The 144179-nt window shown below is 42.1% G+C and overlaps 2 protein-coding genes across 5 annotated transcripts; one reads left to right on the top strand and one right to left on the bottom strand.

Moving 5' to 3' along the window:
• The first annotated feature begins 37644 nt into the window (after positions 1-37644).
• On the top strand, positions 37645-100181 carry UXS1 (UDP-glucuronate decarboxylase 1). 4 transcript variants are annotated; one of them, XM_010575691.1, is made up of 15 exons: positions 37645-37794; positions 51617-51644; positions 54371-54419; positions 56167-56210; positions 60287-60347; positions 66424-66604; positions 74896-75000; positions 76339-76398; positions 78750-78871; positions 89300-89419; positions 91832-91875; positions 93082-93142; positions 94618-94675; positions 97176-97279; positions 99332-100181. In XM_010575691.1, exons 1-15 carry the CDS (start codon positions 37698-37700, stop codon positions 99461-99463), a joined length of 1266 nt encoding a protein of 421 aa, XP_010573993.1. In that variant the 5' UTR covers positions 37645-37697; the 3' UTR covers positions 99464-100181. The 4 variants fall into 4 exon arrangements, with proteins under 4 accessions (XP_010573993.1, XP_010573996.1, XP_010573995.1 ...); XM_010575694.1 differs by lacking the exon at positions 94618-94675; XM_010575693.1 differs by lacking the exon at positions 60287-60347 and having other exon boundaries at positions 66522-66604.
• A 6927-nt stretch (positions 100182-107108) lies between these two features.
• On the bottom strand, positions 107109-111867 carry LOC104836907 (chromosome unknown open reading frame, human C2orf40). Its single transcript, XM_010575696.1, has 4 exons — positions 111783-111867; positions 111036-111083; positions 109205-109362; positions 107109-107270 (listed from the first exon to the last, which is right to left on the bottom strand). Exons 1-4 carry the CDS (start codon positions 111865-111867, stop codon positions 107109-107111), a joined length of 453 nt encoding a protein of 150 aa, XP_010573998.1.
• Between the last annotated feature and the right edge of the window lie 32312 nt (positions 111868-144179).

Consider the following 144179-nt stretch of genomic DNA (forward strand, 5'->3'; position numbering starts at 1 on the left):
ACAAAACTCTGCTCAGTTTCCCCAGTGTATTTCTGAAGCTGTTTCATCTAGATAAGCCAAATAAATAAATTTAATTAGTTGAAATAAAATAATAAAACTGTAAATATGATCAGAAACATCTTTCTTTCACCAGGGGCCCAAAACTGGATGCAGATATGGTGCAACATGCACTAAGTAAAAGGGAATAATCACTTCCCATGATATATGACAATGCTTTCTGTATGCTTTCTTGGGTATTTCTGCTGCAATTTGCAATGGAGAAATACCCTAACGAGTGGCAGAAGCTGTAAAATCTCTCTCCTTAGAGGTTTTCAAGACCTGACAAGTAAGTCCTAACAAACTTGGTCTTATCAGATAGCTGATTCTGCTTTGAGCAAGTGGCTGGACTAACAACCCCCCAAGCTTTCTTGCAACCTGAATAATTCCATGATTCGATGGTTCAGATGATTAGATTTCTTCTCTTGCAATATATATATAGTGTTTGGAGACCTGAAAGGCTATGCATTCCCATATTGAAAAGAAGTTCTTTTTACAGCTCTGTTGTACATTTCTTATTTTATCTGTAACTCTGCTGCATCCAAAGGAGCAAGAAAAATTCTCATTTGAAAGTGGAAATGTACTCAGAAAATTCATTGATGTTACTTATAAATAATTTCTTCTTTTCTTCAACAGCGTCAACAAAAGATGAATAAGCTCTAGTATGACCATCTGAGGAGATTTTCAATTTTTGCAACCTGCCAAAATGGGAGATGGGAAAATGTATCAGAGCCTTATCCTATCCACTGATCCTATCAGAGGATGTGAATGTCCTGTATGTGTCATGGATTTAGTCCCATTCCTACTGATTTTCTCTGCAGCCTCTGGTACTCAAAGAATTAGGTTCATCTTCCCCTGCACCCCCAAAGTAAGTAAGATATGGAATAGCTCCAGAAAGAGAGGTATCTCTTTAGCTTAAAACACATGTGCTTCCTTGAATATGCTTGCTTTTTGGATAATAATTTTACAGAGATGGAATTTCACATTATACTAAAGATTTTATGAAGCAAACACAACTGAAAAGCTTTTAACAATTGGGAGGAATAGGAAGCTATTCTCTAAGGAGAAGAAGCTGTTACAGGATAAGAAAATCTTTTACAATGCAATCCAAAGCCAAACATCCATTTCACTTCAAACTTCCCTTCAGCCTTTCCTCCCAAGTGTTTTGCAGAGCTTTACAAACAGAAAAATAAGTTCAGTACAGAGTAACCTTGGGACAAAAACTCTGGAATCAAAATACCATCGCTGCTTTAATCAACTTCTTAACTAGATCTGTCAAAAGTGAAATTTGCAAAGAACTTTCCTCTGAAAATTTCCATTAGGAAATAAGCTGATTCTAATTTAAATCATTCAAGAAATTCTAGCCAAGTGAAACTGCTAAACTTCACACAGCTTCATCTGTGAAGGCCTATTGACCTAGTATCCCTAGAGCATTATACTGTTGTCTTTAAGATTTGCTAAGTATCTGATCTGCAAAATAAACAAAACAGTGAATCACACCAATGTAGTTTAAGGAGTGAATTTAGACATAGCATGACTAATTTAAAAGGAAGCATGAAACTCATTTTGATAATTACAAAAATTTCAAACTAATGGGGAAAGTTGAAGGATTTTTTTCCCTTTGCTGTGCCTTCACACACACATGGTACTGACCTTCTACTGTAACCTCCAGCTCTGCAACTCCCTTCTTTTCTCACACTCTTTCCCCCTGCAGACAAGGACCCAAATCTTGTGACTTCTATTTATCTCACTTCCCAGCCATTCCCCCACAATCCTTACCAAATGAAGTAACCATCCGTTTTCTCATCAAAATAAGACTGTGTCCAACACGGTCCTTTTTCAGCAGCTTAACTATATCTATTATAAAAGCCAACTAATGCTATACCAGCTCATTTTTTTGTAAACTCAAGCCTTCTCAACCAGCTGTGAAAATTGAAGGTCGTACCAGGCAGGTAAAGCCACATTGACCTCTGCATGTATTTTCACTGTTCAAGCCAATAATCCACATTAGCATTTAGGATCTTCATTACAACGGAGTGGTTCCTCTCCTCTTAGTCTGAAGCAATGGAAGTGACATTGAGCACCAGAGCTCACTAGCTCCGGTATTGTAGGCAGACAGAAGAATTTCATATATATCACTTAGGCTTTTGACAGGTTTATCTGTGGACAGACAGCTTAAGACAAAGTACATTTACCTCCTGGCATGTCACTGTCAGGCCTCCGACCAAGGGAAACCATGCGATGCCTAAGTGAAACAGCTTCTATCGCATTCACTTCTTGCTGAGCAAGGAGAGATTCAGCCTTGTGTGCCTCCTCAGAGGTATCGTCCTTATTTCTGAGCGTGTGGGTGCTCATGCTACCCCGCGAGACCCCCAGTTCACATGGTAGCCCTGTGTGTGTGTCAGTGTTTATGCCACAGGCAGTGTCTGTGTGTACGTGCCACAGCCAGGGCAGCCTGAGAAGGATGCCTGTCCAAGAAGATAGCAAAAGAGGGCAAACTTATTTACAGAACAAAATCTTCCTCCTTAATCTGTGTTTGCACAAGGGGCTCAGAAGGGACGATTCTCCATGTCACCTTTCATCGAATACAGTGTTTTTTCAAGTAAGCTTAGGAGTTAGAGCCATCACCCTGACATCCAGCCCCAGGCACCATGATGCCACCTCGGTACAACCGTCCGTGTACCAGCGGGGCCACGGACCTACGGCCAGTCCTGCATGGAAGCGGGAGAAGCTGGGTCAGGATCCAAGTCCCTGGCTTTCCCTTGCCACAGATCAGGAAGGTGACCAGCTCCAAATACTTAACAAACAGGAGCAAACAGGTCCCAAAGGGAAAATGCAAAGCAGCAGTTTTTAAAAACAGTTTGCAAAGCCTCTCTCTTCTTATTTATTTATATCCAGAATAGCAGAGGCCAAAGATTGAAAGAGGGAATGTCACCAGGGAGTGACTGGAGACCAATAAATATTCTGCATTAGAAAGCAAACAAGCCAAAACAAGGTGCTTTTTGCTCTGTGACTATTCCCTCTAGGTCTCATTAACTGTCAGAAATTAAGCAAAGATATAAACATTTTCCACAGCGGCTCTTGCTGCTGGGAGCATTCACATTGATGTCACCATTTCTGAAGTGATTCAGAGCAACTTGCAGGCAGCAGTCAGACAAACTTTCCACTGACAATAATACCGCCTGCTGTCATTTTACAGTTTTTAATTATGTTCCCTGTGCTGCAGCAGTGCTCAGCCCCTGTGACCTTGCTGGTACTGAAGTGTCAGACAGAAAAGCCCAGGCATGGCTTTTATGTTTGGTTTTGATGAGTTCTCACAGTGGCCTTGCTCACCCTGGGGAGAAATGGGCCAAAAGTTGCCTTTTGTTGTTACCACTCTTTAAACTCCGTCTCTGCTAGCAGCTTTGGGAACCCTCAGGTAGACAGTTATTGGTTTTAGGGCTGTGCCATGATCTTTTTCAGCTCAGCTCTTCTGGCACTGGAGTAAGAGGGGAGTTATGCTGCAACACCCCTTTTATTTCATATTCCATGCCTCTGAGGCACATATACTCAAAAGTACATCAGCGGCTAATGCAGCCCAAATAGACAACCTGGCAGTTCCAGGAGGTGCCCAAACATTTTTAAAAAACAAAATGAACTATGGAGGGTGAACACACATGGGTCAAGCTGAAGGCAGCTAGGACTACAGGAATCTATCCTTTGATAAATTCAGTCCCCCTGCGCTTACAAAACAAATAAATACTCTTAATAAAATTAAGATGCTACCAGCCCAGCTAAGAAACAGCTCAACAACCATGTTATTTACAGCATTCAGCTCTTCTGCTTCTCACTGTATCTGGCATTACTGCTCCATAGGGAAGGTGATCATGAATAGTTTTCATCAGCGAAAAGAGAACAGCAGGATGAGGAACAAGAATCTAGGGCACAGAGTCACTGTGGATAAGATGAAACCAAACGAGTTAGCTGCTGATTTGCCATTTCTCAACTTGTTTCAAAAAGCAGGAGTATTAGCAATCTACACATTTTTAAAGAGAAATACAATGTATATGTTGAATTACATGAGTGTGGCAGTGGTCCAGTTAATATGCCATCTCTGCTATATCAATCCATCTATTATAAGCAATAGAAAAATTCTATCTTTCTGAAAAATATAATTAAGTCTATCAATGAATTTTCATTACAGTGCTCAAAGAACCGATTAAACAGGACAAAAGCTGATTCTAGAAAGGTCTGCTCCTCTCTTGATGTGGACACCATGCTCTCACCAATCCTAAGGAGAACTGTGTGAACTTGATAGCTTGGCTTCACTTAGAATTTACTATTACGAGTCTTATTGTCAAGATCAGTAATTCTTCTGTGAAAGAACAATTTAACAAACCTTGCGTAATTGGCATTTAACTTGAAAGAGGGTACTGAGTATAGCTGCAGTCAGGTGTTTAGAGCAAATACCAAAGGAAACCGACAACTTTGCCTATGATCTCCATTAGCTGCCAAGGGATTGGTCTTGGTTTTGTCTGTTTGCAGCAATGAATAAGTGAGCAGTGAGAATTTGCTTAACACTTTAAAATCTAAAAGAAGTTTGCAGTCTAATTTTGTTTTCAGAATCCGAGCCAGAGCTTTATAAAGCTCTATTCTAGTATGGCTTTATAAATAATAGAGCTTTAAAAGTCCTTTAAGCTCTATTCTAAAATAGCTTGGAGTCATTTCTTTCAGAACTGAACCTAATCGGATATGCCAGATGTTCTCTCAGCATTTTCTCCAGCACAATTTAAACAGGTAAGAAAAAAATCCTGTGGCCAGCAGCTCAAAGCAAAATGAATAAGATTACTGCAAATTAAAACATCAAGTTTAACCTGGTCACTCTTTTTGTTGCACCAGCTATTAAAAATAAAAAAACCTTCGGAGTCAAGCAGGAAATCCCATGTTGTGGTTGGAAGAAATCCAGGGGTGCTGAGTTTACCTACGTATAATTTGTGTAAAATGGAATTTAATCCATTCTCACTGCCCAGCTTTGTAAACACCAAACAGATGAGTTTTAAGATACTACTACCTCTGAGGAAGGCACCCATCAGTCACCTTATCCAATATGGCTATGTACTACCTCTTCATTCACACTACATGTAGATTCATGAGAAAGATTGTTCATATACCCTTTCTAATCCATTAAGTAATTCTATATGGGTCCAAGAATGTATATCTTACAATAGCAAAGATGCAGGGCTTTGGGGTTTTCTTGGGGGTGGTGGTGGAGATGGTCATGATGAAAAGCAGTGGTAGGAAAACGGAGACTCACATTATATTGCCTCACCTCAGTGACAGGGTGTTGGTAGGAAAAGTCAGGCCTCAGTCCTATGCAATTTATTATTTATTCACTGGTAGACTAGTACATAGTTTTAGCAGTGAAAAAGCAATCTGGGTAGAAATAGAAAGCAGTAGTATACAGGCACATGAAGATACTGGCCAGAGACAACTCTCATTTAGAAGCGTTAAAGCAAAATTGTATTATTTTTTTAATGCGTCCACAGGGCTACAACGTACACCACCAAGTAGTGCAGCACAGGAGACACTAATGAGTATGGGACAGCAGTTGTGCCTGTCTCTCTCTACAGGGTGTCACCAGGGGGGTTGGTGGTGGGCTTGGGGGGTCTGTGGGAGAAGTCCGGGGGGGACGCAGCTCTGAGGTTGACTGCTCAATACATTTTTAAACTGGTAAGTGTCTGTATCTTCCTTGCACAAACGGGTGGAAGTTACCCAAAGAACCTGCAATGCAGGATATCCTGGAGCAAATCCAGTGGAGACCACCAAGCTGGGCAGGGGCTGGAGCACTGGACATACGAGAAGAGGCTGAGACAGCTGGCTCTGCTCAGCCTACGGAAAAGACGGCAGTTGTTCTTGAGCATCACAAGGAACGAGCAGCAAAGGTCTGCAGGATGCCAACTTGTGAAACACATGAACCATTGTGCCATTCTCTGTCACAAAAAGGGCGGTTACTGAAGATCTATACTGCACAGCAACCTTCTCTCAAACGTGGATCCACTCTTCATCTCCTGTCAAAGATCGCTGGACCTGTTGCTTTCTTCACTAGATATCAAACTCTTTTTTCTCTGACTGTGACCCCACCTCCAAAAAGGAAAGAAGCAGTTTCTCATATGTAACAGAAAACATGACATCTCAGGTACCATGAGGCATGATGAAAGGTAATTCATAGGTGACAGGAAGGTGGTGGGAGAACCTATACTTCTAAACTGGGAGAGTATACGGTGAAACAGCTGAAGTAACCGAATATGGGATGATACAAGAAGCTATTAGTGGGCTATCACCTAACTTCCTTGTCTAAAAAATAGGTGTCCAGTCTGAGTCTAAACATTTTCTCCAGTCAAGAGAGAGCAACTGGCACCTCCACAGGGCAACTCCTTCCAGTTATTTTAGATACTTGCCTTGAGATGATTAAGAATGACTGTGATGACTAAGTAAGATCAGCTGCCCAAGTCCAGCTGAGATGGATCCCTCCCTTTTTCATGCACTGAAACAGAAGAGGCAGATTCGTGGGTACGCTTTGCAATAGGTGCTGGCAGGGCAGCCTTGCAAGACAGCCTCTCCATGGATGTTGGGTCTTCCTCACAAGCACTTGCCTACTGAGATAACACTTTTGTGTGGGCCTTGCTGTCCGAGCAATGAAAATGACAAACGGCTCCCCCAGATGTGTGGACTCTTCTGCAAGAATCCCTCTGACAAGCAAATAGCCTGTTAAAATTAAAACTCCCACTCGACAAGGAGTGCTTTATGGTGTTGGTGGTATTTTAACAAACTGCGAGAAGAGCGTTAGATGAAGATGCAAAGGGAATTACATTACAAGCTTTCTGGTTGGCTCTGCAGAGCCAAGCTTCTACATTTTTAAGCAAATCTTGCTTAAGTAAATGCCTCTTTGTTCTATTATTTGTTTGACTAGTGTTAGTAAAACTCTTAATATTTCTTCCTCTCTAAAATGTCTGGGTACAGCCTGAAGATTGTGGCACAGCTAGCAAAATAGACTAACCAAAAATATCCAATGTTTTAGCCATTCTGAAGAATGTAACTTGCAATGGGCAAAACTGGCTGAAACAGCAAGAAAACCACAATCTGATTCAAACACCACCAACTTCTTCAGGTCCACAGTATTCCAATGGTTTTTGGCTGCAATGTTGGGACCTTCTCCTAGGAGAACATTGTTGTTTTTAAAATACCCTTTTGACTGGACTTTACAGAATGTTGTTAATGATGTTTTGCTGTTGATAGGCCTCATCATGAAAAGCAGCTCTTTCTGTCACATATGGAAGGACCATGCAGGGATGTGAAGAATTAAGTTGCAGTTGATTGTAAATATAAGCCCAGAAAGATGTTGCTCTAGCACCTAAAGGCAAAGACAACAAGGAAAACAAGTGGAATTAATCTGATATAGAATAGGTGCTTTTGTATTTCCACATTTACTCTGGGAATCTGGGGAACTATAAACGAACAGGCACAACCATTATAAAGGCTAGGACTGATTTTCCCTAACCATGAGATAGAGACTTACAAAACCAGTAAGAAACACATCCAGTTTCCTAGTAAGCCAAGAAAAAGAAAAAACGACTCTGAAAATGCATGATTCACTTGCTAAAAAGACTGACATACTTTTCAGAAAACTTGATTGCTACTTTATTGATATTTATCAGGAGTACTAATGTGATGGGCTATATGCTGAGCTGATACCAATGGGGTACAGCTTCACTGACTTGACCAGAACTATTTATGCCCAAAGATTTGGACAACTTTCTTTTTGTTTTTTACAAAAATATGAAGCATTGGAACTCTTACTACAGCAAACCTTTCTGAACTACTGTGTATGCCAGCTAAGCAACATTCAGTAACAGCCTATGCTACCTTAACTATGCAAAATAGAGTTCTGGGTACTGTGAGCTGAAAGTGAGAATCACAATTACGAATATATTCATATGGGATGATGACGCTATGCATTGTGAGGCAAGCTTTTTATAAATCTTGCTCCTCACAAAGCATTCTGTTTTGACTGTGAAAGCTTAACTGTTCTCATTAACCATTTGTGCCAGACAGTTCATTACTTTATGTTAGTACCCTAACAGCCATTCAAGGCAGAAATGGCACAGGTGCTTTATTCTGTATTACAATAATCTCACCATTCCAGATGTCAAAATCAATCCTTCATGTGTACCCTGGGTCATTGGAACTGACTGACTCAGGTAGGGATTTTGAAAATGAGCTCAAGAGCTCAATCAAAAGTAGATTTTGATGACACCTTCCTGAGTTATAAAGTACTTTTCACAGCTTTCACAATGCTGTGCAAATATCTTAGAATAATACACATTCAAAACAACCATAAATACTCAAGCAATATTTAACTTTCACCCTACAGATATTAAGCGGATTCATTTGAAAAAGTAAATAAATTAGAAATTATCGTTAGGAGAAAACCAAAATCTTTAGCAAGGATTCATTCTGGCACTTCTTATGCAACAGAATTTCATAAGATTGATTTAAATACCTTCAGTGCAGTGTGAATTACTATATGTATCAGGCAGATTTTGGTGGCTGATACTGAAGGCTGAACAGTATCTTGGGAATAGCTGGTGCAGGGCTTCCATCCCCCATCCTCAGTGGCATATTCTGGCTTAAGAGCATGTGCTGCTTTTTATCTACTCTGCACTTTTATACACATACTACAAATTCTGGTCCAAGTCTGACACAAAATCTCTGCCTCCTGTCCAGCCACTCTGATGTGCATTCTCTCAGCTGGCAAAAGGGACTGGATAGGAAATAGACTGTACCATGCTAATCCTTGGGCTTCCCTGAAAGATGATTTTTGGACTGATGTTTGTGAATGAAATAGTACAGATTTCCTCCCATGGTCCACAAAACAATTTTAGTTAGGGTAACAGCATGAGCAGTGAATTTGCAAGAAGTAAGGAGTGTAAAAGTCTCAAGTAACGAAATACAGCAATGTACAGCAAAATACCAGAGCACTAATACTGGAGGTGTTAAGTGAGGTGAAAGAATAAATCTCATAAAGCATAACCACAAACATTCTGCCTCTGGTCTTGTAGAAAATTATCTCTTTGCTTCCCTTTTCCCTTTGGACCCTTGTCTAGCAGTACATACTATGCAAAGTTTGCAATACAAGATACTGTAAAAAGATCACACCAAAACTACAGCTCCAGTGAAGTACAAGAGTTTTGACATTACTAAACTATGTGAAGTGAATCAAATAGAAAACAAATTAAAACAAATTCTTTCAGCACACTGATGGGTTCATACATTTCCTTCCTGAGTGATGCTGAGAAATGTTGAATTGCAAATTCTGTCTTCACACTTAGATATGTTTATGGTTTCACTGTACATAAAGCTTTTCACAGGGAGAAAGAAATACTGCATCTTTTAAGAGTTTAAATTTTGTATTGTAAGCGTACATAAAACCAGAACAGACTGCTGTGACATGGCTCTGAGATGCCTTATTGCATTAGAGGGTTAGAGTTTTGTAACCAAGACCATGTGGGCAGAGCTCTGTTCATTTTAGGCTCCCTGTGGGCACAGGGTTTAGTATCTAATTATCCAATCTCAGCAAGATCAGGAACAAAACCAAAATGAAATGTACAATGAGATAAACTGTAAGGTCTTCGGGCAGGTAAATTCCCATCCCTTCAGATACAAGTGCAATGCTAGTCTTCCACTGTTGTATCTACACAAAGATTAGTGTTTCTGCAGTATTTCTTCCTCCCCCACTGCTCCCATTGGCGATAGCATGTAATCAACGGTCCGAACTAGGAAAGGACCTATTTTTAGTGTGGTCATCTAAGGAAATAAAGCTTGTGGAATCACATTGTGTGTTTGGTGCTCCCATTAAGAGGAGGTTTTACTCTACATTAGACACCAAAAATTCCCCTAGTAGGGGTGAGGAAGCAGGGAAGAGATGAGGAGAAGCAGACACTGGAAACTGGGTGACTTCAGTTCTGTAGTGCACAGAATTACTTGCTTCTCGTGTTTTCATTGACAGATGGTCTTATTAGACACAGTTTTCATCCTGAATGAGATGACTGTAACACTTGTGCCTTTGAAGAGTTAATTAGAACTACATCATTGAAAAATGCCTTTTCCTGTGCCCCTTTGGGAACTGAATGACTAAGGCTGCCTTTGGATCACGTCCCTGGGTTTCTCTCCCTGAGGCTTTCTACACCTCCAAATCATCCTGAAGCTGCTATGTTCTCCAGAAATTACAAGCTGAGGTGAAGCAAGAGTCACCACATCACAAGTCAAGGCCAGACTACCTAGTCCCCTAAATTGATTGCTGACACCTCAGGGAAACAAATTGTTATGTGCAGTCGGGGGGGATGAGTGGCTACATTTCTATCAGGCTGTGTCCCCAAAATCTGCCTGAAATGGCTGATGTCCTATGAAAGCTTGAACCTCCTATAAGAGAATTATTCAAACTTCACGTGGCATTTGCATACTCATCTTTTTACACAGCTTGTTTATTCAATCAGTCACTAGTTTTATGCAAAGTATAGTTCACTGAAGACACGCTTTTTAATCCTTTCTTATTCTCTAGCATGGCCCAAGCCCTCTGGGGTTTCCTCAAAATACTACGTGACAACTGTGCGATGTGACACCTCACAATCTCGTGCAGTAAAAGTGTGCTTAGCACAGTCCTTAGCAGTAACACCTTTTTATAATGCTTATCACCGATACGCCAGGACCCTCTATTCACAGCAGCTTTGTCTCTGCCGGTCACTGGCAGAAAGACCACGCTCTGGGAGCAAATACTTATTTCACCGTGAGGCAGCATGGAGAGATTTATTTCTTGTTGGTTTATATGACAGTTCTCACTGCTTAAACCACCCTTACAACAGTGTCGGCCGTCTGAGGGGGACCTGTATTTCTTGCTTTTGTAATGGCCCCTCTGAGCGACTGCAGAGACACAGAGGTCCTTAGTTTAAAAACACTGAACCGCTTGCGCCGCTGCATCCCGCTCATTCCCACCAAGGGGACCCCTAAGAAGGGGACGGACAGGTTTTTCCCTCCTCTGCCCCACAGATCGAGAGGCCGGCTGTGGCTAGGCAATGCAGACTGTCCTGTTGTCGCCTGGCATCCCACATACGGCTGGGTCCTTCGATCTGTCCCCTCGCACGGCACCATTCGCCAGGCACGCTCCTGACCTCCTGGCCAAACGCAGCGATGTCTCCCGTCAGGGGAAAAATCAGGGAGACCTTCACATGGGTGGGTTTAGACCGCAAGAGACCCACACAGCTAGTGTCTTTGAGTGAACGAGAAAGATGGTTTCTCAAGACGGTGACTCAGAAGTAGTTCTTCCCATTCCTCTGCTCTACAAGCACTATGCGTCCCTCAGAAAAACAGGCTGCTCCGCTGACTTCTTGTTATCCTAGCTCTGTTAAATCAAATGTGGGTGCTGATATTCGCTAACAAAGGCACATTCAGCAGTTATTTTTGCTAATATTTGCTAATGAACGTACATTCAAAAAATATCCTATAGCCACTATTAATTTAGAGTTACCAGGTATAGCATTCATTTGCTCATGATATAGATTACGGGGTGGGTGTGTGTGTGTATATAGGTATTCGTGTGGTCTTTACATGCCTATAAGTAAATACAATGTGTAAATGAACCACATTGTCCAATTTAGCCATTGAACTGGTCTCATTTAAAAAAAAAAAAAAAGAGAATTGATAAGATTAAAACACAGGAAACAATTAACAATGGTAATGATTCAGAATAATAGCTAAGCCTTCTGCATATCTTGAAAACACTGATACCAAAGTGAGCATTTCATTGCTTTCAATTAGAACTGGCTCCAACCTAGCAGTCACTTGCACTCCAAGGACAGTAGCAGTCATATGCATTAAAAAAATCTTCTTTAAAAAAAAAAAAAAAGAGATTAAGCCTTAGATTTAGATTAGTCCAAGGAGCAAAGGTATATAAATAGGAAAAGCCAGAGGTGACATCGTGAAAATAAAATGCAAAACGCAGCAACATTCTGCTTTTCGTAAAATAATACAAAAATGCTGTGCTAGCCAACTAATTACCATTTCATTTTTTCCTGAAGTGTTTTCCCTCTCAGATTGTCCATTTTTTCTTTTTAAGCTACTACTTCAAATCCACTCAATTATATGATTGCATTTGTAACACATATAGTAATGCAGTTGGCATTAAAAGGAAAATCATGTTCAGAACAAAAGTTTTAATTACATCTAAATATAGAATTATAGTTATTTCAAAAGGCTTTTGAATCATCAGAGGTTAATTGTCAACATAATACTGATGTGATTAAAGGGAATAACTATGTCACATTGACTTGGCTCAACTATAACCCACTAAGTAAATCCTAAATTACTGCATTCCCTCTAAATCAGCCTGGTTATTGAAAGTAGGTTCTTAAAACACTATGATGAAATTATCTGCTTCAGTCCCAGAGATTATGGTAATATTGTTCTAGATAATTGGAATGCTATATATCTGAACAAGCTGTCAATGCATGAAGGTATTGCACTGATTTAGCAAAGCACTTGCTAGGTTGGGAAATCCCATGGGTTTTGAGTTCTTTCTGAGGCATTTTGCTTACGTGAGGACAAGTAACTCAATCTGCAGCAGAGCTGAGCCCCCAAAACTCTTGACAGTGTTTAATTTGGATGTGGATCTTGTATCGCTGAACTCAACTATTTTTTTCAAAGAAATGCCGGAATTACGCCTGGTGCTGCCGAGATGACAGAAATTGCTGTTTCCAAATATTCACAGCAGCAGCTGATTCGCTTCACGGAGAGGCAGGGCCTGGCAGTGCCAGGCAGCAGGGATCCGATGGGTCTCAGGCTCTTGAATTGGCACCGTGCTAGCTGCTGTGTCTAAACTGAGCACCCAAAATGAGGGGATGTGACTGCGGGTACACAGCCGCCACCCCAGTAATAACAGGATTGTCCTAGACACCTGTAGAAAAAGGTTAATTTAAAGTATTGCCCCCCCTCAACTTAATGAGGGTGAGCATTTCTTCCATCATTGGGATCGGTAGGAATTTCTTCAGCGTGGAAAGCAGTCCTTCAGGTGTCCTTTGTGCAAGCAGAGGGAAAGAGGCACTTGGAGGTGGAACGCATCCCCAGCCGGAGGTGATGACCTCGTTCCCTGGCCTACAAGGGCAACTTGGAAAAAAGACTGGACATTTCACATTTGTGGATTGCTAAAATTAGCCGAGAAGATTACCGCTTTGTGGGTCTAACTGGGTCTAATGTGATTCTTCCAGCTCGTATCATGAGCAGACTGGTGTTGGATCAGCGTACTCGGTAGAGGCAGGCAACGCTCTCAGGAGTTCATGTTCTTCCTTGCTGGTGCTCAGGGATGCAGCAGGGCACCGAGAAAAGCCACCAAGTGCCTACTGCTGCCATCCCAAACAGCCGCACGCAGGGCTACAGGTTCCCATTTCTCCACAAGAAAAGCCCCAAGGACCAGACAATGGAAAGGACGCAAGCTCTTCTTCAAAAATTCTGTATGGCTTTGTAGCCAGCATTTTCAGCTTGCTGCTGCACTACAAATAGTGAGGGCTTTGGGGTTTTTTAGGGGTTTTGTTTGTTTGCTTGTTTGTTTGTTTTTTCTGCACTCAGACACAGCAGCAGGGAAGAGTTTTCTTCCAGCTTCAGCACATTTCTAAATTCCTAGAGCAGGGAAGCCCCAGCATGTTTGAAAACACACTCCTCTCTTTCCAGCTATTGCTGCAAGAGCAATCTAAAACTTGCAAAGCAACTTTAACTATATCAGGTGCACCTTGTCTGTCATTGGGCTGTACCAGTACCTGAATGAATGTGCTGTGGCTGGTACCACTCGATAAACACTATATACAAACCTGCCATTTTTGCATATACAAATAAATACAAAAGCTCCAGAGCATCTGAGGGGAAAAGTGGTTGTAAGAAATTCAAAAGTAGCCACACAGCGCAAAATGTAGGCCAGCTCCTCCTGTCCAGGGAACATCTCTTCACTAAAGGGATTTTGGTTTATCTGCTTCTAAAGATGCAGGGGAAAGGGTAGAAGGGTTTGGCTAGAGGTACGCTGAAGGATGGAAAGGGAGTTAAAAAAATCACTAGCTCACTTTGTGAGGAAGGACAAGCTTAAGGGGGCTGGAGCTGCAGAGCCCACTGCTGTCAGGGGAACTGGGGCACCCACAGGACAGCGCAGGAGGGTGAAGGGGTGCTGGGTGATGAGAAGCAGATTCCTGAGAGTGGGTAAGAGCAGGCTCAGCCGGTATAATACCTCTCCCAACTATCGCTCCACATCCTACAGTTTGCATTTGTCTTCTGGCCATGTGTCCGGCCCTCCCTTGAACCTGTGTAAAGTTTTAATACCCAATTACACTGTCTGATAATCCGAAAAGATAGTGTGGGAAGGAGATTGAAGCAAAACCAGTACAAAAGGTCTAAGAACAAACTTCCTACACAAACTGTAACCATCTATGAGTGACATATAAACAAAATCCAGTCAAGGGCAGAGATGAAGGCTTGCTGCAGTTTTACTTCAAGCATATTAACATTTAATAACATTTCCTGAATTACGCCTTTGTTACGGTTTTGCTATACTGTAATATGTAATGTGTTAAGCTCCGTAAGTAATCCGCTGAGAGTGCCTTGTTCCCAAAGAAATTTTGAACATCAGCTATTGCAAAATGTGTTAGAAATGTAAGTCAAGGGAAGAAAGTAATTTATAAGCAAACGGCTTCCTCATTTCGTGCTACTCCACTTAACAGGGAAATGGGCATTTCGAAGACACAAAAGTGACACGCAAAACCTTCCAGGAAGGATAAAAACAAAAAATAGAAAGTGATAAATTATGTTTAGACAACACATGTAAACTGGAAACTGGAGAACTTGTTTGGCCCACCGGTTTGTTTCCAGGAACAAATCAGAAAAAAATATGTCCTATTACAGCAAGGGGCTAGTGTATGTATTAATGAAAAAAAGGGAAACAGAGGCATGTAAGAGACGAAAATAGGGAGATTAAAATACTTCATAGAAAGTAAAGAATCAGAGGCAATGTCTACTTTAGCAAGGACTCAGGTGTAGGAGAAGTGGCTCAGCATGGCAGCAATCAGTGCTTATCTTATACAGCTATACAAGATAGTACAGGGCTTTTACTTCAGGTCAGATTTTATCTGTTCCCCTGGCTGTGGACTGAAGTTGTCCAAAGGACTGTCATCACTGATTCAGACCCTTAGGTCTCTTAGGCTTTGGGGTGCACTTGATGCACAGCAGGAGCACAGCTTCTGGTTTAATATCCATCAAAAGGGTATTGGGTTTGCACACATCCAACTGCTCTACAAGCCAAATCAATCAACGCACTTATGGGGACAGCGGGAGGAATTCACTACATACCTTCAATACTGCATCAAAGCAAAGTGTGATGTAGATGCAGCTATAGAACCCCATAACATGCTCCAGCAAATGTCAAGTAATGTCTTGTATGACCTGCTTGTCTTTAGATCAGGAGAATTAGTATGGAACCATTGAAAAATTGGAGATTAAAACATAACTTTTTGGTGGGAACGTTAGCATTTTTTTCATATCTGATAGGAATGTAAAATATTCATGAAAATGAGGAGCTTGTGTGGGGAGGAGGGGATTGTGGAGATGAATCCCACTACTGCTTTCAATTTAAAATCACAATAAAACCAATACAACTTTGTTATTTCACACTGATTTTTAGACAGACGTCAAATCATATGTAAGTCATATTGGATAAAAACTCAACTTGCAGAAAATTTCTTTAAAAGCAGAATAAACAGAATCTGTGAGGAACTGCATAATTTTTCAGTCAGTGTTCTCCTGGTTGAAAAGATTTAGAGGTCATCCGCTGTGCATGTCATCGGTTTTGTCTGTCACATTAAAAAATAAATCGCTTTTCAGCCACATGAGAACTTTTTCTAAGCTGAATTTTCTGTCTCCACAATGTGTTATCAGCTTGCAAATAAAATCCAAAGTGGGATCCATTCTTCCTGTTACTGATTCCACAAAGCAGGTTCTTGTTTAACTTCTCCTGGGACACCCTTGGAAAGCTGTTGTGTATTATTAAGATAATGAATAAATAAAATACAAAAATCTCAAATTCTAAGTAGAGCTTGCAGAATTTCAGTTTCCTTGTTGGAGACAGTATTTCAAAGTCCAAATTTGTGAGCTCCTTGTTCTTTTTGTATGAGTTTGGGATCAGAGTGTATTATTAGACTTCCGAAGTCATGTTGCCCTTCGTATTCAATATATGGCTTTTGGGCTTTTTTAGATTATATAAAAAGAAAATCCATTAATTTTGGTCTTTACCAGACTACAGCACTGGATTTAAACACATACATACCTGGTTTCATAATTTCTGTTTCAATTTGAATAGTCAGTCCCACATAGCTACAGTTTAAAATATGTATTCAAACTTTCTTCATCATTATCTGCAAAGCCCCAGAATAAAATTCCTTTGCAAGCAGTGGATTGAACACTGGCTGGAAAACTGGGCAGAATAGGAAAGATGCATCAGCAAGTGGAATTCATTGCTTTCAGTTTCCTCTCTGATTCAGCATGGCCAAATGTGCTGAGCAACTGATGCCAAATCAAACAAGGACAAGGTGGAAAGTGGAAAATAATGACTAAGCAGAAAGTCTTTGCTTCAATATCAATTTTTTCTTATCACTTACCATGTGAAAAATTAGGTGTTATGAGTTTTTCAAGCTTATTCTTGGTCAACATGTTCTCCAATCATCTATGAATGTAAGATAACCTTTCAGTTTAACTAACAGACTACACAAAGAGTCAGCATTGCTTACCATCACACTGTTGCATTAACAGCATAGAAGCAGGGAAGACAATATTCTAAGAAACATTAAAAAGTCAGTGCTCTGATCATCCCAGATACTTCCTGCTGGCTAAAAGAACTGTGTGAAAATTTTGAACAAAAACAATTTTTAAAGTTTTCAATTCCAAGTTTTCAGTCAAAATTGTGAACAGCAGCAAATCTCACTTCTTTTTCTGAAAAAAAAAAATCCTGAAAAGCAAAAAAGAATTTATTTTTTGAGAAATTAAATATTTCAGTAATCAAAAGGGTCTTATTTAAGAAGCCCTAATGTAAAACATAATGCAAATCCATTGTCTCAAGTGTCCTTGTTTCCCTTGGGTCAGAATCCCAAGCATGATTCCTTTTCCTGGTATGCATTTCATGTGGGTACTCCCAGTGTAACCTCAAATGAATCTTCAAGATGGGAGACCACAAAACACAGCTGGGGCTTTATTTGAATGAAGGAGCCTCACCTCTACAGAAAAGCCTGCCATGAGAAACCCAAACAACAGGTCCTGTGGGTACCTCTGAGTTAATCTTAGATCTTTTATTTTTAGTATTTTTCTAATTTCTGGATTTTCTTCTAATTCCTCCATAGGTAAAAAAATAAAACCATTGACATAAAATAATAGAAAACAAAGTTGAAGGTTCTCAAGAAGTCGTTCAGTTCACAGGATCAAGTAGACACACACCAATTCCAGAAAAGTCAATCTCCCATGTTTTTTAGTTTTCAGTGGTGTAGTTTCATAATGGAGTTTAAAAGAGACACAACAAATCCCAAAAGTATACAGCAAATGAACAATGTGGATGTTCTGCAGCACAAGAACCATTTTGCTTGACAAATATTCCCTTCCTCGCTGTTGTAAGGGCAGTATCTTAAATCCTGGTAAATTCCAGAGCCTGCTACAAGACCTGTATTTGTTGACACATATACTACGTTTTCTGCCTGTTATGGCCAGAAAGGAGAAGACATCTGCTGTGGGAAGTGCCTCATGGTGGAGAAGAGGTGGTGGACAATCTGTAAAAAGATGTGGCTATTCAACATTTAAATGTTATCCTTTCCATCATTTTTTACTGACCTTGTCCACTTCACTCATGCTAAAGTTTGAAAAGTTTTGAGAAATACAGAGTTGCAACCTGTGAAACAGACGTGCTTCCCTGTGCTGGTAAAATTTGTTAAAAAATAACCTTTGTTCACTTTTTAAAGAAATAGTAAATGGCTCTGGTAGAGAAATTGTAATCTCAGACTCAAAAAATTGCTGTACAGCACCCCATTCTGAAAAAGACAAGACTTACTCAAGTGCTACCCAGCTGCAAGTCTTTCTCCAAACTCTAATACCTGGACAAAGTCAGTAAATATGAAATAATTCCCAAGCCGCAATATATGCAACAGCTGCCTATGTTCTGGATGCCTTAGAGGGCTCAGGTGAGGGCAGAGAGGAGTCATGGTGTGCTAAGTCTTTTTTTTCCACAGTCCTAGAGATCTCTGTGTCCACCTTGCTGGACCTCTCAGCAACTGAGTAATTCTTAGCAATTGGGTATTTCTAACTTGCCCATAAAACAGAGTATGAAGAGAGGACCCAGAAACAGCTTTCAATCCTTTCTCTGCAGCAGAACTCAAAGAGGTTTGAAAGAGAACAGTTCCTCCTCTCTGAAATTCTTACCACTAGAGATTTGTAGGGGTTGTTATTTTTGCTGCTTCTTTCCAAAAGCATAAGACCACAAGATGCTGGGAGTTCAGCTGTGCTGTCCTAGGGTGGCTCATTCTCTGCTGATGGAGCGAATGAGCCACACTAGAACTTCGCTGCAATTTCTGAAGCTTCTGAAACTTTCCTCCCCAAAAAGCAATCTTGGATGGAAGGCAGCTGTTTCAAGGGAAAGAATGGTTATCCTGACATAATCCGGTCTAGAAATAATAAGTGCTTTGAAGAACCAAATGTACTGGAAATACAATTTTCTCCTTCCAGTGAAGGAATGGGACTAGTGCAGCACTTCAGTAGATAGGTTGTCTAAGGGCTCAGAGTCCCCATTAGCTGCTCAGCAAGTAATTCCCAGGAATGCAGGGCAGGGGCAGCGGGTAGGTGAATCCTGAAGGCTCCTTCCAACCCCCTTTGGCACACTACTCTGATGGCAATCAAGCATCCTCCACAATGGAGTAGACCTGAAGATTTTGGTAATCTTTAGCAGATTTCTTCGCTGTTTGATTGTCTCCAGAACTGTTGGTGCCATCATTAACATTACTTCAGAAATCACTGCTATTCCAAAATTTTCATCTGCTCCTACACCAGAACTCTGGAATGCTTCGGAAACTCTCAGCAGAGGTGCCATTATCAACCCAGCAACATCACAGTGGCAACAGGAATCAGCATGCTCAATTAGTCTTAATGTACTGTATTTGCGTTCCTAATTTAATAGCCTTGCAACCTTTCCTGCAGCAGCTGTTAGCTGCAGCAAGGTCATCAACTCTTTCATTAGTGCTGAATGGCAGAGAGAACTGGCAAAATGCAGTCTACTCTGAAGACCCAGTTTCCTGAGTGTCACTAATGATTATTAGTATAGATAGCACTGCTTTCCTACAGAGTCACTCTGCCCTTCGGTAGGGTTGGAACTAGGTTAGCAAATGACAATTCTTCAAACTACGCTAATTCCAAAGATGGGAAATTCGGTGAAGGAAGGACTATAGACAAACAAAAAAATAGTGAGTTTAATCATATGTACCTTACTTTCTCAGCAACAGGAAAAAAAAAGTCAAGAGAGGATGTGTAAATCAGACAGGATGTGTAAATCTGCAAAGTATCAAAGGTACTGGTAGGGATGACTTCTGAAGCTTCTAATTAGCTTTGTTAGAATTCAGTTGCTCATAAGGAATCCTTGACAGAAGTGCAAAATAAACTAGTTAGCTCAGTTAAAACTTCTAAAACAGCAGCATAGGCAGGATAATTCAGAAGCAAATGTGATCTTCTCTGGACCAATTGGATGTTGGTCATCTAAACTGAGGTTTGCCATGGTTAGCTGGTAATTTATTAATTCTAATTGTTCAATATGTAGACATAGAAACATATATAGAACTAAAATCATGCAACTGTGGAAGTTCACAATTCATATGCACCAATAGGTTTTAAACAAGATATTTTTATAAATATAGACTGTTTGCTGAAATGCTATATAGATGAATAAGAATAGAAAGCAGATGAATCAGCACAACTGATATTGCTCTGGTTGTGGCTATCCCTGGAAGACGTTACAGTATCCTGAAACTGAGGCCATAGTTTAACTGGTGAAGCCTGCATAAGCAGCCCCTCCAGCTAAATAATCACCCCAGCTGTCTGCCGATCCCCAGATTTAATAGCACACTAAAAAAACCCGTCTGTTTTCACCAGATCAGTTCCCAATCTGGTTCACTGCAGCTGCATGAAAGGCAGGATTGCTTCTTTCAGCACAAGTACGGTGCCTTAGATTATACAATAAAAATAAAACAGCTCAGCTCTCCAAAGGTAGGTAGGTCACTTACAGCCATGCTCTGCCTCCCGTACTTGAGCTGAGTATCTGGTAAGTAGTCAGGGAGAACCGTCATGGAAGGAAGTACTCGGTAACCTGCACAGAGAAGTAGGCTATGGCCACCTTTGTCCTCTTTGCTTCAGCCTCCTACTTGTAAAATTGGAGTAAGAGCAGTTCCCTATTCTGTGGGGCTGACTGTAGGTTGCCAGTGTCTGTGGGGCATTCAGCATCTGAGGCAGCTTGTAAAATCACTGGCACCAATGCAAAATGAGTACAGCCAAGCCTGAAGGCTTGCTGAAGGGAAGCATGCAGGACAAACCTCAGTAGACATTTGGATATTGTTTTAAGAGGAACTCTGCTACACCACAATCAACTCCAAAGAGATGCCTACTAATATTGATTCCTGCGCATTCTTGATGTAGGTAGGGATCTTTACAGATAGTGACTGCCTGAAAAAAGCAGCTTTTGTGCTTGTTTAAAAACATCTTTAGCCAGGACAGGTCACATTCCAAAACATATATCCTGTGGTATAAGGATAAATAGAGTTGAATTCTCAATCTGGTAAAATGCAGAAGCACGCACATCACCACCACCAAACACCAGTTCTCTCAGGGTCAAAGTACTACTGATTTTTCTTTCTGGAACTATGAAAAAAAACCTCAGTCTCAGGAGAATACAAAATATAACAGGAGCAATTACCTATTCAGTGTTCCGTGTACTCTCAGAGCCACTGGAGCTCTGGATACAGTGACTCCCTAGTTGTCCCGTGTGTTGTGTTTACTCATCCCAGCTCCTTTACCTTGATTGCACATGTATTGACCAGAAAGGGTGGTTGTGAAAAAAAGCTACCAATTTCTGCTCTTCTGAATTATCTGTCTGTCACTTGAAATAGAGGTAGCTGATGATGATCCTATGAACACAAGTTGGCATAATTTCTGGAGAGGAGGGTTAAATTATAGTGCGGTTGATGGTCTGAAAAACTTCCTCTGGGAAAATCCAAAAAGGATTTCAGTTTTAAATATTTGGGTTGTACAAAAAGAAACACTTTCAGGGCTTGTTTTCCCCTAGAGTCTCAATGGAGAGCTAGAGAAATGGCAGGGCTATGATATGACACATACTAAGAACTCAGAGTGATCAAGTAAAGCAGATGAGATCATCATTCACTGTTTGAAACACCTCAGTTGTGCAATTTGTTGTTGTTTGATTAGAGTTAGTTTACATTCATTTAATTAAGCTATCCGCAAGAAATACTGTGTGAATCACTCAACACCTCTGCTCTTTTAACTAAATGCTGAATAAATCTTTCAGCAAAGGTATAAGAGATAAGATTTCTGCTCCTGATATTTCCAACATTAGAAAGTGAAGCAGAAAAAAAGCCCGGGAAGTGCTGCTCATTCTCCAAACATGAGACCTTTTATGGTTCTGCACTTTGTTCTCTTGGATTTTTTAAAGAGAACTGATAAACATTATTCTTCTTTGCAGATCACCTGTAGTGAAATAGTAGGTACATGCTGACTTGCTGATCCAAAGCCAGCTGAATCTGGACCGAGACCAGAGCACTACATTATTTTCTCTCTGTGGAGCCACACAAGATGGTATTTGGCATGCCAAGACTCAGTGCCACATGCCAGTTTTGTTGATTAACCTTTCCAAAGCAATTGATACATCAAGTCTTTCCAGCCATTTGATAAAAATATTTTACTGTGTCCAGGTCAAGTTAAAGCCATGGGGGTTTAAAAATTACTTAGTTCCCTTAATCTTGAACTCATTTCATTTCGGTGACAGTAAATAAGCATGAGTAAAGGAAGTATCAGGAGTCTTGATCAGGGATCATGCCTATCGGCTATTCTTTGCCACCTGTTAATACTCTGCAAAGCACCCACACAAGTAATGGCCTGTGTTTGCAAATACATCCAATGAGTATGCATGCAAACTAAATGTTGATATTGCTGGTCCTCCAGTTCCAATCCCCGTATTACCAGGCTTGTACTTGTGTGCTGTATTTCTCTTGTGTTCTGCATTTTTCATTTATTTCTGTTCTATCTCTGTGACACCAAGAGAGAACACAGATTGCCAGGAGCTGACGTCAATCTTCTGATAAGTTGCGGTATGGTACCAGTAAAACACATCAAGAGGGAAAATATACTTATAATGACATTTTTATGTTTAGCAGCCAAAAAAAAGAGGCAAAGAGGCAGGGAAGTCCACTTACTGCACTACAAAGCACTTGCTGGTTGGCAGACTGAATTCCTTAATGACATTCTTATTAAGTTCTTGCTGCCAAACGCAGTTTGCTTTTGCTGTCAGAACTGTCTCCATTAATAATGAGTAACTGCTTGGAAGCTACTTCCATAAAGCATTGTTTTCATGTCACTGCCATAGACAGCATCTCTGGGCAGAAGAGAGAGCACCTTGTGAGCGAGTTCATCGAATAGTCCTTTTTAAAGCACTTAGGCTGGGACAGCATTTCTATGTACACAGTCACATTGGTCTTGACTACAGCACCTCGAGGATGATGACCTACCATAAGAGCTAAGACCCAAGACCCAATGTACTCTTCATCTGAGTGGTCTGATATCATCCTTTCACTATGTTTGCAATTAACTCTGCTGTGAAGACAGGCTCTTAGCAGTAGTTATGAGAGTAGCGAGTGAGGTAGTCATGGGAGACCCTCCAGACAAATGTGAACACGCTGAGTAAGCCAATGCCCTAGTGTAATACCGTCTCAGAGGTAGAAGCCTCTTGGCAGATGGGGAAGGGTTGCTACACATAAGTGAGCTTTCTGGGAAGTCTTGTAAAGCCTTGCAAAAATTACACTGTTTCCAGAACAAATAAACCAAAGGAAGATGTCCCTTTCCTTCCACACGCTGCAGTTTCTATCTTTCTGCTTTTGCCTCCAATGTATTGATGCTTTTATTTCCCGCTGGTCAACACCAGCTCTGTATGCAGAACATATAAAGAATACATAATACAGAGTGAATGTCTGACAGTGAAATTTCCACTGTGGAGCTGATTTGCTTGCAGTAATTTGTTACTGTGATGATGTGGTCTGTGTGAGTTCTGGATATTGCTGGGAAGTTGCTACCAGTAAAATTCTCTCTTTGTGAATAATCTTGTGTGTAAATGTAATCCAGTAACTGTTGATGGATCACTAATATGTCTTTTCCAGATAAGGTCTGATGCAGATTTAGCTGTAGGCAGCTAAATTGTTTTTGAAAACGGCAAACTAGGCTTTTAAGAGTGAGCAGTACATAGCATGTGTTTGTTAGAGTCCTTCTCAGCTTTAACAAGGTATTACCAAGAACAAGTTTTAAAAAGTGGAAAAACCATGTAGTACTAATGAGAATTTAAAGGGGGGAGAAGCTATAGAAGAAGCCTACAAACCTCTAAAATGTCAATCCCAACAAGCATTAGTCCAGGTCATGCAGAACTTGTGCAAAAAGGTAGAAAAGAGCCTTGCTGGCTGAAGCAAAGCCACAACTATTTACTCATCCTCAGATATGTAACCCACACTTGGCCCCCTGGCACATTGGCTCCAGTGTGATCGTATCACCTGCATGTTAGGTAGTTGTATTCATGCAGTGTAAGGACAAGCATGACTGAAAACTGCTTAGAGAGACAGACAGACAAAAAGAAGAGATCCTGTCTGTATTTCCAAACACCTCTGTATAGTGTATATAGGACAAACTTTCACACTTGTCCGGATTTGACTTTACTGGAAAGGAGCACAGTAACATTGCTTTGGTAACTCAAATACCAGCAAAACTACATCAAAATGAGAAACTGAAGCCTAACATACATTTCAAGTTTTACCATTTTTAAGTATGGTGGTGAGAGGGCGTATGACTTTTTTGCCAGGTTGGTCAGTTCTAGGTGCCATGTATTCATACAGTGGATAGAGGTTGTTGCAGTTTAGGTGACATCCATCCTATTTCTCAGTGACAGATGAAGAAAAATATCCATTCACACAATCAAAACCAGACAAGCCTTTATTCTTGGTGTTGAAACCAAACAGACTCTTTGTCAATGAAAAGCATTGAATCAGAATGTGAGCTATAGCTAGCTAGCTAGCTATGCTTTGTAGAAATAGAGAATAACAGCTGAACTACCAAATTAATTTAGATGCAAAAATTAGTGAAAGACTGAGAGAAGAGCCTTGTTATTAAGTTCTTTATAAAATCTCTACAAACCTATAGTCATTCTTCCAAGCTTACACAGACCACCTTTGTTATTTAAATCATGTAATACTGATTTTGCTAGCTGTTTTGCAACCACTCCAACCTGCAACCCCAGGGTATTTTAGGTTGCTCCATTGTTTTCCTCTTTTTCATGAAACAAGGGGGAAGATAGTTTTGATCTAGTCCCATGATGATAACCAGTGCAAGAGAGGGCTAGCCACAGTGAAGGATGTTCAAAAGAGAACTAGTTCTTGTGGGAACCTGGTAGGCATTTTGAGCTAGAGCTGATGAAGGACACAATCACCTAAAATTTGAACCCCACAGAGTCTAATATTTAGACGTCTGACCTCAAAGTTGAAGCTATACCCCTGTGCCTTGAGTTCTTTGCATAATATATGAGGAGACTCAGCTAGCTCAGGGTAAAATCCATCTGAACAATGAACTATAAAGTGTGTCCTGTGGTCCTGGCATCAGGTACGTTGTGTTCCCAGTAGATTCAGGACCTTCAAGGAGTTCCCCTATATCATACTAACTGTTTTGCTATAATGCTGTAGGGTGGGTGAAGATTCCACTCACGTTTTTCAACTTACTAGATGCCATTTGATCCTGCAACACAAACTGTTATAGCTAAAGCGGGGTTACAAAGAATATAACACAGTTTCAAGACGTGCTTACATATGAATTGCAGATACAGCCCTTAGGAAACAGGATACAACTAGCATTCAGCAAATGCATTTTTCAGTGGAAAGTACAGAAGACTAGGGCTTCTGGAATTCATGTTTGGTAGTGGGGTTAGTGTCTGGAATTAGTGTTTTAATGTTTATTTTAAAAAACAGGAAAAGGTCTGAACAGAAGTGATGCAGCTTCCATTGGAACAGCCAGACAAGATTCTGCTTCAGCATTCATGGACCCTTTGTTATCAACCCCCAATCCAGAGTTTAGTTTGTGTTACACCATGTCCAAAAAAGAGCAACAAAGCTGGTAAAGGGTCTAGAGCACAAGTCCTGTGAGGAGCAGCTGAGGAAACTGGGGTTGTTTAGCCTGGAGAAGAGGAGGCTGAGGGGAGACCTTATCGCTCTCTACAACTACTTGAAAGGAGGTTGTAGTGAGGTGGGTGCTGGTCTCTTCTGTCAAGTAACCAGTGATAGGATGAGAGGAAACAGCCTCAAGTTGTGCCAGGGGAGGTTTAGATTGGATATTAGGAAAAACTTCTTCACTGAAAGGGTTGTCAGACATTGGAACAGGGAAGTGGTGGAGTCACCATCCCTGGAGGTATTTAAAAGATGTGTAGATGTGGTGCTTAGGGACATTGTTTAGTGGTGGCCTTGGCAGTGTTGGGTTAACAGCTGGACTCGATGATCTTAAATGTCTTTTCCAACCTACATGGTTCTATGATGCTATGATCTGGTCATTAAACATGTGGCTTAACACTGTGTTTACAACAAATCACTCTTAGTGATTTACTCTTTTGAAATTTACTTTCCTTATTTTCCTTGCTTTTAACTTGTACCTCAAGGAATTCACCTGATTTCTTCTATGAGGCTATTTACTGACTTGGCAGTGACCCACATTCATAAAAGGCATGTTTTGTATGTACAGCTTCCATTAAATTCACAGGGATTAGAAAGACTGTTAAAAGGTGTATTCTGGAAGAGGGGCAACATATTAAATATTGCAGTGTCTGACTGAATAGCAGTCCCTTAGCTCCTGTCTTCCCTCTCCCTGAGTTAGCTTGCTCCTGCAGGATTGGAAGGAGGTAGTACTAACATAAATAAAAAATTATTCCTCTATCCAAACCAAGCAGTGAGTAGGTAAATTATAAATAGACCTTTCTGAATTTTATCAGATTGAAGTAGAATTATATAAACTATATGATCACTTCTGCTGATGGAAGAGATTTTAAATAACATTTCTCCAGGTCTTATTTGGAAAACTGGATGGCCAGATGATAATTACCCTATTTCCATTTCGAAGTTATTGCCAGAGGAAGCTCAGCTATTGCAGTCTAGCAGAGATCAACACCTCATCAGGCTCAAGAGGCAATTAAACTACTGAAGTCTAAAAAAAATGCAAGCATGAACACTTTTTCAGTGGCTTGCATTAATTGTTCCAAAGGCTTTACTTACCTTCCTGAAATCATCTGTTCTGTAAACTGGGAAGATCTTTTTTTGCATGATGCTAATGGAAATACTATATACATCAAAAGGATGAAAAAATTCCCCTAACTGCCTCACTTCTAGTGACTGATTTCAAATAATAAACCTAAGCAGGTTCAAGGCAAAGTATTTCAATGGGTAAATCAAAGATCTGAGCTGTAGACTGAGTGCTTGCTCTGGCTTTACTGCAGGGATGCATAAATTCTGCACTGGTTACTTTACTATATTCAGAGCTCTACCTTTCCACTCTGTCCAGAGGTATAAAAAGGAAAGACAGATGAGGAAGGAAGTGTCTGTGTGTTTGGGGGAAAATTAACTCTTGGAAAGTTGAAGAGTAAAAAAATAAAAATCATCTCAAGCAGAAGCAATACCCAGGGACAGGCTCAGTGCTGGAAGTAGTATTTTGCAGACAAAGTCATTGAAAATATAAATTAGAAAGTATAAAATGCCGTTTCACAGAAACACCTCCTAGCACCCTCTCCTTCACCCTCTCCTTCCCCTTTCAGCCTGCATTTTTCCTATTTGATTAACAAATATCAATGGCCTTCTGAGTTTCCAAGCCATGTGGACCAAGAGATGGGAAGGAAGCATTTGCAGGAGCAGTGAGCCATTTCACGTAAGCGTACGGAAAGCCTGACCAGACCCCTGCCTCTAGCTGGACATTGTAGCCATGTCAGCAGCACATGTCTGCCTACAAGCGCCAGCTGGAAAACCCCATTCAAGACCACAGAGCATACTTTTGCAGCTCCTTTTGGTGGTCTAATCACATCTACACACAGTGTGGAACATGCTAGTCTGTGACGCCTACACTACAAACCCAATCAATATCCCACACCCTTCCAGGGCCCTTCTCCCCTCGCTTGTTTGCACACATACTGGTTTTGGCTGGGACAGAGATAATTTTCTTCATAGTAGCTAGTATGGGGCTATGTTTTGGATTTGTGCTGAAAACAGTGTTGATAACACAGCCGTGTTTTAGTTATCGCTGAGCAGTGCTTGCACAGCATCAAGGCATTTTCTGCTTCTCACCCCAGCAGTGAGCAGGCTGGGGGGCACAAGAAGCTGGGAGGGGGCACAGCCAGGACAGCTGACCCCAACTGACCAAAGGGGTATTCCAGACCGTATGGTGCCATGCTCAGCAATAAAAGCTGCAGGAAAAAGAAGGAAGGGGGGGACATTTGGAGTGATGGCATTTGTCTCCCCAAGTCACCATTAGGCGTGATGGAGCCCTGCTTTCCTGGAGATGGCTGAACACCTGCCTGCCCGTGGGAAGTGGTGAATGAATTCCTTATTTCGCTTTGCTTACATGCAGCTTTTGCTTTACCTATTAAAGTGTCTTTGTCTCAGCCTATGCGTTTTCCCAGTTTTACCTTTCTGATTCTCTCCCCCTTTCCACCGGTGGGACCTGGCAGGGGAGTGAGAGAGCGGCTGCGTGGGGCTGAGCTGCCTGCCGGGATTAACCCACAAGACCAGCTCTGTACCTTTCTCTTACATAAAAAGCCTTCCTTTTTACTCACTTTGCCCAACCCCTTAGCTTAGCTGTAAGTTGGGCAGATGAAAATTTTGGCCAGGTGTCCACGTGTCTGGACTATTGCCATCCTCTGCTGCTTGTCTATGTTGTCCCCAGGACCTGCACTTGGCAGCCCCCAGCGGGAGCTGTGAGCATTTGAACCCATAGGAGTCATCAAGACTGGCAGTGGGATATACTAGATGGCATGTGAAAGCTGGGAAATACAAAGATTTTTGTGCTGTTGTATCAGCTGTTGCACTCTAATGGTGCTTTTATGTGTGGTCTGACACCAAAACAGTGAGGACCATCAGGAATTTGGTAGTAGGGTGTCCTTCAGCTCCCAGTGAAGGACAATGGCCCTACAGATAGCATCTTAACTAATTGTAGGATGCAATATAGATAGCAACTACTGCTAAAAAGAGAGGTTTCTTTGTCCCTGGTAATACACCGTAACTATTTCCCAAAGTGCATGACCATGTTGAAGGGCATCAGAGGTCCTTAATAGCTGGGGTTTTAATACAGTTTTTGTTCAGGTATAGCTATTTCTATTCAGCAACCACACACAGTACCTTATCCCATAAATGTACAAGTATAGCCTTTACTAAAGCTAGACGAATACAAAGGGTGCCACCTGTAAGAGTATTACAGATTTTATAGTCTCACAAGACTAATTTAGGTGCTATAAGCCATAAGTCTACATGGCTGTAAACATTGAAATAAATAATAAAGGTAGTCAGGAATATCTTGTTGGAACTTCTGTAGACAAGCACACTAATCTCTAGACAAAGCTTGCTGATGTAGTCTTTCGGTATGTCATTTTCTTTAAAAAACAAAAATGGAAAACTACAACTTCCAAATGCATTTTCTTTTGAAATGACCATTGGCATTTGACAAAACCATACAGAAGAGAAATGAATGGCCTAACAGATGGAGTACCAAACTGGTTTTACTTGCACTTGCTCTCCAGTTGGCTGAAGTTAGCAAATGAAGGCTGCATGAGATGCTTGAGTAATCGGAGTCTCTACAGCCAAGTTCATTTTGGGTGAGAGTGGGTGGGGTGAGCCAAGGCACACTACCCAAGTGCCATTCATGTGGATGACACCCTTCCTTCTTCTCTCCTCGTACAAACAACCTCTTCTTTGTAACAGCCATGGAGTATCGGGTGTGGGGAGAAAAAGGGATCAGAAATCTGCTTTAGATTGTTATCATCTGGCATTCTTCTCAAACTCCTTGAGAGAAACATGGATAATTAAAGCTTCTGCTTCAAGATATTTGGGCACCGCTTCTTAGTTTCAACAGACTACTTTCTTTTCCTTTCCCCTTTCAGTACTACTTTCCATCTTCTCCTGCAGATTTCTCTGCTCCTGGGGCCCCATTCATTTGTCCCAGGAAGCTGGCACTGCGGCTTTGCTCTTAAGTTTTGCTACAATTAGTAACTTCAGAAACAGAAGAGCTAATTAAGCCTGGTTTCCAAAGATTTTGTGTCTTGTGGTCGGATTGTTTAGTATCTAATAAATTGTGAGCTCTGATTGAAATTCTCATAGTCGCAGTGTTCATATGTCTTTCTCCTGCATGGACTCTTTGCTGCCTAATAAGAGTTAAGCATAACCTATATATTTTCCACCTGCCTATCACCATTAAATGTATAGGGAAATTAACATCTCTGAAACCTATGCTATTTCAGATGAAACAAGCTGGTGATTAATAAATTACTGAGGGACTAGAGAGACAGGAGAGCAGGGAGAGAGACATAAAGAGACACAGGAATGTGTACATACATTTATACAGGTATGTACCCAGGCTAAAAAATTCACAGCCATCACCAGCACAGACATTGGCAAAATGTCAAATAACAACTCATCTTACTCACATTGCTTGATCCTTTTCAGGGTACTAGTTTAAGCTATCCTGGCAAGAGAGTAATTTTTTCAGTATAATCTACGTGGGCGCAGTTGTGCTATCTGGAAGTGAACCCAGTAAAACTAGGTTGGGAAATGCTTCTGTATGTACAGTAGACATGCTCCTGAGCCATATATTTGTTGAAATTAACAATAACTTGAATCATCATGATGATTTTCCTTTTAATAGGCACTAGAGTTTGAGATCCTGTTCCTACCTAGTCAGCCTATCGCATGTGCATAGAAGAAAGGTTTCCAAACCTTTTTAATCTACAGCCTCCCCCAGACTTCAAGATGTATGTCTCCTGATAATAGCATTACTTTTTTTTCAGAACCTTTTGCAGAATGCTTCAAAGCAGTCCACATGTGGAAACTTCAGGATCTAAGAATACTTCCCAGATGTAGTTCAGGTATATGTTCCAGCTTTGTTTTCATTGCAGTCCTTCCTCAGTTCACCATTCACCTCGCAGTATTGTTTCCATAGCTAAAAAGAGAAGGTTGCACATGGTATTGTCCAGGCCTGGCCTAACCAACTTAGACTAACTGCCTAGTGTGAAGCCCATGATAAATGTAAACTTGCTCATTTATAAAACCTTCCCATGGAAGCACTGGCATAACATGAAAAGATAAATTTCTGATGATTATTTTTGATCTAATAATGCAAATGCTGTATGCATTAGACCTTCACTCTCTTTTGTTAGTTGCTTTTAATAAGCACTGCAGCAATAAATCTTCAGTGCCAATGACAGGTACAAGGTAAAAGTGTGCACATAAGAATTGTCATAATTTTGTCTACGAATAAGTTTCATATTCAATTGTTGACATTGCTTTTACATGATTTGGATATGTATGGGGTATTGCTTTCACCAGCAGTGAATTTATACTCTGTATAACAAGAAAATTCAAGGTTTGGTTGGTTGTTGGGCTGCAACACAATTTCCAAATTCATTTAACTGGTATTCACTAGGGGAATTTACTGTTTATGTAAGACCATAATTTAACTTTGGAAGGCAGCAATGAAAGTTTATTTGGTTAAATCTCATTAGCTACTGGAAAACTTATCTGGAAATTCCTAATCCTCCTTACTTCAGAACAGAAATTTGATACTGTAATTTACCTTGACCATAGGCTATAATTCTAAAGCTTGTAATTGCAAAAGAGAGTAAGGTTACACAGAAGGCTGTTCATTAGTTTCTTTACTCACATGAATATTTCTATTGAGATAACTAAAGCCAATTTATGCAAAGGTGGGCACCCGCCTGGTTTTGTATCTATTCAGCTGTATCCAGAAAAAGAACAAAAGCCCACAGCTAAGTAAAATATGTGGATCTGTGCTTTTGTTTGCTTTGTAAACACCAAACCACAGAATGATTGAGGTTGGCAGGCACCTCTGGAGGTCACCTGGTCCAACCCCCCTGCTCAAGCAGGGCCACCAAGAGCTGGTTGCCCAGGACCATGTCCAGACAGCTTTTGAGTATCTCCAAGGATGGAGACTCCACAGCCTCCCCAGGCAACCTGTGCCAGTGCTGAGTCACCCTCCCAGTAAAATAGCATTTCCTCATGTTCAGAGGGAACCTGCTGTTTTTCAGGTTGTGCCCACTGTCTCTGGTCCTGTCACTGGGCACCACTGAAAAGAGCCTGGCTCTGTCCTCTTTGTACCCTCCCTTCAGGTATTTACGTACATGGATAAGATCCTTCCTTAGCCTTCTCTTCTCCAGGCTCTGAACAGTCCCAGCTGTTTCAGCTTTTCCTTATAGGAGAGATGCTCCAGTCCCTTAATCATCTTAGTGGCCATTCATTGTACTCTCTCCAGTATGTCCATGTCTTTCTCGTACTGGGGAGCCCAGAACTGGACCCAGCACTCCAGGTGTGGCCTCACCAGTGTTGAGTAGAGGGCAAGAATCACCTCCCTTGACCTGCTGGCAACACTCCTCCTAATGCAGCCCAAGATACCATTAGCCTTCTTCACCATGTGGGACCATGGCTGGCTTTTGTTCAGCTTGGTGTCTAGGACCTCCCAGTCCTTTCCAGCTGGTTGGCCTCCAGTCTGTACTGGTGCCTGGGGTTGTTCCTCCTCAGGTGTAGGACTTTGTACTTCTCCTTGTTGAACTTCATGAGGTTCCCGTCAGCCCGTTTTTCCAGCCTGTTGAGGTCCTTCTGGATGGCAGCACAACCCTCTGGCATATCAGCCACTCCTCCCAGTTTGGTGTCATCTGTAAACTTGTTGAGGGTATAGTCTGCTCCATCATTCAGATGAGCCTGCTACATGAGGCTCTTCTGTTTGCAGCTGTCCTAGATCCTTCTTCATAAGGCCATGGACTGTCACAGCTATGGACCACACAAACTTAATAATGCTTCTGTGCTACATTTCCAGAAATGTGTGGGTGTATGTCTTCTCTCTGTCATCCACCTAACTTCTCTGACACTACAGCTAAGGAAATTTGTGGAAGAGGAATGATATCAAACATCAGTAGGAATATGTGCACTCCAAATACATTTCAACTGGGCTGTGATACAGACATTTCTCAGAAACTTCTTTCTATAAATTCAACTGTACAAGTTCTCCAACACCTTTAATGACCTTGTTTACTTTCTGCTTTATTGACAGCATTAGAGTAGTTGAACAGCACTAAGTCTTTTCTGCCTCAGAGGACAAAACACCAATAGATACATCTAGACTGCAGAGCAGATGTGCTCTCCAGCACCTTGCAGTCCTGCTCCTCCAGTTACTCAGCATCAGCCCCTTAACGAAATTAAGCTGATAATCCTCACATTGGTGTAACACAGAAACACTGTCACTGGGGTGGCTTGTAAACCATCTGCCTGAGGCTTGCATGAGGAAAGAAGAAGCAGACCTTTTTTATAGCATACCGCTAAAATGGCTTAAGTCACATCCAGCTAACATTACTTCAAGTAAAGATGCAGGAGAAAAACAGCTTCCCTGTTCCTAGTGCTGCGGTGGCCAGCATAGACTTCCAGCATAAGCCCCAAGTGGGTTTTCTTAACAAAGAGCAGTCCTCAGCCACTATATCACATGCATATTACATGCATATACATTCCTGGCCCACCCCAAATAGGTTTATTCTTGTTCACTTTCTGGGCCGCTGGTACACTGGGAAACAGGCATACAGTTACGACTGCTCTGTACCATCATACAAAGAAGCCATGGGCTTCTTTGGTACTAATTCCAGCATGATCTGGACTGAATCCAACCCAAAATAGATCCATTCAAAGTCACTACTTCCCAAGTGCTGTAGGGTAGAACGATGCCAATTAAAAAGCTCCAAAGGGCTCGGGGAAATTATGAAATGTAAACCAGCAGTGAACGAATAACTTACTTGCTGACCTAGCCTAATAAACTAGCTTCTTTGATGGGTGATAAAAGAACTCCGAGGAACAGTGGTTTTAACTGCTCACAAGTTTTTATAATCAGTAATTTAGCCACTATCTCTGCTATTTCATTCTGACCCAATTACCAGAGAATCTTGCATGTGGCCTTCTGCGCTTTCAGAATAGATATAGCACCTTAAAATCTTTTTCCAACTTTGAAAATGTACAGGGCTGTCTTCAGTTGCCTCAGGGGAAAAATGCGTCATGAAGAATAAATACTTTATGGAGGTAATGCTACCAGTCAATTTAGGAATGTTGTTTGACTTTTTTTAATCTAGTCAGTCAGTATATCAATTTCAAGCCTGCAGCCTGAAGCAACTTTTCTGAGTAGCGTTGTGTGTTGGGTTTCTACATACTTAATGTAAAAAGGAGAGCTAACTTTTACAGAATGAAATCTTGGGACTACTCCCACATGATACCTAACAAAATGCGTTAACAAAATACATGGACTGCACTGTAGTTTGAAATACAATTATTTCCTTATATGTTATAATTTATTCTTTGCAAATAGCTGTCTAAATCATTAAATGATTCACCTAATTTCTGAAAATCTGTATTTAAGTAGTTATTTTCATATTATGCTTTGACACCTGCTTGTTTGTTTGTTCACATTCACTTGATGATATGTCTCTTAATTTGTATGTTTTCAAGGTCTGGGATTGTCTCAATTCTGTATTCACATAATACTTAGGGCAGTTGTGATCTAGTTGTATTTGAAACTGTTTATTGCCATCACCATCCAAATCATAAATAATAACTGTCTGAAGCACTTGGCAGCTTTTTTTTCTTTTGAGATGTTAACATTAAAAGAATTTACTCTGTTCCCAGAACTGCATGTTCTCTTTTCATCAGTCTTATAAAAACACACACAAACCCTCAAACTTCTAACTTTCCCTGAAAAGAAACACTACTAGTTTTAACTCTTTTTTTTGACATGAGTTCCCCTCCCCACTATGATCTGCTGTTAAAAGTAGAGTTCACCAAAAAAAGACTCACACTCCAATCTTTTTTGAAAAAAACCTATTTTCACATTTTTACTATCTGGCATTAGTTTTTCAAGATTATCTAGGGCTTTGTATGACTGGATTGTGCCTATGCAGTACAACAGTATTACTCGACAGAATCATCTGTAGATTAGAGGAGGATCAAAGTACCAGAACAATTCCTCCCAAGTATCACTACCTGTAGGATGCAGCTGAATGGTGAGGAAGGGCACACATAGCTGTGCAACTCTGTGTTGCTTTCTTGGCTACATTCAGCCTTAACTAACTCAGAGACCAAAGTCACAAGAGATGATAATAGCGTGGTAGTAATGGCTTGTTTCTTATTTTTGCGGGGTTTTTTCAGTGCTTTGCAACTCATTTCCTTATCTCATACCCAGCAGTTCTCTCTGCTTGGGTCTCAGTGCTCAGGGTCCACTTCTGTCTCCCAGATCATGCGATGGAATGTCATCTCTTGTAGAAACATGACTGGGACAGAAAGACAAGATCTTTCCTGTAATTACACATGGCAGAAGAGTCTCTCTCATGTGGCATCATGTGGAAATTGTGCAAATTGTGGCAGTTGGGTTTTTTTCTCCGATTCTGGAATAACAGCTGGGTAATTGCATGGTTCTGATCTGGTATCAAGGAAAAGTACGTTGCAGGGGTGCTGTGAATTCTAAGTTCATACTGGTCATTCAGGTAGATACACCTGCACATTCACATTTTTATCATTAAAAAAAGTAATTTTAAAAAATTCTGTAATTTAAAAACCTCCATCATTTTACAGGCTGTGTTTTAGTGAAAAAAAAAATCAAAATGCTCTCATAAAGCACTTTGAGATTTAAAGTTGAAAACTGCAGTACGGGAGACAGAGTACATTGCCTGCAAACCAGCCCAGAGAGAATTGCCTTTAGCTGAGGTCACGCTATCAGCCTGAATAAGATAATGACCTGAAGGCAGATGGATGCCTGCTTCCTGATCTATACCGCACTCCTAAGAGTCAGCACTCAAAACTGTATCATCCCTCAGCCTTGGCACATTTAGCAGCCACTACACACCAGAACCTCTGCTATCGGTGCCAGTCCTTGGCACAAGGTTGTGAATGTGACCAGCTGTATCCTGAAATAAGCATCCCTGCTGTTGGCCATCATGTGCCTGGAGAACTTACAGTGCTTATAAGGAACATGCCTGTAGTTGTAGTCGAGATATGACAGACTTACACTCACCTCCCTGCAGTTAAGTTAGATGTGTTCTGGCTTACTTGGAGTGACATAGACACAGCTGGCCCTCGTGTCATGCATGGCAAACAGCTGGTGCTGTAGAGAGCACAGACAGGCTGCCTCCCACGGGGTTCGCGTCGCCTCCACCGCAAAGTTCCATAAAGCATCCTGCTCCTTTGCTCTCCTTTTCCCATCTTCACGGATTGCAGCCTGCCTCAACGTGTTTCTGCAGCAAAATTGGCCCGAACACCGAGAGTGGTGCCAAGCGAGGTGCCTTACGTAGGCAGCTTGATCGAGTCACGGATTGTGCAGCCCAGCTTAGGGCAGGGCAACTGTTAAAAGTGTCTTGCCTACCCCTAAAGGCTTGTGGAATTGGTATTGTGTATGTGGATACCATTACAGAAAATCCTCACTGAAAACAATGCGAGTTTGAGGTGGTAGGATAGGAATAAGACTGTAATATTCTCTAGCTTTCATGCAGCACTGTTCATCTATAGCTTTTTGATGGCCAAATTTACTCCTGGTATAAAACTCTGTTACTAGTTGAGTGCTCACTATGCAGATGAATTTGGTGCTCCATTGTGTTTTAGATGGTGATATTTTTATTGCCTTTTCTCCACATAGCTACAAGCAGTGGAATTAACAGGCAAGTAAAGTATATCAAATACAAATCAAAGGAAACAAAAGTCAAGAGGAAAGGAGTGGCCTTACAATCAAAGCACAGGGTTAGGAGTTAGGAAATTTCAATTCTCAAGGCTTCCTGAATAAAGTCACTTTGCCTCTCTGGGCCGCAAGGAGATATTCTTAATCACTCTGAACAGCATCATACTGCACCTACCCTTCCCAGACTCCCACATTTGACTGACTTTACTCCTCGTAATAAGGAGGGGGTTAACTCTTGTTAACTGTGTGGGTCTCTGTTTGACAGAGGTCAGTGTTTCTTTGGTGTAAACAAGCTGTATTTCTATACTGAAATTAAAGGATCAAATCTGGTCATTTAATTCAAGAACACTTGTTCTCGCAGTCTTCCCCTGCGGGAGAGGAGTGTTGAGAAAGAATATCCCTTAGAAACTGTGTGAAGGCCGCACTACTCAGGGGGGACGGTTGGGTTGTGGAGGGAGATTTCTCTTCAGATTAAGTGAGTGTATTTTACTGGCAGGAGAACACGTTTTGACACGCGAGGAAGGTGCCTGCCGTCCCAGGCAAATAAGTATCTGTGGTTTGCAACAGGCCACGAGGACTTCGGATGGAAGCTGCAGTAGGAACGTAAACCATTTTAAAGGAACTGCAATCTCGTTATCCTGGACAGAGGCAAATTCATAAACTGTTACTTTTGGGGGGAGGGGGAATCCCAAGGTTTTTCATTTACCATAGCAAAGAGATGGAAAGCACATCTGGGATGAGGCAAACGGTGCCTCCAAAGCACGACGCGCTGAAGGAGGCAGCGTGACACACATTTTGTCCGTGTGTGTGCCCATGTCTGTCCGTCCGTCCGTCCCGGCGGGTCACCACCCAAGGGCCACCACAGGAGGCCACCGGTGACCAAGGCCGCCGAGGCTGAAGCACCCCGAAAGCCCAGGCCCGGGGCACGGAGAGGCTGCGGACGCCCTCCCTTTCCCTCAGGCACTCTCTGTGGGAGGCAGCCTCTAGCCGAGCACCCGCCGCTTGTTACGAAGTAAAGACGAACGGTCCCCGCGGTAACGCAGCCCCACAGCCCAGCCCGGGAACCGGCAGAGACGGCGCCCTCACAGCGATCGCGAACTGCGCATGCGCCGCCGCCGTTCCGGCCGCCGACCGCATCTACCGCGGGTGGGAGGGGAGGGAGGGAGGACAGGCGGGAGAGCGGGTGGGCGCCACTGCGCCTGCGCGGACGGTTCCCGGGCGGGGAGGGGGGGAGCCGAGCGGAGCCGAGGGGAGCCGAGCCCAGTGGCGTGGCCGGCCGTGCAGGCTCCCGGCGCTGCGTGCCGCTGGGCATGGTGAGCAAGGGGCCGCTGCTGCGCTTGTTGACCGCCATCAACCGGAGGAGGATGAAGCTGCTCATGGGGCTCGCCTTCGTCGCTTATGTCGCTTGTGAGTGAGCTGGGGGGGGGGTGTGGGTCCGGCCCGGCCATTCATTGCTCGCTAGAAGGTGGCGGCGGTTCCTCCCGCGCCTCGTTGCTCTCTGTCCGGTTGCGAAGCGTCGGGGGGGGCTGAGGGGCTTCCTCCCCGCAGCCCGCCTCCCCGCCCTGCTGAAACTTCCCCAAGTCCGGCGGGTTGCCGGCTAGGCCGTGGCGGAGGACGCCCGTCAGGCATCTTTCCCTTGCCCCGTCCCGGGGAAGGACCACCCGCCATGCCCCCCACCCCCCTCGGCGGCCGTTGGGGCCGGCTTCCTGAGGGGACGGGCGGCCGCGCTCCTTCCCGCTCGGCGCCCCGCGGGAAGGGGCGGGCGGCCCTTCAGGCCGAGCCCCAGGCGTGAGGTGAGGAGAGAGGCTGAGGGGGAGCGGTGGCAGCGAGACGTGGCTCCGAGGAGTGGAGTGTTTCCGCAGGCGAGCTCCTCAGACCGCTCTTTGTCCGCCTTGGTCTTAACCTGGTAGCGGCGTGAGGGAAGTTTTCCAGGGCAGGCCTCGTGTTCTGGTTTTTGCAGACTCCTCCGATGTCCTTTGGGGGGGTAAATAAATGTTTGTTTGTTTGTTAGCTCAGCACGGAGCTGGAGTCTTAAGAGCCTGACGAGGGGCACGAAGGCATTTGGGAAGATCTTAGAATAACCACTGACAGGGATGTTTATGACTTCAGTTATTAGGCGTGAGTCAGTCTCAGATTTATAACGTTGTCCTGTCAGCTCTCTTCCTTTCTGGTCCAGATTTTTCTGTTGCACTTTTCAAATTTAGTTTATTGCATGTTGGCCTGCTTTAGTTGTAGACTTAAGCTGATTTTATGTAGATGGAACATCGTGAGGAAGGATCTTTGAAGCCTTGTCCGCTTGGCTAGGGACAAGTGATTCTCTCGATGCTTCAAAGCGCATATAGGTGAGCTAGCTTTGGGGATGGGTGTGTGCATCAGATTTAGGATCCTCCCTTTGCATTTGGGAGGGTGGAGAGGTACAGCTCAAGTTATTTGGCAGAAGGGGTGGTGTTTCCTACCCCAGAAACACGGCATAGGAATTCACTTTACTACCATATGTTACCGTGTTAGCAGGACCTCATTATTTAGATACTGCTGTTATCGTTGAAGTTGTGTGCCAGCTCTGACTCTTAGGACAGTTTGTTTGTCCAAGTGACTTCAGGTCCCATGCATATTGAAGCAGGGACAGCTTAATGTCTGTTTTCCTTTTGAAAGAGTTTGATGTTTTGCCAAAAATGATACTTAATTTTGAAAACAATGTTGCTACGCTGCTGTGAAAATACTGGAACTGAGTGGCAATTGACATGGTCATTGGGACCTGGCTATTGATTAGATTCTGTGCACGGTAGTTGGTCTTTGCTTTCTAGCTTTGTGAGTAAAAGTTACCCTTAAGGAAGGGAAAAACTGTCATATGATTTTGGTTGTTTGGGCTGTAAGTCATAGAAGTCTTCCTGCAGCTTGTTTCTGGTTGTTCTTCGGGATTCAGAAAAAATGGAGGAGGAGAAGGACTACAGGTCAGTGTGGCAAAAAGTAGCTTGAAAAGGGAATAGGTTGGTGTCTGATGGGAGTATGTTTTTTGCAAATGTAACATGTTGCTGTGCTTTTCAATCTTTTGACTAGTGGTCAAAAGTAGTGGAATCATTAATTATGGCTCTGTCTTCAATATAGTATGCTAGCAGATGCCACTGGTCTAACAGATTGTAGAGAGACTATTTTTTGGTTTCTTTTCTATGGAGGTGATTATGATCCCATCCCCCTATCCTAAAAGTGTACTCCGTGCAATATTACTGAATCATCACTGTGCTCTGGTTGCAGTCAGATAATGCCAGACTAAAATAGCATAGAATCTGAGAAAACTGATCTGCTGGTGTAGGTGTATGTGCTGGCACTTCTTACATTCCTTCTTTCTCAAGCACTCTCCAAAAGACTAAGTGTTTTCAGGCTGTGCACCTCCTTTCCGTGAATTTCCATTCAGTGTCAGTACATGGGGAATCAGATTTGGAGCACATTGTGTTGCAGGGAATGAAATACTTGGCAAGTACATTATTTTTTTATGAACTAGGAGATAGGACTTTTTTGATAGTGCCATTTTGTCAGTTTGTGTGTGAAACCCTGAGAGAATGTTTAGGGAGTATCTTTTCTAAAAGTGTCTTATTTCGTAAAAAGCTTCTGACATTGAATGCAAATTTGTTACAAACGTGCCTGAAGAACTTCTCTGTGAGGGTTTGCAAACTGGAGGAAGAGCTTATTACAGGCGGTTGAAAGGCTCTCTGCTATCTCACTCTCGAGAGTCATTGAGGGGCTCTCTTGGTAGTTTCACAGCACAAGGTGTTGGATGGCTAAGCTGGCTTAGGTATCCCTGCTCCACATCTCCCACTTCTCACCAGCATCCACCATGTACAAGGACTTAAATTTCTGTGCTGTGCACCAGCTAAAGGCAGTGGTCTGGACTAAGATCACCTTTTCAGATTATAACCGTTTGGCAGTGTGGGTATTCAGACAGCTGTTTTGGCCCAACGGAGGAGGCTGTGCAGTGGTGAAATGGGCAGCTGGAGTGCTGTTTGCAGCGTTGCCATCATGTGCTTTGCAGGTCTACAATTAGTGTCTCGCCTAAGAAGTCTTGTTGACTTTGGTTAAAGTGCCACCATGACGTGAGGTGCACAGTCAGGCTCATGTTAAAGGTACCTAGAACTCTTTTTATGGACTTCACTGGTTTCCCTAGCGGCACTTAGAGTAAGAAGGATCATTACTTTACATCTGGGTTTGAATTAAAGTGATATTTGATGTCTCTTTCTATTATTAAATTAATAGAAAACTAATTTCTATTAATTTAAAAAAAGTTGTTCACTTGAAACAGTGTGCTATGCATAGTTTGTCTGTATGAAAATAGAACCCAAAAGGAGCATTTCTATGCAGCAGGCAGTTAAAAGCTGTTGTAATTTAAGCAACTGTTCCCTGGCAAAACTGAAGTGAACAGAGTTTAACTAACATTTACCTTCCCTGTCTGTAGGCCCTAGTTGAAAGGGGTGATTTTATTCTCCACCACCCAATTGATGAATCTGGAGATAGTGCAGCTAGGGAGCTGTCTGAATCACTCTGTAATCTGGTAGGATGCTACTCTTTTTTTTTTTTTTAAATATTTTTCAGAATTAGCTCAGTTGACTCACTTGCAGTGCTGTCTCCTTCTGTGAACATTGCATAGCTATACTGTGCTACGTATGATGGGAAGCCTTGCCCAAAGGTTGAATTTTCATTGCTCTTTTAGAGGGACAAAGTCTTCCTTTACAGATTTTCTCTGGTTTAACCCCCAGCAAGATACTGCAGGAGTGCTAGCACTAACTGAAGGAGAGGGGGAGAATGTGGAGGTAGACTGAAACAAATCCTTTCAGTTACGGGCTGCACTTGCATCATCTTGAAGCCTTTGTGAAACCACAGCTTAAGAACATGAGGTGATTATAAACACAAGTGAAGTGGATTTAATTGATTTTTGTTGTCTGTAACAAGAAATGTAGATGGATCATAAACCAGCAACCAATTAAATAGATATTGTAAAAAAAAAAAAAATCCAGTGCCATCACAATATGAGTAACTTATGTGCAGGCTGAGAGTTTGGATTCTTTGGGGTTTTTTTGTTTGTTTTGTTGTTTTTTTTAAAAAAGCCCACCTGTTTGTGGGTTGGTATGTCAATACATGGACACCTTCAACTCATTCCCTTTGAAGTTTTATATGTTTATTCAGCTTTATGTAGGCATACTGAGATGCTTTAGTGAGGCTATCTTTGTAGAATCAGGACTTTAAGTTGTTGGAAATAACACTGTAATATCTTGTAGCCAGAATTTAAAGACCAGAGCTTGTCAATCTGTATGGTTTGCTTTAATCTTGGTGCTACTGTAAATAATCTACTGATGTCTTGGTATTACAAGGGAGTTGCATGTTCTTAGTGAAAATAAAGTTAGAGCTCTATTTCTGGTAAAGTATAACAGTTTTCTGTGCTCATTTGTAGATCGAATGGTTCTCGGGAAGTATGTCAGTAGCCTTGTTTCTTCTCCAAGGGAAAAAAGAATGAATAGTAGGGTGCTGTCATGAGATCCAAGATTAAGACCTCGTTACCTTTATAAGATAAATTACAGCACAGCTACTGAAACAACTTAAAAACAAAATGTCAAAATAATGTGAGGGAAGTACATCCTGCAGTGTAGTGGCTTGACTTCTCCCAGCATTGTTAGTTTCCATGGTTGTTACCCTTTGTTTTACAAGGTTAGCCATTTGGTTTTGTCAGATTTCCATCAGCTGGGAAGAATGTAATGTGCTCTTCTCAGAATATCAAGGTGTGAGTAAGCTTTTCGGTTTGAATCTTACCAGTCCCTTGCATGTTACTTGTCCTGTGTGTGTTCAAAACAAAGGTTAAATGCTACTTAGTGTTGTGTTCCGATAAGCTTTTACTTTCACTTTTCATAAAAGAAAAGTAGCTGTGAATTTGGTCCTGTCCTATTGCTTCAGGCTAGCTGTTTGAAAGTTATTCAGCACTGCTGTGGAGAATACCAGAAATCTCCCTTCCCCAGCTGTTTTACAACTAGAGAGCAGGATTGGCCATGGAAGAGTTAGAAATGGTCTGATGTGACATCAGGCTTGCCTGCTTTTTGTGTCAGCATGCCATGGATTCTCCACCAAAACAAACAACCCAAAAACATTTGCTTGCTGGCTTCATGTCCTGCAGAGCTGCCTTTCATCTGTGGGTTTATGCAAATAAGTTAACTGTCTTCAGCAGCTTCCAATTCCCTGCTCATCAGGCTTCCAACTAGCCGTAGCCATGTAGCTTGTGAAAATTTGTTCACGCTTCAGCTGAGTTTGTCAGAAATAGATGGACTCCAACTCTGCTTGGCTAGCCATGATGTTTTAAACCATTTTTTTGGCATCCTGGAGAAATTCACCCTTACAGTTCCCAGCTTATCTCCATTTAATATCTGTCTTTAGTATTTGTCTTTAATATTTTATCTCCCCTAAGCATTTGTCTTTTCTGTGGCATGTGCAGGAGGTGGTGCTGTCATCATTCTACTCAAGGACAAACAATCTTAGGGCTTTCATCTTCTTTCCCCTCGGTTTTTGCAAAGAGGAAATGTTTCCCTATCATTTATATTGCTTGTTTTATTTCTGTAAGGTTGGTTGACCAAAGCAGAGTTCAGTTGAAACTGGTAGTTTTCAACTTCTCCTTCATGGACCCTAGGGAGGGAGGGAGAGGTGGGGGTTACTGCACCAACTTACCTGAAGGGGTTTGTAAAAGTTAACTGGGAAAAGTGAGTTTGTTTCAGTTACAGTGCTGACCATTGGAGCATGCTGTGAGTCTGCTGAAAACGATCTTGGCAGTCAACAAACTTAAAATGCTGAAGATAATTGATTTGAGTCATGACCCCTCATTTGATTGCTACCCTAATTTGAGTCATGTTACTTTGGGTGGCTGCTCAGTTTCTGGGGTTTGACATGCATGCTGGTGTATCAGAGTTATCTTGGGAGTGTGGAACATTCTCTGCCTCTTTGAGTTTCTTGAAAAATGTCCCACAGTTCTGCTAGCCATGTCTGGGAAACCAAGGGAAGGTCAAGGGCTAAATTAAAGAAGACAGTGCCCTCTCCCCCCCCCTTTTTGTTAAAGAAAAAGGCATTTGAAAAATTAGGGCTGCTGTCTAGATTGGGGAAAGCATGATTTGTGTAAAACTGCATATGCTATATTCCAGTTGTTGAGATAATAGTTCTGCTGCTTTCTCTTTCCTTCACTCAAAATAGGGAGATGTGTGGCCCTAACAACACATGCAGGTCTGTTGGCTTAGAAGGTTTCTCTTGGTTTCTTTAACCTGCTGTGTTGCTTTACAGCAAAGGGAGAAAATGCTTTTCTCAACAAATTTTGTGCCTTTGAATTGTGTAGATCAGATTTATGTGGAGACAGATGTCATTTCATAGTTTGGGTTTTTTTTCATCATCTGCTGCTATTTAAGGAAAGACACTCAGGGTTTTCAGTTCTTTCTCTATTATTAAGTGAAAAGGGGACACAGGGACGTTAGCAATTTAGATTGATAAGCTTTCGCATTGCTAAAATAATTTTGACCTGATTCAGAATGTAATTATTACATGGTACTCCAGTCAGGCATAGGTCAAAGTCCTTCTGTTGTCTCCTTGGGAATTTCAAACCTTTTGTAGGCAGTCAGTGTATTTGCAAACCACTTTGTTGTTTCAAGCCAGTAAATTCAAAGCTAGAAAGTTTTATGATGTTCAGGCACACTCAAATATATATGGTGATGAAAATTGAAGATCCTGTTTGGAACTTCAAAACTGTGAGTTACGTGCATTCTGTTTTTTTGTTGTAAATATTGGATATTTTTTTTCCTGTTTGTAGTAACTGAGAATTGGAGTCTATTACCTTACTTGTGGAAAAATACAAAGGATAGACAAAAATGGATGAGTAGTGGTAAAGAATGATATGCTAAAGATATGAGATAGGAAGGAGTAGAAACACTGAACAGAGAACTGGAAAAAAGACTTAACAGAAGAGCTCGAAAGAATTTGCCATTGGGGAAACAAAGAACAGAATTCAGTCGTAAAGTGACGATGGTAACTGAAATGTTAGAATAAGTATTCATGGTTAGCTTCCCACCCAATATGAAGCTCCATTAACTCTTGTAAAGAAAGAAAATTTGCATAATGTTATATTTCACAGCTGTAGGAGTGTATCAGTTTGCCGAAGTTTAAGTATTTGTTCTTAAGAGAAGATAAAAAAAAGGTTCTGGTGACTGTTACCTTTGTTTTGCTAGGTGATGACTAGCTGAGGGATTGACATAGGGTAGTGGTGTTATCCAAGTTGAAGAGAAAGCATCTTCCCCTTCAGAAAACCTTGTATCCTGGTCTCTAGGGTACTTCCCGTGTGGGAAAACCTACAGTTCCTATCTGCTGTCTTTGATTTTGTTCCTGTAAAGCAGGAACTTTCCTGTTGAACACGATGTCAGTTCAGGAAATATAACAGTATGAACTACGTGCCGTACAGAAATCTGTATAGACATACCAGAGGAGTAGACTTTTTTATTTTTTTATATTCAAATTATTGTACATTCCCCAAAGGCATAACCATAAACATCACCCAGGAAGGTGACATTCCATAATAAAAAGTTATGATGAGTAACTGTATGTTGTTATTGCCACTAATACTGCAACATACTCTAATCAGTCGAATAATTTTCTAAAGCAAATTAACAAACTACTGGAACTACAGGTAGGATGCAATCGAGTTGGTTTTTTTTGTTGTTGAGGAATCTAGACTATAAAATGCAGTTTGAAATGCTGTGGCCAGCCAAATCACAGAATGGTTTGGGTTGGAAGGGACCTTTAAAGATCATCTAGTCCCTGCCTATGGCAAGGAGACTGGACATCTTTCACTAGATAAGGTTGCTCAGAGCCCCATCCAACCTGGCCTTGAACACTGCCAGGGATGGGGCATCCACAGCTTCTCTGGGCAACCTGTTCCAGCGCCTCACTACTCTCATAGTAAAGAATTACTTCCTTGTATCTAATTTAAACCTACTCTCTTTCCGGTTAACTCCATTGCCCCTTGTCCTATCACTACAGGCCCTGTTAAAAAGTCTGTCCCCATCTTTCTTATAAGCCCCCTTTAAGTACTGAAAGGCTGCAATCATGTCTCCCCAGACCCTTCTCTTCTCCAGGCTGAACAACCCCAACTCGCTCAGCCTTTCCTCATAGGAGAGGTGTTCCAGCCCTCCGATCATCTTTGTGGTCCTCCTCTGGCCTTGCTCCAAGAAGTCCATGTCTGTCTTGTACTGGGGACCCCTCAGCTGGACGCAATACTCCGGGTGGGGTCTCACGAGAGTGGAGTAGATAGAGGGGGAGAATCCCCTCCCTCAACCTGCTGTCCACGCTTCTTGTTATGCAGCCCAGGATGCGGTTGGCTTTCTGGGCTGCAAGCGCACGTTGCCAGCTTGCATCCAATTTTTCCTCCATCAGTACCCCCAAGTCCTTTTCTGCAGGGCTTCTCTCAGTGCATTCATAACCCAGTCTGTACTGATACTGGGGATTACCCCGACCCCGGTGCCAGACCTTGTGCTCGGCCTTGTTGAACTTCATGAGGTTTGTATTTGCCTACTCCTTAAGCCTGTCAAGGTCCTTCTGGATGTCATCCCTTCCCTCAATGGCACTACTCGGCTCGGTATCATCCGCAAACGTGCTGCGGGTGTGCTCAGTCCCACTGTCTGTGTCTTTATTAGTACCGGTCACAACACCAACGCCCGAGGGACACCACTTGTTACTGATCTCCCTTTGGACATTGAGCGGTTGACCACAACCCTTTGGATATGGCCACCCAACCAGTTCCTTATCCATTGAGTAGTCCATCCATGAAACCTGTGTCTCTCCAATTTAACAAGATGTTGTGTGGGAAATAAGTTTCCTAAAGGAAATAAGTTTTCTTTACATTATTACATATCTAATTGAGATTTGTAAAAGAATTAAATTAAGACTTTAATGCATCTCTAATAATAAGCATTTTATGAGCTCCCTTTGCCTACTTTTCCTTTTTGTCAAGTTTTTCTCTGGAGACAAAAAGCTTATTCCTACCAGGAGACTGAAGCTGCTGAGTGACTATGGAGAGTCAGATTTACGGAAAAAAAAAGAAACAACGTTTTGAATGACATTGCATCTCTTTGAAATAGAAAGTTTGGCTGAAGCAATTCACTCTAGACATTCAGAACTTACAATCTTGCTCTAGAAATTCAGTTTATGACCGTATATCAATTCATATTGTTCCTACATGCTGTTTCTGTTGATAGTGAGATCTGTTTGAAATGAACATCGTCTTGTACTCTTTTTATTCTGAGGAGTAGAGGTTGTAAGGAGGGGGATACAGGGATAAATTCCTGTGTTTTCAGCTATATCTACTTAGACAAAAATTTGTGTAAAAGTTTTTTTAACTGAGTGTCTTGAGTATGCAAACAACAAAGCCATTGGGAAAGAAAATGGTTTTAAAAGAGATTGCATTTTTTTTTTGTACATTTGGGTCTCCTTGGGCATCATGGTCTCTCTTTTCAAAACATCTGTTTTAAAATGTATGTGATGCTGAAACTAATATTGTCACTAATAATTTCGGATTATGAGTGGTTATTACTGTCAGTGCCTTGAGATAGTCTATGACTTGATTTTAATGTTATTTAAAGAGACCCAGAGAAGAGGGTTTATCCTGGGGTAAAGGCACAGGCTCCCTTTGAGATTCTGTTTTTTCCCACTTTCAGATTGTGATAGTGTTATTCTTCTGGTTCCCAGCCTACTGTGGATGAGTTAATTAAGGCATGCAAGGTTTCTGGAGTAGTAATGTGTGGTTTATAGAAACCTATACAGTAAGTATTATTGCAGATGACAGACTCAGAGGACATTCAGGTGAAAGCATACATCCTTTTCCTATATTCTGAGGATCTAGAAGAATCATTCTTGCCTGCTATGAAGTGCAGCTGGTCAGAGTTAAAATTCTGACTATGATAGATAGGGAAGTGTCCATTTAATCATGGATGCTCAACAGCAAATTGCTTGGGATTTCTGTTGTACTTTATTGAGTGTGACTTAACAGATTTTGTGTTTGTTTTTGTTTTGTTTACTTCATGTAGGCAGGGTTGGCTTGTATCCAAAGGATAGCTCTTGGAATATTCCTTGCTGAAAGTAGCCCAGTCATTGTACTGCTCTGCATCTGGCATAATTTCGGAAAGGGTCTTCTCTAGAAAAACTAGACAAACCTTTAAATTTCCAGGAATATAAATGTATTCGGTAGAAAGAAAACCATTCTTTACTCATCTGTGACTGAATGGCTTTTGTTTAAGGTAGTTTTGAGATGTTTTGGAAATCTACAACAATTTTACCATAAGGCTGTGCTTGCCAAATAGTTCCAGCTTTATCTCTCAGAGGCTGGAGGGAAAAAAAAAAACAAAAAACAAACCAAACAAAAAAAGAGGATTGGGGTTTTCTGAAGACCATGAGTGATTAATGTTTAGTTGGCAAAATGTAAATACCTCTTTAATAACAACACTGTGATTAAGGCTTTAAGAAACAAATCTACTCTTTTCTAAAAGTACAGCTCTTTATCACTTCATCCAAGGCATATCATTCTCCTCTGGAAGCTGTCACTTTAATGTCTGTGGGAGTGATTAATGTCTCTGATGTACTTTTAATCTTCATGATACTTGCAATTAATCCTTGCAAAAACACTACAATAAATTGTTCTCATTATTTTATGGAAGGGATGCAGAGGGGAAAAAACATCCCAGAAAAGATCGAGCCCAAATAGGACTACACCTTTCTCCTGCAGGCTGTTAAACCAGGCTTTCATGTGTCTCAGAAAAATCTGGATATTCTGATCTCTTCCCTAATGGCAATTTATTAGTACCTTAATCTGTCATTGGGTGAGGTTTACAAATAGTCTTTGAGAGAATAAGCAGAACCTTTATTTCTTCTCTCTTGTGGGTGAGGGTCTTAATTGTTTGGTTACAAATCATGCTTTTGTTTGTCTAGTTGAATTAATCATGAGTTCTTCCCTTGCGCAGAGTTTCAGGAGATGGCAGGAAGACTCTCTGCCCATGAATGCTCTCTAGCTCAATCAATAGGAAGTTCTTTATACAGTATGTACTGTGTGTGGCTGTGGGGGGTGAGGCTGTTAAATCTGTAAGGTTTGAGAATTGGCATAGGACTATTATCCTGAATGAATACCACTTGGCTTAAAAGATATGGCTTTAGAGTTGGAATTTTTTTTAATTGTATTTTTTTAAGACTGGCTTTTACAGTGAGGTGCTCAGTTATGTTAGTGTTTGCTCAAATTGGGTCCATTAGGAATGTGATGCTTTTGAAAACTGGGTTTATGTGGAGTGCCTGATTCATGACCTTGCTGGTATGGAAGCTTTTTTAACCATCCACATGTCTGCAGCTTTTGGTGCCTGAACTTGGTGGGCCTGTCAAGGGGTTTTACAGTGCCTGTGAGGGATTTCATCTTGGATTCAGGCTTGTAATTCTGGATCATTCTGCTTGTGGATTTGGGCCCACTTGCCTTAATATGTCTCCATCATTCTTGCTTGAATATCAAACTGGCCTTGGCATAACCTTTAGGGCAAGAAAGCAACAAGTCAAGGAAATCTTCTGTAAGTCATAGTCACGCTGCTGGTTCTGCAGCTGTGTAAGCCCATTATATAAACAGCTGTGATGTGCATTTAGCAAAAAACCAACAAAACCTTTCTTCCACTGTAGTGCAAAACTTTACCTCTGATCCCTTCAACCTTGACGTAAGCTGTATGTGAACATGCAGTAGCCGAAGAGATCCTCCTTAGAATTGTGTGCTCAGAATCCTTTGTGAGGGCTGTATGTTCAAGCGAGTTTCTGCAGCACCTCTCTGCATGTGAGAGAGACTTCAGGGTTCTTCAAATCCCTCCATATGGTATTTCCGATGTGGTTCGTTTTGCAGTTTCATTCTTTTTTGCAATGGTACAAAACTACGCTTCCTAGAAGTTTAATGGAAGGTCATTTACTCCTACAGAACTGGGATATCAAGCATAGTGTTTCTGGAAGTACACAAATGCCTCTCTGAGCTCCCCTTCCGTGCTGTGGACACTGAGCACACACAATTAACGTGTTTTCTTTAGAAAGCCTGTTTCTTGTATGCAATATAGCTGCACTGTCTTTGCAACAAAACTGGCAGGTTAGTATCTGTGGTGCAGCTGGCAAGTCATTTTTTCATCAATTCCTGCTTCACCATCTAAGCCCAGATGTTTCCTGCCACTGTGTAAACAATATGTTATGTTATTTGTTCGGGTTTCTGTAGCCCAGAAAAATAACTGCTTGTAAGTATAGCTGAGTAATGTATAACTTGAGAATTCTGTACCTGTAGTTGCCAGATGGTCATCATTCACTGAAAAAAAATAAAAGTTTTTCCATCAAGGTTATCATAAATAATTATGAAGTCCCAGCCAGAGGGTGAATAGCTTGAATTTAACTTAGTGCTCAGCACTGTATCCCTTTTCCCACAGAGAATTTACTTTATCTAATTAACATAAAATCCACAGTGTTTTTTAAATTTGGTTAGATTTTATTGATCATCTGCTCTAATGTAAAGCTTCCTTATCTTTTCCCCAGAAGATGACAGAGGTTTTGTGATGACACTACAGATATTGCAGTGCCCTCTTACCGTTTGTTTGATAGTCTGTCATGTATTCGTTTTACTCTTTGAATTACTCAGTGGCACACAGGAGTTAAAGACAGTTCAAGTAGCTTTGCCATCCCCTGAAGGGTGGAACGGCGACTGCAGTACCGCATTCTCACTTGTGTCCTCCCCACTCCTCTTTCCTGGGTATGTTTCCTTTCTTCTCTTGCCTGGGAGGTGCCTGTGACTGTAGCAGAATTTTTTGGTTTCTTCTTTCTGTAACACCTCACCATTTGCTTGAGATCAATAAGTAATAATCATGAAAATGTATGTGCAAACCCTGAATCTAGGCAAAATACTTCATTAGCTGCTACGTGAGGCCTGAAGTGCAGCTTACAAAAACCAAGGACACTTCAGAAGCTTTCTATATGTATTGTTAATAACTGTATATAGGCTACTCCTCCTTCTTAAGACCCAGTGTAATCTCGATCCTTAGGTTGAGCCTTGTCTCTTAAAGAGCAATTGCAGAATGATTTTCTGGAGATATTGTGTATATATTTCCTGTGTTGCTTATTGTTGCAGAGTCCCTTACGTAACTGTTCCATATTAACCTTGTTTTGACGATCTGAAGTTGTCAACTCTGTAGTTTAGCCTGATTTATGGCTTCTCCTTTTTTTTCACTTTAAACTACATTCTCTGTCCTAGTTGAAAGTTAAAAGGAAAATCCGTGTTCTGATAGTCTTCGTGTAATCACTTAAACCCTGAACAGTTTCAGAAGATTTTGTTTTCTAGTAGAAAATAAATTGGGCAGATGAAGCTTTTTGTGAACACAGAGAAACAGCTGATACATGTTTGCTGTGCTATTTTATACTGCGGTTTGTCTTCCTTAAAACTTTTTTCCATACAAACAGTGTAATAAATGATCTTTGTTTGCTTAGTGAGGCGTTTGGTTGTATTGCTTAGGTACTTTTTGTGTCTGCATCGCAATATATATATATATATATACACACACATTTAGAGAGAGAACTCATGTGCGCACAAGCATTTACTACCTTTAATGCAGGACTCTTGTGGCACCTCTTTGGACTGGTTCAGCTACTGCCTGTAGCGGCCAGTGTTTTTACTCTTGTCAGTCTGCAATTTCCAATTCGTGTGCTTCAGGTCTACAAGACTCCCTTATTGCTCTTGCCATTTTTTTCAATATCCCTAATAAACAAGTCCAGAATTCTGGTTTGTTTAATCTGTGTGTGGTGACAAATTATAGTCCAGAGAATTCTTGTACGTTTTGTTTATGTAATATAGTGTGGGGAGGGTGATCAGATAAGTGTATCTGCTGATTTACTGGTCAGGTAATTCCAGGTGTGCACTGGAATAGTCTAGTCCTTTTTTATTGAATTACTGTATTTTCCTACCTTTTTGTAGTCTCATGTAATTTCATCAGAATGCCTCCCATACTCTTAAACTGTGTTCTAGTCACTTGGTGTGTGTATATATACCATGTATCTAACTTACTTAGAGAATTTGTGATTAACATAATATAGTTTTAAATGCCTTCTGATGATAACAGGAAAAATGACCCCATGTACTGTTATATGACGCTGTAATGTTCTCCCTTTTCTTGTTTTCCAGCTGTATGGGGAAACTTTGTCAATATGAGGTAATGTATATAATTTTTTTTATTGAATATCCTTATCTGAAATAAAATTAATTTACCTTTCCCATCAATGTTTATCACTGTATATCAAGTAGGGAGAAAACAGAACAGCCAGCAGCTCACACTGTTGTTTGGCTAAGCAGCTGATACCATTTTTTAAATACAAGGTGTTCAATCTCAAAAATGGTTATATGTTCTTTACATAAATTAATCTTCTGATTTTAGATTTTTCAGGCAAGTTGGTTGGCATAGCTGGGAACATAGGCTTGAATTCTGCTTTTCCTCAGCACAGGTCTGACCATATGTCTGTGACAATACAGGCTTAAACACTGAAGACCGGCAGATCCTCCACCGCTTGCCATAATTATGTTTCTGTACCTAGAATTAGAAATGTGGTTTTGAGGGTTTTTTTCTCCTTCACAATTAATTGGGAGAGAATCTGATGGTTTAACTGCTGAAAAGCAAAAAAATCCTGCACTATCCCCTAGAATTTTTGCCCTTAGAACTAGGAAGGCATAGCATACGCATGCAAAACATGCAGATTTTCACAGTGTTTCTGCTTGCGTGTGAGTGTTTGTCCTCTGGGAAAATTCGCCAGGAAGACACAAAACTGGAAAAAGTGAAAAGAATATGGGGACAGCCTGTTCCCTACAACAAAGTCTTTGGGCATGGAGGGCAAAATATTTCACCATGTTGTTTTGCGAGTAAAGGGTTTTGGTACTCTGTTGCCATGTTTAGCAGCACAGAGTAAAGAAAGTTTGAGGCAAAGTAAGAAAAATAATGAATTTTCTGTGGGCTCTGATTCACGCAGGACAGCTTACCCTGGGATCTGTTCCTGTCCCAAGCTGTCCACTTTACTCCTCTTGGAGTTTCCCACCCTTGCTGCAAAGAGTGTTCAGCTGTTAGGCAAACAGCTGCTGAGCTGCTGCAGCTTGCAGGTGGAGATATCATTTAGATTACCATGTTATCGTGACCAGCAAACTATGGCAGCTTAGCAGCTGTTACGTGAGCAGCTGAGCATTTCCAAAGGAAGGACAGGAACCTCAGAGAGAGGTTTGAGGAGGGCAGGTGGACACGGGATCCAGTGTGTTCATTCCCTGATAAGCTATCCTTACAAATTCTCCCATTAGCTGCATCTGACTTCTTATTTGAGATGTCCCTTATAGAGCTGTCGAAGGGGAAAACTTTATTTCTGAAGGTCTGATGTTGGTCCTCGGCCAATAAAATTGTCTTTGTTAGGAGCAAGAGCTCATTAAAAACCAAACTGCAGAGTGCCAGTCCGTAAGTTCCAGGATTTGTGAATAAACAATAGTAGCAACCGTTTTTGAGGGGACTTTTTAATATTCTAAGGGGTTTTCCAAATTTTCCTTGCTCATTTAGCGGAGAGGAAAGGCTATGTATTCCACAGATTGTTCGCATAGCTTTTTGTAGATTTCTGTTATTTGGGAAAACGTGAAAAATTCACAAGAATTACTTAACATTGCTTCCTTATAGTAAATTGATACTATGTTAACTGGAGGGATTTTATTTGCCACTGGTACAATAAATTACAATTTGTTTTGAAAAGATGGTTCAGGGTCTGTGTGTCTTAGTGTAGGAATTTACTGCATTCTTTACTGATACGACAAAACAAATCTGGTCAATAAGATTTTTGCCTCAGTAATAGACTGAACTGACTTTTTAGTAAGAGAGTTTTACAGAGGGATATGAAGGGAGTTGCTCTAACTTTAACAGTGTGGCATATATATATATATCTGCTTAACAAAGGATCTTCTGTTTCCCTAGGTGTGATGACTTCAGGTCTCAAGTAAAGGAGCTCTGTTTTATTTGAAAGAACTCCATTTTATGTTGGATACCCATGAATCCTCTAGTATGCAAAAACTTCCTAGTGTAAGATGAATAATTCCCCTTTCAGAAGGTTTAATTGAAAAAAAGAATTATGCAAACTTAAGGAAAATTGCATAGACTAGATGCAAGAGGTAAAATTTAAAAATACATATTCTACACTTGGAGAAGTTTACTCAAAGAATAAATGCAACTAATTGAGATACTTTACACAATTAGATGCTAAATAAGACCACACAGATTTGTGCGAGACACTAACTTCTTAGACAGTACTCTGTTTTTACAAGTTACCTTGACATCTTTCACCCTTGGCTTCATTTCAAATGAGGAACACTTGTGTGAGAAGTCAGTATTGCCCATCAGATGGTCACTTAAGTTTTAGTATAGGGTTTTTTTTTTCCCTTGTGTTTGGAAAAGTTCAAAGTCAAAGCTAGATACATTTGCCCTCTTTTGATTGATATTAGTTACAGTTGTGGCATTAAGGGAAAACATTTTGCTAGCATACTTGTAGCATACAGTAAACAGAGACCCTCAAAGAAACACCTTAGGAATTTGCATAGTAAAGCTACACTCACAAACAGTTCTGCTGACCCTACCTTAGTGCAGTGATTAGACACTTTTCTACAATGAAATTAATTTTCTCTGTAAAATGAATGTCATTTTTATTGTTATTATTCTTTCCTGTGGGCTTGGTTCAGTTTCTGCCAAACTTCATGACAATGGGAATTGGACCATCCGCTTTAATTTGCTCTGAGTATGTCTTTGAAATAATACTAACTTGGGATGTTTTGAAGATACTGTTTTAACCGGAGAAGCATGATGCAGGTGCAGTGGAGCAACTATTGCTTAGGTATGGATTATGTTCTTTCTTTTCTTGCCAACAGGTCTCTTCAAGAAAATGGGGATCAGAAGGTGGAAAGTAAAATAGAAGAGGTTGGTTTGTTAACAGTCGTAGTCTGTTTTGCGGACTCTGTTTCACTCATTTCTTATTGAAAGGGTATATTTAGTTCTATCTCATTACTCTCCATTCCACTAAAACCATTCAAAGCATTGGATTTGTGTCTGTATGTAAGTTTTTGAACTGTTCTTCGCTATAGAGGAGTTTGACATAAATCTGTGATTCTCATATTTTTATTTTTTTCTTCTAAACCTTTCTTGAAAGTAATACCTCTACTGTCTCATTTGCTTCAGAGACTGTGGTACAATCCTCCTGAGAAATGTTTTTTTGTTGCTGAATGAAGGATATACACAAATTCTTTCCTCTGTCACGCTTACAAAATGTTAAGTATATATAAGTTTCATTAGAAATTTGAAACCTCCCAAAAATGCTGGTAAACGTTGCAACAATCATTCTGAAAATCCCAGGTGTTTAAGAGTGGTCAAATGCTTGAAATTCAGTGGCTAGATCACAGTTACTGTAAGGGCTGGGAAGTTGAGCATTTCTGGATCTTGTTTTAAAAGCTTTAGTTGTACAGTATCTTCAACCATCAGAATAAGTGTAAGTGTTTCAAGAACTATTTGCTGCTCTACAGAGCTAGATATCACCCTCCCTGGAGGTATTCAAAAAGAGAGTAGACGGGGTACTTCAGGACATGGTTTAGTGGGCATGGTTGATGGTTGGACTCGATGATCTTGAAGGTCTTTTCCAACCTAAATGATTCTATGATTCTATATTTAATGAATATAAATGACAATACTGTATTACTCTTAACGTGAATATGCAGCTTGTTTCAGTTCATGAAGTTCCTGAAATGTCAAGCTCTAACCAGCAGTATTTGTATAAAACAAATTAATGGTGGTTGGTGATGTGTTGCTATGTAGTACTATTTTAAGTGATAACCCTCTGATAGCTTTCAGCTTATTTATGGCCCTAGATGGTAAATTTTGTGACAAGGTTTTAGTAAACTTAAAAACAAGAGTTCAGGTGCTCGTTGAAATTTGGCAGGACTGTTAGAAATTTGGGTCCTGTGATAAAGAACCTGAAACTGATGCTGACTTCAGTGATTCTCTCTTTCAAAGCAGTGAAAATGCAAACAGAAGTTGTGGTAGGTGAACTATATTTTCTAACAAGTTTCCTTTTAATAATTTTTTTTTTAAACCTAGATATACCCTCAAATCATGATGGAAAATGTATCTTAGATTTTTAAACATGACTCCTTAAATTCGTATACCATGTTCTGAGAGAATTACAGCCTTTGCACTGGAGCTAATGCCTCTGTTTCTGTGTCTGTGTACTCTTAAGTATGTGTATCTGCTGTCCATCTAAATAGTTGAGGTTTTACCAACTGTCCTGTTGTGCTGTTCTCAATATAGATTGCCTTTGACAACCTCAGACAAGTCACTTTTGACTTCACTTTGCCTAAAAGGAATCACAACATTGGATGTTCTTATCAACAAGGCTGTGGCACTCACAGCCTTGAGGTGTTTTGTTTTCAGTGGTTAGCTAAGGGATTTCACGCTGTATTAGGTGATTTGATTTTTGGTGGTGAAAAAGGTTCAAGGATTTTTTTGACATAAAGGATGCTTTAAGATACAAGTTGCTTAGAGTGTCTTCAGTGAACCTGTTCGTAGGAGACTGTTCGCCATGATTTTTGCTCTAAAGTAACTTCCTATATGCGTATTTCGTAAGGTGAATCTTGTTCTATTCTTCAAAGATGAAGTATTATTCCTCTTTTTTTAGGCTGTTGCACCTCTAAGGGAGAAAATCAAAGATCTAGAAAAAAGGTATGTCTCTTGCTGAATTTGGGAAGCAGTTAAAAAGTACAGTGTCTGTTCTGTAGTAGTCGATTCTGTAGTTGTAGGCTTGAGATAAATGTTTTGTTTATACCCTCAGTACCTTTGGACTTTTATCATATCTAAGTGAGGATGGGGCCTTGAATGCTGGAAGACATTAATGCTTAAGGTATTCAGGTTGATTAATCCCACTAAAGTAAACTGGGAGTGCTGGATTTTTGTGAAGTTCACATCCTGTGGAGGAATTTGCTGTTTTGAGTCCAGCTGGTGAACGGATTGCCATGGTTTAGTAAGTCCGACCCAGGTGTGTGCTAAAACATACTGGTTTCAACTTCAAGAGACTGAAAATATGTTTTACCTCACGTTTCCCACACTTGTGATCAGTTACCATGGTTCAGCTCATGTACAGTGATTTGCTTATGAATCTTAGTCTGTGCATGTGTTTTGGATGAGACTGACTGACTCACCCCTCTCAGGATTTGTAAGGGAATGTGTTATCTTGGATTAAACTGGATGATGCATTTGAGGAAAAAAAAGCTTTTTGATGAGCTGCAGATATTAAATATGTGCTGCAGTTCCACAAGCACTTTAAATTGCCATAGTTGTTAAAAAAGAAAAATAAAATCCAAGCCTGATCCATTTCTCCCTGGCTGCTTGTGTCTACCCTGCAACATCGTTTCCTCATTTTTATGCCAGCAGCACGACTCGAGTGCTGATAATAAGCTGGATGGGGAAACTTGGCATTTCAGTCTCTCTTTGCAAATAACTCCCTTGTTCCCCAGCCTGGTTGCCTTTCCTCCAGATCAGTTCTCCCATCTGAGCATCCTCCTGGGCAGATACTTTTCATCACAAAATAAGGTCTGGAATAGGGGTGAGAATTGTCAGCTCTGACAAGGACACTGCTGCTGTTGACAGCGATACTGGCTCACAGGTGGCCCTGTTGATGTCTGAAGCAAACAGCTAGCTGAGAATGCTGCGTTACAAAGGGCCAAGTCTGGACTTATCCAAGCAGTACCAGTAAGCCTGGATGGTTACATATGGCATACTGGTGGTTGTGTGCTGTTCCTCTGGAGAGGCAGGCAGAATCCCATTACTCTTGGCCAGAGGTATGCTCGACGCCTGCAGTGTTTTGGTGTTTTGAGTTTTGTCTTGCCAGTGAGCAGCTGCCCTTCCTCCTCCCACCACTCCTGTGCTGTTTGAAAAAAAAAAAAAAAAAAAAAGAGATAAGAAAAAAAAAGTTGTCAGTTGTTTTTTTACAATTGATTGATAGATTTAGTGACCTGCCACATGCAATTTATTCCATTGAGAATACTGATCTGATTGCTCATCTCTTAATACAAGTGTGAACTTCATGGATCAAACTAGGCGATGTATTGGCAACATGAAACAAATTGCAGACTGTGTCGCCTGTACTAGTTGCATGGGATACTACCATACCAATTACAACAGTGAAATTATACAGTAAAGATTTTATGTTCAGATGAAATTTTTTATGTCCTGCCTCAGTTCAGTTGACTTATTTAATCTTTATTGATAGCCCAAATATTTTCAGCTTCTGTTGTTGGCAATTCAGGTATTTCCTTCTGCCATTCACAGAGGACCTTTGTGGACAGGTATCCTGACTGGCTCTTTTTTTTTTTTTTATATAGTTGTTATATTTTTCCAAATGAGCAATGAGTTGTTGGGTGGAACCATTAAGTTAAAACTTCTCCCAGGAGATATCTAAATGCTCTTTTCATTATGAGTAGCGTTTACAGTGTATTGATGAGTCTTGTTTCAACTGTATAGCAATGAGGAGAAAAAAAATCAAAGTATTTTTTTTACCTCTGTATGAGCCAATCTGGGAATTACACTTTCACAAAATGTGGGATTATGGGCTCTTATAGCCCATACAAAAAGAATGGACTCTTATTGTTATTGGGTTTTTCAAATAGTGTAGCCATTTACCTCTGCTGGTTCAATGGCATATGGACTGTTGCAATTAATAATTTTTGAGTTCTATATTTATCTAAAGTGACAGTAAATAACTACTCACTGTCAAATGCCTGCAGGCTGATCCTGCTTGCAAAGCTTACTCTCTAGTGTCAGTGGGGTTTTTTTGCCTCTGATAAAAGCTGATAAAACCTGAAAGCAAGCCATCATCATGCTTTTGGGAAGCAGGAAGGACAAGAATTCTTTAATGCTAGTCTCATGACAAGAGATTGTTTAACTGAAGCTAAAGCTGGAAAGTTTTTACTAATAATTTGCACAGCAAAAGAATTGCTGTGTAGTCATCAAAGCAAGCATTAGGTTAAGATAAACTCAACGATGTTGCCAAAAGATGAACATCCAACTGGATCAGTTCTAGACTCCTGCCCACTGCCTCTCAGCTAGTACTGGTGTAATAGAAGGTGCAAAAATGGTTGGGAGGTCCCTTTGGCAGCAGTATGACTTCATGCTGGATTAATTAAACTTTTAAGTAGTGGTCCTAAAAATCAAGGAGACTGACTTTTACTTTGCATCAAGTTATTTGGCGCTTAACTTCTTTTTAAACTCCATAAACCTCTTGTTATTGGTGGATTTGCCTTTCTATTGCAGGACGGCTGTGTTTTACATGTCTGCATTATACTTATGCACTGCTATTTCTCATTGCTTCAGCTTAAATCAAAGAAATAGGGTTTCTGTTATAGTTAAGTGTAGGTAGCTTTTTATTTCAGTCTTGCTGTATGGGTAACATTAGAAGATTCCACTGCCATATTTCCCCTATCCAGGAACCTGAAAATGTCTTTCACTCTGAGATGAAAAGTTGACACAAGTACAGAAGCATCTGTGCTTTGCCTCTGAAGGATTCCTGTTGAGCCAGTACTGCAGGTTAGAAGCAGAGGAGGTGCTTCAAGATCAGAGGTGTAGGGTCAGTTCAGTCAGAGTATATTTGAGTAGATGAAAATGTAATCTCAGTGTGAACTCTCGGCATACATGCCTCCCGCATGCTACATCCAATTGCATCGTTAGCATGTGGACTTGCTGGAGGAGAAGAGTAACTGTAGTTTGATTTCTGTCCAGTGTCACACTGATAGTTAAGAAGAAGCTGAGCTGTTGAAATGTTGCCAAGACTACAATGCTAATTACTGAAATAACTAAATAAAATTGACACCTTCCTTCAGAGTTTGTTGCTGTATACAGAATGCATACCAGTGGGGGGAGAAAGAAGTGATATAATACCATGTCCATGAATTCATGTAAGGTTCTGAGCATCAAGAGCTTGAGAGACCACCTAAGATTCGTATGTCACATAACTCTATTTTAGGATGCTTTCGTTTTGATGTAGTTCCTGTAAAGAAGAAGGTGCAAAAAATTTAAAGTGAAAGTAGTTTGAAGACCATCAAAACAATGGCAGTCTAGCTATTTCTGAGAAGAAAATTAAGATTAGCTTTCATACTGAATAAGCTCTCTGGTAAAAATTGTTGAAGTACCTTAAAAAGAGTTTCTTTGACATTCTGATTGTAAACTTTACATTGATTACTGTGAAATTTTAAGGAGAATTAAAACTTTATATTGTAAACTCACGTTGAAACTTTAAGAAGTGTTTGAAGTCAGTGCGGTAAATTGCCACAACTTCTTTCTTTTCCAGAACTTTTAAGAAGGTTTTTTGCTTTTTAAAACTTAAAAAAAAACAAACAAAAAAAACCCCAAAAAACCCAAAACAAAAAACCAAAACAACCTCCATTTGCTGCTCATGGTTTATTTTTTTTTTTATTCTCTTGTGATGTCATGTCTGGCACCAGTTCTGCTCTCAAAAGATAGAAGTCAGGTGATTCATTCTAGAAAATCAGTTAAGGAGAAATTTTAAAAGCTCTTTCTACAGATCAATTTTGATATTTCTCACAGTGCTTTTATAAAGCATATGCATTTTCTCATGTTGGTCCAGGTCTTTCTTTAGAAAAAAGGACTAAATATACCTTTAGCAGAACTTTAAGAATGGGAGGTTGTCAGAGTAGTTTTTTCGTATTTCAGAGACACATATGTGAATGAAGAAGGAAGGCTGAAACTTACGTAGTTTCTTTTCTTTGTTTTGAAATGTTCTGTAGTTTCACCCAGAAATATCCACCGGTGAAATTTTTATCAGAAAAGGATCGTAAAAGAATCCTGGTAAGTTGGTATTTAACTCAGGGGTTGGTTCTGGGAAATAGAAGAAAATTCTATGGAATGTATTTAATCTTGTAGGATTAGAGACATGAGCAGGAATAAAGTAAATTTACCTTGGATGTTGTATGTGCTGCACAGGGTTTAGAGTAGTGCTTCACTTACTCTGTGTTGATGTACTCAAACTTAGCATATGGATAATAGTCCTGGGCTCTGATTTGGAGGTTCAACTTGCCAATTAACCTACCGTTCTCTGCTTGTAACATCTCTGGAGTGCGTTGCCAAAGGGTCTTTGTGTATGCTTCCAGATGGCTTAAACTTGCAGAGACTGGGAAACTTTTTAGGCACATCTTGATGGAAAGCTTGTGTGACTGAATTGGACAAAATCTAGTCATAAGGCTAGAAAAGCAGCTGCTCTGCAGCACTGTTAAGAAGGACCAGTTAATTAGACTGAGGAAATGTTCATCTCATATCTTCTCTGTTGTTTCTGGTATTTTGAAGCATCATAGGCATTTTAGGGTGGAAGAGGAGGGCAGGTAGTCAGGACAAGTAGTTGTCCAAGGCATTCTGAAACTCACCGAATTGTGCTGCAACATCAGCTTTCCAGTTTTGTCTACAAACAGTTTTGAAGTTAGCTGTGTCCTAAATTTTTCCTTGTTTCTGTCTGTCCTGGGGGGAAAAAAATTGTCGCCACATTTTAAAGAGGCAGAGTAAGTATAGCTACTTGAGATGGATAAATATAGAGCGTGAACTTCTGCCTCTGCAGTAGAGAGCAAAGCCTGGGAGAAATCCCTGCTAAAGTGCCTAACTTATCTGGTGTTCTCTTTTGCTTCAAAATTTTGAAGAAAAACACTGATAATACACAAATTAAAACAAATTTTGTTTTTACTGCGTTATTGGACGATAGTCTTCATTGCTATTGCAAAACTTCATAAAGAATAAGTGTTATCAAATTAGTTTAGTTCTGCAATGTTATTCTGTCATTTTTATGACAGTCTGAAGGAGATAGACCTGCAGGCTCCCTGTTCCGTTGTTGAATATGGAAGACAAGGTTACAGCCTTGGTGCACAAGGGAAGAGCAACTGATGTCATCTACGTGGACTTGTGCAAAGCGTTTGACACTGTCCCATGTGACATCCTTGTCTCTAAATTGGAGAGGCGTGGATTCGACAGATGGACCACTCGGTAGATAAGGAATTGGCTGGATGGTCACACTCAGAGTTGCGGTCTATGGCTCGATGTCCAAGTGGAGACCAGTGACGAGTGGCGTTCCTCAGGGATCGGTATTGGGACCAGTGCTGTTCAACATCTTTGTCGGTGACATGGACAGTGGGATTGAGTGCACCCTCAGCTGGTTTGCTGACGACACCAACCTGTGTGTTGCAGTCAACACTCTGGGGGGAAGGGATGCCATCCCCAGGGACCTTGACAGGCTTGAGAGGTGAGCCTGTGTGAACCTCATGAAGTTCAACATGGCCAAGTGCAAGGTCCTGCACATGGGTCAGGGTGATCCAAAGCACAAATACAGACTGTGTGATGAGTGAATTGAGAGCAGCCCTGAGGAGAAGGACTTGAGAGTATTGACAAGAAGCTCAACATGACCTGGCAATGTGTGTTTGCAGCCCAGAAGGCCAACTGTGTCCTGGGCCACATCAAAAGAAGTGTAACCAGCAGGTCGAGGGAAGTGATTCTGCCCCTCTACTCTGCTCTCATGAGACCCCACCTGCAGTTCTGTGTTCAGCTCTGGGGCCCCCAACATAAGAAGGACATGGACCTGTTGGAGCGAGTCCAGAGGAGGGCCACGAAGAGGGCTGGAACATCTCTCCTATGAAGGCAGGCTGAGCGAGTTGGGGTTGTTCCACCTGGAGAAGAGAAGGCTCCAGGGAGACCTTATAGCAGCCTGCCAGTACCCAAAGGGGGCCTGCAAGAAAGCTGGAGAGGGACTTTTTGCAAGGGCATGTAGTGATAGGACAAGGCGTAATGGCTTTAAACTGAAAGAGGCTAGATTTCGATTAGATATTAGGAAGAAGTTCTTCACTGTGAGGGTGGTGAGACACTGGAACAGGTTGCCCAGAGAAGCTGTGGATGTCCCATCCCTGGAAGTGTTCAAGGCCAGGTTGGATGGGGCTTGGAGCAACCTGGTCTGCTGGAAGGTGTCCCTGTCCATGGCAGGGGGTTGGAACTTGATGATCTTTAAGGTCCATTCCAACCCACACCATTCTATGATATGCTGAGGAAAATAGCAGAGAGAGTCTTAATCCTGAAAATTCCTAAATTGTGGGCTCACATGTGCAAGGGTAATAAAGTTACCTTAATGTCATGTTTTCTGTGTAAGAGAGAAGGTGCTTTCAAGAAAAGTATCAGTGCAAGCTATTAATAGCTTATAGAGCTCTTAATATTAACTTTTGGACTTTGGCACTGAAAGGTACTGGATATTTTGTTGAAATCTGTTGCTTCAACAGAGGTGGCAAGTAGTTGGAATAGCAGTGTTTTCTGCTGACCTGGAGGTGAATGGTTTTTTGGTTTCCAGATATTTTGTAGAGTTTAAATTAGTAAAGAGAAAGCTGGCCAAAAGGATGAGCAAGTTGTTCAGTCATTTCTTCTCTGTTGGGGACTAGTTCAGTGCGAACTTGGATGGCCATTCCCAGGTGGGCAATTTCGTTCTGTTACAGTGTTGCTGTCATAATCCTACAGGAAATAATAATCTGTGTTCTTTTGAGTAGCTGAAATCAGTGCATAAAGGACTTGTGTAGACCTTGCATGACACTTGGAAATTTCTCAAGAATTGGCGAGCCAAGCAAACTTCAGTAGATGATTTGCTTCATATTTTGTTGATGCTGCATCTTTTCCTAGAATCCACTCTAAATTCTGATTTTTTTTTTTATTTTTTTTTTCCCCCCCTCTGAATGCACTCTGCAGCTGCAACCTGGAGATACCCACAGCACTGATCTCGCCAAACAACAGTTCTAGCAGTTATTTTTTTATTATACTGCATCTATTTGGAGATGATTGCTAGTAGGGGTGGTATTTCAGCTGAGGCTAGATACTCGGGCACTTTTGTTCAAAAGAGCTCAGGTCTTTGTCCTGTCATGCATGATTTATCGATTTCCTCCATTCCCTGAAGTGACTAGGCCACAGGCTTTCATATGCAAGAGAAGGATTTCTGTTAGTATTATGGAAGATAGTGTTGACATTGGTTCAATCTGTTGTGTGGATTTTTTCTGAATTGAATATGGTAGACCAATAAAAGCATAAAATAAAAAATTAATATAATTTCCATATGGGACATCAGATGTTTTGAATCTGACTGCAGACAGCAGAAATGAACCTGTGTAACAAATACACAAACTTTTAAGTGCCTCTAAAGGAGGAAATGATCAGTAATATTTGTGCCTTTTAGAAGATGCTGGATTACCAAGCATATTGGCACTACTAAGTAATTAAATATTTTTATTAATGATGTCTTATTAAAGAATGCCTCTTTATACCCAGGTGCTGGTGCTTCAATTCTGATATGGAAACGATTCACATACAGTACATGATTTTGTAGATTAGTATGTCATTGTGATTTGCAGGAAGTCATATTTAGAAATGAAATATATTGACCTTGCTTTTATGAGTGATTACAGGAAGGTTATACAGAGAGCTTCAGTGATAAACCATATTTTTCTTTTTTAAAGTAGTCTCAAGTAATGATACAAAAAAATAATTTACACGGTTGTTTACTTTTCCAGGGGAAATTCAGCTCCTTTTCCAAGTAGTTCTTTATCTAGTACCTATGGAAGTGATATATTAATAAAGCTAATGTAGATTTGTCATGAAAACTACTTACAGATTTAAAGTAATTGGAAACTTCTTTCCAGACAAAATTGGTTTGTGCTTTTTTTTTGTTGTTTTTTTGCTTGCATATAGCACAGAAGAGTGCTGTAAGCAGTACTTGGCTTCATTGTGTTTTTTTCCAAAAGACGGGGAAGAAGACAACACTTTCTTTTACTGCACCAAAGACATACTGCGAGCATCAAGTTTGTCTTCTCTGGAATCCTGGAAACAGAAGTAGCAGCAGGGGGATTTCCTTGGGCCTCAGTTGAAGGAATAGGTTCAGGTCATCTACAGAAAACTTTTGTCCTGGTCGCCACAAAAAGGCAAAACCCTTGGAACGTTCAGCAAGGCTGCAGCTCGCTTCCAAGTCAGGATAAGCTTATGGCAGTAGGTTTTCCATGCATATTATTTTTCCCTTGGTAAGTGGTGGCACCTGGCAGAGGGCTGTTATCCCTCAGTCACTTACTACTCTTCTTTCCTTGTTCACAGCATTCTGCCAGAAACCTGTTCTTCACTCCTGTCTGTTCTGGGGTAGTGGGAGCCTTAAGATAATTTCTTTCTTTCAAAGATGGTTTCTCCGAAATCCTCTTTCTCCTTCAGGTTTGTCAAGGAACTGAATCGCATATTGCGTCTGCTACAAGGAGGCCCTGACAAACCCAGAAGAATACTAAACAGACCAACTAAATGATTCTTTTGTTAACTGGTACTTACACTGTCTTTGACACACTGGTGGCCCTGAATTTTTAATAAGAAAAACAAATGTGAGAACAGAAGAAGTGGACATTCAAGTTTTTACAGAAGAAAATAGCTGTAGTTATCTTTTTTCCTTTTCAATTGTTGATAGCTTTCTCTTTGCCTGTGTGTCTTTCCTAGTTTAAGGAAGAAAAAAAAGAAAACTTCCACTAATCTGGCTTTTTTCAATAGTGGATGGTGGGGGTGTGGACAGGATAAATGTTTAGGCTTTGATTAGTCCAAAGTGAAAGAACTCCAGGCATCTACATCCTTCTCCACACAGCACTTTGTCATTGTAGCACACCATCCGTTCATTAGATTCCTGCTTGACAATTGCACCATGTCCTTTTGTTGTTTGGTTAGTTGTCACTGCAGCTGAAGAATGGAGATCAACAGCTGAATCACTTTCAAAATGTGAATTTGATCATGCAGTCATATAATATAGCTGATGCCACATGGGACTTTTACAAGTCCCTTCATTCTTTGACAGTGGTGATTGTCATGTCTTTGGTGTTCTTGAAGACAGCTTATGAAGTGCAGAGAAAATAATGGCTTCTGTAGATATGTCTGGATGTGTCACAACTTGCAGTTCTATTACTTACTGTGTTGACTGCTTCAGTACTGAGTTAGTGATTTTTTGTTTGTTTGTTTGCTTCCTGTTAAAGACTGAGGTCCAGAAAGGGAAAAAATAACAAACTTCCTTGCTTCTTCTACATCTGCAATGGAACAAGAGTACAAGGTTTTAAATATTTTATTTCTGCTTATTTCTTTGCAGTAAAATGTCATAAAGTTCCAAGACAGGCAAATGATGGATGTCAGAGCTAGTGGTGTAGAATAGAGTATTTTCAGTTGGAAGGGACCTGCAACAATCATCTAGTCCAACTGCCTGACCACTTCAGGCCAGAATGGGGCTATGGATGCATTAAAACACAAAAGGAATAATTTTGGCTTTAGCAGATATTTCAGATGAGAGGTCTTCAAAGACTTGCTCTCACCTAAGAATACCCTTCCTTCCTTCCTTCTCTGAAGGGTGAAAGAATTTGTAGTACTTGCTTAGAACACCCAACATGTCTTCTGTTTAAGCCAGATAAAAGCTGGATTTGACATGTCTGATACTATAAATCTTACACAAGAATAACCTGGCATTCTGTCATCTTTCTTCTGAGAAATAGGAATTGCAGAGAATTCTCCTCTTACCTTTTTGGATCTTTTTAGGCCTTGCTGTTGCATAAAAGGGCACAATCCAATTTGAGGAAAAAAGGAAAATAATCTAATCTGAAAAAGAAATTTTGTTGATGTGAATGGTTAGCTGAACTCCTAGCCTGACAGTGATAAAACATGTCAATCATGTCTCTTGAAATTTTAAATGCTGTAAATATTGGAAAAAAAAAAATAAGCATGGAAATGGAGTTGTTTCCCCTGGAGTAAGCAAAGATCTGAAAGCTACTGTTCTTCTGTCTTCATGTTTGTAGACTTTGTCTGGTGTTTCTGTAAAAAGAAAAAGAAATTTATACCAACTGTCCTAACGCAGATAACTGGAGGAGCAGGGTTTGTGGGTTCTCATCTTACTGACAAACTAATGATGGATGGCCATGAGGTTACAGTTGTGGACAACTTCTTTACGGGCAGGAAAAGAAATGTGGAGCACTGGATTGGTCATGAGAACTTCGAACTGATAAATCACGATGTCGTTGAGCCCCTGTATATTGAAGGTGAGTAATCTCTGCTTTGGTATCTGCACTTCGTTGTGCTTTACCCTCATAAGTATGTGTGTCTGTTAAGAAATGGAATTTATGCACTGACTTCCAGATTAATCTAATACCTTTATGCTTTGCTTATTATTAGCCTATTTTCTGTGACCAGTGTGGAGTGAGAGGTTCAGAATGCTTTTGTCTTTGAAATCAGCTCTTCTTTTCTGAGTGGATGGAAGGAAGGAAATATTAAAAACTTCCTAATGTGACTGATTTTGTGAGAAGGCAAGATGGCAATGGGTCAGTCTATCTGTCCCATCCATTGTCTCACATCCCTGTGTGCCTTCACAGGCTTATGCAGTCTGTGTCTATATATGTAATGAACTGAGAAGTTTAATTCAGGGTTGCAGTTACACTAGGCGACATGCATCCTGCAACTATGTATGGTCAGTTGAGAGGAGACTAAGCTCTTTCAGAGGGCAAGTCAGCTCACTTTCCTTAGTTGCCTTAACTGTCTTCTGTGGAACACATTGCTCCTACTTTAGGTACAAGCATTCCATAGTCTGTAGAATAGTAAAATGGCAGCACTGAATTTCCCCAGTTTCCAACAAAACAAAAACCTGAACAAAGAACGAAGAAACCATTCAGCTTTGAAGAAGTAGAAGTAACTCAACATCTAAACTATCATAAAACTTAAACTATTATGCCAAATTGTAAGGCAGCATTAACACAGCAACATTTGAGAGATGTGTTTATAGACTTATTTGGGAGTATATAAGTATATAGTGAATCAGTGAAAACATTACTCAAATTACACTGCAGTTCTGGTGGGTTTGCTCCATCCCTTTAAAACTTTGTAGCAATATAGTAGTTAAAAAAAAAAAAGAAAGAAAAGAATGAATCTGCGGTATTTTTTATTCTTGCTAAATTCTATTGGATGGATTTTCACAGGGAAAATCTCTAGCAATTGCATCTCTCGTATTATTGCTTGTGATGAATTCCTGACAACGCTACCGAAACAGTCCTGCAAATACATGCTCCTCTGCTCTGACAATGCACTGGTTCAGTTACTGCCTGCTATTTTACTTCAAACTCCTGCTTCCACTGACAGGATAATGGGACTAGGATCTTATTAATTGGCTCCAGGTGCTGGTAGCTTATACCTCACCCAGTTCAGTTTGTCAGCTTTCCTAATCTTTCCTGTGTTACCTTCTTTCTGACTGATTACACTTGAGACAACTTCTCAGAGAATTATCATCATGGCTAATACTGTTGCCCAGTTACTAGGCACTAATGAACGGGAATTCGGAGATCCTTCAGCTACCTCTCCCATGTTCTATGTAATAAATTCCCCATTTTGTACTGACAAGAAATTATAACATGTTATTCAGTGGGTAGTTTATTGAATGTCTTCTCATCCTCCAACAGCATACATAAAAGCTGGCATGGCTTAATGTTAATTTGATATACTAGTATAGGAACATGATAAAATTTCATGTCAGTGCAGAGTTTGTAGTCTAACGTGGCGGGGGGAAGATGAGGAAATGAGGGGTATTAACAAGTTGGCATATGGACCAATACTTCTTTTCTTAGTCCCAGTTTCTCCTTTTTACTTGTAAATAGAAGTTGGAATGACTGTGAAGTCATGACAAAAGAAGGTTTGTATCTAAAGAATTTGTGTTTATTTGCTGTCCTGTTTAAACAAGGTCATATAAGGTTGTTTGACACTTAAATTCCAGAGAGAGTAATCAGTGCTTCATTTCTGAGAGAGACCTCATTTTTGATCTAGAAAGAACAGTGTTTGCACTTTTGATATGGAAAGTGAGTTTAGTCTCAAGATGCGTAGCTTTCACTAAATCTCTTGATGCATTTTTTTTTTTAGCTTCACAGTGATGCCTACGCACAATCTGCCTTGTCTGAGTCATTGTCTTTGATCCATGACATGAAGTGGCACTCGGCATTTTTGGATCTTGATCTAGATTGGCCAGAGACAGTAATAAATCACCTAAATACACATTTTATTTCTTAGCCCTGTGGTAACTATAGTTAACTGTAGTGCTGAATGACTTTCTTCTCCTCTACTAGGATTTCCTTTACTTCAGCATTTGGAGAAGATGTCAGTAGAAAATGCTTAAGAGCATAGGCTTTTTCAGTAGAATAACAAAGGCTCTGAATTTTTTAATGGAATGAAAGTAGTTTAGGAATCTTGAAAGACAGAGAATAGTAAAAAAAGTTTTCTTTCCTTTTTTTTTTAAAAAAAAGTCTGAAAAAGTTTTCAAAACTTTGTATAATAGTTGTATTAACCCTTTTTTCTATCATAGTTGAGTTCTGTATTTTTAAAGTACTTGGGATTTTTAAAGGTATTTTCATTTCAGGCTAACCTGTATGTTGAGACTTAATCCACTAATAAATGTTTTTTTTTGGTGCAGAAAGACAATTTTTTTTCCTGAAGAGTGGTGTATAAAGGAAAGAATCTCTTACTACTCTTTTCTGTATTATCAGCAAAAAAGTACAGAAATCCACTTTGCTTATTTTCTGCCTCTCATTCTCTACATTATTTAAGATTCTAAGCTCCCTAAGATGGTTACCTGAGAGCACTGTGGCTCAAATTCCTGCAAACCGTAGTGTAAAGACACACAGGTATTAGTTGGAGAACAGATGAGAATGAATGCTTGATCTGGTGTTCCTGTGATCTACCCCACTTCAGGTTAATAGATAGAATTGCATTAAAAACTACGAAATGAAATTTTAGATTAAATAAATGTAGGTCAGATTTCATTTCCCTAATCACAAATGCACAATCTGTTCTGAATGCTTTATCATTATATCAAAAAATGATGTAACTTAAAGATCCTCTTCCCTTGGAAAGATGTTCACAGTAGTCCTCAAGGGTTATGCTTTTAGTCATAAGGCTTCACTTAGAGGTTTTTCTTTTTCTTTCCAGCTTAATTAGATCACACTGCCCGCTTAGGTTTTGAGCCAAAGGAGCACAGTTGCAGAGTAGGAATTTTGTTCATGGCCTCCAACATTTCACTGCTTAAACAGAAGCTCTTGGTAAAATATTAGTACAATACTTCTAAAATTGCAGTCTGTGGCAGCTGAAGGCAAAATAGGTTATTTATTTTTGGACAGAGCAGTGAGGAGTAGTTTCATTCTGACACTCAAAGGCAGACTTTTAAAAACAAATGCAAGTGCACTGCCTAACTAATGTAATATGAAGTGACAGAGAAGAAAAGTGTTTGTAAGTGGTAAGTAAGGATGAACTATTTCATTACCTTTGTCCTGAGATTAATTGAAATAATTAATGCAAGGATAAGTTAAATAAACCTGTTTGGTTTTGGTCTTGGTTTTTGGGTTTGTTGGGGTTTTTTTATTTTTATTCTTAATACCAACAGTCTGGTTTCTGGCAAAACATTTCTTAAATGTTGGCTCTATTTTCAGTGACTGTTGTGAATGCAAAGGTAGTTTGGGCTCTTCTGACTTTCACTGAAAAGCTGTCAAAATGATAGAATAAAAACAAATTTTGCAAGTTGAAAGAAGTGCCGTAAGCACGTGGCATACATAGTAACAAGGAGATTGACTTTCAGAGTTTTCAGAAAGTACGAAGATGTTAGTAACAGGCACATAGGTATAGAAAATAACATTATTTATAGAACTTTAATAGATCATTGGCTTGACTGGGACTAAAAATGGTTTTATTCTTAAGGACTTTGCTGGCTTGTGAGTCTGAGTTGGCTTTAAGGCTAAAACCAACAGTCTCATAAAATTGGCCTAAAGAATAGGCTATAGCCTTCTTGTGAAAAACAGCCTTCCAAGATGATAACATTTTACTAAACACTGTTCTACAGTATCCCAGAATTGTTCAGTCTCCAAGTCATTTCACAGGTAACTTAAGGGACATACAAATACAACTTCTAATTTTTTATGTGAGTGCCTTCAATACATTGCCCTTTTTTTGCTTCAGTACTTCCATCCCAGATTTTTCTCTCCCTAGTCTTCATTCCCTCTGCCAGATACTCAATACATTCAACTTGATGGTTTTAAGTTGGATGATTAGGGAAACTTACGGCAAGGCAGAAGATAATATATGCCACTTAATTTTGTTTGTCCAGAGTCAAGTGCAGTGGTGCCTGGGTCTCTTGTGAAGCTCTGTAAAACTGCTGCAGTATGAGCAAAATGGTAAACCTTTATGAAGTTATTCTAGTTTGCCTTAAGTTACAGACAACATCTCTAACATCAGGAAAATGAATTTGTATTTGTAGTCCTTTTTAGTTCAGGGCCATAGAAATGTCTCGCTTCACTGTGTCAGCTTCTCTGGCCTGACCTACCGTGATGGAATTGGCATAGCTATTCTTTACAAGAAAAGTCCATATGTTTAAGCTGTAGAAACTTGTTTGTATGCTTCTGATCAAAGCTTTTCTGCTTAGTGCTTCCTGACTAGCAAGTACAGTGATGGATGCAGGTGCTTAGTGGACTTAGTGACCCGTTTAGTCCTTTCTGGTACCATGACACATGTTGAAGGCAGAAATTGAAGATGAAGGTCATTCCTTAATAGGAAGGAATGTCATTTTCTGTTGTAGGAAAGGTGATAGATTCTACCTTACTATTCACTTAAGAAGCACATGGAACATATGCAGTGGTACGGCTGGAAAATAAAGATAGATCATATGAAGGAAGGTAGTTTTATTGCAATATTTTGTAAAAGTGAGTGGTTATATTGATCATATTTGTTTAGCGTTAGGGAAAACAGAAGACCTGAATGCTTGTGTCCAGACTTGGGTATTACAGGTTCCATGTATACTAAATTACAGGGGGTTTTGAGCTTTTCACCCAGAAAAGGACACAACTGACAAATTCTAGTTGCTGTTGATCTTGCAATATGTTACTAAAACTATTTATGTTGATCATAGATTTCTATATTTGTCACTGTGTACCTGATGGCTTGAATGTTTATGCCAGCTTCTATGTTTGTGCTATTTTGAAATGGATTTAATTTTTTGCCTTTTTTCAGCAAAACTGTAACACAAAAAATTTGTTAATGTTTCTTTGTTTTATCACTAGTCTACCATCCTGTGCTTGGTAAACTACTACTTGCTGCTGTGTTCACAGTGGCTTATAGAGTCTAGCCCCTGGTGCGAGTTACATACAAAACTTGCAGAATTTTGTTATCATTTGTTCTTTTGTGGTCCTCGCCTATCTATGTAAAGCTTTGCACAACTTTTCATACAGTTATTTTCAATTAATTGCAAAGCTAGCTCAAGGCTTCTTAGTGGGCACAATTAAATGTTGTAAAACATTTTTACTTTAACTCATAAAAAAGGAAGAGGCGTGGAGGTCAATTACAGGATGCATTTGTTCCTATCCTTCAGTGGGTGCTGTCCCAGGCACCCGAACAGTTAATCCTCTGAAAAATTGTAGCTAGGATAGCCTTCCACAGTTCTGGCTTGAGGAGAGTTTCAGTTGCCTGCTGTCTTAATTAACTGGCAACTCTGTGCCAGAGCGTACAAGGTTGTCAGTCAAGCTAGGTAGATGGCTTTGGCTGTCCTGCTGAAATTCTGAGACAAAAAAGTATGCGTTTTTTAGACCTGACAGTTAAAAGAGGGAAGGTGGAAGGAGAAATAATTGTACTTGTCTCAACATCCTCAGCTTGATGGATCAAATGTGACCCATTTGGGGTAGAAACTTGTCTTTCCACCCTTCTGAAATGTCCAACATTCTCTAAATGTTTTGGAAAGACAGTGTCGTTTTTAATTGGTCTAGGGCTTGATAGTCTAAAGATTTCTTCCTGGGCAAGAGGGAAGGGTCCTGGAGCTGCCTGGTGGCTGCCTGTGCCTTTGATCTAGAAGATGGCCACCTGACACTTGGCAAATGCCTCATCTGCCATCTATCTGCTAGTTCGGCTCTTGCTGAACCTTTTCATCACGGGGCTCTATTTTTGCCTTTGTTCATATGGGAGAAAGTACATTGAAGCAAACCGGACTCAGACAGGCAAGACTGTATCTCTGGCAAGGAAAATGTTTTGGTTTGGGGTTTTTTTTTCCCCGCAGCTCCTTCTCATTGTCAAAATACAGCTTTATTCTGTATTGCTGTCATTTGCTACTGCTTGTTAATTATAAAACACCTAAGAAAAGAGTTGAGAGAAATGTTTGAGTGTACCATTTGACCAATAGTGTTCTGTCCTAGAGTAAGACAGCTTTATGCTATGCGATATTGTCTTCTGTCAGAATAGTAGCTAGCCTTGACTTTTCCAGGTTCTTTCAGGTTTCAGTGCTGAGTCTTCTTAAGAAACTCAAACTTTTCTTTTGTAACACAAAGAAGGAAATACTTTCCCTTTCTTCCATCCTACCATTCTAATTCTTACATCACCTTTTCACTACTTTTCTTGGATGACCTTGGTGTAGGGGACTTGTTCTTTTTATTTCTTAAGCTTCACTATCTCTAATTTGGTCTTATGTTTAATTTTTCTGGCATTTGCTCATTGTGGGTTTGTTGGGTTTAGGTAGTTCTGGCTAACTGTGATTCATGTTACATAGAAAACAAAGACATTTTTATATTTGCCATAGTTGCGTTATGAAAGGCATGCAGATGAGGTTTGTTGAGTATTGGATACTGCTTGTGAAAATGAGTCCCATTTTCATTGGTTTGTTTTTATTATAATTTAACAAAGAAAATCTTTTTTTCTTGTAGTATCTCCAACCTTTGCATTCTTACCGTGTGCAATGAATTTTGCAACCCTGATATGCTGAAGCTAGTCTCAAATTAGGATTTGCCAAAGATTTTCATGATTACCAATGTTAATCAACTACTATCTTGGGATTCTTTTAGGTTTCATATTTAAAACTGATTCTGGTGTACTGCACAGCTTATTGAGGGGGGTTTTTTCAGTTCTTTAAATTTTCTGGGATGAGCTGAGCTCTGAAGTTCAGAAGTACAGATAGCAACCTTCCTGATGGCCTGTTATAAAACCAAGTTAAGTGAAGTCTTGTGTGCTTGTGTTCCTTGTATCAAATACCATTTATCATACCCGTACCCACGCATGTCTTCTGAACTATAGATAATTGATAGAAATGACTGCCACGCTTGTTCTGGAAATAGACCATTGTATGAAAATGGGTGAACTGCTGAAAATAAACAAGAAAGCCTGAGTACTGGATGAATAGACAGCAAACCACAATTCATTTAGCTTAAGATAGAAATAAATTAAAGTAGAAAAAGGTAGAGAGAGAAAGAAGCCCTGATTAATGATACATTTGGCCTTTGAACTTAAAATATTTTACAGCTTTAGTTCTTTTCTTTCTCTGTATGTTTGTGCTAGGAATAATTGTTAAATAAAGAATCCTGGGTTTTTATCTAGTCTACGCTCATGAAAATGGTGTAACTGTTTAGTTTTGTTGTACTAGTCTCTTATTTTGCTGTTGTGTTGAATATGTGTTTCCTATGGGTGATATAATTCTTTACATTTGTTTACACTGCAGTTGCAGAAATGCAGCAAATATACTTAGTTAAGATTGGGACTTGTACTACCTGGGCAATCTGTTGCCAATAACCAAGCTACCTTATTTTAAATTAGGTTAGGAATCGGTATACCTTCATTCATTGTAAGGTACTGTCTAGTGTGTGTGGTTAATTATATTTCATAACTTGGGCGGGGGGGGAGGCTGGAATCTGTGTATTGGGGATTTTTTTTTAAAGCTAAAATGCTGTATTATCCAAAGTATGGCATAGAACAAAGGTAACAGGAAAAATGATGAAAGTTGCATGCCTATATCTTGGCATATATATTTAAAATATAAATGTGATACTAATCCCATTAATATTTCATTGTCAAGTGGCTTACAAATAAAAATACAGTATGTATTTTTCCCCAAAGGTTTCTCCTGGTATTAAAAAATGTTTCTACCATCTTTGCTCCGGTTTCTATTTGAGAAAAATACTCTGAAGCTGGTAGTCACTTAAAAACTTCAGGGTAGTAGAATGTTGCTTATACTTTTGCAGCTTCTAAACATCTCTGAAGTACTCATAACTAAAATTTTTACAAGTGGAAAGTGTCAACACTCATGCAGACTTCTGTATCTGTGTCAACAGTGTTGATATATATTATGCTTTAGGTTTTGTTTTACTAAAAATTAAGTCTTTGGGTTACAACAGGTTTATGTACATATCATCTGTATGTAGCAATATAGGAAGTGCTGAGTTCCAATGCTAGGAAATGCAGAAAGAAGTACTTGTTTCTTGACTCTAATGCTTTCTCATTTAATATGTTACATGGGAAAATAATAATGCTTTCTTCCCTCCTCTCTGGTTTTCTGTAGTGGACCAGATCTATCATCTCGCATCTCCTGCTTCTCCTCCAAATTACATGTATAATCCTATAAAAACATTGAAGACCAACACTATTGGCACATTAAACATGCTGGGTAAGTGGAAATTTTTTTGTTACGTAACTTGGTTAGACATAATATAACCTAGACAGAGTTATTGGGGAGAGGGGAGGATGGAGCAGATGAGCTGTACGTTTTTAAAAGTTGTTTCTTTAAGAAAAATAAGGTGGGGTTTTTTGCCCTCTTTGAAGACTTGTATTTTTCCTTTAGATATATCTGCAGATGAGTTCTGACAACATGCAGGCTCGGCTGTTAAAGCACAAGAACCTCATGCCTGTAACTTGGCTAATGAGTGTGCAGTAGTTATAGAAGTCATAGGAACAATTAAGAGCATGGGATTTTTTATAGCAAAGTTGTGTCCATGACTTCACTTCTCACTCTGGTGACTGTGGAACATTCCCACGTTTGCCATGAGTGACTGTTCCTTTCCACTACCAAAAACATTCAACTAGGTGGAACTGGCTCTGTAAATCCCCAAATATCAAGAGTACTGCACCCTCTTGTGCATGCCTTGGCTAGCAAATTCTGCAAGAAAGTTTAATGTCTAGCTTCATACTAGATAATTACAAGGCAACATTTTCAGCTTTGTCTGTTGGTTTTGTTGCTGGGAATGGGCCTATGAAAAGGTGGCCTCAAGCCTTCAGTACTTTTTCCTCCCATCTTTGATCTATTTGGCATATGCTGCAGCTTGAACTGGGTGTCAGTGATCCTGTTGTTAGGAGGCAAAAAAACTCCTGGGCATTAGCTCAGCTGAGTTTCTCATTTGAGTGATACTCTATTGAGTACAATTCAGAGAATTGAGTGATTTAGAAGCTGTTGAGGTACCAGACAGTTGTATGGCATAGGTGAGAGATTTCTTTGATTGGCCCTGCCAATGCAAAGGCCAGAAAGTCATTGAAATGGAGTGCAGAATAATCTGGAGTGATGGGTAGGATCATCCAGGCAGTTTAAAGGGGCATAATGAAGGGAAAATGATTGGTTTTGTCCTATAACATTATTCTGTATCCGTTTATGTAGCTTATCTTTTTTGGTAATCATGATATAGGGTGTTGTTTCAAGATCCCGATTTCATAACTGGATTGGTTTATGCTTCCTTGGCCTTTATTTAGAGTGTAATATATTTTTATGGATCTTGGTTCAGTGTAACTTTAAGTCCCAGAAGTAAACACATCACATGTGGGTGCTGCTCTGCTGTTTCCCAGGTTTTCTAGCCTGGGAGTGGGAGCTATGAATGTGATTTACAGCTAGATTTATCTAGTGAGAGAAATTGAATTCTCTTTAAAAACATGTAAAACAGGATCACACTAAAGCAGTTAACTGAAAGATTCTTGCACTTGCTCTAATTATGTTCTTTCACTGTTGCTTAAAATTTAGGGTTGGCTAAACGTGTTGGAGCACGGCTGCTGCTGGCCTCTACATCAGAGGTATATGGAGGTAAGACAGATAAAACAGTGTTCAGGGCTCTTGAGACGTGACTGTGTAAAAGGGTATTTACAAACCTTTTGTCAGAGGATAGAATGATAGATTTTCATGACTGTCTTAGCTTGATTTCTTTATCAGATGTACTTCTCACAGTTTAGAATGCGGGCACTAGTACTTGCTTTGAATCTCTAGTCAGAGTGGTAAAAGGGGGCTTGGACTGTTGTCTGTAACTTTCCTATGTCTTAGTTTATGTGTCTTTTTCCAAAGGCGTGTGGGGGAATTTTGAGTGTTCAACTCTAATTAAAATCCAGATGCCATAAGGAAAACATGTGAAGAAAGATAATTTCAGTAATAAATCTGCATCTCTTTTCCCAGTCACTTATGGGTTGTATTGTTACACACCAGGGCGATTGCTAAATTGTAAGAGACAAGGACATAACCTCTAAGCTAAGAAAATAGTGATTGTGCATGCAGGCTCTTGTGGTGTCTCTTAAAATGTAATATTCAGCAATAGTGCCATATCTCTCCATCTTCCTTTTACTGTTACTAAGAAGTGAAGTCGTGAGAGAATGACTGATAGAACTGCTAGCTGGATGCAGTGAGACTCTTTAATACTTTCTTGGGGTGTGTAACAGATCGTGTGCCTGCTAGAGAAACTTCTTGCTGTTGTGAACTCTTGCCTAATTGATAATAGCAGTATTGCAAGATTAATGGAGATAATGTAGGCACAGTCACCTGCTGAACATTAGTAGTTATGAGAGTCTAGGCTTTAAAGAACAAACAAGCAAACAAAAAATACTCATCTGTGTAACAAGATACAAAACTGTGTGAGGAAGAACAATGAACGTAACTCAAGGAGTACACTTTTGGTGGAATAACTTCAGTCAAGAAGATTCAAAGCAAATATCTAAGCAAGAGATCACCAAGGTGACTGGCCAACCAAATAAGTGGCTTGAGCCTGTGCAGGATTCCTGCTGCCTCCCTTGCCTTTGATAATCCGTGGTAAGGCTCCACAGGGAAAAATGGTAGCCCCAAGGACTCTTCTGTAATTGAGCAAACTCCCTTCTGGAACAGGGGACCAACAGCCAAAAAAGGCCCCAAGTTTTGGAGCCTCACCACTCTGCTGCAATCTGCCTGCTGAAGTGGAAAACTTGGGACTCCTATTATCAGGCTTTGTTGCATCAGTAAATCCAATGTAGCAAAGAGAGTCTACTCACATTATACTCTGACTAAACAGACAAAGTAATTTTGCTGAAAAATAAAGGACAGAAAATAAAGTCAGAAAATATGTTAGCTGTTTCCACAGGATTTCTCAAAGCAGTGTTGTACGGAGTTTCCAAGTGCTTTGTAGGGCTGCCTCTGCCGGAAGGGAGACAAACTGCAGTGGCCTTCCAGATCACAGCACCTTCTGGGGCCCTTTTAAGAATGCTACAGGATTTTATAGTCATGTGAAACATCTCTTCATTTACCATTGCTCTGTGGCTCTTGTGTGACAGGAATTCATCTGTAATCATGTCTGAGCAGCATAAAAACTGGAAGGGTTAATTGGAACTGATCATCAAAGTTGTTTCAAAAATTAGCCTGGAACCCTTGAAAGTTTTGTAGTAATGTATGCAAATTTCAAGCCCAGTAAGAAGTATAGGGCAGCACAGATAGCAAAGTGGGGAAATGTAACAAAGTGATTGTATTGTTTCAAGTGTATAGAGCGCACACACAGAGATTCCTAGGAGATTTTTGGTTGGTTGGGGTTTTTTTGTAATCAAGAACTTCTGTAATGCATCAAACCAAAGGACTGTCTAACCTGATTGTCTGTGCCCAGTGATAGCTAGTAAAAATGCTTAGGATAAACCAGAAGAAACATAGCAAGTGCATTATGGTACATTGCTCTACTCTTTCTTCTTTAGGAAATGCAGAACTTCTCCATTTTTCTTTCCTTGTTTCTTATTTTATAAAACTTGAAGATGCTTTACTTTCCTTTTTTTTCTTCCAGTAAAAAGTGCTGCCTATGTAACCTATAATATTTCCTCTGAATTACATTAGATAAGAGTCATATTTGTGCCCTTGAAGTAGTCTGTCTTTACAGAGAACAGTTGAATTTAACCCACTGTTAGCACAGTCTTTTAGGGGAAAGCAGATGACAGCTGTTGTTTGCCTGCACTCAGTTATCTTACTAATCTCACATCTTCTGTAACTGTCATTTTCATGGTTCCAGTGAATACGCTTCTAAGGAATGGTGTTGAAACTTAATATTTTTAAATGCATAGTTCAGAGAGAAGCTGTTGAATTGTATAACACCAATGATCTGCTGAAAGATTCATTATAGTCACTTTTTTGATAGAAGATTATTTTTTTTTCCCCCATAGATCCTGAAGTTCACCCTCAAAATGAGGATTACTGGGGCCATGTGAATCCAATAGGTCCAAGAGCCTGCTATGATGAAGGAAAGCGGGTTGCAGAGACCATGTGCTATGCATACATGAAGCAGGTATTAAACTTGTATCAGATTCAGTGGATTTTCTGCAATTAATGAAGGCCAAATACATGGCAAAACTGGAACATGTGTATTTAGGGGTAAGAGAGCAAAAGAGAATGTTTTGAGTAGGAGTGCTCATACTGTAGCTGCAAAATCTGTTTTCTGTAATGCAAAAGTTTTATTGGTCCCATCTGTTGTGTTTTTTCAGATGAGCAGTGTTCTTCAAGAAAATGTGCTTTAGTCTTCTTAATAGACATGTGTCTTTCAGTATTGTAAATAGTTTTTAAACATATTAAACTGAGGTGACGTTACTAATTTGGGAACCAGATAAGAGTTGTTTTAAGTTGGTCCTATGCTGAGAAGTGCTTTGCTGAATAAGGCCATTACTGATAAATGTGGAATGTTTAATGAGCATAACTGAAATCAGAATATACAGGTAAAAATGAGGAAGTTATATAACAAGTACCTACATAGGAGCAACGTATTTTAAATCACTTTAGAAATGTCTTAAAATTATGTAGGTATAAATATAGACCTTAACGGAAGATACAAATACTTAGCTTTGTAGTGCACTTTTTCAGTCAAATACAGTAACATGAGGATAAAATGCCATTTAAAATATGTTTGTGAAATAATACATGCCAGTTTCCCTGGGTTTCATAATCAACAACTAGAAACTCATCATTAACTAACCCGGCATCGACTCTTTACCTGTATGTGAATCTTATTTAATTGCTGTTCATCTAGTCTCTGGGAGGCTTCAATTAGAAAATGTGGCACACTAAAGAAATCATATCACTATTACTTGGTGTTTGGAGCCTTAATATACAAAGGTATAAATCAAATTCTGTATTCTGTAGAATTTTAAACCTTTAAATGATAAAATACAAAGTGCTTTTAAAAACCTTGAAAACAGAATTAAACTTAAGTGGTAAGACTTCAGGAATGGTATTTTAATACAGAGGTTGTAGTCATTTTCTTTCATCTCTTCAGCCAGACAGAGAAGGCAGAGGTTCGTGTCTCCTTTGTTCTCTTAAATCATTTAAGGTCCAACATGGTGGTACTGCTCTCGTTCAGGACGATGTCTTCTATACTTCACTGTAGCAAGATATTCCTCATGGGTCTGGAAATCGGTTTGCAGTTGAATATTGTAGTTCTTAAGAGAAATTCTTGTGCTGTAGGGTATTGAATTTTTTGCAAGTTTGTGATAGACACTGCAGTATTCTTTTAGAAGGGCAAGACTGTAGGTCATTTTGAAAACCGTGGGCTGTATCTTAAAGCCACAGGATGAGTCATGATACTATCCCATAAATTTTATGCAGGATTTACAAAGGATAGTAAAGGTACATAAGGTGGAACAGCAATGCACACATACAGTAAGTGAAAACTCATGATGCAAATGAGCTCTCTGTCCTAGGGGCAGCTCTATGAGATATTTCTTGTACTTTATCATGGGTTAGCGAAGTCTGCCCAAGCTTGTCCCACATTCACATATATTCCGAAACACTGTTGAGCTGTTTTGGTTTGGGTTTTTGTTTGGGTTTTTTTCAGAGTTTAGATGATACACTGTTGTTATTGGAGGAAACGTTATCTTTTGCTAGTGGAAAGGTCTGACTTCTACTACGCAAATAAGTATTCTGCTTTTAGGAGGGTTTTCAGATAGGAGTGACCTAGCCCAGAACAATTGGATTTACAGGATTTCAGGCTAAAATATTTCCAGAATCTTGTCAGCTTCAATAAAAAGAAGAAAGAAGCAAACCTATTTCTGAATTTTTTTGCCATTTCTTCCAAAGATTTCCGTCATCATGCACATTGTTAGGTACCTTAAACACCTAATCATGTTTCCAAAAAATATAAAATAAAAATTAACTTCTACATTATACTTCCAGACAAGCTGTTTGAATCAGAACAGTTCTTGAATCTAGTCAAAGATGACTTCTATTCACAGTTGTCAGAGTTCCTCAGTAGCTCGTCCTGACCAAGATCTTTTTGGTGCACTCTTTTCTGCTGGCAACATTGTTTTGTTCTCTTATTTTGTCCCTATGAATTAAGCATTTCTTGATTTTTATCTCCACTTTACAACTGCTGTCTTTAAACAAGCCCAGCAGTACTTCCTTATCAAAGAGTCCAAGGGCAGTAGTAGCGTTCAGTAATATATAAGCATCTGCTTGAAAGGAGAGGTGGGGGGTGAAACATTTGCTGGAGAAATGCAGGGCTCACAAATTCAAAGCATGTATACAAGTTCATCTCATCCCCATGAGGCACTTGAGTGTGTGGTTTGAGAGGATATTTGCTGTAGGCTTCTGGAAGCAGCTCTTCCTCCATAAATTCATGTGGGAGTGTAGGTCAGCCATGCTCCGTAGTGTGAGTGGAAGTACGTACTTCTGGAACTTTGCTCAAGCCACAGGAAGCTTTAGTTCCTTGCCCTGTTCATCTGGGAACTCATTTGCATCCTGTGATTCAGACTTCTTCAGAATTCCTTTCTCTTCATCTCTTTTGCAGGGCTTGCTAGCACTCCCTCCTGGAAAGCCTTTTTCAGTTCACTCAATTGCCTTAACAAGATGCAAGGCATAGCTTTGAAACTCTCTTATAATAACAGCTTGTCGATCTGTTTGCTTTCTCCATTCTGTACTCTTATCTTTGTTACTATTCTGCCTATCCTTTCCTGTCCTTCTGAAGTGCTTTTTTGCATAAACTTAATATACAGGTTTGTGACTTGCTATAGATGTGATATGATTGTACAGCTAGTAATTTTTCTCCTCCACAGAACTTCTGCTTTACTAGATAAGGTAATACAACCATTTTCCAAAATGAACAGCATTTTCCAAATGCAAGTAAGGTCTTCCTGGACATATATAGTTGGAGAAAACATACAGGTGCGGGGGCGAATAAAGAGGGGGAAGGGGAGTTTCAGCACGTAGTACTGCAATGTGAATTTTGTGCTTTGTTCAGGAGTTGCCATTCAGTATGCATTTAACTTTTAAAAAAATTGCAGTTGGAATTATGGAGCTACCTGGAAATCCAAATATTCATGTATTGTCCAACTCCGGCTTAATTTAAATACTAGTCAGAACCTGACACTACCTTCATGGCAGGGATCTGGTATGTTTGCATAGGCATGTCGTAAATACAAATACACAGCATTTTAAATGCATAGCCTATTAAGGGTGCTTTGTGAACTAGATTTAACTTCTGCTTTTACACTGTTGATCTGTAAGGAAATTCTCCAGAGCGGAAGCAACACTTCAGTTCACCATGGAATGTTGCAGGGAAATGTTTCATCTCCTTCCACTTTCTTCATCCTTGTTTTCATACTAACTGCAAGCTTCAGTGGTAGCAAATGGGCTTAGTTGTACATGATGTGATGTGATAGTTTTGAAATTGCCTTAGAATAGCTTAGATCTTCCAATTCAGAATCCCACTGGATGCCTTTCTAAGCATATAGGAGTGAATTGAGTTATCGTAATCAAATATTAAGTGTAACTTTTGGACAAGTGTTATGCTCTGCATTATAGAGTAGTCTATAACCAGGACTGTGAAGACTCAAGGTGCCAAAAATAATAGGTAACAGGAGAAAGGAAAGACATGTTAGAGGTGAAGTTTATTATATTAATGTGAGAGAATAACACATGCAAACTGACGTTGAAATTTGTTAAATATAAAAGTGCATTGCAGTTGCAACACAAGGGTGATTTTTCTGGTTTATATTGAGTTGTAATTTCCCCCTAATCTTTAATTCACAAATTTAGTTGGTTTCAGTAATCATAAAAAGCCTTGATGTAAAATGTAGGGGTAATGAAAACTGTTGATTGAATTGCAACTGAAAATCCATTGGATAGTGAATAACCAGGTAGTTACTGAGTAATCAGAAAACAAATAGCTGTGTTGAATTAAAGCAGTTTGCTTTAATGTCTTCTGGGAGTTCATCCCGTATTCTCTAATTATTTCTCGTTGTTTTCTTTCCTTGATATTCAATATAGATTATTTTTAAGCAGCAGCATTCTCCTTTTGGTGTTGTCACATGAAGTTTACTAGCAATTTTCTTAAGAAATGATGCAGAATTGAGGTATTTTGTGGAAGAATGGAACCGAGTTATTTGTGGTTCTGACAGCACAGGGGGAGAAGAAGCAGCATTGCATTTCCTCAGGGCCATAGTCAAAAGCCCGGACAACAGTCCTTTAATAACAGAGATGGTGATTACTGTTGGATGTGTGCCAGGCCAAAGCTAAATTGTAATGATAAGACCTATCATGGATCCTTTTAGCTTTTCGAAGCCATGCAGAGGAGTTTCATGTCCAGGAATATTAGTGCGGTGAAGGTTGGAGAGGGGAGTCTGTAAGATGCTACAGGCAATCAGCCACCTTGGGCGCTGTCCGTAAGGTCAAGTTGAGATGCTGCAGCCCCTCTCGCTGCTGACTGAGGGCATTGACACCCCTGAAGCGCAGGTGTCAGCACCACAACTAGTGTCCCATCTGAGTTGTTATATACCAAGTCAGTGAAATTCAGAAAGAAAATTAAAAAATTGTCCACAATTCATTTCGTCTGCAAAGTCTGAGAGGTCACACAGTCACAGTTATATTAACATGCTCAATAAACGTGGCAGTTCCATTGAAAGTTTCAAGTACTGTTTGCTGTTCGTCACTTTTATCTTCTTGATTAACTGGCTCCACTTCCAAAGAGGAAGCAGTGCTGCTTTCAACCATTGTAACTGCATGGTTCACAAATAGGCTTTTACACTTTGGAAAAGAGAAGCCACAGATAAAAATGTTTCCCCATAGTTCAATAAAGTTTAGTCCTGCAAACTAATAATAGAGATAAATAATGCTAAGCTTTTGAAACTGGCTTGTTCCAGTTACCCTCATACAGTCTTTCTGATAGTCCTGCCATTTTCTAAAACCTTCATTTCTTTGCCCTATTGGATTAATGGATCTGCACATTTTCTAGTGAGTTGTTAGAGCAGTCCATAATAATTTTTTTTTTTGCCATGTAGGAGCTCTGCACATGAACCAAACATTGTGTTTGGTCCTATACAAATGCAGAAGTGGCATATAGTTTTCCAAAGCTATCTGTTGCTTACATTCAGTTGGAGGAAGTGAGGTGAAAAGGGGAGGAGAACACTGAAGTAAATGAGGCAGTATTATAAAAATGCAACCTGTTGTTTCACTGGTTCATTAGTAATAGGACCCCCTCTGTAAGTGGAGAGTTTCATTAAGTATCTATTTCTAAATCGTATTGTTTTATCTGAGTTGTTAGAACTTCCTAATACAAACATAGTGTGGATATGATAGGAGGCACTTTTTTCCTCTCAGTGGAGCAACGCTTTTTCCAAATTATATGAAAATAAAGCAGGAAAAAACTGTCAGGTCTTCTGGCCTGTATTCAGACACAATGGTTTTGCTAATGCTCTAATATCTTTACTGTTTCTACGTGCTCTGTGCTGTTAACAATTGCAAAATAACCTTGTACCATAGACAAGGTTAGAAGACTGTATTGCAATGATTATCAAAGCCATGGACTAAACAAATGCAGGCAGTTTCCTAAGAAAAGTCTGAATACTTTCCGTAGTCTCTGTGCTCTAGTTTTTTGTTATTTTATTTTCTTTCCTTGCTGTGCTGTAAGAAATGCCACCTTCTGATTTCCCTCAGGTAATTGGAGAACTTCTTTGGTTTTGATATTGCTGCACTGTTGTGTAAATTGAATTTTGAAGTTATCAAGACTTCAGACTTTTTTTGGAGATTGATTCACTTCAGTAAGTTCAGTCAGTGTTTGAATAAGAATGTATCCATAGCAGCATGCACCTTTTGATGCAAGGTGTGTTTTGTTTCTGATATTCTTTTCAATTTGATATACCTCTTACTTCTGGCTATAAGATGCATCCTCCTCGCACATCTGCCAGTGCTCTAAAAGCGCTGGCAAAGCATTTTCTTTCACTTGTAACTGTCATTGTTACACTAATTCATGAGTATAACTCTGAACTCTCTGTTATGCAGATGACTAAAATTAAATTGTTTGGAGTATATGTTGTTGTTTGTTTGCATGTATTCCTGACCCTTACTGGAAACTGATACCGCTCTCATTCACTGGGTGTCAGTGCACTGGTTGTATTATCTGCTGCCTTATGCTCAGAAGCCATGTTGTGCAGTAAAATAGTTAAAAGCCCTGTCTGAAGGAGTGTCCTAGTAATACAGGTATAGATGCACTTAAGTGGGTACACGTCCCTTCCCAATGGCAATGTCTCCTGTCAAAGTGTTGGTGGAACAGGCTGGTGGCTGTTTGCGCTGGCCTTGTAGAGTACAAACAAGAGGTATGCAAGCTGAGGCAAGTGCTAGAAATAGGACATATTTTTAGGAGGGAGGTATAAATAATGGTATGAAGAGACCTCGAAGAGAAGTTGCATCTTCTCTAGTCTGGGAAGTGTTGAACTAGAAGCATGGTAACGTTTCAACCATAAGATAAGACTATTGGAGGTATGCCTTGGTTGTGTTCAGGAACCTGTGTTATGCCAAAAGTAGAGTCAGATGATTGTGATTGTGCTTCCTAGCTTGTTTAGGAGCTTTACTGTTCATGAAATTCAGATCTCAGCATCAATGTTTTTGCAAAATGGTTTTAAAAAGCTGTTAGTAACCAGGAGTTAATCTCATTTTGCTAATACAGTAGCCAGTGCATACATATAAAATACCTTGGACCAAGCCTCAGTGTAGAGTATTGTAGCTTAAACACGTCACAGATGGATCTTGGTGAATGCTGTGCTAGTAATTCCGCTGTGATTACAATTCAGGGCTTTGGGAACAAAATTTTGAGAGTTAATGATCTCTGAAACACATGGGAAGAATATAAATCAGTAAGACAGTGACTAATAAAGCAAGCAATGCAGGCAATAATCTTAATAATTTTAGCTGAAACATTGATAAACACTTGTATCAGGTCACAGTGATATCCATGTAACTGTCTGGGTTTTTCCCTGGCAGATTTTTTTTAATCCAGTTTTCTGCTGGAGAGCAGACAATTGCAGCTTTCCCTTTCCTGATTTTGTATGCAGGAAGGTCTCATTCATGCTGGCTGTTCAGATATATCTAGAGACTTCACAAAGAAGGAAGTGTTAATTAGTAAGAGAAGCTTGCCTGATATCCTTATGAATTACAGCCACAGCATATGTTCAAGCTGTTTCAGTTAAAAGAACCTTTTGACATTTGAGTTGTATTCTGTATTGATCTATTTTCTGAGACAGTCAACACAAGGAGATATGTTTTTCTTAAAAGACTTATAAAATTAAAATATGTCCTTTTAAATTAAGGTGTTGTTATAGCATCCTTGATATCTTGATACTTTCTGGAGCAGAGATCTCTAGAACTAAGTGGCAAAGACTCATGCTGAAGACCATGGACAAGTTTGTTTTGCAGGGGAGACTGGGTAACTAATGCTACATTTTGACTGACAGCTATAGAATAAGCTGAGTATTTCTTCAGAGGAGGTATCTCTGTAAAGCCATAACAGTCTTTCTTGCATCTTTCCTGTCTTCCCTCTCCACCTGTACGATCATGGTCTCTGTGAACGTGGTAAATAATAGAGTGAGCTAAAGTGTTTTTATAGCCCACAATGCTGCATTTATTAGCTTGCTCCCAAGCTCTTTTTTGGATTTCTCAAGGAACTTTCTCTCTGATTAATCTGCTATAGGAAGGCATAGTCTTAAACAGTGAGGAAAGAAGCCAGTTGACCACGTTTGATCCCAGGGTCAAGGATTAGTCTCAAGCTCTCTTTTGTTTAGCAGTGTAAATGTGGGCCAAAGAAGTTTTTCTCCGTTCTCTAGGATAGAATAAAATATTGTATGTGACTTACTGCCACAAATCTGGGGAATTAATTGGCTTTGCTAGTGGGAATATGGTGGAGGTAGTCATAATTAACATGTTGTTGATATTCAGAGTAACAGGACATAGGTAAGAGTGTACCATAAGTGTTCATAGGCAGTTAATATAAAAAGGAGTAGAGTTATCAACATGAAAAAAGATCACTTCAAAGGAGACATCTGTGAAATGGTGAAAGGAAACTTAGGACAATTTTTAAGTTAGTGGCTCCAGAATCTCTTTCTCTGTGGAAGAGTTTCTTTTAAGATGATAGATCCCAGTTTTACAGGCACAAATTATTTTTTCAAAGCAGTAGGCTGCAGAGAAAAGCTTTGCTAGATGACACTATAAATAAAAAGTTACTCATTTTAAAAGACAACATTACAGTGAGGGGAGGGAAATAAATAGAAGGGAAAAGAAATACTGGATTCACTGTGGCTATGAGTAAGTGCCTATAGAGAATGTGTTGCTTTTCTTTTCTAGATCCCTTGCTAGTTTCCAACCAATACTGGAAAACAAGGCTGCTGCTGTAGCTTGTGCAGTACAAGAGAGGCTTTTCGGTCAGCATTGTTTAATTGTATCAGGTCATTTATTTTTATCTTGAGTACTGGCTTCCAAGTGCCTCATTTTCTGTACTTGTTATTAATGGCAATATCTGGAAAGCCCACATGAAATACAATGCCCCCCAAAGGAATCAGTGTCCTTTTTAAGGTAGAGTGCTGGGTAAAATGAAGGAACGAGCAATGCTATCAAAGTATGTATTTCCAGAAACAATGAAGGCATTGGGAATGGCTCTGCAATATGCTGCTGGAAGTATGTTTGACATGTTACACTGCCATGCTTTTTTATCTAATAGGAAATAAAGAATATGTTCCCAGCTGATGTGTTTTGCATGGGAAGGGGCTTCTACTCTTTCCAGGGTGTCTCAGCAGGGCCAAGTGGGTGTTGTTAGGTTATTTTTTGGCTCTGTTGTGGATGCAAGCTTGTTATGTGATGAAGACCCAAGACTGTAGCTTTTCCTATGGCACAGCACTTACCTCCCTGGTTACTGTTAGTTTACAATTTAGTTGCAAATGTAACCAACGTTTGATCATGGCTAGTGAAACCTTACCTGCAGTTAAACAGAACTGGATGTTGTTTGGCCTTTTCCATACTAGGAAGTGTTGGGCTTTACCTATAGTACTTGGTGTTTCCCATTTCTCAACACCAAGTAATAGCTAAAGTGTTAAATGTACCTTTTGCCTCTCTCGCTCTCTCATCTGTAAAAAGCTAATGCTATTGCTTTCACAAAACTTCGAAGATTCATCTTTTTATGAATCACTTAGAGACCCAAGAGAGAAGATCAGATTTTCCTGCAAGTTTCTCTTGTACATGAAGCTACGCTTATTTCCAATAAAAATGTGTTTCCAGGTCTCTCCTGAGTGAAGTGTGCGAGCTGCAGCCTTCAGCCACAGATGTGCCAACAACACATATCTTCCACACACTTGTCTTCCAAGAAAATGGCAAGCATTGGTTTAAGCCTTAGTAAAAGGCATTGAAAATACAAAATGTTCTGTGTATCCTCTGAAGGAATAACTGAATGTTTGCAACTCCACAACATTGTGGTTGTGACTTCAGTTGCTTCAGTTGAATCAGCAGCACAAAGTTTGCTTCACACGGAAAGTGTTTCCTGTGACTGATACAAGGATGGCTTTTTCTGGGAGAGGGGAGGACCAGGGAGTATGAGGAGGATGCACAGGCCTGGGTTGAAGTGGACATCTTCCTGCCTGCCTTGTGGCTATCGCTCTCACATGGTAGCATCTATCTGTTTACAGCATACCACACTGCTCTGAACTCATCAGGAGCCAAGTGCATGCTTCAGCTCACAAAGGCCAAACATCCTTCTTGTAGGCTTTATCATGAACTGTGGCTTGTCCAGATGAGTAAGTGTCAATAACCAGAAAATACCTAGAGAGAGATTACTTCAGTCTGCAGTCTCCCAGTGTTAAAATGTTTTGTCCCGACAATTTCCAGTTTCACATTTTGCTTTGAAAATTTGCAAAATATCCCGCAGAAGGGACTTCTGGGAATGATAGAAATGTTTCTTGGAAAAAACTAAGCCTAATAAGTTGCTGGGAGCTAAGAAATGTTGTGGCTGTGGTTACAAAGCCACTTTATAGCATTCATAAAGCTACTTACCTGAAGTGTTCAACTTTTCTAATATTTGGAAATGCTACCTTGGTACTGTATCTGGTGATTGTGAGGCTTCACTTACGTGCAAAAAATGAAGGTAAGTCCCAGGTGAAATAAGTTGTTGTTGGAAACCTTAAAGTTTTTGTTGGAAGAAAATGCATGTGCTGAAATCATCAGCTGTTCTAGCACTGATTTTTGAATTTGCATTACAACTGAGAGCTAGTATAAATTACCTTGGTGTATGCACTACAGTTTCCAGTAGTGTTGAGGAGAGGTTAGAAGTATTTTATGGTGAGAAAACAATGCTTGTTAAAGCTGTAAGAGGGATTCTTAAGAAAGCTTTTGGACAAGGGAGAGTTGATTTGCACTTTTAGGAAGAAAGACACTCTTATTAAGGTAGTAACAATTCTTTTTTCTTTGCCTACAGGAAGGAGTTGAAGTGAGGGTTGCCAGAATATTCAATACTTTTGGTCCTCGAATGCATATGAATGATGGTAGAGTTGTCAGTAATTTTATCCTACAAGCTCTCCAGGGAGAACCGCTAACGGTAAGTAATGACCTCTCAGTGTTGCGAAGAACCATTTGTCTTTATGCCCTCTCCTCATGTGCTATGAAAGAGGATGGACTTTAGAAAATACTGAGGTTTCTTCCCCAACACTAAAAATCTAGTCTTTCAGTATATCAGGTGCAAAAGTATAGAACTATATACCCAAAGATGTGCTCTGTGGATGGTATCAGTGTTCCTTTCCCAGAGAGAAAGAAGGCTACTAGTTGCTATCTGAGAAAGTATTTTATTCATCCTGAACTTGAATCTCTGTCTGTTACAACTCTTCTATGGGGACATGGCGTTGACACGGCTTACAGAATCATGTTTTGGTACTTATTGCTGTTGAGGAACTTTCTCTGAACCATTTTTAGAAGTTAGGCATCTAAACGTCTTTTTGCAAGCTTGGAGATCAGCCTAAATTTTCCATGTATAACGTAACATTAAAGGCCTTCAGGCTATGTCACATATTAGTAAATGAAGCCATCCAGGACTTCTTTTTGTTACCATTGACAAACTGGTTGGCATGACCCACATCTATACAGCTAAATTTTCCTGCTGAACTAAGTTGCCCCAACCAGACTGTTTGCTGTGAATGGTCCTTGGCTCTTGATAATTCTTAAGCAATGTCACAACATGGTGTGGGAGAGCAAGAGCTGGCACAGGCCAATACTCTGCCAAAGAGGCTGTTGGTAATTTAGCAATACAGACAGTGCCTCACCTGTGCCCAACATTGCTGCTCTGCGGGGAGGAACTGCCTGACATTGAAAATTACTGAATATGAGAAAAGAACAAAGGGGTGAGTTGTTTAGCTGACCAGGTCAAATAAAATGAATTATCAGCTATAAGTAGTAGTTGAGACCAAAAAAACATTTCACCCTTGCATCATCACAGAATTTGGCTGACAGGAATACCAAGTGTTGACCTCTTTAGAAACTGAATGTATTCAATCTCTTCAGTCAAAGTAGTTTTTCAAATGGAGTAAATAATCTCTTGAGGAAACAATGTCTTTAATTTGAAGGAATTACAGCATATGACCATTGTTGCTTTGTATTATTGTAAAGGAAGGGTTTATTAAGAGAAATTGGGAGGTATTGAGAGAAACCAGGAGGAGGAAACTACATTGTATTTTCCAGCACATAGGAAAGGTAGCCATACGGATGACTTTGCAGAAATCATGCACAAATGCCTTTGTTCTGTAAGACTTATCCTACAAGCTAAAAGAAAACAAGCAGGATGCTCTATATACACATCAAATCTGCTTCCTGATTGCTTTGGGAGTGCATCAGGCTGTTAGCGTGTTCTCCTGGTACATTCTTCTCAGAATCAGTTATTGGGTAAACTCTTAAACCCCTGATCTTACCCAATGCCTACTGAAATGTGAACTATTCTGGCTCTGAATTGGCCTCAGAGAGCAGCAGGCTTATCAAGTGACACATGACAGCATGTATACCAATTGTATTGTCTTTTCTGTCCCCTGGGAAAACAAACATGCTTTCTATTCTGCCCTTCCAAAAAGCTTTTCTGTCATAGCAGGTTGATGGTAAGATGTGTGGGTCCCCAGTTAAACTGAAGTGTTTTTGCCACTTAAATATGCCTACTGATAGCTTTCAGAATTTAAGCATTCATGTTTTAGGGACTTTAGTATTGCACGTGATAAAACTGTGAAAAAAATATTATCTGTTACCATTATGTACACTTAAGTGTACTTTAATGCCTGAACTTAAAACAACTTGCTTGCTCCAAAGTGCCAGCACACACAATCTGAAAAAACTTCTTTTTGCCGTTCTAAGATTTTGGTACAAATCTGTACAGGTGAATTTGGGAGTCATATCCTCTAGAAAGTCTACCTCCCATTTCCCCAGATAGTAATATATAGAGCTATTTGATTTTCTTTTCTTTTTTTTGGTGCTCATTACTTTATACACTTGCAAGGATATTTTTCTTGACAATTTTTTTAGGGACCCCTAACGTTTGGTGGTCTCTTTGAAGTTAGCTGTAGTTAATGAGTGAACAAAAATTGCTCGTCGTAACCACATCTTAGTAGTCTGAGGTTTGCTTTAAATATTTGGTGCTCTTTTCTGGCTGAGTGCATGCTGCAGCCTCTTTCAGCGTTCCAGGAGAGGACAAAGCATCACTCTGTCCTACATCCCCAAGAATGTTTCCTACATGCAGAGTCTGGATAACAAAATGCCTAAGGATATGTTTACTGGAGACACATCCAAGAGGAAGAACTTCAGAGAACTGATCCTTTGCCAAAGGTTCTGCAAGCACATCTTTTCCTATTCCTGTAACATTGAGCTTGTGTCTCAGGTGTTTTTTCCTTGGGACGTTTTTTTAGAATAGTGAGAAGATAATTGGGCTCAAGAGGACTTTTATATGTATGTAACTTTTCTAATTTTCATCTGGTTTTAGGTCTATGGGCCTGGAACTCAGACAAGAGCTTTCCAGTATGTCAGGTAAGCCTTGTTTTTACTGTCTGATATTTACTTCTGATGGCTCTTTGAGCTTGGCCAACTTTGTATGCATGTGCATTTTAGTCCAAGAAATTACGTTCATTCTTAGTGCAGCTTTACTTCCAGAAGGGAGACACTGAAGTTTTTAAAGTACCAAGGAATAAAACGTTAGTTGGTTTAGAACTTTGAATTGAAATATTAATATGTTCTTTCCTTCAAGGAACAGCAAGTAAGGGCTAGGTAAGTTTTTAACACCGAGCAGTTTGTCCCTCCTTGCATTTTAATGCAATGCTGCCACCTCGTGTCTTTGGGGGTGCTGTGGTCAGCGTGTCTGCTGTACATGCCCGTGTCCCCTTCTGGTGGAAGGAACCAGTTAAGGGGGTATTGCTATAGCTCATATTTGCGGTATAAGCGATGCCAGCAGGTACTTTCACTACAAAAAAGTGAATCTGTTCCTCAGAATCTTTTGTTCTGTCGTGCTAGCTAAACTTCTGGGTTGGTGGCAGGCTTCTGGGTTGTTTTAATCATTCTGCGCTTGGAAACGTTCTTTCTCTCTGCTGAAAGTAGTAATAGCAGGGATAGAAGCTATGGAAACCCCATCAGTTCAAAATAGCCACTCCTTTCCTGATTATGAAACATGATGAAAGAGAGCTGCTAAACTTGTTGCCGATAATCCAAAATAACTTTGGATTATTTTGCTGGGGGGAGGTAGCACCAAAATACTTGGTTTTAACAAACTTGATTGAAGAATTTCTGAAAGCGAGAATACAATTCAAACAACAAACTGCAAGCAAGTGGTGGTCTTCTGCCTCTGTATTACAGCTTACTCTGTTCTGTTTGAAATGTGTTGGAAATGGGCCTCTAAATATGCTTGGGTACTGGAGGGAAGAGGAAGTATTAATTGGTTTTTTAGTAACTTTATTTTTTTATATTCTTTCATATGCTCAGGTGAACTATAGCCAGTGTATCCCAAAGATAATCGCCCTTTCAAACTAACTTCCAGTTCGATAGATCTTACAATAGGGTCTGTGGAACAAACAGCCAAGAAAACATGCACCCATTGAAGTATACACTGTAAATCTGATTTCAGCATTGCTCAGCTGCCTGGTCTGCTTCACAGGAGCTCTGAGGAGGCAGCTCTCTTTTTAGACAAAAATAATATTTATAGAGAAGTGGAAATTGCCTCAATCTGTTCTTCCTTTTTTATAGTGATCTTGTGAATGGGTTGGTGGCGTTGATGAACAGCAATGTCAGCAGTCCTGTCAACTTGGTGAGTATGAGAGCTCCACTCTACTGTGTTTACTATGCAGTGGCCAATATCACCTCTGTTTTCCTCTTCATCACTGATCCTGATTTGTAGAAGAAACAAATGAAGCAAAAAAGCTCTTTCCATTATGAATAATGTATTCTTCCATGTTTTTCCTTTATAAATAAGAAGATTAAGTCCCTAGATGTTGAGATCTTGTTCCAAGAACAGGATAAATTTTCTAGAGTTTTTCGTTTGTTTTAGCAAAAAGATTTATGTAATTAAAATATGGAAAAACTTGATCAAAATATGAGCTGGGGGGGGGAGGGTGGACACGACAGTGGACACAGGACACATGCAAAATACATTAAGGAAATGTTTGAAGTCTGGGTTTAATGAAAAAAAGCGCTGAAGGAATACTTAGCTCCAAATAATTAGAAATCACTTCATACTAGCCTTGATTAGAGGAAAATGGGATAGTATTTGATAGTATAATTTTCTAATATTGATTAAGGCTGCTTAGAACTTAACTTTTCTTATAAGATTTTTTTGTTCTGTCCGATTTGTTGTCACCTTACTTTCAGCAGTGGATATAAGACTAGAAAAAGGATTGTGTATGCCAGGTCATTTCTGTGTACACCAACTTTTGCCAAATCAGATATTCAACTCTGTGGGGCAATTGTTCACTAGATTGTCCTTTTTTACTGTGGCCATGAATTCATTTTTTTGTTTCTATCCAAATGCTTATATTTTTAAACCCCATCGCACTTTCTGTCCCAGAAAACTCAGTGTTTAAATCTATATGTACCTAAATGTTCAGCTTTAAGTCAAACAAGATGTAGTAAAGAACAGTTTTGCAACAAGGAAAGCTAGGGATAGAGGGAATTAAGTCTGATGAAGGTGAGTTAATGCTAACAGGAAGCTTTCAGCATTTTGTCCTGAAATGTTCATCAGGAGTTCATGTGCAAATTGGTTAAAAAAGAAGTTAAGAAAAGGAATATTGTATAGGAAAGCAAATAGCCTGTATACATATTGACATGTAAGCTGTAGTAAATATGGAAGCAATTGCTTGCAGCTAAATTAGTTTGGTTTCCTAACTTTGGATGAACTGAGAATTTAGCATACTTCTTCATTTACATCATTTGTCCTCAACTCAGCAAAGTCCTTGAATCCAGATTTCAAACTGATGATGTGGTTTTGTGGGCTGCTGAGTGGCATATGCCTTTACTGTGATTGAGGTGCATTTGCCCATTGTTTACAGACTGATTTTTTGGGGGCACCCCCTACATACATTGAATTACCAAGGCAAACGTAATGGAGGGCAACTTTTCCAATGAGTAGAGCTTGTCAAAGTTACATTTTTTTCATCAAAGTAGAAATAAGGCATAATGTGTAGATTTATCAGAATTTAACATGACCCTGTTAGAATTGTCTCATGTCAGAAAGCTAGCATGTTGTAAGGTGTTTGTTATTGTAATGAATATCCCTTCTATTTCTAGGGAAACCCAGAAGAGCACACCATCCTAGAATTTGCCCAGTTAATTAAAAAACTTGTTGGTGAGTTTGATAAGTAATTCTTAGTAAAGCTTATGAAGTACTTACTGTCGTTAGATGATTATTACTTGATTAGTGTGTGTAATATACAGATAATTTAATTGGTCTTTGGATTTCTTAGTAACTTTATCAAAGGCATTTAATTGTATCCTGATCCTATAATTAAATATTAATAAGATAATCCAAATACTCTCAATTGTATGTAAAATATTGCATGAACAGTAGATTGAATACATCCTTTCTGTGTATCTGTGCAATCTATATCCATTATTTTGTATAACACATGCATTTTTTAGCTTTGTTTTGGCACAAGGACAATACATAAATGAAATGTAAAACACATGAATGAAAATGTCTTGCATAACATCTTAGCTGAAATACAGATACTTCAGCAAGGTGATTCTTCACAATTATGCAGGCTGTTCTCCTTTGCCTACGATTAGAAACCTCATACTGTGGTGACAGTCTTTCTCTACTTTTCACTGACCTACCAGTGATGCTTGCAAGGGCTGTCAGCACCTCCCTTGTACGTGGATGGGAAGAAAACACTGTGGCTTTCTCTGCATTCTTGCTCTGATACCTGTAGCAAATCAGAGCTCTCAAGAATGGAAGCGAAGGGCTGTGCTTAGTCTTCTAGTGTGGCTTCCTAATGATATGAAACATACTGATGCCATTAGCCAGGGTTTTTAGTCTGTAGATTCCAGAAGTGCTTCTGAGGGATCTGAAAAAGACAAGTTCAAACATACAGTACCGAAGTACGTACATGATGCATGTAATGTTTCTAATAGGAGACTATCCCCTCTGGAAAACTTCTGTGAATCCACAGATCAAGGAAAGAAATTGAAAATCACAGCACCAAACCCATCAGGCACATAGAATAATTGTTACCTCCATATGTCTGTTTGTTCACAAACAACTTGATCTGTTTCAGTCTGCCCAGAGAGGCGGTTTAGTTCTACATCCGTAAAATCCCACAGGAACGTGGCATGTAAACTATTTGCTAGATTTGGTTAGAGAAATTGTCCTGTTTCTGTGTATTGTCATGAGGAAGGGCAAGTAGTAGTTTGGCTATTTAAATCAGACTGGAGAGTAGGGGCAGAGAAGAAAGAAGAAACTCCTTTTACAATGCAAAAGGGCTAACAGAATCACAGAGTGGTTGAGGTTGGAAGGGACCTCTGGAGGTCGTTTAGTCCAACTCTTCTGCTCAAGCAGGGCCACCTACAGCTGGGAGTGGCCCAGGACCATGTCCAGACAGCTTTTGAGTATCTCCAAGGCTGGAGACTCCACAGCCTCCCCAGGCAACCTGTGCCAGTGCTGGGTCACCCTCCCAGTAAAATAGCATTTCCTGATGTTCAGAGGCAACCTCCTGTGTTTCAGGTTGTGCCCACTGTCTCTGGTCCTGTCACTGGGCACCACTGAAAAAAGCCTGGCTCTGTCCTCTTTGTACCTTCCCTTCAGGTATTTATACACATGGATAAGATTCCCCCTGAGCCTTCTCTTCTCCAGGCTGAACAGTCCCAGCTCTTTCAGCATCTCCTCATAGGAGGGATGCTCCAGTCCCTCCATCATCTCCATGGCCCTTTTTTGGAGTCTCTTGGGTATGTCCATGTGTTTCTCGTACTGGGGAGCCCAGAACTGGACCCAGCACTCCAGATGTGTCACACCAGTGCTGAGTAGAGGGGAAAGATCATCTCCCTTGACCTGCTGGCAGCACTCCTCCTAATGCAGCCCAGGATACCATTAGCCTCCTTTGTGGCAAGGGCACATTGCTGACTCATGTTCAACTTGGCATCCACCAGGACACCTGGGTCCTTTCCTGCCAAGCTGCTTTCCAGCTGGTTGGCCCCCAGCCTGTACTGGTGCCTGGGGTTGTTCCTCCCCAGGTGCAGGACTTCGCACTTCTCCTTGTTGAACTTCATGAGGTTCCCATCAGCCCTTTTCTCCAGCCTCCTTTCTCGAGGTCCCTTGGATGGCAACACAGCCCTGTGGTGTATCAGCAACTCAGTATTGACCCCTGGGGTACACTACTAGTTACCAGCCTCCAGCTAGACTTCGTGCCACTGATCACCACCCTCTGGGCCCAGCTGTGCAACCAGTTTAAAATCCACCTCACTGTCTGCTCATCCAGTCCACAGTAAGGATGTTATGGGAGGCAGTGTCAAAAGCCTCACTGAAGTCAAGGTGGATGATATCTACTGCCTTGCCCTTGCCTACTGAAGCAGTCATTTCATCGTAGAAGGTTATTAAACTGGTCAAGCATAACTTCCTTTTTGTGAATTCATGCTGAAATCTTTGTGAAATGCTTTGTGAATCCATGCTGCTGTGAGACAGCTGGTTCACCCAGCTGTTGCATGCAGTGCAGCTGTGTCTGTGGAAAGCATTTCCGTGGTAGAATTACGAAGCAGAAAGCTGCAGAAAGACCTGATGCTCCAATAGGTAGGAAAGATGTAAATGCAAAGCATAGTGAATTGCGGATGATAATGCACAGTCTCTTGTTTTACAGGCAGTGGGAGTGAAATCCAGTTTCTCTCAGAAGCACAGGATGACCCTCAGAAACGAAAACCTGACATCAGAAAAGCCAAGTTATTGCTTGGCTGGGAACCTGTGGTATGTACAACTGTATTACTGTTGTTGGGTGCAGAAACACAGGGAGGCAGAGGGGTATGAGGGAGAACTTGCATACATGATAACGATACATTTAAGTTACCAGAATATCTGCTTAACACAATCTCCAGGACAGTTGTTTAAAAGGCTGTCTCTCGCATGTTGCCCTAGCTCATGATTCAAGAACTGTTGGGTAAGATTGTATGACCTGTGCCATGCAGAAGAGCAGATTAGCATTTGTAAGAGACTTAAGTAGAAAAAAAACATTGTTAAGATAGACATCTTAACTTTTTCACATGCATATTATGCAGTGTCTACCTTTCTGTAAGCCTGATGAATCCTTTGAAATATGTGGTACATAGTTCTGGGAGCTGATGAGTTTGCTGTTGTGCTGCAATCCTTATTCCTCTTTTGTTGTAGTAACATGCATTATGGAAGGAGAAAATTGCTTTTATTTAATTAAAATATTTTTAGAAAAATCTTTGGAGTAAGACTATTTTTAAGATTATCTGTAACATCAATGTAGTCAAAAAGTTTATTTGGATTAATAGGGAGAAATACGAGCACCAGAAAAACGTTCTGGGTTTTAGAGTTTGTTTAAAGGGAAGTATGTGAAACTCAGGCAAAACAGAAGGTAGTCAGAGAGAAATTATACTTTTTATTTAATTCTGGTGGACTGAAGTAAACCAGAATAAGAAACCCTTATTTTGGACTACAGGTATTATACAGTGGAGATGTTCAGGGCTTGTTCTGTGTGTTGATAAACTTGAAACATACTCGGGGTTAGTCTAACATCTCACCACCCACAATAATGTCTGTCCAGCTCTAAAGGTTAGTTATCAGCCGTCTGAGGTGATGTCAAGATTGTGGTTGTTCTGCACAGCTAATAGGCAAGAAATGCAAAATGCCTGTGGTTGCTGGTTTTTTCCTTTCTCAACCTTTTTGGTGAAGTTAACTGTGTATAACCAGGCATAGCTGATAAGAGCTGATTTGTTTGGGGAGGTAAGGTCTACTTAATCCCCAGAACGGGCATGACTTTTTTAGCCAGCTCCCCATTCTAGCTAGTACAGTGGTGTGTAGGCTTCTTTAGATTTGCAGACAAAAATCTTTCCAGGAAACATGTGAACCTCTCTAGTAAATGTAAGCCTATTGATAGAAAAAGGTAGCTCCGGACCCTTCTGAAAGAATTCAGAGGCACCCGATATTAATAGACTGTGCCTGAAAGCACAAGGATGAGGGCAAGTATTACAATCACAAAAGGCTTAAAATATTTAACTCATACTTCTGACCTTCTGTGTTTGGCCCAGTCAGTAACAAAACTTACTCTGAAGTAGCAATACAGTGTTGGTACATTAAGGCAAGTAGGTTTGGGGTTTTTTGCTGCTATGTTATCCTCCTGTATCAATGATGGTATCAGGAAACATGTCAGAGCATATGGCTCCTGTGAAAAGTGGGTAGTATTTCTGTTGTTCCTGTCTACAAATTGTAGTGTTTAAATACAGGCATAGAATATGAAGAATTACATTTATTTCTGTAGGATTTAAGAATATCAAATGAGATACTGGATGATAATTTGTATCCCTTTATCTGTATATCAGTGGAGTGCTGAAGGAATAAAAACTAAAAAAACCAAAACACTACCTTTATACCTTTCTGTGGTATGTACCATTCTGTGAGATTCTGTGAAACAGAAGGATCTGTAATCATTAAAAACAGAAGGGGCTTAAATTTCCGTGTGCTTATCTCTTTCAATGTATTAGGAATTGAAAGTAGAATTATGTAAGTCTATTTTGACACTAAACAGACCAGTCATAACCATCTGAGATCTAAATTTGTTGGGTTTTTGGACTTACTAAATCAGAAAATATACCTGTTTAAACATCCATTAGCAGTGCAGAGATGTAACCAGTATGTGGTGCTGTTAATACTTACATTGGCTAAGAATGAGACTTCCTAGCAGTCTATTGATAGCTGTATTAAAAAAAAAATTACTGTTGTGAAAAGAGCTGATGTGAACTTAGAATGATATGATTCTCTCCTCACTTTTGGGAACAGGTCCCATTGGAAGAAGGTTTGAATAAAGCAATTCATTACTTCCGTAAAGAGCTTGAGTATCAGGCAAACAATCAGTATATTCCCAAACCAAAACCTGCAAGGATGAAAAAAGGAAGAACAAGACATAACTGAAGACTATTAGTTGGACAGGAAATTCCCTGCTTGACATTTGACGGATGTAATTTTTGTTTTCTTCTTGGGTTGGTTTTTTTTTTTTTTGAGAGAGACTTTGAAACAGGTATCATGAAGAACAAACTGGAATTTCATTCTGAAGCTTGCTTTAAAGAAGTGGATGTGCCTAAAGATAACAAACAAATATTCCCTTTCCCCTGCAAATCTTGCCTTGCACTTTTTAAATCTGTCTTTTTATGTAAAATAGAGTAGAAACATCTTTTAGTATCTTCAAGTTTTATATCTTGCTGTGAGATCATTTTGTTGTGACTGTCCTTGACAGTTTTATTTACTGGTTTCTTTGTGAAGCTGAAGATAAACACAAACGGGATGGAAAATGCCAATTTATTTATAAAATGGGTACTATAAAATATGAGATGTTCTACTATGCATAAGAAAAAAAGCTAGTGGTATTGTCAGGTGAGAGACACTGACATCTAAGTATAGAGGAGTTTAAAAGAATTCTGTATGAGAGCTTTATGTATTCTTTAAAGGAGAGATTTTTTCAAAGGTTTAGTTTTAGTTGTACACTTGAATTTGAGATATTTTCATTGATTACCATGGATAAGGATATTTTGAATCACTACTGTGTTGTGCGTACTCTGGGAATAAAGTTAATGTATTATTGGTTACAGTGGTTGAATATGCTATTTTAATAAAATATTGAAACTTCTATTTACTAGTTTCAGGATTTCACTGTGGGCACTTCTCTGGCATTACACATCTGTGCATTTATTGTATATTAATTAAAAAGTAACAGTCTGTAAATAATTGGCTCAAAGTTAATAACATTGGTCTTTCATCGCTTGTCTCTTAACAGGTACATAGGAAGGGCTGCAGGATGTCTGTTGAAATAGATCGGACAAAAACATCGTGATTTATTCCGGTTCAGGTAGTTGATAGTGATGCAGGAGTGTAAGATTTTCTTTAAACTGTAGAGTCTACCTTCAGCCTCCCTAGTGGAGGCAATGTTTCTATTTTAAGCTGTTATTGAATTGCCAGTAAATGCTTTCAACTTTGATAACTATGCCTGTCATCTTAACAAAAAACAAACAAACAAACAAAAATCCAATTCCCCTTATTTTTAATAGTTCCTCTTTAGTTTTAATACCCAAGACTGGATACCAAGGAGAGGAGATTGGCAGAGTTTTTTAAAAGGTATTTTGGCTTACTGCCACTCAACATTGAAAATCTGAAATCTCATCAAGCAAAGTGACTTGACTTTATTTCATTAAAGCCTGATGTTTCATTAGCTTTTGAGTATCTTTAGGTTGATGGTCATAGTGGAAGTTACCTGTAGCAATGACTTGATGCCCGGACCCAGGTAGGACTCTGGGAGCAGTGTTCTATTTAGGCCCCCTCATCCGAGCATGCCATCTGTCAGAGCCTCCTGGAGTTTGAAGGCTTGGAGTCCCATCCAGTCTGTCTGGTAAAGTTCCCTAGGACTCTAGCAATGACGGGGCTGCTGCGTTTGTTTGTGTGCCCTGTGTGGACCAGGTCTGCAGTGATTCTTTTAAGACAAAATGGTTTCTTCCCTGCTCACACGCACAGGTTTTCTTCCAGTGGAAATCTGCCATGCAACTAAGATGGGGAGCCAGGGAGCATTTTTCTGTCTGGACTCAGAGGTAGAATTTAGGTATTATACATTGCCTCCATTTTTTCACAGCCGAGCAGCTTGAGGTCTGCTTTTTGTTTGAAGCATTTTTCTAGGTACTCGATCTGGGCATTTATTCCGTATTAGATTGCCTGAAAAGTACACCGTGGTGCGCCTGCTCCAAATGTGACTGTAACCTATTATTACTGATACGCTCTCGAAGCACAGCTTCTCTCTATACTCAAAACCACAGCTGGACGTATGTGAAAGTAGTGCCCCCTGCTTTAATAGTTCTGTGGTGAGAACTGTTAATCAGCTCCCAACACGGTGTTTTTAACCCTTGAGCTCTAGATCGTATTTGGGGAAAGGTGCTCTTTCTCCTTATGTTTTACTCCTTGTGCAAATTGTGCCATTGGATGCCAAAGCATCTGTGAAGAGGTGGTGCACAAGGGTGCAACCCTAGTCCAGCATTTAGAGCAGCCATTGAGAGTAAATGGGAGCTGTGGGTGCCAGCTGATACTTCCAGGGCTGTTTTTCAGTTTAATCCAATGACTTCAGTGCAAAATACATAAACTATACTGGAACACGTGTGCTTCTGCAGACTAGCACAAAATGTGCATTTTCAAAAAAAAAAAAAAAAATCCCTCAGGATGTCAATGTTTGGATACTACAGATATGAATTTAAAAGCTTTTTAGGTTACTTCACAGCCTGACATCCTTCATAAAAGGAGCGAATTGGGGAGAGGGCAAATGGCTGGTACCAGTACAACCCATCTGTGAGTATGTAGCATGCTTCCCACTGGGCCTGAGTGACAGACCGTATTGATTTGCTACTTGCCTTGTACTGTTTTTGGCTTTTGCTTCAGAGGTTCCTGGTTCAGCTCCTGTATTCTTTCTAAATAGTGTCTTCCAGAAGCAGCAGCTGAGGCAGCTGTTGCCCTTTGTGTTTGAAGCCGGTGACTGGCCTTCTGGCTGATTCGAAAGGCATGAATTGTGGGTGTTAAAACAGAGTCGGCTGGTGCTCAAGACTGAAAGTCTGGGGAAATTTCAAGTTTGGTCTGGTCTGCACCGAGTCTTTGAGAAGACAGGTGAGGGTTTGCATGTTGGTGCTCTCTGCTCCCATCTGGGGTTACACATCTTGGTAAGGAGAAAGGGGCATCAAGGTTGCAGGGAGTCACAGGCAAGAAACAGCTGCTGTCTCTCCAGAAGAGCCACTTTTGATGGAGGGCAGTGGAGTACAGCACTGAAAGCTTGGAAACATAGGACTTGGGAGGAGTAAATGAAGCTGAGACATGTTCTCATTTTCATGCCTGAACAGAATGCATTGTAATTTTTTTGGTTTGTATTTTGTTCTAAATTTTATTTGTTTTTAAACATGATGTACTTTTGCTTTATTTCTATATGTAGGCTGCTCAGAAGCATTGTAAACCACATTGCTGGTCTACAGACAAGCTACAGTGGGGCTTGCAGACCTAATTTATTTTAAGTAGTTCCGTGAAGGTATAGTCTAGAGAAGCCTCATGTCTATCTTTAATTTAGATTCTTTGCTATGTGGGGAGATCATGATCTGACAGTCTTCCTGTGTCTAGGGTGTTTGCAGCTTCTCTTAAGCTATATAGACTCCGGCAGGTTTAGTAGCCAGTGAGCTCACTGCCCTCTGGGCATTTACAAATGTCTCTGTCATCTATTTTTTTCAATAATTTTTTAGAAATGTAATATATTTGAAAAAACTTTCACTTTCATCAGGGTTGGAATTTAGTTTCAAAGTTGAGAGAAAGAGGCAAGGATGAGGGGTAAGTCAAACACAATTGCACAAATTCCTTAGCCTTGGAGAACAGGCTACAGAGGGCAAAGCAGGGCTTTGATTAGTGTGATGGATTGAGCTAGTCCCCAGTCTTATTAGTATTAAGTTTAATGCTACTTGAGGCCAAGAAGTCCATAAAGGTTGTTAGAGGCTGATCGGAGAAGACCTGTCCATAGGAAGAAGATGCTTTGTTAATTGCAAGGGAAGTACGTACTCAACATTGCTAGCCCTAACATCCATACGTGCCTTCCCTGAAATCAGTGGGAATGTAACCAGCACAAATCCATAATTGCTCTGCTGTGAACATTTGCCTGTGCTTGGATCACAGACTCTGGTTCTCTATTCCTTTTCCCAGTCCCTTTCCTTCTCTCACTTGCCTATTCCATAATAGCAAACATGGCAACAACTTTTTGTCCACCTTGTTGCCATTTATAGCCTGGAACAACCAACAGCTGGTCCATTCTTGCTATTTTTTCCCTAGTTTGACATGCTCTTCAGCAAGGAGGGTGATACTGAATGCCCTGATCCATGCCACAGCTGAAGCAGCTGGAAGGTCCAAAACATGAAGCCGCAGGGAACTGGGGGGTAGCCTTAAGTGCTATCAAAGTCAAGCACAACAATCTGGGCTTTGTCCACCCCTTTGCAGAGAAAGCTGTTTTGAGCAAGGAAACCTCCATCTTCCACCTGGGAAACAGTCCTGGGATAAAAATGCCCAATCACCCATCCCCAATGTGTTTGTGTTACAAAAAGGAACTTAAAGGGAATGAAGTCCCCCCCCCAAAAAAGAAAACATGTATTTAAGGCTGCTGCTGAAGACACTGGATTTGGAGAGAAAAATTTGTCGAGACTTGGGGGTGTATACGAGAGTGTCTGGGGGGGGCACGGCAGTAGTACTTCCATGCTTTGACAGAAGGGTTACCTGGCAGGTATTATCAGCAGAGGAGGCAGGACTGCCCTATCAGTCCGGTCACTGGACTTGCCTGGCTGACACCCGCAAATGGGGATGTGGCAGCATCGGGTCTTGAAACATGAAGCGCTGGACTGGGGCCAAGCAGTTCTTGTTCTGCAGGGAGCCACAATGAACAATGGCTGCTCTTCTGTCTTGCAGGAGAGGTTACGTGATGTCAATGCCAGGATGGCTGGGGATGGTGATGATGATGATGATGTGAAGTGGTCTGTGCTGTCTGCACAGCAGAATAGAAAGGCTGGGAGGGGGCGCACAGTTTTGTGTGTGTTTTGGGACAGGGATAGTCAAAGGAAATTAACTTGTTAATGTAGTTAACTTTGAAGCACTCTGTCCGTATTTAACAATTTTGTTTTTAAGTTTTCCTCCTTTTGCTCAAACCTGTGATGGCTCATACCTGCTTGCATTCTTTGTAGCTTATTGCATGTACTTGATGGATGGACTCGATGATCTTGAAGGTCTTTTCCAACCTAAATGATTCTATGATTCTACTTCTGCATCATTGCAACTGCTGCACTTCCAATCAGGTGGACCCCTCTGCAAGCGGGAAGGTGCCCTCCCCTCAGAGCTATTGCTTTGTGGTGGGTTGACCCCAGCCCGCAGCTAAGTACCCACAGCTGCTCACTCCTCCCATCCCAATGGGACGGGAAAAAATAGGAAGAGCAAAAGTAAGCAAACTTGGGAGTTAAGAGTAGTTTAATAAGTGAAGGAAAGAAGGGGGTAAAAAAAACGTGATGCAAAGGGCACTGACCAGCAGACTGATGCCTGGCCACTCTCTGAGCAATGGCTACCCTAGAAGACAAAACCCCCACCCCCTTGTTCCTCTTCTCGGCTTTTATTGCCAACCAAGACATTATATGGTATGGAATTGGTCGGTTTGGGTCAGCTGTCCCAGCTGTGTCCCCTCCCAAGCTCTTGCCCACCCTTAGCCTACCTGCTGGGGGCCGGCGTGGGAAACAAGAAGGCCTCGATGCTGTGCAGGCACTGCTCAGCAATAACTGAAATATTATTTATATGTTGGGTTATCAACACTGGTTTACTCTCAAATCTAAACCACAGCACCATACATGTTGTTATGAAGCAACTTAACTCTATCCCAGCCAGACCCAGTACATGGTGGGAAACTTCAGCGTGCAGCACAAAGTAATGGAAAAGATTTTTTTTTTTCTTAAGACAATCCAAAAGAGAGAGATTGTAGTTTGTTGTGAGTCTGCAAGGCACAGAAAGCTGCTGGACTGAGTCAGCCTGCAGGAATGGACACAGTTTACCATGGCCTAGGGAGGGATGGTATTTATTTACAGCACTTTTTTTAATTCTTCCTTATTCAGCAGGTCTGAATTCCCAGTTGTTTTATATTCTGGGAAATGATGGAAATTATCAGCATGTTCAAACATTGCCAAATTCGGTGCATTTTTTTGATAGGACACAAAATGAAAGTATTCTTCTAGGAATAGGTGTTTTCCAACTGTGCAAAAGAGTGTGTGCTTGACTTAGAATATGATTATTCTGTATTTGGAATAAAGGGTCTTCTACCAAGGAAATACGCCAGTTTAAACCGATTAAACTGGCAAGGATTCCACTAAGAGCAAATGCTCCAAAACCTAGGGGAAAGCTGAGTTTTTGGAGCACGTTAGGCTAGCGCGTATCTGTGCGTGCAGAGGAGAAGCGACTAGCGTGTTTGTTCAATTTGGCTCCCTCGGCAAAAACCTGGAAGGGTTGCTGCAGGGAGCGGGATAGTGCTGGACTGCCTCTCCTGGACACCAGTCCATCACACAGCGGGGGCTTTAAGTGAAAGATTAGGAAATACACTCAGAGTTAAGAAAGAAGTAAGTGAAGTGTAAAGAATGGTGTTACCATGATCCATGCTTTGGAAATTTTTTGTAAGCTTTAGGTGACAGACAGCTAAAGCGTCCATGCTGTTTTCTCTGACTGCTAGAGTTTGCAGTATGCATTTCATCTCTCTTTTTATGCCGATTCTTCAGCTCCAGAAGTCATGGAGCAGCCAGCCTTCCTCACCTGCCCCTTCCTCATCCTCAGTGCTTGTCAAGCTCCAGCAGGGCTTTCCCCCACCAAGCTCCTCCTGAAGCCTGGACAGCTGAAATCTCCCTCCCAGGCTTAGGTCTGCCTGAGGACTTTAGAGTAACAGGAGAGAAGCAGCGACATGGCTGATGTTGCTGTGGCAGAAAAGTTGGTTGTATTTTGGGGTTCTTAACACATGCAACCCCACCAACCAACCCCCCCTTTAATCCACTCTACTTCGTTAACAAATGCCTAGTGTCTGATACATGTTGATGTGTCTAGATTCCAGTTTGAATTGGGGATAGAGGGAACTTCACGGTAGGAAATTATGTCTGGGGACTGCGTTGGATACTGTCTGATACTAACCTCATTTTAAATAGCTTAGTTTGTTATTTTATTCCAGACTGAAAGCTTGCAGCTAAGTGGAAAGGCCACAAAGGGGAGTATTCGTTAAAGATAACCTTTGGGTTATCGTGCCTGGGAGGGGTTGCAGCCATTCGGGTTAGATGCTCTGCGTCTGGGCGATTACTTCTGACGGCAGGTTGCTGCACGGAGCCCTTTCCCTGGAGAATCCTTTCCTTTCACAGGCTTTGCAGGGAGCTGAGCTCCTCTGCACTGAATTTAGCTTTTGTGAACATCTGTGTCCTTGCCCCAACAGGCACTAGAAGTGCCATGTCACTCAGGTCTGGAGGGCTGTGCACAGTAGGTATGGAAATAGCAGAGGAGGCAACAAGGCAGCACTTCAGTTGAGAGGAATGGTTTTTTTTCTTTTCTCTCCAAGAATAATAGGATTTATTTGTTGACACAAACCTGAATGAGCAGGCACATCTGAAATGTGTTGGCTTATATTACGTATTCTAGATGCCAAACTAGATGATAAAATGTAATTTTGCAATTGATTGTAGGAGAGCAAATGGAAAAGCCCTTTGAAAAGGAATCTGTAGTAATACAGTTGGAATGAAACTTGCTGTTACAAACTCTACTAAATAATGGCAACCTGTTTATTTTATCAAAAAAGCTTTATTTCTATAGCACTTTATATATAGTGTACTACTAAGTAATGATAATTAAAAAAACCTTCATGTTGCTTGCTTCAAATCTGGCAGTTCCTTTACTCTTGCTATTTTACATGAATAGAAGGAAAGCAGGGTCATTCTGACTGAGGGAGGGCTCAGCCTTGCCCAATGCAGCCCTATAGGCACCAGCTATAGTAAGATAAATGGCATTAGTAATCATCATAGTTGACACCTGCTCCGTGCCTGAAGGTGTGCGGGTTTCGTGGGCCAATTGGGGAATCTTCATCGTAGTGGTGTTGGTAGTATCCACCATAGTATTCATTACGAGCACGCCCTAAGCTTGTCCAGTAGGAGATGTCATCTTCAAATTTCTGCCAAAAAAAGAAAATACTTGCTTTCCAAGCCTGGAACTTTACAACGAAGAGAGTGAAACAGAAGTGGTGCAAGAGGTTCTCTTTTGGAAATTCAGATCCTTTGCGTATTTGTCAAAACGAGATCTTTAGATCTGAGGGGTTTTGTGACTTGTACCTACCTCTTCTATGGGATTATCAGGGTCCGGAGTGCAGGAATTGTCCTGCCCAGCCCCACCTGGGACCTGCCCCCTCTGCCTACTGTCAGGTGCTTAAATCAAGAGCGCCTGCAACTGAAACGTGCACTGAGCACCTTTAATATTTCTATTACCTTTTCAATGGTGAACTACAAAAACATGTCACTGTTTTGCACTTTAAAGGTTTGGTTCTCCATTGCCCCGTGCCTTTAGTTACGATGTCCCTGACTGCAAAGTGGGTGCAACAGGCTTTTGTTTTATGCCTGTGATCTTTCGCTCCCATTTTGCATGGTAAAAACGAAGGTACAGTGCAGCCTTCTAGCTATGGAAACGCAAGAAGCAGTTCAATTCTGCTCACAACAGCAGAGGAAAAACTGTGTGCAAGGATATCAAATACTTGCCAAGCCAAAGCCTTTCCATCTGAATGACTCTTTGGAAATATTTTTGGCTGAGATTTGAAAAAAAAGTTTTGCAAAATACACAATGGGTAAGTATGGCCCAAGTCCTTTGCTGGAACAAACAGTTATTTCATTGTTAAAACTGTGTCTTAATACCCAAGAAAACCTACTAAGTGGATTCATTGTATCCCACAACAGACCTCATTTCAGTTTTTGAATTGCACACAGGAACTCAGAGGAGAATTCATCTTATGTGCATGGTTTGTCCTTATTACTTACTTCTTGGTATTTGCCCCCAGTCTTCAGTTTCTGATGCATAAAACCACTTTTCCCATTTTTCCTATTCCTATTGGGGGAGGGAGGATATAGCCATGCTGTTAAAAAGTCACTTTTATCTGCATAATGTCCGGGAGGATACAAAAAAATGTATCCTTCATTATTTCAGTTCAAGCAAAGGATTATTTTTCTAATTGTTCCAGCTTTGAAAATGAGTGCATTCATCTTCTAAGCAATCCACGTAGCATGAAGGCCCAAAATGTACTCCAGTTTGCCTGTGCCAATGCAATCGCATTAAACATATTCACACAGCTGACAGAAGCCAAGAATTCAACATCTATAACTATTTTTACCTCTTATTAACGTAGAAATTATTCTACATGTGGAACTGCAACTAAATGCACATTTTTCGCCCTATTTTGCCTATTTCAGCATCTGTTTAGCAGAGCTGGGAACTCCTGATTCCACTCCAGTGTTCTTCCAAATTAACTTTTTTAAAAAAAATGTATCCTCCTCATTTGAAGGGAGGTTGGCTGCATGTTATTGAAGGGTTTTCCTTTCACATTTAGAGTGGAGGCACAGCTGCCAGCGCTCGCAATGGTCAGGAGCTGCCCGTGCCACAGAGGCACGTGCCTGCATTTGGTGGGTAATGTTAGTGCAGTTTCACTGAGGAGTGCCAGTCAGGGCCAGCATGGTGTGGATTTCTCACCATGTTAAAAAACAAATTGATTAGGTTGAGGCTGCCAAATTAATTTCCTGAAATACGATTGATTGCTTTGGGTCTGGCCACCTATTTCTCAAAGCAAACTTTGGTTGCAATTCATTAAGCTGAAGTCTAGTAGCAGGCAAGAGCTCCACATGAGATTTTGATGTCACTTTTTTTCGATTAACAACGCAGGAATCTCTAACAAATAACGGAGCTTATATTTCTGTGCAACATTTGCTACTTTAAAAAAAAAAAGAAATGGCAGTATCTGTGAACAGAAGCCAGGTAGCTTCTCCCCGGGTGCCCCCGTGGCTGTGCATCCATGCTCGCAGCCGTGTATTCTAAAGCTTTACCAACCCTTGAAAGCCTTATGCTCACCGCCTCGTCGAATCCCAGGTAGAGGAACTGCTGGTACCACTGCTGTACGTCGGGCTGGCTTCTGTCCCAGAGCTGACGCCTCTGCCGTCTCAGGCTGCTTAGGAACTCCTTGGCCACCGCTTCTTTCACTGACACCTCGGGCTTCGTGGCAACAGGGGCTGAAATTAATTCCCCCCCCAGAAAAAAGGCATGCCAGGAAATTTTTAGTCAGCCTGAAGCGTACGGCTTGCAGCAAGTAAGAAAATGCTTCTTGTATTATGCCATCACCTTTGTGCTTGGCAGCCCGACGCATGTAGCAGCAGTAACAGTAATAAACCCAGCAATCATCGGTGTAATAGGATTTCTCAGCTGCCCTCATTCTCTTGGATTTTCAAAAAGCTCTTCTGAGCTCAAGGACAGAAGCTAAGTGAGGTATTTAAATAAATAAACCCAACCTCAAGGAGCATATACACAATGCGTTTGTGCTTTGTGGAGAGAACAGGAGACCGGCCTCTGTGTGCTGCTGTTGCAGAAATGGGAATGAAGATGTGAGGTGGAGTTAAAAAGCGTGAAGAAGCTGGAGTAACACCAGTAACAAGCTGGTGAAGGGAGGTGTACCTCGGAAGGGTATGGATGTGAGGACTGGCTAGCCCCCCGCTGTGCATAGAAATGATAAAACGTGGTAGGATGTTTGGTCATCCTGTGAAACAAGAAGCACGAGTAGGAGGAATGTCTTGGCTTCAGGGGGTTCACTGCAATGAGGGAGAGACCAAGAACCCGGGTGCCGATGGGTATTTTTGGAGGATGCGAGGGAAGAGGCTGGAGCAGACAGGGAAGTCAGGCGGAGATGTGAAAACCATTGAAGCAGGAGCCGGGCAGACTCACGGGGGAGGCAAAGGACTGCAGCGGGCAGGAGAGTCGAGAGGTAAAAGTGATGGATGAGTTGTCGCGGGAAGAGTGGGAAACGGCAGGCTGCCCTGCAGTGATGAGCTGGAAACCGATAACTCCCAGTGTGCTGGAGCTGGGTGTTATTACTGGGAAGCGGGACAGCTGAACAAATGCCGTGTGAATGAGCCTCACACGTGGGATGCTGCCAGCGAGGGAACCAGTACTGCATACTTAGCCCGCTCGCTTTAGCGCGCAACTGGAAAAGGGGAGCGAGGCTGGAATTAAGGGGCTGCGTGCTCCCTCCATCACCAATTCAAGGCTTTGCAGCTCTTCCTGGTCTAGGCCATGTTGTCTGCAGGCTCCAAAAGCCTTCTCCTGGATGGTCCCTCTCACCAGGGGACCTGAACAAACACGTGGACTGCTGCTGGACTGCGTAGAAAGCGGTCTTCCAAGAAGGGGCCAAGAGAACAAAGGGAACAAGTCAAAGCATCGCGAGCAAGCCCGCTTTGCACGTTTTCTTCTCTGCACCTGAGCCAGCAGTCTTTCCGTGCATTGTAATTCCTTGGAAAAGCTTGTGACTTCCCAGAATAAACCAGATAAATGCCACGGCTGCCGTGCACGTGCTGGAAAAGGTAGGTGCTATACGCTGCGCAGAGCAAAACATAGGCATGCTGCCTGAGGCTGGGAAGCTTGGTTTTTGGAGGGGGCTGCGGTAAGTAGAGCCTCCAGCCTCGCCAATTCCGAGTCCCAAACGGACACGCAGGCACAGGCTCCGTACGTGCGGAGGTTTTGGTTCAGTACGTAGCGAGAGCGGCTGTGAGCTACCGGCTTTGAACGGGGTGTTGTACGCTGCTCCTCTGCCTGCCTGCTTGGAGCCGGAGGTAGAGGGACAACGCTTTGACCGATAGCAGCAACTGCCTCAAAGGAAAAATAAGGGAAAGCACTTTGCTGTCTCTTTACTTACCTTCGCGTTTCTGAAGCATCAGTTTAAGCTTATTTCCCCTTGAAACATCTAGACAAAAATAAAACACCGGCATTTACTAAGAAGGAAATAACAACCCAAAAAAGGTCGTATCTCAAAAAATACTCGAAGTATTTTTGCCACAGTTCCAGCTCAACAGCAAGTTTTTCCCAATGCCTCCCTTTGCTCCCATTTCCATGCTTGAGCGCAACATATGCTGCAGGGAAGCTTCTGACACTCCAGCATGCTCTCCCCAGCTCTTCTTGGCCAGGGCACCCCAATACTGGCCTTCTTCACCAATTAAATTATTATATTTTTCAGCAGAGGACCGCAGCTGGTCCCAGTACCGTGACACAGCATCCAGGGTGGCACGATAATCCTGGAAAACCCTTGTCACAGGGAGCGAGGGGCATGCTAACAACCAATGCTGCAAAATTTTTCCTTGCCGAAAAGTCCCAAAGCACATCAAAGCTGTTGTCCTGCTGAAGCCCTTTCCCAGAAGGGATCCAAGGCTTTAATTTAGCCCAGGGCTGGGCAGTGCAACAGGAGACCTGCGAGTACTCAGCTGCTCCCAAACGCTTTATTCACTGGAAAACAAGCTCTTTTAAAAAAAAATGTTCAACTTGCACAACTTTTGGAGGGACTAAAAGCGTTCACCCACACGGGAGGCCAGGGGAAGGCTTTTTCCCATTCCCCGGGACATTTCGGGTTAGAATTTCCCTCCCCACACCCCAGCCTGCACTCACTCACCAGGGGCTGTGCAGAGCAGCGGGAGGAAGACGAGGAGGAGGAAGGCAGCCCCAGGCAGGGCCCCGCGGGGGCACGGCAGCGGCATGGCGGCGACCCACCTGGGCGGGAGGAAGATGGAGATGATGGAGCCAGAAGTGGAGCCGGAGCGGTCCGACCCGACCCGACGCCACGGGGAGGGGCAGGGAACGCTCCCAGTATCGGCAGCCGTGGGCTCCCGTGGTCGTGTGCGCTTTGCGTTCGAAGGTGGAGTGAGATGAGTTTTGGCAGGATGAGGCATCCAGGCTTTTGTTTGGCATGGCACAGTTTGCCAGTTCCCAGCAGCACTTTTTTTTTTTTTTTTTGGTGGTGGTTACGCATAATCCAGTGCAACTGGCAAAGACCTTTCAGCAACTCCTGCAGGCTTTTCTTACAGGGGAATTAAAAAAAAAATAAATAGCTGTAGCACGTCATTTAACATTTCTCTACACGTAAAACCCGTTTGTCAGTTGCCTGTAACAGCAGACGAAAAGCAAGAGCTTGTCTTGATGGGAAAACAAAATCGGAATCGACCAAAGGTGGCTTAGTTCAGGTTTTTTTCTCCCTCCCTCCCACCCCTCAAGTCCACAGAAAACCACAATGCATTTTAACCGCTCAGCTTTAAAAGAAATAATTCAGCTTTCTTTTTCTACATATAGACAGGTTTAGCTTATAGTAAGACCTCAGGGACCAAAAGCTGAACTCACAAACTGAAAGTCCTTGCTCAGCAGGATCGTAACTGTAATGGTGCCTAAACTTACGCTGCCTTTTCCTAATTCGGACTTCAGCTTCCCTCGGTGAATTCGGCTTCTCTCAGCTCCTTCCCCTGCAAATGCCAGAAACACCCCAGGTGAAGCCTAGCGAAATCCTTGCCCATCCTCGGGCACAAACCTCTCTCTTCCCTCGCGGCAGAGACCCACGACACTTTACGGGCGTCTCGCCTCCTGCTGAAGCTGTGCCAGGGTCCAGCCGGGAGCGCGGGGGGGATTTAAGGAGGGATGAAGAAGAGCCGGGCTCTCTCTGTAACCTGCTTGTGAGAAATCTGGCAACCGCCAGGGCATCGGCTCCCTGATCCAAGGATTGTTTCCAAATTGGTTGCAGATCAGTATGTGTACACACAGTATATATATTGTAGGTGTATATAAATATGTATATCGGATACGTGTCTATATATACGTATACGCGTGTGTATGGCGAGGGAGCTGTGCAGTGGTGTGGCAGCTCCCCGTGATGAGATGAGGAGCCCGTCAGTGCTATTTTCAGGCACAGCTAATTGCGGGAGTGCGACGAGACCCTGTGGCTGGCTTTCCCACGCATCATAAAACGCAGAATCGGCAGCGGCACGGGTTCCCCGCCTGAATCGTCGCTTCGGGTGACCGTCCCCATCGCCCCACGCATCTCTCCCCTTGTGAAAACCGTACTTGGAGCTGCACCCAAAGCCCTTCCCCTGCCTCCCTCCATCCCCCAGCACCCTCGAGCTCACGCTCAGGCCTCTCTGCTCATCCCGGCTGAAGCGGCAGCAGCAACAGCTTGAAAAATCAATGTGGTTGCTCCAGCCAAAGTGGCTCGGAGGGGCAGAGCAACTCCCAAACCCCTGTGATGGAAGCACTTGCGTAGGAGACCTGTGTTCCAGCTCAACTACCATGCAGCTGGGAAGCACAATTAGTTTGTCCTTTCTGTCGCTGCTTTTGAGTGTGGTTTTTTTTTCCCCTACAGCCCCATGTTTCAAGCGGCAGCGGACTTAACACCGTGTGTTGGAAGCAAACGCCCCTTCTGCTGAATCAACGCACTCTTTCATCAGCTTAACGTTGCCAGCCTCTTCACTAAAACCACCCGAGGTTTTTGGATAGCTAGTTGCAGAATATAGCTAGAAGGGACAGAAGCGAAGAGCACATATGTAAGGCTACATGAAAAAGCCATGATGTAGGTAATTTATAAAACCAGGGAGATAACTCATGAATATTTATGGTCTGCTGGTAATGGCAAAGGGTGTTTTGTTCAGCTGGTCGGTTTGTAACGAGCCTTGCGTGGGAGCTGGGCCTCTGCAGGACTTCAGGTACTTGGTGCCTCTGGGCCAAGGGAATACAAAGCACAAAACCTCCTCTGTATGCCAAATATATCACGATGACTTAAGAAGCTGCTGAGATAAAATGCTATCTGGTGAAACCCAGAGAATGGATTGACTCAAGTGCAAGGTTATTGTAGAAAATTGTTGCTCTAGTGGTGGAAGAAGTGATTGACAGAAGAATATAATGCTTAGGGTTAAACTGAGTGCAGTATCTTCCCAGAAGAGGTCAGTTTCTCAGTTCAAGGCACAGAAATTTTTGACATAAAGTAAAAAAGTTGTGTAAAAATATAACACCACTTATTTTCAAAGGCAGCGGTGAAAGGTGACGGGTGTTTTCCCAGTAGCAATCTTTATTTCCTTTCTAGGTTGTTTTAAGGACTAAGGCAGTGTTGCCCTGGTGTTGTAGTAAGACACATTTTTTTTCTGCTGAGCTTGCAACTACTGCACCTTTATTGGAAGTATTTACCTTCAAATGAGCATTCCTGTTTATTAATATGCCTGTAGTACCCCTTTCTGCTATTTGCCACGTAAAAACACAGCCGCTGTGTGTGCACCTGATACTGCGCTGTTTTCCTGGGCTCTCTCTATCAGCAGTGGCATCACCCTCTTTAAAACAGCACGGAGGAGTTTAAGGCTTGTCTTGGGGCTTGGTTTGCTTCCACTGGCACGCCGGTGCTGGGAGCTCTCTGCCAGCACGGCCCCGCAGCATCCCCGAGGGCTCTAGGTAAGCAAGTCTGCGCTAATGACATCATTTGGTTAACTGTCTTTCATCACCACTGGTGATAATGGCAGACTCCTGGTGTCAAAAATTTGTTGAAAGATGTTAATTAATGTCATCAGCAGGACTGTTCCGCAGACAGCTCCGTCATGAGGAGCGGTGAGCAGGGCCCCTTTCACACACCGTGTAAAACTCCGTCAAGCCCCTTAGCGTAATGAGGAACGCTAATTGGAGGGATGCCCACGCCAGGATAGCAGGATGGAGCTGGCGGGTTTCGCCCCATCCCCAGCATGAGGCGAGGCTATGGTCTTGCAAGCCTGCGTGTCGAGGCAGAAATCTGGGAGCAATCCAAAAGAAAGCCGCTCTGAGCCTGACCTTGAGGAACAACGGGCAGGAGCCAGGCAAGGAGCTCGATGGAGCTGGAGAAATCCCGATCGCCGAGCCTTACTGCCAGCCAGTGTTGTCTTTGGAGCCTGCAGGACTTTGTGTACGTTTTTTGGGGTAAGCAGATAAGATTCCAGCTGATTTTGTTAAACACTTCTGCAGCTCTCTGCCTGTTTCGCCAAACTGCTCAGGTGACCCCGTTTCCCCTGCGTCATCTCCGAGTTTACGTGTTGTGGTTTTAAGCCCGGTGGTTTCTACAACTACCTAAAGTGATGTGGGCGTGTGTGGCTGTTTAACAGATCTGAACTAAACCGGGGAAAAATCTCGGCCCCAAAGCATCACTGAATTTGTGTCTGAATGCCTTTATTATTATTGTACATTTTCCCTAAAATTAAGTACAGAGAGATTCCTGAATAGCAGAGTGACACCTCTGCTTTCGCATCTCATCACAGGAGCTGTTGAGAGAACTGTGTTGTGTTCATTAAAATGTAAGAGATAGCATCAGTAATGACCATTCAAGGTTATTCAGAAATTCAAAGCAAAAAAAAGGGCGTTAAAAAGGTTGATCTTGGTTTCTTTCCTTCTTCTTTTATTAAGCTTCATGTTTTCAAGCATTTCAACACAATAATGTTTTTAAATGTAGTGTAGATTAAATGCTCATATAATCACAGGACTCCCAAAGCTGGATTTTCAAGGAAAAAAACCCACCAAATATAACAAGACTTATGGTAAAATACTGGGACCTGGCATGAGCTTATTAACTTAGTAGGCAAATAGATAAGTTGGAAATTGGCCAAGGATTGCAGGAGATGACACTTTGTCTTTTGCAAAGAAGCACCATGAAGATTTTGATGATCTGCTGAAATGACCCATTTGATCAAGAACAGGACAGCGTTGAACAGTGTTCCCGACACTGAGAAAATTATTATTTTCTGTTTATGAGGATTTTACAAAATCTCCCAGCCATATAGGCCTGGTCGCTAGCCTTAGGACAGAGGCACTTGGCACCCCAGATTGCTTTCTGCAGCCTGTTCCAAGAAAACTGCAGGAGTCATGTTTTCCTTCCAGACAGAAGGGAGAACATTTAAGTCATTGGTCAGTTCTTTCCAAAACATTTTGAGTTTCATACTATTTCTCCCACTGCTCCAGAGTCCTCCTGACAGTGACAGGACCAGCCCCAAGTCCCAGGACAAACACCTTTGCTTTAAGGAAAGTTTATTTGTTGCTGGCTACGGGTCTCGTTGGCCTCGACACATGGTTTGGGACACATTTCACCCACTGCATCTCATCTGGTCGCACCATTACTTCGGTCCATGTCATTAATTAATATTACTGTTTATATTTTCCATAGAAGATAGCTTAAAATACAGTCTTTCCTTTTTTTTCCTCTGTGCTTGGTTACTGCTGGTATTTTCTGTAGCTTCTGGCTCACCCTGTCAGATAAGAAATGGTGTCTGTTGGTCTGTCCATCCTCCTCCCTTCACTAACTGACAGTGCTTTGCTGCCCTCACTACAGAATTAACCTTATTGCTCTCGTGATAAGCACAGTGAGAAGCAGATTAGTTCGGCAACATTATCTGATCACGGCTGCTTCTTTCTGCAGAGGGACACAAAAAATTCTCTCTCTAAGAAATCCTTCTCCTTTTTCTCTTTCACTGCCTCCAGTATATTTTTAGGATAAACCTGTAAGTATATAGCAAGTCTGCAAGTCCGATCTAACAGGGAGGGAGATGGAGGGGGACTGTAGTACATTACATTGCATGTCTTTTTACCACAGCCTGATTTCATTCGAATCACTCTTTCTTTTACTGCTGTCTCTCGGGACAATTCTTTTTATGCTTCAGAACATTTTTTCTGGACTCTTATTTCTGAGCTATTTTTTACTTATTTTCATTCCCTTATTTTATTATTCACAACCAGAATGCACGCACACTCTTTAAAAAAAAAGAAAAAAAAAAAAGCACCCAAGAAACAGGCTGCAACTGTTCAAAGATTAGTAAATGCAAAGTCATAAAATCTAAAATTTAGCAATTTGGTTTTAGCATCCCTCTTCCTACACATTATTGCTGTCTTAATGGTTTGTACACGTTCCAGTTCTTTCCCCAAAACTCTGGGCTTACTCATGGGGTGGGTGTTATTGATATAATAAAAAACACTCTCTGACCTTGTGCTACATCATCTCATCAGTGACCACGCGCTGTTCACGGTGACCGAGCCCTTCCCTGAAGAACGTCCCATACCACCGCCAGCTGCCCTGTCCTGGCTGTCAGGGTTTCCCTGTCTTCCCAAGCCCTCAAGCAAATCCTCATCACGACAGCATGATTTCCTCCCTTATGCTTCACCAGAAAGCTGTTTTGGGGACACACCACCATCACGTCAGCAAATGCAAGACCAGGGGAAGCTGCGAGAAGAGGAGTTTCTTGCAAGCCCAGCCACCTTCAAACACTTGGGCACCTTCATCACAGCTGGAGGAATATTCCTCCCCTCACCACCCGCAGCCCTAAACTCCATCGCAAAACAGCGTACGTGAGTCTCTTCCTTTGTAAAGAGTATCACCAGAGGAGCCAGCCTTTCCAGCGCACAGTTCAGTACCTTCTGATGAATCCAGCACAAACTGGAGGACGGCTGGGAACTGGGTTGTTCTTCCCAAGGCAGCTGCCTAACCCTGAAGAGCTTGAGTCAATGTGGTGGCTTGCTACTACCAATAGAAGGAAGACTCTCTGCCTGCTGCTACCTGGTCCTCCCCTTGTACCTACACTGGCTCTAGTACTTTTAGGAGCCAATTCAATGTGCTAAAACAGCAGACCCACAGTCAGGTTTACTCCTGCTGGGTTAGTTTTCTTCAAGACTAGTGAGCTGTGATGGCTCAAGTAGGTGGTTTGCAAGAGCTGGGGCCAAGGAAGAAGGGAGAGTATGGCCAGAAGTGGGACTGGGGTGAAAATGGTGAAACAGAACTTCTCCTTTTTGCTGGAGGAAGGTATTAGGTCTACCGCACCCTGCGGAATAGCTGAGGGTCGGGTTCAGTCGATGAGCCCGAGCAGAGCAGAGCAGAGAGAGGGGTGATCTGAACACAGACCGATCCCATCCCACCCGAGCACCCCACTCCGATCGCCTCCTCTTCCCAGTTTGCATTTGAGGCTTGAGCAATGCCTAAAACTGCTCCCTTACAGGCCAAATTGGTGCCTTCGTGACCCTTTAGCGATGACTCGGATGCCTGTTAAATTTGGGCACGCTCCAGGGTAGATTTCTGCCTCTGCGGGGAAGTTTATGAGCAGAACGAGTTTGCTTGCGGAGGAGCAAAGGGCTTTGAGGCAGTGACAGGTCGGCTCGACCCAAGGTTTCCTTCCCGGTGCCTCAGTCCCAGCAGCGATGCGCGACAGCGTGGGAGGCAGGGCAAGCCCCGCACATCTCCGCTGCAACCTCACCAGCGTGGACGTGAGCCTCAGAGACCTGCAGGGACGCAGCGCACGCCTACCGAGCATGTGCTTTGAAACTATTTTTTTTTCTTTTTTTAAATTTGAAATGGGACAAAGTGGGGTTGTTTTCACGGCGAAGGCAAAGGGGCGCATCCCAGAGAGCTGCTGCCACCCCTCGCTCTGTTTGAAGCCCCTGTTTCAAGACCACAGGAGCCAGAACATCGCCTGAAGCCCACCAGGCATTTTTAGCATAAACAAACCAACCTGCAATCCCCTGCCTGCCTTCTCAGGCAGGTAGGAACCACACGGGCTGAAATCTTCAGCAGCACCGCCAGCCTGCCTGCTGCAGGCCCCCCGGCACGCAAAACGTCTGCCCGAATGGCCGAAATACGGCAAAGCCATCCGCGGCGGAGGGCAGGCGATTGCTCTCTCCTCGGGTCGAACGTGAGCCTTTGGGAGCCTTAATAACAGGCAGCGTGTCCCAGCTCGGAGCACGGTTCTCAGGTTATCAGAGCAGAAACCTCGCTTGTCTTCGTGACATTATCACGTGTGACCTTACACCTCTCTTGATCTGCTTTGTGGCCGCTCTTGCTGGCTCTGCTTTATATCTGCGCTTTCCAGTTTCACCAGCACCCTGCCCGTGAACAAGCCCGCGCCTCTGTTCATCTGATGTTAGATTACCTTTCTGATTTACGGTTCGGTTTGTTTCCAGGAGAATGCACTTTCTGTAGTCTCTCCGTGCTGCTGCTGCTGAGTAAGAGATCGTGACATCTTTAATCTTCCCGTACGAAGCCCCACTGCACCCGGCTGTGCTTGGATGCCGGAGACTTCAAAGGGCGCGTGTGCCAACCTGGCAGTGCCACGGCTGCGGGGTATGGAAATTTAAGGGGAGATTTTTTTGCCCGTTGTGATCATTTAGGCGTCTGTCCTGCCAGTATTCATGCACGCATGTATTTTTAATCATAAGAGCCCTACAGAATCCCGTTTATCTCAGAAAGGTTAAATCCCAGTCTGCTGCCGCTACGCCTGGGTCTCGCAAAACGCCGTCGTACAGAAACGTGGCTCCCTTGGAAGGGCAGGCGTTCCATCCTCGGCTTTTTGCTCTCCTGGGGCTGTGTTCGGTGGGTGCCGGAGGGGAACACCGCCGGGCTCTGATCCCAACACCCGGCACAGGGCCTGACCCAGCTCACCGCAGGGCCCATTAGTTCCGTCTGTGCTAATTAGGGCTGCACAGCTGCTGAACTCAAGCGGGGTCTCCTTCACCCAAGCAGAAGAACCTGCCCACAGTTGTGGATGTAGGCAGGCTTCTGAAGTCCCTGCTAGCTCCTCTTGGCGTTGATGTAATTGCTCTTAGGCCCTGGAGCTCCTGCCACGGGGGATGGATGTGGCACGGAGGAGCTAATACGCTGCCATCCATCTCCAGCATGTGGTTTGCTCTCCATCAGAAATGTCCCGGTGGGTAAGACAGCCCCGTTCTGGGCCAGACCAGATATACACTTTAAGCAGAAAGCTAATCTGCTTCAGAAATAGGAATTCTGAGGCTGTAATTCTTCAAGGTGGGGTGAGCGATTTAATCGCTTACTTCTACCAAAACCAACACAAAAGTCTTTTGCCTCCTCCTTTCTCAAAATCTGCCACTATAAACCCTTGTGTCCAACTCCCCTTTTTTTTTTTTTTTCAAGGACGGCTGCAGTGATTTTTGCTTTAAAGAACATTTTCCTGGTTTAACATCTCTTCACACCCTGCACTGCAGATCTGTAGTACTCTTCTAAGCAAAGGACAGTGACTGCTTTTCTATTAGGTAACGTTACCACCTAATGGCCACAATGGAAAGATGCTTTCACCCGATAATTAGCAACGATGCAGAGGCTGTAAGTCTAATACATATTAGCTGAACATTATTTGGAGCTGGGGAGGACCTGAGCAGGGTAATTACACAGTGATGCTCTGGTGACACTGATCTCTTTCTCTCCCATGTGTGTCCATGTTAGCCATACAGAAGTGAGTAAACACGCAGACAAACCTTCGAGGACTTCTTGTACCTTAGAGAAATGAGACACGAGCACAGTAATGAGTACATGATAGATCAGGAGAGGCCGTGCAGTGGTATTAGATTGTTTCTTTCCACTCAAGTAATGACTCGGTTAGGAACGTCTTCTTAAAGATGGTCATTTAAACTTTCATTTTTCATGTTGATTAACGCAGATGCAGGGACAGTATGTAACATCCAATATAACTTTGCTGTTGGTAATCACTTGTTAATCAGAGGCGGTAAGATCATAGAATCATTTAGGCTGGAAAAGACCCTTAAGATCATCGAGTCCAGCTGTAAATCTAACACCGCCAAGTCCACCACTAAACCATGTCCCTAAGCACCACATCTATATGTCTTTTAAATACCTCTAGGGATGGTGACTCCACTGCTTCCCTGGGCAGCAGGGAGGAGACAGGAGCAGATAGGAGGTTTGCTGCCTTTTTCTTCAATGAAGAGAAAACCGGGGGAGCCCAGATCAGTCATGCTTTGAAGCATCCAGCACCTGATGTGGGAGCACATTTTTCAGAGACCTAGCCTGGCCTGCTGCTGAGCTGATTTTAGGCACCATGACAAGAAGAATCCTGGTCTTGTTGATTCAAATGCAACACTTGTCCTTGGGTTTAGTAAAATCAACACTTTACCCTTGATCATTTCATAGGGAATTTTTGTCATGGGGTTTGGGTTGGCCATTTAATGAGAAATAGTGTTACAATTTAAAAAAAAAAAAAAAAAGAGCCCAATATAACCAAATCACTGAATCATTACAAAGCCACTAAATATGCCTATGGAAAAGCTTTTCCATAGTACTAACCTTACATGATGTATTAATTTATTTTTTTACTTAAAAAAAAGCCATACTGAAATGTATAGAGAGGAAGGAGAGAAATACACAGAAGAAAGAGAAGAGGAATGCACAGCAGAAAGAACGGAGGAATACATAGCGGAGAGAAGACTTTTTATCTGAAAAACAGGAGCATATGTTGTAAGGTATATATTTTAGTAAAGAAGCCAAACCCCTCAAATCTCCACTACTGTCACCATTCCTATACAGTTCCCATCAAACCTACAGTCTCAATATGTGAAACGATCCATCAGTCTCCCCTAGCCATGGAGAGATCCTGCTGCCCAAGGCACAGATTGATTTCCCTGCGAGCGCACAGACAACTCCAGGCTAGGCTAAAAAAAGAAGCAAAAAGTAAAACAAAGGCTGACAGAATACCTTCATTTTGGTTTCATTATAGACAACTTCGACCTCTTATTTTATCAGAGGTTTCTCTCTCATATTCATCTCTGGTTTTCACTTAAACATCACATACTTTCATTTAAAAATAAGTTCTCACACAGAGAACTAAACTCTTATAAGTAAATAAACAATACAAACCAGGAATATTATTCAAAGATCTAAGCACATTCTCCACATAGCAATATATTGGAAAAAAAATATATATAATCTGCCTCTTCCCTCCCCAGACTATGTGAGCAACTTCAGGAATGAATTATCCAAAATGATCTGAGGCTGAGTTTGTGACAAGAACAATTACAGTTATGAAACGTGTATTTTTTTTTTACCAATATTTGAATTCTGTGCACTGGCAATGCCTGTGCAGATAGCAGAGCAGCCTCCCTTCTGGAGTGCTTATAACCTAATCAGATGTTTAATGGGCTCAGAGTCTAACTTGTGAGGAAATATCTATCTATCTATCTATCTGTCTATCTCAGATGGGTGTTAACAAGCATGTGGAAGGTATAAGACATTTTTCCTGGACAACACTGGAACAACTTCAGAAGGATTGTCTTGGACTACGTGGATCTTTCTTAATCAGTGACGGAGGGAGGGTGGTTCTTGCTAAAAGACAGTCTCTGTCACAAGTACTCTTCTTGACCCTGAAACGTGAGTTTACACAGGGATGTCAGAGGATCTGAATTATGTAGGTGGTCAGCCCAGAGTGATGCCTTCTAGCCTTAAAATCAATGCATCTCTCTCAGATGCGAAAGGAAGGAAAAGACAGGCGGTAGCGTAGAGTTTGTACATTTACAAATCACCCATGAAATTGATTGCTCCATATTTACACAAAAATGTCAGCCAAAGCCAACTTTCCTTCAACCTAACCGTTATCGTTTTCCCATCAATTGCACGGCAGTGGTTTCAGGCAATATCGGAAAAAGGACGATGGCTGATGACAGTGCTACGAGGAGCGGAGGGGCTGCAGGTGAGCAGCAGAGCAGGCAAAGGGTGGTAGCGTAACAGATCGGAAAGACCAAGGGGCAAGAGCGGGACCCAATTCTGCAAGGCCTTGACAAATTACATTTACTCTCAGAAGTTAAAGACTTGTGCCTCCTGCTGAGGATGAAAGCTGCGTGGCGAGTGGTAAGAATATTCTCTGCAAGCACAGCCCTCACAAAGCAGAGGTAACAAAGAAAGATGTGCATTTTCCCATTGCTACACCGCGACCCAACCATCAGACTGGCTGACTGCCATAGGGATGGACTGACATAAGGGCTTATCCTTCCTATAAGTGAAAATCCAGGTTTGATCCACGCTCTGTTAACTGTTCAGTTCCAAAGGCTTTAGCATCTTTTCTCAGTAACCACACGTGGCAATCAATATTTTCAGAAGCTGTTGACACAGCCTTAAAGGCATCCCATCTATGTCTATCAGCAGAGAGCTGCTCATCTCCGTATATCCGCATTAGCATTCACAGGGAATGAAGCAGTATTAGAAAAAAGATATTGAGTATAAGACCTCTAAATAATACCCGCACGGATTTATTACAGTGTCAGTGTGGTGCAACATCCAAATGAACATTCAGGAGAGAAGCCCCAGAAAATATCAGACCCCGCACAGCTTCTTTCAGACAACCCTTCTGTACATCATTAAGTCTTGCCTATAGTAAGTCAAGCCAAACACAGCATGCAAACATTTCTGTATTCCAGCCTGTGCTAAATAAATGTTTTCCCCTATTGTTTTTTAATGACAGATGTTTCCCTTTGAATCTTCATGCACTAGCACAGGTCATCCTACTGTCCCCTTAAAATTCTGCACTTGTACATGAATGCAGGTGAATAAACTGCAACAGTCAAACATGCAGACAAGTGAATAGACCCCTGCATGGAAAATTTTTTTAAAACACTGTCTGTCCATCACCATTCCCTGCACTTGCTAGGGGACAATGTTCTTCCACCCTACTCTCACATTAAAAGCTTCCTTAAACCAGCTAGATTCCTAAAATGCCCAGAGTCAGACTTGTTCAGGAGAGCTCTCCTCTCTCTTAGGCATTTGTTTGAGGCCAAGAATATAGCTTGGCCTAAAACAAGACCTTGGCAGGTCTTGGCAAGTGTTCAGTTCAATGAGTTTAGGAGAAGTCGGTGCCTGATTTAATCGCGTGCCTCCAAACAGCAACCGCAAAGCAGGCTGCCTCTCCCCAGGTCCCCCAGCGTTTCCCTGCACGGCCGCGTTCGTTAGCCGGGGACGTGGTGAATCGTCACTTCTGACCCTTTTAATGGGTCCAGCCGGAGGGATGCAGCAGCTGGGCTGGGACACGCGTGCCCTGTGGCTACGACTGCATCGCCACGCTGGCAGAGTACGCCTTCCGCAGACCTGGTTTGAGTCCTCAGGTTATATCTGGACTAGGAGCTGGTAAAAACCATCCTTGGGAGGGGGAGCAACCGAGCCGTTACAAACATATTAACTGATGATCAGATCTGAGGATTAAAAGTAATAGTGTGGCCGCTGCCTTCAGCTTGCTTTCAGGAATCACAGTGAAGCTAAGCTACTCAGTCTCCGAGCTTGCTTTTGTAAAAAACAAATACTTTCCCTTTATTCCCCAAACATGGCATTCTTAACTGCACCTATAAATTACTTCTTCAGTCCTCTTGCGTAGCAGCACGGAAGGCAAGTTTTGAAATGGAATCTGACAAATCTACAAAAGTACGTAAACCATAAGGCATCAGTGCTACAAACAGTAGCTTTCATTAAAGTAGTGATTTTTAGTTGTTTCCTCATTGGTCAGCTGCAATAAAGAAAATATTAAGAAACAAACAATAGCATTACCAAAGTCTCTGCTAATATCCCTCTACACCCACTCCTAGTATTTTCAGCCATCTCCTCTGCTATGGAGCGTGTATTCACACCCCGGTGTGCACACACACACGCGCGTGCACAGACGGACAAAGAGCATCCTTCCAGCAAGGAAAATACCCTGCATGAGACTACAGACCGCCGAAGAATAAAACATTTATTTACGATACCCCACAGTTGTTGTCAGGGCAGGAGTAAGACGCCACAATAATTTTTTCTGAAGAACACTGACATGTTTTTGACATTCCTCCCCTTCCTCCAGCAAACAAATATTTTATCAGTTTACCTTTAAAATAATACGCTTCCTGTCTCCTTCCCAAATGCCTGGCCAGAAGAAATGACCTTTCCTGCCACAGAACAAGTTTCTCTTTATTTCAGCATGTCTTGCCTCCTGCAAGCAGGGCAAGAAGCGACCGAGGCTGCGAGCGCGGGAGCCGCGGGACTGCCGGGGATGCCGGGCGTGAAAGGCGCGTTTATTCTGCTTCTCCCGAATCCCAGCCCCTCGGCTGCAGGCGTCTGCTGAGCGCTCCTTGGACCAAGTGTGGAGAATCACATTTCTGCTTAATCAGGCCGGCTGCCTGGAGAAAGATGATTGCAAGCAGATGTGCCCATGTTCTCATCTGAAAGGAATTTGGGGTTTTGTGTCCGCTGTTAGGATGAGCGACCGGCTCCGGGGAGTATTTTAGTGCTCTTTAATTTCTTGCAGGTGCTGGAACCGGTATGCATCGGTGCAGCAAAGCTGAGACCCAGCATCCAGGAGGTGCGTGGAGGGATGGCACACCTAGGGTCAGCAGGAGGGCCGGAGGGAGAAGTCACGACCGGCAGGCTCGTTTTACTGCAGGAATTTGTAAAGACCCGTGCTCCAGGTAAATGCTAGCCATGCTCAAAACCTCGCAAGGCTGCAGCAGCAAAGCTATGTTTTACTCCAGGCGCAGTGGTTTTTACCTATTGTTACAGGGCATCCAGGAGGAATTAACAGGATGGACATCAGTAATATCAAAATAATTTCTGTGAATCGAACTAGTCAGGGACAGACGACGAGTGTGGCATCTGCGTATTAAAAAGCTCTGGTTTCAGTGGGACATCCCAGTAATGTTGCAAATGGCCCAGGGAAATCACAATCAGTTTAAAGAAACTTTTGAGGCAGTTATGGCTGTATTTTGGGGGCACATTATGTATTCTAGACACCAGAACAACTAAGGCAAGATGCATATCCAGGTGTTCAGTGGAAATGGATGTACCCTTTGGATCATACCTCGGGATATCTGGCCACATGAGGGTGAATATTCATAGCCATGGCACATATCTGGACGTATAGTGCCGAAGCAGCTGTATGCAGTCCATATGGTCCCAGATACTCCACACAGGGTTCACCTACAGGCAACCAGCCACACGTCCACATTCATGTAGGAGTACTGAGAAGTGAGGCTGTATTTACTGCTGCCTCTTGGGAGTAACATGATCATGCGGATCTCAAAAATACCACTGCTGTGGCTTGCTGTTTACTGTGCAAAACCCAGTCCACGTAGCCTAGGCATTTAAAACTAAAGGAACAGGACCTGGAAAACTCCAGAAGTTTTTTGTTTGTTTTCCTTTGTTGACTCCACAGGAAACATCAGCGCTTACCCAAAGAGATGCCCTCTTAGAAACCTAAAATTTAGGTTCAGGTCTGGTCCCCGAGGCTCCGATGAACATTTTTTAACAGCAGCGATGGGCTAAGCAAACCCTGCCCTGCCTTTCCCCACCCTGTTGTGTCTGCCCATAGAGCTCTCCATAAAGCCATGCAGCAATCCAGATCAGGGAATTGGTCTTGGCTGCATGTATCCCAAGGGAAAAAAGAGAAACCACCTCCCCGTCATTTCACCTGATCTCCCGATCCACTCTGTCACTGAATGACTGAGCCACAGCCCAGCGGACAGGAGGGCACCAGGCAGGGATGAGGACCAAGTTAGATGAGACTGAGCCACCCTGATGTCTCACCACCATGGACACCCTCTCTTCTCCCGTCATCCCTTCCAGGAGCTGCTCTCACTGCTTACACCACCGTGGCTCCAAGGGCATGTCTCTTCTCCCAGCCAGTTTAGCTCACTGAGCCGGCAGAAGAATAATCCAGCAGAAGACTAACCCAGCAGCAACGGAGGTGGGCTGCTCTCCTAGCTGGCTTCGTGAGCCAAGAGCAGTGACGTGCCCAAAAAACATATGACATGGGACCAGGGAGGACGTGGAAATGGGCAGCTGAACTGGAGCAAAGGGGCTCTCCTTCGAACGGCAGCGAGGGGTGAGATTGTTCCAGCCGCCCGGCAGAGCATTATCCCGAGCACAAGAGGTGACTTGGGAAGCATTGCGTGGCCGTGGCGGCGGCTAAGGACGGTGAAATCAGGCAGACTCAATTCATCCCTGATTTAATTGTGTGCTGGCAGCAGCCAGATGCTGCGTGCTAAGGGCTGTACAAACACAGGGAGGCACGATGCCTCTTGCTTGTAGGTATTCCTTAAGAAGCTCTCGTGACTCTTCTGGCTGGCTTGCTGGAAAATGAAGAAACCTCTGCAGAGATACCTGCTTAAAAGCCACTTGATGCCAGCCCCTCCGGTATTTTGTCCTGCAAGGGCTTTAAAAAAATCCCTGGCCCTCTGTCCTGCCCAAAGATCTTGTCCCTTGCGAGTCATTTCCCTGCAGCAGGTGAAGGGCTGCCAACCAGAGCAGTTTCAGGAGAGAAATCCAGTCCTCAGGAGGCTTTTGGGCTGGAAGGAGGAGAGACAAACCTGCCACTGGTATCAGTCTTACAGCAATGGGAATGAAAAGGGACTCCAGTGGCTTGGTTGCTTTTTATCATCTTGCTAACTCCGACTTTTGCAGCAAGAAGATCGCGCACGTCCCTCTGTGTCCCCGAGCACTCATCTTCATGCAGGTTTCTGTCTGCACGCACCCGGCAGGGTATTCAGAGACTGAAGCACGTACCAAGGAGTTCCTCTCGTGGTACCTTAGGGCAGCACGCAAGAGACACCCTCCTCCGCGACCCCACAGCCGGGGCTTCGTGCAACTCTCTCCTCTGCTGTATTTACCCGGCTTGTAGCACCCTGACCCTTGTTGCCCAGGTGCCACAGAGCAGGGGATGCTGAGGGCACCCAGCCCTTTGCCGTAGGCTTTCATGGGTAACTGGTTACACTGGTGCGGCACCGTCCCACGGCCAGAAGAGCCCGACGGCTGGCGGGGGGCAGCTACACAGGACAGACACCGCAGCGAAGCGAGCAAGAGAGAACAATCCCGGCGTACGGCCCCATCCTGGCTCTTTCCGTGGGCTGCGTTTCCCAGCCTGAACATTTGGTATGTGGATGATAGACCAAGTCGCCTATCAGACAGAAACCTAATTCCCTGCCTGTCTGGGTAAAAAACACTGATAGGTAGCAACTCCGGGAGAAACCTACAGAAACTGATATTTCAGCTAAGCAAAAAATCTTGCATAAAAGGATTTCTGATTTTGTACACAGCTGCCTTTCCTATAGTCCGTGACTGTAAGTCTGTGTTTTTCCTAATCAAAACTTTCCTGCTTAGGTCCACTGTCCAGGAGAACAGCTCTTAAGCAATACCTCAATTCAGAGGAACAAATCTTTGAATGCTACAACCAGTTGCTCAGATTTATTATTTTTTTTTTTTTACTAACAAAATAAGGATTATAAAAACAGTCATGAGACAAATCAAGTAAGACTGGGTGAGAATTTCGCCTCAGTAGATAGCCTTGTGTTATTAAGCCGGTAACTGGAGCAGAAAGCTACTTCTAGACAGATGCAAAAGGAGGAAAAAAAAAAGGGGGGGGGTTGACGAGTCATTAGTCTGAATTACTGGAAAATGGGCAGCAAACTGACAGGTAGCTTCCAGCAAATTTCTACATAAAGGTTTACTAGAGCCTTCCCAACCAAAGCTTTGAGAGGAATTTTATTCCTGATCACTAAGAAAGGCTTAGACATTAGCCTGAGGAAGCTTCAATATTTAGAAATCTGATGATGCAACTCTGATGGGGAAATGTCAGAAGAAGGTGTCTGCTTTTAGCACTGCGGGAGACGGACAAGAAGGGAAGGAACACAAATCCTGTTCATGAAAATATTTTATTTCAGATTTCCTGACCCATATTATTTAAATGGCACGTCAGCCCAAATCAGAAAGAGAGACAGTTTCTTTTTTTTTACATTTGCGATTTTGCTTTGTGTTGCCTATAATAGCGGTAAACAAATCCTGCAGTTACTGACCTATACAGTAACTAAACCAGCTATTTTGGGGAAATTCTTCCTGTTCTCCTGTGGACTCTGCCTCTTTTGGCCGCTCCCCCTGCCTCCTCACATTCCAGCCACGGCTCTGTTTATATGCCTGTAATTCACAGCACCAGTAACTCAGACTGGAACGCATTTGTACCTCTCTCCCTTATGCTAATGGACCACGCTATGAATGGCCCCTTCTGTGAGGACACGCGCGAGCTCTCAGAGCTGAGCAGTGTTTTGTTGAAGGCATCGGCACGCAGGTACCCTGCTGCCAGCTTTATTCCATAAATAACGACAGCGGTATTTTTTCAGGGGGAATAAAACCCACAGCACCCAGATAAACGAGTGCATTCCATCAAAATCCTCCTCTCCTTCAGACTTCAATACTTTTCTACAGCAGATGGCCCCATAAATAATGCATCCTAAGAAACTCGATCAGCCACCTCTGGGATATGCTTGAGCTCCTGTCTCTCATCATATCATCACTAGATTAGCTCTGGGAATTCTTTTAATTTAATCCTTTTAACAGGTCATGTGCGCAAGAAGCGGTGACTGGGAAATTAGGCGCGTTTGGTTGGGCTACATCGTCAGTAATCTGGAGCTGGCAGGTCCCCGCTCGTTGCTTTTTGGGGCTTTTGCCACCGTGTTCAGCTGCCGACCCCTCGCTGCCTGAGCCCAAGACGAGGGAGCCCAGGACTGATGTGGCCAAACATGGGGGAGGCCGGGAAAGAGGGGCCGGGGACAGAGTATCCGAGCAGTGCTGTCACACGCGGCCAGAGCCTTCAGCAGGGAAAAACATCCTTCGAGCAGGGAGGCACTTGCTGCCTTCGCCGGGAGTAGAAAATGTCATATTTATTTTAGGATAGAAGATGGAAATCTATAAATTCCAGTTTCTTTGTCTTTAGTACTCACCGTTTTTTCAAATTACTGGATTTTAGCAGGTGCTCAGGGATTTATTCTCACCCTCACCCAACATCTCACCAGGCCCCTGGGCAGAAAAACCAAGTACCAGTGATGAGGTGGGTCCTTCTTCCAGTTACCCCCTTGGTGAGGGCAGCCTCCGGGCTTCCCATTCTCCTGCCCTCCCTCCCCTGCTCCAGCCTGAGCTCCATACACATTGGCAAAATCAGCATCGGGGCAGTCCCGGCTTGGCCGGTCAGGTCCTTTGCGAGCTGAATTCATCTCCCCAACCTCCACTGTGCTGGGAAATGTGTTTACAGCACTGCTCTGTGAACAGCTTCACCAAAATAACCCCAACTAAAAAAACCACAGCCCTTCCTCAAAGCAAAGCAAACAAAGAAAAACCTCCATTTGCTATTGTTAAAGCTGGAGCTTCCCAAGGCCTCAGTGGACAGAGCTGCTACCCAGTTTTATCTGCACAATTCAGGTGGCAGCAAAACTGCGACGCAGAGGACGGCGAAACGGGACTCTTCTGAATGATTTCCCTGCCAAGAAAATTGCGTTGCAGACCTACACGCCGACACTGCAACTCCTGGCACGCAGCTTATGCTTCTAGCATGGGAACCACGAACCAGGCGTCTCCCCTCGACGTCCCCTGCCGCTCATTCCCTCTCTCCCAGTTCATCCCAGGCACCAGGGAATGGACGCAGCTGAAGCCCTGGCCGGGTTTGCGCTACCTTTATTGCATCCGCAAGGATGGATGTGCGGGAGAAAGCTGGGGGAAGAAGAGCATCCGTAGGTACGGGAGGGGAGACTGATTTTCATGCCTTCATGCCTGTGGAGCCACAGCCTGGTCCCTGTGGTCACAGGGTCAAGCTCAAAGACCCGTTTCCAAAGGGTTTGGAAACCATTCTGTGTCTTTAACAAACAGGAGCAGAAAAGAAAAAAGCTGGGCTTGAGTCCTTATCTGGAAATGCCTGCAGGGTGCAAATATTTGAAAGTAGCACTGCTAAACCAGAATGGCTTTTAAATCATAACAAATCATATCTTGCATTTCTGTAATGCCTTTCATCCTATGTTCTCTTCACAAACATAAACACATGAAGTTCCACAACACATCTGGGGAAGTATTGTGCTGTGTGGGAGCTTTCACATCCCAGTTCGGTAGATGCGCAGACACGTGGGGTGGGTAGTGACCCCCCACCCCACGTCAGAGAGGATATCTGCGGCAGCAGTTGGAACGTGACTGAGATCTCCTGACCACCAGCCTTATGCTCAAGTTGGGAGATATCTTTTCCTGGTAGACCTGCGGATTTATTTGTCAAGAGTCTGGGTCACAGATCCAGAAAATAAAATTTTTGGGGGGGAAGAATGCAGGGGACAAAACAAACTCAACTTTTCTTTTTTGAGCTGTTCAGTGTCTGTCCAATGCAGAGATGTCACCCCATTTAGGCTTCTGTCTCCTGCATGCCCCGTTGGTATCCTACTGGAAACCGATTATCAAGACACGTTTACTGTGTGGCGAATCAGAATTTGTTATTATCACCACCCCATTAATTTCCACACACATCTGCTGAAGTACTTGTTTCTGCCTGTGTCTCACATTTATCTTCATCTAATCCACTTTTTACTGCCCTTGTCTTAGCTCCAGCAACTATCATGAGGTGCCGTAAACACTCGTTAGTTAACCATTTGCGATCGCCAGCTCTTCAAACTCCGCATTACACTAGTCGTTGGAGTTTAGCGAGTTTAAGTTCTGTGATATCATGATTATTTGACTACATTTTAAAATAAGTCACAGGCAAGCACCCCAAGCCAGTCCCAGCCCCCTCAGGGGAAGGAGGGGAGAGGAAATTTGGGATTTTCAAAGACATCTGGGAACTAAGGAGCCAGTTCCTCCTGGATGTCAGCGGGGCTGGGCTGGGCTCAGCCCGTGCCAGCTTCTTCTAGAAAGCTCAGCCTAAATCCTTTGATAAGCAAATAAGTCAAGAGGTTTTTGCACATCCTAAGCCTTCTTCAGGTCCAACACCAGCCTAAACATGCCCCGGCAGCCCCCACCTCACCGGCCGCTGCCACCCCTCCGATGCGGCAGGGAGGTGGAGTGGTGCTGGCTGGTAGGAAACCTCAGCCTCAGCAGCTTTTTATCTCCTGGCTTTCAGCCACCGTCCAAATAGGACACGTCCCCAGCGAAGGGGAACTGCTGCTGAAAAAGAGAATGCATCCCGCCTTCAGGCACGCCGGCTTCCTATCTGTGCCTACTGCCTACAGGACACCTCAGGTTAAAATGTTTTCTGCTGAATCGAAAAGAATTTTCTCCCATACTACTTGACGGCCTCTTTTCCTCTGTCAAATGTAATTAGCTTCCCCTAATTAAAGGGCTGCAGCCAGGCTCAGCAGGAAGCCGGAGGAGCTCAGTCCTCAACCAACAGCTTTTCCTTTCTACTCAGCGTTCAGGCAGCCGGAGGCCAGGGAAGCTCTCGCTGGTCCCCTCCGTGCCACCGCGTCGCGTTGGCCGTCTCCTGCTCGGAGGGACGAGCAAAACCCGGCTTCCAGCAGCCGAGGAGGCCGTGCTGCTGCCAGGGGTGGGTGGGCAGCCAGCAGCGAGTCCTGGGCTCTGTGGGACACCAGGCTAGCAGCTGGTCTGTGCTCGGTGTGGTGGACACCGGCAGATGTTACCCAAAGGGTTCTTCTGGTCTAATTCCGTATCTGGTAATGGGCTAAATAAAATGTCAAAAGCGGTCTCCATACCATCTCCCAGCACCACATGATTGCCTCGGTGTGCCATGATCTGTCCTGTTCGGATTTATTGCGCCCAGCTGGAGTTAAATTTCTTCTTTCTGCCTTTATCTGAAATACATATCTGGTAGTTGTACACTGACAGGACAAAAATATCCCCCCAGAGCCCCTCGGGCAATTGCACAAAGCCTGGATGCAGGGAGGTTCGTTGCACTGATGGCCTTAGCAGCACATCCCCAGCCTCTCCGTGGAGCAAGGGGACAACAAACAGGGTCATCGTCGTATTTTCATCTGTACAGCCCCCCGCAGCAGTGCCAATAATATCCATGTGTCTGTGCCAGAATCTCCTCTGCCCCAGTTTCGCCTCTGCACCAGATCTCCCATAGCTTGCTCCCTCTCTCCTACTCGTCCCTCGGTGGCTTTGTACAGATTACGTGCAGTTGATTTCAGGAGAGCAGCATTTCGCAAAGGGCGTGTGTTATCGTGTACTGACAGAGGTGCCCAGTGTAGTCGTGAATGGAGCCCACCTCCTCCCCTGTTCAGGCGCTCCGACATCCCATTAACTTTCGCAGTAGGAAATTACATCTTAAGTCAAGGTTGAATTTGTCTGACTCCAGTTTCTACCCACCGGATCGTGTTATCCACTTGCCTGCAACTTTACACCACCCCACCGTTCCCTTATCAGATAGATTTTTCTGTGCATAAGAACGTAAATCACCGCTCAGCTTCCTCCTCGGTAAGAAAGCCAGCCTGTCTACCTGAAGTCACATCAGGCAAGGCTTGGTCTCCAGGCTGAGGGTCACCCTGACCGTCCTCCTGTGGGCTCTCCCCAGTATTTCCTCACCCTCCGTGCAGCGTGGACCCCATAACGGGGCATCTCCCTCCAGAATTGGTCTCGTGCATCCTGCACAGAGGCACGGCAACGTGCTTGTTTTTCTGCTTGATGCTCCTCTTCTTGCGCAGCATCGCCTTGGGAAGTCACGTCAAGGAGGTTATTCATCTCGCAGCCTTCCCGAGACAGACTCTCCTGTCTTACAGGTACTCCCTTTATTTTCCAAGCTGCAATTTGCCTCTGTTTTAGAAATATTTAAACATGTTTTGGATGGTGATTATTAACCAGACATCAGCCTTTCTCAGTAACCTGTCATTATCACTGCAGTTTCGTCCACTAACTTTCCCACAGTGCATTTTATTTTACAGCACAGGTTGACCCTAACACTTAATGATTTAAATACTAGATGAAATTTTGCTGGGTAAAATTCTTGAATATTTTTTTTTCCACAGGTCTTCTTGGCTATAGTTAAATATGGGTCTCTTCAAATCTGTTTCTGGTGGTGGCTTGGACTGTAATGGTGGCTGTCATAATGATGCTCCAGGCTTTTGTAGTGTAGAAGACAAGACGACTGTTGATCTCGATGCCAAAGGTAAGTCCCAGCAGCTTATTTAGAAGCAGTTTAGCTTCTAAAGTTAACGTTTAATTACTAAAGTACCTGAACATTTACCAGGTTAATTAGACAGGATCAGCAAAATCTCATTCAGATGTAGTGGTTTCCTTATTTCCACTTAGATATGGATCTGTTTCGGCTTCAATGGAGTCTGCTGTGAACCTTCATATCCAAGTCAGCAAAAATGCCTGCAGCCTTTTTTCTCTTCTCACTTGCTTTTTTAAATTTCTTTCCAATTTTTGTCAGTGTTGGTTACGTAGTGGTACTCTGCTTCACTCCAAATACGTAGTTCTATCTGAAACTCACTGAAGCTGATGAAAGTCCTTCCATTGGTCTCAGAAGGCCCTACCTGAGGCTCATAATCTCTGCATTACCTTGGCTGTAAGCATCTGAGGTACGTAAAGAATATAATCTCTTTCTATCGTGTCTTCTTTTTGTTCCTGTTTTTCAAACAAGCCATACAAGCCGTTAATGGAGCAAATGACATGGAAACATAATCTGTATTCCTGCAGGTTTTGTGGCTGTGCTTGCTGCTTATTCCTTATCACCCAAAGCGATAAAGCCGTGTTGGTGATACCATAATTGAGTTTAGTGGAAGTGATTTATCAGGTGGCTAGCGGAGAATGAAAACTTCGGGGTGGGGTGGGGGGGACACAAGCAGCAGGAGAATATGAATTTTTCAGAAATACGAATCTTGTTTTTTATGCAAATGGTTGTGTTAATGAAAACCAAAGAAAAAAACATAGTCACAACAATTTTGCTTACAGAGCAGACGATAGCTTATCTAAAGAAAAAGGATTTCAAAGCTTTTCCTGAAATGTCATCTGTTTCCTGAAATGTCATCTCTCCGATAACGCCTAGTGTGTAGGATCTATTCTTAAGTCTGTAATTCTTCATTATGCAGAGAAAACATGGAAGACTTGAACATAGGAACAACAAACATACTTTTAGCGTTTCTTTTGTGGGAAAGAATAATTTTTCTCAAGAGCTAAATCGAAGTCTTAATGGGCTCAAAAGAAAGGCCTCACTGATTTCAACAGAGTTTGAATCAAGCTTTTGTTGAGTTTATTTTCCTATTCTTACTTTTATGAATTATTACCTAATACTTGCATTGCAGGAGCACTCAGAAGCCCTAAACCCAGCGTCCCATGGTGCTGAGCTCCAGATAAGCACCCATGAAGACATCAGGTTTTGTAAGTGTATGTGCACCTAATGGTTGCTGGCGCTTGTGAAATGGCAGAGCCCTGCAGCCATCCTCGGTAGCCTCAGGCCTGCTGGCTTCCACTCTGCTGAGGCCGTGGAGAAAAGTCACGTCTCCCAGCAGGGACCATGACCACCAGCAGCTCCTGAGGGTGACACCAACCTGCAAAGGGAGACAGCTGGTCAGATGGCCAATACCTGCGGCCACCCGTTTGGTGAAACTGCACCTCAGGAGTTAATCAGTGAGCCAACAAAGTTAAGCTGGTGCTTCCAAGTGTTGCTGAACGGCTTAGGGGGAAATGCTGAGACCTGGCACCAATAATTTAGTCATGCTCCAGATCGAGAGCTCATACAGTTTCTGGGCACTGGTGCCTATGTATGCCGCTTACCTTCTGAGCTCACCAACTTCCTCACCAAGCCCCAAATAAATCCATTATCACAATAGGTTCGATCTTATTTGGCTGGGGAGTCACTGTTTTGGAGAAATTCTCCCTTTAGTTTAATTCATTGTTTTGTTTTCCTCTCTAAAGGTAGAGGAACTGTGAAACAGCCCTATCAAGAATTTCTAATTTTGATAAATTAATCGCCTCCCTGTAGAGTGATCAATTACAGGAGACTCTGGGAAGCGCACTTGCACGTTTCAGAATGTCTCAAATTCATTAGCTCTTCCACTTGACTTACGAGTTAGTGAGCAAGACGAAGAAAATGCCTTTGGAATAACTCTTTGCAGCTCCCGTGTTTTTAAATAAGCAGCTAACAATTCACCATTCCCTCCTTTTCAGTTGTTTTATTTTTCATACGTAAGAGAATGTAATCAGCTTTTCTATTAAATAAAAAGATGAGGATAAAATTCCCATTGTTAAATCACATCTACTGGCATCTCCTTATCTCCACATAATAATTACTATTTTCTAAATCTTCTATTTCCAATTACCCTGTGTGCATGTAGTTGCTGCTTGTTCTACCAAGATTTCTCTAAGGCAGGCCTCCAAAATTGCTGTGGCAACGTTTTGCCTCATATTTTCTTCTCTTGTTTGGTAGACAGGGGTATCTTCCTTGCTTATAGCTCATTCCAGAAGCCAAGCAGGGCTCATTACCATGGGACCGGCGTGGATCTTTCCATCTCCCCTAGACCCTCCATGGAGGTCCCGTGAGAAGCCTGCACCACAGTCCCCTGTGGTCCCCATTTCAGAAAAGCCACCGAGATGCTCAGAGGCGCTGGGGGGGTAGTGCAGGAGGTACGTCTGGTCTGTCATAGTTCATGCTGCATTCGGACCCTTTGGTCGTGGGAATCCATGATGAAACCTTGAGGAGCAGCTCAGGTACCTCTGCCTCAGCCCCTGCGCATACCCTGATCGTTCGTGCCAGGGTGATGCCTCCTCCAGGATAACGCAGCCACGCGGATTCATTAAACAATTGTGGAGTGAGGATGCTACTCCCAAAGCCTCTACACGTCCACTGTCTGAGAGACTGCATGATCGCACCTGAAGAGAGACGTGACAATCAGAGGAGCAGGAGCAAGAAAACGGAGATAAGAAGAACTGAGCAGAGGCTTCCAAAACCCCAGAAGAGGAACAGGCGTGAAGGAGTCGTCCCACGAGTTCAGCCAAATTCTGCAGCAAACTGGTACACAGAATAAGGAGGGGACTGGGTCTGCAGGATTGCCGTGGCTGCCAAAAGTCTGTCCTGTTGGTTCTTGAACTACTGTTTCATGATTAAAGCATCCAGAGGCCTCAGGCAAGTTTAGGACTGTGATATGCAAAGCGACTCCATTGCTGCATGGAGAATGAGAAAGCCTTTCTCTGAAAAGGCAAATTCAGAAGAAGAGTACGGGATTTGAAGTCAAGAGGCTTCAAATCAACAAAGGTTGCAGACTTCAGGTAGTAGACTGCTCCCCTCGCTCCTTCCTCTGGGTAACTCATGACTTTCAGAGCTCATTACAAGAGTCCTACTCCCAACCCAGGCCTGAATGCAAGTAAAACATTGTCAGGGCAATAGTCCAGATTCTCCTACGAGCTCAGCCTGAACAAGTAGTATCAGTAGTTGGAAGAAGCCTGCTGAGTCATTAAATCCAGTGTTTGGCAGTCACAGGCAACCATATAATGGAAGGATCCACACCCCTTCTTTGCTTTGCCACAAAAGACTTCATTAATCCATGACAAACTCAAGATCTTTGGTGCAGAAATAAAGCACACAACAGCCACCTCAAAGATCCACAGAAAGGTAGCAAAAAGGGTCCTAATGTCCTAGGACCATGCCAGAGTAAGAAGTCCATCCAGGGAAAAAGTGCAGATGATCTTCCAGGGTGGACTGCACCCTGTGTTACCTCAGGAGGCAAAATCGCCATTGGTTCTTGATTTGATTCTTATTTCTAACCTGGTGATCATCTCAGTTCTGAGTCTGAGGACCACAGAGAAGATCCCACCACTCACGAGGTTGCTTGGTCCTACACAGAGAAGCTTTGCCTCTTGTCCACCTTCTCCCCTCCTGCTGTAACCAGTCGCTGACCTCCAGAGGGAGGAGAAACACCAAGCATGGCTTCTTGTCCAAACCTTCCCTATTTATTTCCCACAGCTAAACTGAGCATCAAGGGACAACATGATGTGCCCTGGGTCCTACAAAGGACCATCAGGAGCATGGAATTCATTAATCTTTATCCCAACTTGGCAGGAGTCACAATCAATGGAGCATTTTGCCAGGGAATCTGTGGCTGAGGATCTAGTTGCATTTTCATGATTAACCCTGATTTGGAAGTTTAAATCTTGAGCCATTGCTGATCATCTCATATTGAAACATGAAAGCTCTGGGAAGTCATACATGGTAGAAAGGGACATGGTAGGTAGGAGGCCTATTGCCTGCCAAATTAATTTAGTCAGGGAAACACAGTTCAAATCAGAGTGTAAGAAAGTAAAAAATAAAAATCAGGGCACCTTTAAAAGTTCCTCAGCTCCCGCTGTTATTTTCCTGCATGATGTCATGTTCTTCTATTTTTGAGATGATAAACACTTCCACAGCAACAATTTTGATACGACAAACAGAAAATAATGATTCCAGGAAAGAGAGAGATGAAGCAGGAGCAGATGACCTCCTTAAAATTAATAATAATAATCCTCCTTTCCTGCAAACACCTTTGGTGAGAAAAAGCTAGAAGAAAAGAAATACAGAAATGAAGTGATATACAAGTCCCAGAACTGTCACTGAAGACTATGGTTTGTTTTAAAGCCTCCAAACAAGACATAAGTGGGTCTTTTACCCTGTAGCTATTGCAGCCCCCAAAAAAGCCAAAACAAAATAAAAATGCTCTTCTTTCTACTGTGGAATTCTGACCAGAACATGGTCTTAAGCACCACATCCGTGCAGTTCCCACAGAAGACAAGGTCAGAGTTTGACCCTCCACTTTATTTTTAAACACACTTTTTTGCATTTGAACATGTAAGTAGTAGTAGTTTAAGGGAAAAAAAAAAAAAGGTCCAGATGCTTGATTAAATGTCGGCAACGAATCAGTTGATTTTGCTTCCATTTGACGCATTTAATGTCCTTACTGCAGTGGTAGACCACCATAGTTTACTTTCAGAGAGATTAACATACCCCAGTAGATACATTATTTCATTAGGTTGAAATGTCTCCGAAAATGGCAGAATTGAAGGAGAAGGAAAAAGAAAAACATCAGATCATAAATTAGGGCAAATTTATGATCTGCCTCTAGTCAAGAGAATACATAAGATAAATCAGGGAGAATAGAAGGATGCTACGTGCAGTTCTGAAGGTGGGCAAGAGAAGAGATTCATTGAAGTGCCTTGAAAGAAAGGGAGACTTTGGAAAGAAAAGCTTCTTAAACATCAAAAGATAAAGGACACCAATCAGGCTTAGCCAGTTAGTCTTTGAAATGCGGTACCAACTTCCAAGTCAGCAAAACATGTACAGATTTAAGTATAACAGCACAATGTTCTCTCGTACTTCTGAAGTTACTTTCACAAATGAGACTGCATGCCTCTATTAACAAAACTCCTTTTCCTGCAGTCTATGTGTCCAAAAATAAACCAGTAAAGCAGAAAATCCTCATGTTGAGAGAAATCAAGAGGACTGCCTAAGCTGCCTATTTAAAATCTTTCCCAAAGTTGGATGCATCCACTTGCTTACCTACGCCAGTGCACATCTCATCGCTGCAGATAATAACCCAATTACAGCACATAATTCAGATATTTTTGCATCCCAGATTGAGTACATCAGGTTGAATGCAGAGCACCTTCCCACCATTGCTTTCAGTCCCCTGTTGGGAGGATATTTTAGCACTAAAATGGCAGAGCCCAGTTAGAGGAGCGAGGGGAGGAGAGCCGCTGGTTTTCTTGCTCAGCTGCTGAATATATAGCAACCAAACAGGCGGCACATTTAAAACGACGACACCCATCCAGGCACACACACGTCCGTATTATTGGCTTCCATGAGATAAAAGGGGAGATAGAAAGCACGGTTTCATTTCCAGCTTGCAAGAGATGATTGCAGACAACCTGGAGAACAAGAAGACCTCTGAAGTGATGAAACGTATTTTCCAAGGGCGCTGCAGTACAGCCAGCAGAAAGAAAACCACACTAAACTTTATAAGAGGAGCTGGACACATATATTGTAACGTAAGTATATTATTGCATAAATGCAATTTGTGAGGGACTTCCCCCCACTTTGGCGAGGAGGTTTGCCAGCAGCCCTGTGCTGCATACGAGGCAGTGTGGAGTGGCTCTTCCTCAGGCTGCTCCAGGAGATGGAACAAGTGCGGCTGCCTTCCCCTTCTGGGGAGACTTTTCAAGGAAAAACTTCCACAAATCCAAGGGATCAAGACAGGGAGGCCCTTCTCTATTAAAAAAAAAAAATAATAAAAAATTAGCATTTTATTCTGGTCCCGCTAAGGAAGCCTGAATAAGGGAGAGACAGAAGGAAGATATTTACCTATTAAAAATAAATGATTCAGACATGAATTTTTGAGACACCATATGGCTGGAAAACTTCTCAGGGTAAAAAAAAAAAAAAGTCCTCCTGAGACTGAATTTCCTTTTGATAGGAACTTGAGTAAGGGTGTGCTCACTGGGGGCCTTTAAACACTCCTTTTTAAAGCAGATGCCTGGCTGCTTACCTGTGGCAACGACACATGGCTTTTCCTTTCATCAGCAATTCGGTTTACTTTTGAGCGGTCAGGTTTATAGCTCTTCAAGGAGTTTAAAAAAAACGTGCCTTGTCAGTTCTCTTCCTATACACCGCTCCTTTAAGCAAAGACTAGACAGCATGCAAACCACATGCTAAATAATATTTAAATGCGTGTCCTCTTTAGCACCCCTGGTTTGGGGAGGCAGCTCTGTACTGGGGTGACCTCCCCAAGGTGCTTTGGGAGGAAAAAGGGAAAGAAAAGTCGCAGGCATCGCTTGGGCATGGAGTGGGGGCCAGGCGGGTATGCTGCCCAAACCTAAAACCTGCGCCAGCCCCGAGCCCAAATTTCCTGGCTGGGAAAGTTTCCTTGCCTCACTTCAGACTCCAGTCCGAGACCGAACCAAAGGCACTGGGCAGACTGGGAGGGGGTGGGGGGGATTTGGGCCAGGCTTATAGTGAGCTTGAGACTGAAATTCTTACAGTAACACATAGGCGGGCAGGCAGGCTGCATCCCAGGATTCGGGGTCAGACAGGGAGAGCCTTGACCTTCTCCCTCACCTGCACGTTGGGGATCAGGCAGTAGGTTGACTGCAGAGGGTCCCTTCCACTCCATCCTTCGGCTTGCACCTGGCATCCCATCCCAAAGGAGCTGGGAAGAACAAACCTCAGACCTGTATGGTCCAGACGTCACACTGGTGTTTTATCAGCTCGGCGAGGAGGTGGGGAGTGGAGAAGGCAGGCTCCTGGGGGGCGAGGGATGAGCCCTGCTAAGGAGAGATGGGTTCTGCTGCTTGCTCCTTGCAAAGAATGGGTTAACTGGATGCGATAGACATGGTCACGTATGCTTTTTAATTATGTGTCCTTGAATCCTGACGTGTCAGGGTCCTGCTCAGGCAAAGGGACTGCAGAATAACAGAGGGAAAAACATCTTTGGGAGAAAGCTGTAGAAATTAGCCGGGACCAGTGCCGGGGAAGAGGCTACGGCCCCTGTATGTCAGTGACACACGGGATTGGGGGGGACACGGGAGCTCCCCACCAGCTGTAACGCAGCTGAAGCCGGTCTGGCAGTTGATGGGGAGACCAGGTACCTGCAGAAGCTGCTTCGACCTCAGCACAAATCCCGTGCAGTGCTCTTTGGCTTTCTGGCTGTCATGTCCAGAGAGGCTTGCAGAGCTGAGAGCAAGCTAATGATTTTTCCAAGACAGCAAAGCCTGGGGTGAAGGAGGGCAGGCAGCATGAAGCCCTCTGGCCACACGATGTGGTTATGCCCCAATTCTTTAAAAAGCAAAGATAGATGAGAGGTCTTAGCCCAGGTCAAACTATCCTAATGCGGTCTCGCAGGGATGGCAATTAATCAGTAATTGGCACTCACACACAAAAAAAAGAAAAGGCCAGAGGAGAAGTAGGATGGGACAACATCCCTGTGGACTCAGACCTAGCCCTGTTTTATGTTCCCCCTCCCCAGATGCAGGACTCGCAGCCCTGCCAGGTCCCCTGTCACTGCCCTGAACCCTGGAGTTCTTGGGGCCGCACTCACCAGCCTTCGTTTCACAGCAGCGGCTCCCCAAAATCTCCCCTGCTCGCTCGGAGGATTTCTGCAAAGCCTTACATATATCGGCTGCTTTCCCTGCCCCCAGCCCACTGCTGCTTTGTAAGGTGGTTTCTGAAAGGGGGGTCCGTCCCCCCAGGATGGCCGGCACATTCCCAGGAGCCTGGCAGAATTGATGCAACTGCTTGGCTCGCAAGCTGCCGTGTCCTGGGGGTACGGGCACGACCCCACGGTGCGAAGACACGTGGCAAGTTGTGGGGTCTGGATTTTTTTTCTTTTGTTTAGTATTTTTCTGCATCTTATACGACGCTGTACGTACAGTGCTACGGCCCTCGCAAGGGTGGATGTGTCTCATCGTGCGATGCTTAGCTCTCTGCTGCTGCCCCGAAAGCCTGATCTTGCCGCTATTTCCAGCAAAGGGACAACGGTGCCTTTTGTCTGGGTTTGCTTTGGGCAGCTGGGCCTCTGAAATACGAATGCATATATTTTACACCCCCTTCCTTCTCCCCTTCTCAATAGGCTCAGCTGAAGTGCTCGGGTAACAGACTGCGCTTCTGGAAGTCGGGCGTTCGTGTGCCTTTGCTTTTCTCCTAAGACAACTTCAGTCCTCCCCCTCTGCACCGAGGCACCTCTGCTTTGTCATCACAGAGCTGCAGGCAGAACTGGACTCTCCGAGACAATGATTGCAGGTTATGAAGTAATATCTGCATCGCATCATTATTTTATCCGACACGGGGTGATCGGGTGGCTGTCACCGTCTCTCTCGCTCTGTCTGCGGCAGATGACAGAGGTATCTGCGTCCCCAGCGCTTTCAAGCCCTGCCTGTGCCTTTATCCACCACTGAGAGTCCCTCAGGTGACACTTTCCATTTTCTTCTGCTTCTGTCAGCAAAACCCCCGAACGTTGCTTTTGCTGCTCCTTCCCTTCACTCGGCTCTGCCTTTCTGCCAATGTGCCCCACAGGACTCCCCCCGCTCCCCCAAATGGCAAACTATGTCAGTACAGAGCCAGCTGCAAGCAAACCCCAGAGCTGCAGAACCTGTAACGGGGTCTTTTGCACTTACCCGGCCTATTACAAGCCGTTAGTCAAGCATCTGAATGTATCGGGCTATGCAGAAAGATCACAGCTTCATTTTCGATTTGCTTTTTCCTTTTCTGCAAGCTTTCCATCACAGCAGTCAGACGCCAAACTCCTACCCATGCACTTAATTTTCAGTATGGATGCCTAGCAAGCAAGAAGTTAGATTGGAAACTCTTCTTCGCTGCCGCATCTGGTAAACATTATCAGCTAGGGGTCTGCGAGCTTTGATTCAGGTCAGCTGGCATCAAAGGAGACTCAGGAGTGTTTGCTTTCAATTCCAAGGGTGAACAAAATAATCTGTTCTAAAGCTCAGGCCTCCGCCTGCCCTTCATCAGGGGTCACTTCGCACGGGGGGAACGGGAGAGAGGAGAAACGGTGTGCCGAGCAAAAGTCTCCGCTTTGTTCTTCTGTGTTACGGCCAGCGTCAGCAGACCTCCGAAAGAGGGAGGTAACCGTGCTACCACTTGTTCAAATATTTTGAATAATAAAGGCGTTAGTTTAATAAATCTCCCAGAGGAGGAGGAATTGCCCTAGTTCAGCATTTTCCTCTTTGAGCCTGGAGTAGCTGCGACCGACGGTTAGTGATCTGAGAGCAGGGGTGAAGGGGAGACGGGGATCAAGATTTAGCTTTTGTAGGAGGTTTCTTTTGGTTTTGCTTTTTGGACATGACAGTCACTACTGCCAGTTCTTCCCCATCTCCTGGCCCCTTAAATCCAGAGTGGCAATGTGCAAAGCTGGAAAAACATTCGCTTTCCCAGCTCAGCCTCCGCCTTGCCCCAGCCATTTACCTTCCTGCTTAGGCAAATTCTGCATCTGCAAATACTAATAATTTTCAACACCTTTGCATATTCTTTCCTTCTGGTCATTTCCCTGCATTTGAAATTTATTTTGTGCAAAAGGAATTATTCACCCTGATTTCTGAGCATCAGCTGCGGTCTCTCCCAGGCAGAGCTGAACAGGCTGTAACCCTTCATTCCTGGTTCTGATGGAGAGGAAGAAGAAGGGTCTTGCAGGGACAGCAGGCTGCACCTCTGCTGATCCAGATTTGCTTCCTCGGTGTCCTTCTGCCTCACCTGGGGAGAGCAGGGCCAGCAAATCTCCTGCCCTCTCAGAGGGGCAAGAGGCAAAACTGATCAGAGAAATGGTCAGATGCCAATGTGATCCATGCAGCTGTCAACAGTAAATCATCATCATAATCATCATCATCATCATAATTATTATTATTGCAATTGCCTTATGTTTGCTCTTTTTTTCTCTAGCCAAGTGACTACCAAAGCGAAGTGGAGCAGCTTCAACAGGAAGGTGTGTGAGATGCACCCAGGGAGCCCGAAGGAGAGAGGAGGAGGTTAACCCATATCTAACACGTCCTGCATTAATGCTGGTG

The sequence above is a fragment of the Haliaeetus leucocephalus genome, unplaced genomic scaffold, assembly GCF_000737465.1.
Source record: "Haliaeetus leucocephalus isolate CR32 unplaced genomic scaffold, Haliaeetus_leucocephalus-4.0 Scaffold495, whole genome shotgun sequence".
Classification (NCBI taxonomy): Eukaryota; Metazoa; Chordata; class Aves; order Accipitriformes; family Accipitridae; genus Haliaeetus; species Haliaeetus leucocephalus.

What these genes read in the sequence shown, in the direction of transcription:
- UXS1 (XM_010575691.1), top strand. Translation starts at nt 37,698, where the DNA reads ATGGTGAGCAAGGGGCCGCTGCTGCGCTTGTTGACCGCCATCAACCGG. An exon ending in GCTATGCATACATGAAGCAG is followed by an intron (nt 78,872 to 89,299) that starts GTATTAAACTTG and finishes CTTTGCCTACAG; the next exon opens with GAAGGAGTTGAAGTGAGGGT. An exon ending in TCAGCAGTCCTGTCAACTTG is followed by an intron (nt 93,143 to 94,617) that starts GTGAGTATGAGA and finishes TTCTATTTCTAG; the next exon opens with GGAAACCCAGAAGAGCACAC.
- LOC104836907 (XM_010575696.1), bottom strand. Translation starts at nt 111,867, where the DNA reads ATGCCGCTGCCGTGCCCCCGCGGGGCCCTGCCTGGGGCTGCCTTCCTC. An exon ending in GCTGCTCTGCACAGCCCCTG is followed by an intron (nt 111,084 to 111,782) that starts GTGAGTGAGTGC and finishes ATTTTTGTCTAG; the next exon opens with ATGTTTCAAGGGGAAATAAG. An exon ending in GATGCTTCAGAAACGCGAAG is followed by an intron (nt 109,363 to 111,035) that starts GTAAGTAAAGAG and finishes AATTAATTTCAG; the next exon opens with CCCCTGTTGCCACGAAGCCC.